This window comes from Pan paniscus, chromosome 12 (genome assembly GCF_029289425.2).
Source record: "Pan paniscus chromosome 12, NHGRI_mPanPan1-v2.0_pri, whole genome shotgun sequence".
Classification (NCBI taxonomy): domain Eukaryota; kingdom Metazoa; phylum Chordata; class Mammalia; order Primates; family Hominidae; genus Pan; species Pan paniscus.
Window position 1 is genome coordinate 16,449,708 of NC_073261.2, and position 110,608 is coordinate 16,560,315.

The window sequence follows — 110,608 nt, forward strand, 5'->3', positions numbered from 1 at the left end:
AGTAGGTACCCTGATGTCAGAGTGACAACTGGCAGACAGACAGCAAGTCTAGGGAGAAAAGAGGTATAAAAAATGGGTAGAAGAGAGACCCACTTATTGAGCTGGACCATGAACAGGAGACAGAAACACAGCAAAGGGTAGAGGGTGCCCAGAGGAGTTTAGATTTTGTCCCATTTAGTGACTGTGCAATACGTCGAGAAACCTTTTCATCCTGTGAAATTAAATAAAGCAACTTTGAAACTTTGGGTTAAAGGAACATTCACGTTTGTGAAACTTCACCTTTCTCAAAGACTACCCCTGAGAAGCCAATAGCCTTACAGCAGAGGTGACCCATCACCATGGTCCAGGCAGTCATCAAAGTCCCTGAGGGTCTGCTGTTGGTTAGCCGTGGAAGCTGAGTGCAGTGCCTGGTGCAAAGTGGCATCAAAAATAAATGCCAGCTCTTCTAGTTCTAGAATCAGATGGCATACACTCAGTTTCCCCTCTCCAAATATATCTAAATCCCCTGGAAATTATTTGACAGACAGTTATAAAAGGACCCTAAAAACTGAAAAGGAGGAGGATTTGGTATGGGCCTCAGGACTTGAGGAATGACAATGAGGTGAGTGCTTGGGTTTTCTTTGTATCTCTCAGATTGGGTGCAGGAGGGATCTGCAACCTGGGACCGACAACAGACTTAGATTAAAAACAAACAAGAGAAGCCTGATCTCCCTGGCCAAAAGACTAGGGAAAGGAAAGCCAACCAGAGACCTAGTGGGGACCTCCAGCCTCAGGTCTGTAACCGGGTTCCCTGCAGGTGGTCTGATTTGTTTGGAGGAGGAGAAATGAAGCCTTGATCAGTCCAGGCCCCACTCACAAGCCCAGATCAGTGGGCGATCCCATCTGCCCATAGTGGCAGCAGCCAGGAGGCCTATGTTGGTGTGAAACTAAAGAAAATATTAGAACTAATGGCTGAAAACTTCCCAAGTTTGGCAAAATATATAAATCTTCAGATTCATGAAGCTAATAAAATCCCAAATAGGATAAACTCAAATCCACACCCAGACACATCATAGCCAAATTTATGAAAACTAAAGACGAAGAAAAAATCTTAAAAATAGCTAGAGAGAGGCTGGGCATGGTGGCCCATGCCTGTGATCCCAGCACTTTGGGAGGCTGAGGTGAGTGGATCACCTGAGGTCAGGAGTTTGAGACCAGCCTGGCCAACATGGTGAAATCCTATCTCTACTAAATAATAAAAAAAAAATTAGCTGGGTGTGGTGGCACATGCCTGTAGTCCCAGCTGCTCAGGAGGCTGAGGCAGGAGAATCGCTAGAACCCAGGAGGCAGAGGTTGCAGTGAGCTGAGATTGTGCCACTGCACTCCAGCCTGGGTGACAGAGCAAGACTCCATCTTAAAAAAAGAAAAAAAGTAGTCAGAGAGAAATGATACATTATCTATACAAGAATACCAATTTGATTGACAGTGGATTTCTCATTTGAAACCATGACTATTTGAAGGAAGTGGAACAATGTTTTTCAAGTGCCGAAAGAAAAGAACAGCCCCAATTCACATATCCAGTGAAACTATGCTTCAGGGTTGAAAGAGAAATAAACACCTTCACAGAAGAAGAAAAACTAAGATAATTTGTTGCTAGCATAGCTACCTTTAAAGAATGTCTAAGGAAGCTCTCCAAACAGAAAGAAGATGATAGTAGAAAAAGGCTGGAACCTTCAGAAAGGAAAAAACAAACAACAACAACAACAACAACAAAAAACAATGGAATGGATAGAATTAGAAGTAAACAGATTCTCCATCTCATGAATTTCTTTGATTATATTTTATGGTTTTATAGTCGAAGCAAAAGCTGTAACACCATTTGGTGTAGTCCTCGATGTCTGCAGAGAATACTTTTAAGAGGATTACATTTAATAAGCAGAGACAGTAAAAGAATCTAAATGAAAGTAAGATTTCTACACTTGTGTTATTGATTTTCTGCATTGTCTTTCTGTTTTAATTTCATTGATTTCTGCTCTTATATTTACTATTTCTTTTTTTTTTCTGTTTGTTTTGAGCATATTTATTTATTTTTTTGAGGTGGAGTCTTGCTCTTGTCACCCAGGCTGGAGTGCGGTGGTGTGATCTTGGCTCACTGCAACCTCTGCCTCCTGGGTTCAAGCCATTCTTCTGTCTCAGCCTCCTAAGTAGCTGGGATTACAGGCACGCACCACCATGCCTGGCTAATTTTTGTATTTTTGGTAGAGATGGGGTTTCATCATGTTGGCCAGGCTGGTCTCGAACTTCTGACCTCAAGTGATCTGCCCTCCTCGGCCTCCCAAAGTGCTGGGGTTACAGGCGTGAGCCACCGTGCCTGGACTGTTTTGAGTATATTTTGTTCTTTTTTTCCCTAGGTTCCTTAGGTAGAAGTTTAGGTTCACTTGAGATTTTCTTTCTTCCAGTGTATGCATTTAATGCTATAAATATCCCCCTCAGTACAGCTTTAGCTGTGTCTCACGACTTTTGATATGTTGTATTTTCATTATCATTCAGTTGAATGTATTTTTTAAAAAACTCTTGAGACTTCATCTTTGACCTATGGATAATTTAGAAATGTGTTATTTAGTTTCCAAGTGTTTTGAGATTTTTCTTATTGATGTCTAACTTTATTCCATTGTGGCTGGAGAATACACTGTATGATTTCAATTATCTTGAATTTGTTGAAGTGTGTTTGGCTCAGGATAGAGTCTGTCTTGGTATAAGCTCTGTAGGCAACTGTCAAGAATGTATATTCTGCTGTTGTTGGGTGGATTGTTCTATAAATGTTGATTAGATCCTGTTGGTTGATGGTATTGTTCCATTCTTCTATACCCTTGCCAATGTTCTGTCTGGTTATTCTATCGATTGTTGAGAGGGAGTTATTGAAATCTCCAGCAGTAATTGTGGATTAGTCTATTTCTCCTTTCAGTTCCGTTGGTTTTTGTTTTGCCTATTCTGCAGCTCTGTTGTTGCATACACATTTATGATTGCTAAATCATTTGGTGGATTGTTTCTTTTATCATTATACCATGTCCCTCTGTCCCTCTGGGTCTCTGATAATTTTCTTTGCTCTGAAGTCTACTTTGTCTGAGATATACATTATATATATAATCTCAATTTGTTTACCTTCAACCTATCTATATTATTATGTTTTAAATTGATTTTTATAGATATTATATAGTTGAATCATGTTTTTTTAACCCACTCTGCCAATCTCTGTATTTTAATTGTCATATTGTAACCATTTACACTTAATGTAATTATTGACATGACGTAAATCTGACTTTTTTTCTCTGTTCTCCTTGTTTGCATTTTTCTCTTTTTTCCTTTCTTTCCTATGGGTTATTTAAACATTTTTAAGAATGTAGTGTTGGTTTATCTATGGCATTTTTGAATGTCCCTGTATTAGTCTGTTGTCATGCTCCTAATAAAGACATACCTGAGACTGGGTAATTTATAAAGGAAAGAGAATTAATTGACTCACAGTTCCACATGGCTGGGGAGGCCTCATAATCATGGCGTATGGTGAATAAGGAGCAAAGTCACATCTTGTATGGCAGCAGGCAAGAGAAAACTTGTGTAGGGGAGCTCACCTTTATAAAGCCATAAGATTAATGAGACTTATTCACTATCATGAGAACAGCACAGGAAAGACCTGTCCCTATGATTCAGTTACCTCCCACAACACATGGGAATTATGGCAACTGCAATTCAAGATGAGATTTGGGTGGGCACACAGTCAAACCATATCAGTTCCTCTTTGCATGGCGTTTTAGTTGCTGTAGGTATTACATTATAGATTCATAATTTATCACAGTCTACAGGTGTCATAATTTTGCCAATTTTAGTGAAGTGTAGAAATCTTATTTGCCTTTATGACCCCTTACTATCCTCATTTATAATATAATTGTTTTAAATATTTCTATTACATAATTAGAACTATATCAGAGGGGGCCATAATTTTTTACTTCAAATTTCAAACATAATTTAGAAAACTTAAGACAAGGAAAGTGATATGATTTTGTTATGCGTTCTCACCCAAATCTTATCTCAAATTGTAATCCCCATGTATTGAGGGAGGGACCTGGTGAGAGGTAATTGGATCATGGGGCATTTTTCCCCGAGCTCTTCTCATGATAGTGAGTGAGTTCTCATGAGATCTGATGGTTTAAAAGTGTGTGGCTTTTTTGCGTGCTCTCTTTTGCTCCTGCTTTGCCGTGGTAAGACGTGCTTGTTCCCCTTTTGCCTTCTGCCATGATTGAAAGTGTCCTGAGGCCTCCCCAGCCATGTGGAACTGTGAGTCAATTAAACCTCTTTTAATTATAAATTATCCAGTCTCAGGTATGACTTTATAGCAGTATGAAAACAGACTAATACAGAAAGTGTATTGTATTTATCGACATTTTTGTTTGCTGTTTTCTTCCTTCCTTTCTGATTTTCAAAGGTCTGATTTTCTTCTTTTGTCATTTCTTTTGTATTTATAGAACTTCTTTTATCCTTTCTTTTATTATAGGTCTGTTTGCTACAAATTCTCTTAGTTTTGTTTCATTTGAGAATGCCTTAATTTCCCCTTAATTTCTGATATTTTTGTTAGATATAGGATTCTGGGTGGACAGTTATTTTCTTTCAACACTTGAAAAATATGCCATTTCCTTCTAGAGTCCATGGTTTCTGATGAGAAATATGCTGTTATCTGAATTGGTTTTTATCTATAGGTAAGGTGTCATTTCTCTCTTACTGTTTTAGGTTTTTTCCTTTGTTTTAATTTTCAGAAGTTTGATTATGATAGATTTTTGCATAGATTTATTTGGTTTGACCCTGTTTTTGGTTTTCTCAGCTTGCTGAATCTTTAGGTGTTACCAAATTTGGAAGGTTTTAGTCATTATTTCCTTTACCAGTTTGTCAGCCCTGTGCCCTTTCTCCTCTCCTTCAAGAACTCTGATAATACAAAAGATGTATCTTTTGTTATAGTCTCACAAATCCCTATGGCTCTGTTTATCATTCTTTTTCAGTCTACTTTCTTTCTGTTGGTCAGACTGAGTAATTTCTATTGTTCTATGTTCCAGCTCACTGATTCTTCCCTGTCCCCTCCATTCTGCTGCTAAGCCCACCCACTGAGCCTGTTATTTTAATTATTGTATTTTTCACTTCTAAAATTTCAGTTTGGCTCTTTTCTTTGTATATCTTCTTGTTCTTTGCTGAGAGTTTCAATTTATTTGCTGAGAATTTCAATTTTTTATTGGTTTCTCGTGTGCTTATAATTGTTCATTGAAGCATTTTTATGACAGCTACTTTAGAATCTTTGTCAGATAATCTAACATCTCATTTCTCTCAGTGTTGGTATCTACTGATACCTCCCTAGCTGAAAAAGATATGAGTGACTCATTTCTGCTCCCCATGCAGCCTCAACTGACACCACTGATATGGGGTGTGGGCCTTCTTACACTGGGCTGTGGTGAAATCCTGGTTCTCCACTCTCCTTTGAGACTACACTAGCAGAGAGCGGGAGGCCTTATAACTCTGAGTTAGGGGTAAAAATCCAGACTGACCAGGTGATCTCTAAAGGCACCATGTAGTGATGGGAGATGCTTGTTACTGCTTGGTGGGGATAGAAGTCCTGGCTCCCTATTCAACTTTCTCTGACACCACCTGACAGGTGATTGGGGCACATTCCTGCAAGGCTAGGCTCCCACTTGACCTTGGCTGGTGTGGGTAGTGGCTGAGCCACCGTTTTTCTTGGGTGTTTGGCTGGAGTAGGATGGTTATTGTCTGAAAGTTTTCTGTCTTGCTAGGCTGACTTTTGCTGGCCCTTTGGCTGTGGGGAGCAGGCTTTTGTCAGGGCGATTTTTGTCTGTGCCCACTGGTGTTTCCAGTTTGCTGGCTTGTTCAGTTCCAACTCTGGCATATGTGAGGCAAAACATTAACTTGGAACTCCTTATCATTTTGTTACTTGTGTGTTGAGGTTCCTAGCCTCCTGTCTGCCTTCTCTCCACCTCTCAGAATCTTCTTACCTAGTTATTGATTTTACATATAATGTCCAGGGTTTTTAGTTGTACTTACCAGGAGGAATAGGGAAAAGTACATCTCCTTCATCTCATAAGCTCAAATTCTGGCATCACATTTTTAATTATAAGAAACATGCTGTGTAATCCCAGCACTTTGGAAGCCTGAGGCAGGCAGATCACGAGGTCAGGAGGTCGAGACCATCCTGGCTAACACGGTGAAACCCCATCTCTACTAAAAATACAAAAAATTAGCCGGGCGTGGTGGCGGGCACCTGTAGTCCCAGCTACTCAGGAGGCTGAGGCAGGAGAATAGCGTGAACCCGGAAGGCAGAGCTTGCAGTGAGCTGAGATGGCGCCACTGCACTCCAGCCTGGGGAACAAAGCGAGACGCCGTCTCAAAAAAAAAAAAAAAAAAAAAAGAATCATGCTCATTTTTACTAACTTGTAATAGATTCTGGCCTGATGGATTATAATTTTGAAAACACGATGAAGATCCAAAGACAATAAAAGCTTCGTCAAAGGGACTGTGTTCTATATACCATGTACCAAATGTGCTGATTTTTACAACTGTGACTTGCTTCTGTGAGCAAATCTTGTAATTGGAACCCTCACTGAAGCTTTCTTCTTAGAAATCCATGTTGAGAAATGCACTGATGTGCTGGGCTTAAGTGAGATTAGCATCTGAACATGTTGCTTAACATAGCTAGTATTTCCACACAAACTCATAGCTACTATTTCCACACAAACTGTGATTTATATCAGGAAATGGGCTCTTGACAGTTCTTAAAGAAACACAACCAGCTAATTCGTGGCAAACCCATATTTGGCAGACTTGGGTTATTGGAGCAGGAAAAATAATTTCTTAAAAACAGTAGTTGCCCTCATTAAAAAGTAGGCAAAGGACATGAACAGACACTTCTCAAAAGAAGACATTCATGCAGCCAACAAACATATGACAAAAAGCTCTACATCACTGATCATTAGAGAAATGCAAATCAAAACCACAATGAGATGCCATCTCATGCCAGTCAGAATGGCAATTATTGAAAGGTCAAGAAACAACAGATGCTGGCAAGGCTGTGGAGAAAAAGGAACGCTTCTACACTGTTGGTGAGAGAGTAATTTAGTTCATTGTTTAAGACAGTGTGGCAATTCTTCAGAGATCTAGAAGCAGAAATACCATTTGATCCAGCAACATCCAGCAATCCCATTATTGGGCATATACCCAAAGGAATATAAATCATTCTATTATAAAGATACATGCACATGTATGTTAATTGCAGCACTATTCACAATAGCAAAGTTATGGAATCAACCCAAATGCCCATCAACACTAGACTGGATAAAGAAAATGTGGTACATGTACACCATGGAATACTGTGCAGCCATAAAAAGGAATGAGATCATATCCTCTGCAGGGACATGGATGGAGCTGGAAGCCGTTATCCTCCGCAAACTAATGCAGGAACAGAAAACCAAACACCGCATGTTCTCACTTATAAGTGAGAGCTAAACAATGAGAATATATGGTCACATGTTGGGGAACAACACACGCTGAGGCCTGTCAGAAGGTGCATTGGGGGGAGAGCATCAGGAAGAATAGCTAATGGATGATGGGCTTAATACCTACCTGATGGGTTGATCTGTGCAGCAAACTACCATGGCACATGTTTATCTATGTAACAAATCTGCAAATCCCGCACATGAACCCTGGAACTTAAAATAAAAGTTGATTAAAAAAATAGTAGGTGCATGATTGTGCCTGTGAATAGCCACTGCAGTCCAGCCTGGGTAACACAGTGAGACCTGTTTCTGAACATAAATAAATAAATAAATGGTAGATGTAACAGGTGTGAGAAGGCTGGAAGGTGCTGGAAGATGAGACACAATGCTTGGTTTCTGATCCAAGCATTCAGTGTCTGGTAGGAGAGAGAAATAGAAAGAAATGATCCTGGGGCGGTGGTATCGTAGGGAAGAGACTCCTGGAGACACCATGGAGGGAGAAGCAACCTGCAGGGGAGGATAGTGAGGCACAGATAGACTTGGTGTGGGCCTTGTAGTGAGGTGAGAAGCAGCATCTGAGCTGAAATTGTGGGGGCGATGATGGGGTGCAGGGAGCAGCATGCAGAGTCATGGAGGAAGATCCATTACTGCTGAAGGAGAGTGGGTGTGGGGCAGCATCAGAAGACAAGGCTGGAAGGATAGGCAGAGACAGATCGCAAAAGATCTGGATGCCATGAACTGCGGAAAACATTTTTTTTTTTTAAAGAAAAAGTTGGCCTTGAAGGGAAAAGGCCTTGTTTTGGTACCTCTGCAATAGTTTAAAATGCAAAGGCAAGACTAGGAAGATGAAGAAATGGGAAACTGTGACATGTGGAAGAAACAAAGTGCTACCCTCCGAAGGCGTGGCTGAGCCTAGGAAATGGGAGGGCGGGGCCGGTGGAAGGTGTTTGCACAGATGATGGGGAATGTTTCATGGAAGAGGTGTCTTTCTGATGTCATTGGGTGACCCCAAGGCATAGGCCCAGGCCCACTGGGGAGCCACGGCCAGGCTGATTTGTCTTTGCCACAGGAATGTTTCCACACAGCTATGCATGGATGCCATGGCTGCCTATGAAGGAGTGAGCTCCCTGTTCCTGGAACATGTTGTCCAATGTGTTGGATGTGCTGGCCGGTCAACCACTGAGCTAGTGAAATTTGAGAATTTGAGCTTCCAGTGGGCAATTGGATGAGACAATTTCCTGGGTCCCTTTTAGGCCTGAGGATCTATGATTCATATTTACTAATAGACTGGGTGGAAATCATGTTGGGATCAAAGTGTGAAACACTCGATTCTAACACAATCCACTCAGAGAAATGGAAGCTTTGCAATTTTCATTATTTATGTTTTCTGTGAGGATCTTTCTCAGTGCAAGGCACTTCTCTAAGCCTTTGTCAGAATTTTCAGCCCTTCCACGATTGGTATGATTCCTTCAGAGCTGAACTGTGAACCTGCTATGGGCTAAGCTGGGAAAATGTGTCATCCATGTGAATCTAGATTGGATCATGTCCCCAGATGTGCCCCAGAATCAAACTTGCTCCAAGTTGGGGTCATTTGACCCAGGACTACTCTAAACCACTGCAGATTCAATATTTTCAGAGTTAGGAGGGAGCTCAGCCAGCCACGGGGAGAGAACAGAGCCATGCACAAAGGCCACAATATTGGGCAGGAACTGTGTTCTTGCCTTCACTGGCTGTATTCTCAAATATGCATTCTTCTTCTCTTTCACTTCTCCTATCCACCTGTGGGGCTGATTAATAATCATCATAGCCAATATATTGAACATTTGTAGTATTTTAGACAATGTGACACATATTTAATCTCCTCAACAACACTAGAAGTAGAAGTTTTTTTTTTTTTTTTTTGAGACAGAGTTTCATTTTTGTTGCCCAGGCTAGAGTGCAATGGTACGATCTTGGCTCACCACAACCTCTGCCTCCTGGGTTCAAGCAATTCTCCTGCCTCAGCCTCCCGAATAGCTGGGATTACAGGCATGCACCACCACGCCCGGCTAATTTTGTGTTTTTAGTAGAGATGGGGTTTCTCCATGTTGGTCAGGCTGGTCTTGAACTTCCGACCTCAGGTGATCCGCCCACCTCAGCCTCCCAAAGTGCTGGGATTACAGGCATGAGCCACCATGCCCGGCCAGAAGTAGAAGTTTTTATCTCCACTTAACACAGGAAGAAACTGAAGGCCAGAGTGATTAGAACTTGCCCAAGTTTGCAGAGCTGGATGGAGCCGCCAACTCCTGATCCTGAAGTATTCAAGAGTCCCGTGTATGACCTCATCTGATCTCTTTTAAAGGTTCAATCAGTGATCTTTTTTCTCATAAAAGGGAATAGAGGGTCCCCATTTTCTTCTCCACTACCAACATGCATAGAAATGTTATGAGGCTGTGTCTATGAAAAACATTCCATCATAAATGTGAAGCACAAAGGAATATAAATCATTCTATTATAAAGATACATGCACATGTATGTTCATTGCAGCACTATTTTCACACACTGACCATGTCCATGAAACCACCACCAAGATCAAGACTCAGAACACAACCGGCTCCCCGGATGCCCTGCCATACCCATGGCTTCCATCACCATAGCTCAGCTTTGCTGTCCTTGATCTCCTCATATGGGTCATGCATAGTGTCCTCTTTTGTATCTGGCTGCTTTTGCTCAGCATTTGTAAAAGCCATCCAGTGGCGTTCTGGTCAATTGGTTCTCAGAAGACAAAAAACAAAACCAACCAAAAAATCAAAAAACAAAACAAGACCTCAGTTTTAACATTTACCAATGTCAACACCTCCACCATGGCTGATGTCAAGCTACCAATGATTTAAATTCCAGACTATTTCGTGATCAAGTCTTGTGAGCTGATATGGGCCAGCCCCATCATCTGCAGGACTCATTCACCTGGTGACGTGTGGTTGCATATCATGCATTTTCAGTGTCCCAGGTGTACAGATATGTGGGCTCTTTTTTATTGTGGCCTTTGGGCAAGTCACTGGTTTTGGAAGCAGCCTCTTTGGGGGAGTTTCATTTCTGTAGCTCTGTGATGCTAAGTTGCAGAGGTGTGAACACTGGCGCTAGAAACCTGCGGTCCTGTTCTTGTCTCTATCAGTAACCCTCTTGACTCCCATACTCAACCTTATCCATACAGATGGGAAGCCGCATTCCTCCTCACAGGCTTGTGAGGTCACTTACCACTCATTAGGTGCTTAATAAAGGGTTCCTCCCTCCCTTTCTCTCTCTTTTTCATCTCAGAGAAGGTGACTGTACCTTGGGTGAAGTTGTATGGAGATGTAGGAATCCATGTCCCTCCACTGATCTTTGGAGTGTGTTGCTTTGACACCCAGAGCCTCTGCAGGATCCTCTGAAGGGCAGGAAAGGAAGGAGGGAGGAAGGAGAGAAGGATGAAAGGAGGAGTGGAAGGTGGGGAAGGAGAGAAGGAAGGAAGGGAAGGAAGGAAGGAAGGAAGGAAGGATGGTGGGCCTATCAGTTCTGTCCCTGTGAGCCTGGAAGAAGAGTTCCGTTGACAGATGGACCGTTTGAATTGGCTGCCTGTGATGGACCCAGAAGACCTCTCACACATGGAAATGATGTTCTTTTTGCACCAGAGTCTCCTTGTTCCTGAATACAGTCAGTCATGTGTCACTTCGCAACGGGGATACGCTCTGAGAAATGCATCATTTGGTGATTTCATCGTTGTGTGAACATCACAGGGTGTACTTACACAAGCTTAGATGGCATAGCCTACTACACACCTAGGTTGTATGGTGTAGCCAATTGTTCCTAGGCTACAAACCTGTACAGCATGTTACTCTACTGAATACTGCAGGCAATTGTAACACAATGGCAAGAATTTGTATATCTAAACCTTAAAAAGACACAGGAAAAACACAGTATGAAAGATTAAAAATGGCACACCTGTATAGGGCACTTCCCATGAATGGAGCTTGCAGGACTGGAAGTTTCTCTGGGTGAGTCGGTGAGTGAGTGGTGAGAGAATGTGAAGGTTTAGGACATTGCTGTACACTGCTGTAGGCTTTAGAAACACTGTACGCTCAGGCTACACTAAAATTATTTCAACATTTTTTCTTTAATAATAAATTAACATTAGCTTACTGTAACATTTTTACTTTATAGATCTTTTCATTTTTAAATTTGTTTTGCTCTTTTCTAATAACAGCTTAAAACACTAACACGTTGTACAGCTATACAAAAATATTTTCTTTCTGTATATTCTTATTCAATAAGCATTTTTTCTGTTGTAATTTTTTTTTAACATTTTACACTTTTTTATTCAGAACTAAGACACAAACACACACATTAGCGTGAGCCTCTGCAGGGTCAGGATCGTCACTATCACTGCCTTCTTGTCCACATCTTGTGCTGCTGGAGGGACATCGGGGCAATATGATGCATGGAGCTGTCATCTCCTAGGATAACAGCGCCTTCTTCTGGATACCTCCTGAGGGACCTGCCTAACTATTTTTTCATAAGTAGGAATACACTCTAAAATAACCATTAAAAATACAGCAGTAAATACATAAGCCAGCAATCTAATCATTTATTATTATTATCAAGTATTATGTATTGTATGAAATTGTGCTAGACTTGTACAGGCCTGGCAGTACAGGAGTTGTGTTGACGTCAGCACTGCCACAAACACGTGGGTAATGTGTTGTGCTATGATGTTATGTGCTATGGCTGGAAGAAGTCCCGGTGAGCCTGGAAGAATTATTCTGTTGACGGATGGACCACTTGAATTGGCTGCCTGTGATGGACCCAGAAGACGCACTCACATATGGAAATGATGTTCTTTTTGCACCAGAGCCTCCTTGTTCCTGAATACAGTCATGTGTCACTGTATTTGCAACATGTGGAAGAAACAAAGGTGCTACCCTCCAAAGGCATGGCTGAGCTTAGGAAATGGAAGGGTGGGGCAGGTGGAAGCTGTTTGAACCTTCTCCCAAACCCATTTACTTAACAACGGTGATTTCGTCATTGTGTGAACATCATAGGGTGTACTACACAAGCTTAGATGGCATAGCACTGTCACTTGGTGATAGGAATTATTCGGCTCCTTTATAATCTGAGGGAGCCACTGTGGTGTATGTAATCTGTCATTGACCAAAATGTTCTGACCATAGATCCTCACAACCCAGGCGTCCTCTGGAGAGATGTCCCATCTCTGGGGGATTGTGAAATGAAACCGGAGAAAGGCAGTCAAGAGACCAAGAATGATAGTCTGTGAAGACATTTTTCAGGGTGAAGGGGAAGTAAAGACTTGGCTGCAGAGGGGAACCCGGGGCCTTCGCAGCCAGGAGCCTGAGGCCTCAGCAAGGCAGAGAGTGCCCACTGACCTTGTGTCGCCACCAGCTGGGGTCGTGCATCCACCAGCAGGAGCTTCTCCTGGAAGGCGGGTGGGGAACATCTTCCACGGAGTTGGGCCAAGGGCACTTTCTCTCTGCCACAGGCTGGAGAGTCATCTCCTGCTCTCTCAACTGTAAAAACATGCTGATGTGGCCAAGGGAAACAAAATGCCCCTCCCTGCCTGCGAGTTCAGTCCATGTCCCTTTAACAGCTGGCTGAGATGGAGAACAGCATCTACTTCCAAATCAATGACTGTTTTTTTTGGATCCCCCTTCAGCACCCCAATCCCAGGACTTGGGGCTTCCCGGTGAAAGCTGCTGATTTCTGTGACCTCTTGGATGGATGCCTTGTGTCCCAAGGGCAAAGACCACGCTCAGATCCCTGGCTGGGGCCTCACTTCTTGGCCGCCTGTCTGCCGCTGATGCTGCTGCCGCCTCCCCAGGGCTTTTTGGAGGATAATCTAGAAAGAGGCAGCCTGGTATGCATACGGAACGGAAAAAGTAATGATTCTGGAACTGGCTGGATCTAATTTAAAATCCTGGCTCTGCAACATGTTGGCTGGGTGACTGTGGGCAGAGGCTGGCTCCCATGCGTCAGGCACCCTGTAACTTCTCCAAGAGCCCTGCAGATTCAGAATATCAACCCCACTTCCCTGGGTTGGGGGAGGCAGAAGAGCTGCCCGGGCTACCCAGGCCAAGGCAAGACCAAGCTGGATTTGAGCCCGTGCTGTTCTGACCACAAAGCCACCCTCTGTTGTCCACGTGACACTCCAGTGCCACAGGCTGGGAGTGCCCCAGGAGCACTGGAGTTCCTGTAGGTCCCATAGCTCTTCCTATGGGTGGAGGTGAGGGGTGCACAGGAAACTCTTCCTGCCTGGAGAAGGTGCATGCACACGTGCATAAGGTATGCATTCTACTCATGGGTGGCACATTTATTTAACTATTCCTTTACAGTCAGACATGGCGATCACTTCCAGTTTACTGTTCATCAGCAAAGCTGTGTAAAATATTCAAAATCCCAAGTCTTTTCTCCATTCCTACTTCCTTATGAGACATACCTGAAAGCCGAGTCACTGTGTCTCTGTGTGAAAAATTCAGGCCTTAAATAAAATACCTGTTGTTAAATTGCCATCAATAAGGGCTTTGGTGGGACTTGTACTCCCCCTGCTCAGAGACTTTTTCCCTGTAGCTGGAGGCTGTTTGTGAGTTAAGGTCAAGGCTATGTTGTTTTGATCTTTGGTTAAGACTAACAAAATACCCAGTGTGTGTATGTGCGTGTGTATGGGGGGGAGGGGAGGGTTGCAAAATCAATTTCTACCACAAAAGGGCACCCTCAGTGCCCTCTCCACTGTTTTCCCAATCTATTCTTTAAATCCCATGGTGCATAGGCAAATGCACAGAGAATGTAAGGAAATGAAAAAAAACAAAACAAAACAAAAAACAAAAAAAAAAACAACCAGAGAGGAAAAAGAAAAAAGAAGAATCTTGCCTGGGATAGTGAGTATATAAGAGGTTTTCTTTTTCTAGTCAAAATGTTTTTACAGTAAAAATGGGAGGGGAGGGAAAGGATATCCTTAGCCAGACTATGAACCCAACTCTCTTAGATGTTAGACACTTGGGAACAGACAGGGCCTGTCAATTAATTTTTAAGGTAAAAAATGTGGAGATCCTTTTGTTCCACCTGGAAACTGAAGTCCAAGCGTGGTCTGTCTGCCCTCTGGCAAGGCAGGCCGCTGACTTTTCTCTCCAGCTGTGCACCTGTGTGCAGGTGCCTCTCAGGTGTCATGCATCGAAGTGAAGTTGCTCTGACCCAGCCTCTGAAGAGGACAGAGGGGCTCTGATGCTGCTCCAGTGAGCACTCTGTCGGCTGAAGCGCGGGTGCTCAGGCTCTGGCTGACCAGGGCAAGCGTGGGGTGAGAAAGAGCAGCCGCATCTGGATGTGCAGGCCAATGATGCCCAGCAAGGCTGCATTCCTCAAACCCCAGGGATAGGGAGCCATGGACTCTACTTGGTGACCTTCAGATTCTGCCCTGCGCTTAACACGGTACAGGGGGAGGGCAGATACCATCTTCATTTTACTTCTGGCCTCCTCAGTCACTGGGAATGGTGATGCCAGGACTTGACTGTAATTGGAGATAGGCCCTTTGAAGAGGTACTTAAGTTAAAATGAAGCTGGTAGGGTGGACCCTGATCCAAACTGATAGGTGCTCTTATAAAAAGAGGAAATTTGGACGAAGAAGAAACACGAGGAGGTCTTGTTCATAGAGGGACAACCTCGTGAAAAGACAGCGAGAGGGCGGCCATCTGCAAGCCAAGGCGAGAGGCCTCGGCAGAAACCAGTCCTACTGACACTTGATCGGGACTTTGAGCCTCTAGAACTGTGAGACATAAATTTCTGTTGTTTAAGCCACCCAATTCATGGCATTTTGTTTTGGCCATCCTAGCAAACTAATACAACCAGCCTCTCTCATCTCACACACAATTTAATAAAACTGGAGTCATTCTGCATTCCAGTTCTGTATCATGCTTTATTCACTTCATCTTTGCATTGTGAGCTCTTTCCTGTGTTCATGGTTCCCTGCTGACCAGGAGGATAAGGTTTGAATGCCACAGCCCAGCACTCATGATCATCCATGGACAGCCCTTCTTCTACCCAGCCATGCTGGTTTGCTCTCTGTTTCCCAGACTCTGTCTGTCTGTCTTTTCTGCTCCTGCCAGCCCCTGGCATCCATTAAAAGTGATTTTCCCTGCTGTCATTCAAGGCATGGCTCATACTGAAACCTGTCTTGCCATGTATCCCGCGTCATGGCAGGGCATTTATAAATCAACCTGTGTCTCCAGCATTTACCATGCTCCCTTGTAACACATATTATGTCTTCACCCAGCCTTAGGAGATGGTGATTATTTTAAAATGAGGATTGAGAATTGTTAGTCTGTTCTGGCATTGCTATAAAGAAATACCTGAGACTGGGTAATTTATAAAGAAAAGAGGTTTAAGTTGCTCATAGTTCTGCAGGCTGTACAGGAAGCATGATGCTGGCATCTGCTCCACTTCTGGAAAGGCCTCAGGAAACTTAAAATCATGGTGGAAGGCGAAGGGGGAGCAGGGATCTTACATGGTAGGAGCAGGAGCAAGAGAGAGTGAGGGGGGCAGTGCTACACACTTTTAAAAAACCAGATCCCCCAGTAACTCACTATCGCAAGAATAGCACCAAGAGGATGGTGCTAAACTTCACGAAGGACCACCCCCATGATTCAAACACCTCCCACCAGGCCCGACCTCCAAAATTGGGGATTACAATTCAACATGAGATTTGGGTGGGGACACAAATCCAAATCATATCGAGAATTACAGGCAGAATTAAATTATTCCTTGGTCCCTGTCTCTGACTTCCATTAATATTAGAGAAAGGGTAATACATCTTCATTAAGTTGGGTTTATCTCAGGAATGCAAGCTTGGTTAAGCATTAGAAACCCAATCAATGTAATTTACTCTATTAACGGAATGAAGGATTAAAATAATAAAATCTTTTCAAGGAATGCAAAAAAGCATTTATCAAAATTCAATATCCATTCATGATAAAAACTCTCAGCAAACTAGGAACAGTAGGAAACTTCCTTAAAATAATAAAGGCATTTACAAAATTCCTGCAGGTTGTATCATGCTTAATGGTGAAAGCCTGAACTATCTCCTAAACCCATTTACTCCTCCTCAGGGAAGACTTCCCTGACCCCATGTTTAAGTCAAACACTCATTATACATTCCCTTAGGACCAGCCTCTCATCCAAAGAAGTGATCATAATTGCAATTTAAAATGTATTTGTGGTTGGGTGCGGTGGCTCATGCCTGTAATCCCAGCACTTTGGGAGGCCGAGGCAGGTGGATTTCTTGAGGTCAGGAGTTCAAGACCAGCCTGGACAACATGGTGAAACCCCATCTCTACTAAAAATACAAAAATCAGTTGGGTATAGTGGTGCGTGCCTGTAATCTCAGCTACCTGGGAGGCCAAGGTGGAAGGATCACTTGAGTCTGGGAGGTGGAGGCTGCAGTTAGCCAAGATCGTCCCACTGCCCTCCAGCCTGGGTGACAGAGTGAGACTTCGTCTAAAAAAAAAAAAAATTATTTCTGCCACTATTTGCTTAATGTTTGTTTTCTGGTGTAGGCATTCAGCTCTGTGAATAAAAGCATTCTGCTGATTTCTGCTGCCCTGTATCCAGATGGAAGGAATGGGTGAGTGAATGACAGGCACCTGTTCTGTTTACAGTCAGTAAAGTAAACACAACACTACACATATGAACTCCACCGGAAAGATGAACACTTATGGTATATTTGGTGCCACTGTCCCAGGGAGAGTAGAAGTACAGGGTTTTGTTCTTCTGACTTGAGAAATTTTTGTGCTAGAAGGGCCACTGAGGGTCACCCAGGCCTATCACTGCCCACCCCAAATTTATAGGTGAGGTCACTAGGGCCTGAGATCTGAAGCATGCGTGACATCCCGAATGAACTACAAATCCTAGGTCAGAGTTAACAGTAGTGGTAACTGCACAGGATGAGTTGGTGCAGGGTGACAAGCTCATGCGTGGTAGCTGTTTTGAATCAATACCCCGTAACTAACCTCTGCTGTTTGAAACACCTGGCAGAGTGCTGCAACTCACCCTTGGGCAAAGCCCCACTCTCTGAGGCTGTGGTGGGGTTCAGGGAATACTACCCCAAAATATGGCAGATTGGCATTGGAGAAAACGGCAGAAGCAGGAAGGCCTCTCTCACCTTCTCCTTGCCCTTCTTTTTCTGAAGCCGGCCATGAAACCAAGCTGACTTTCTCCTGGAGCAAGGCATAAGGTCCTTGTGTGAGAGGTGCCCACTCTTTACCTGGAGGGGAGGAACGTCTTTATCTCTGAAGACACAGGGACGCAGAAAAAAAGCTGAACAAACAGGCCTTGCTGAGTTCCCCCTTGTATATAACGAATTAGATCATACTCCCTTTGTCCAATCACACTTCTCCACTACTATCCACTTCTCCATCAAACTTACAATAAAAACACACAGGTGTCCCTATTCCCTATTTCTTTTTCTTTTTCTTTTTTTTTTTTTTAAGATGGAGTCTTGCTCTGTCACCCAGGCTGGAGTGCAATGGCGTGATCTTGGCTCGCTGCAACCTCTGCCTTCTGGGCTCCAGCAATTCTCCCACCACAGCCTCCAAAGTAGCTGGGATTACAGGTGCCCGCCATCATACCCGGCTAATTTTTTAATTTTTGTAGAGACGGTGTTTCACCATGTTGGCCAGGCGGGTCTCAAATTCCTGACCTCAGGTGATCCACCTGCCTCAGTCTCCTACAGTGCTGGGATTACATGCATGAGCCACTGTGCCCAGCCTCTTTGGATCTTTTTTCCTGAGGTGTCTTACGTCACATAAAATTTAAATTAAATAAGTTTGATGTTTCTCTTGTTAATCTGTATTTTGCCATAAGTGCCTCAGCTATGACCCTCGTAATGGGTGAGGAAAAAACATATTTTCTTCCCTGTAGCTGCTTGGCCACCTGCCTTTTGCTTGGATTGGCAGAAATCTGGCTTAATCTAGCTTCTCCAGTCCTCCGTCACCTGGCCAGGAGGTAGTCCTTGGTCTAACCCCTTCTCATGTTTGGAAGCAGACTTTCCCTTTCTTTCTAAGGACTGGTAGGCAGCTCCTCATGGATGGAGTGATAACTCCAGAATGTCTTCGTGTGATGGCTGTTGGAGTGGGAAGTGGGCTGGGAGGCCGTGCTGGCATAGACTTTGTGTAGGATTGAGAAGACAATAACTGCCAGTGTGAAGATCAGGCGGGAGTTGGGAAGACAGCTGAGAGTGGCCAAGGGGAAGCCAGAGCCTCTTCAAGTCATCTCTAGATGGGTGTGAAAGGGAGAGAAGAGGCCAAGAAACCATGAGATTAAAAGGTGGAGGTGGGGGCATAGAGATCCCAGCTGCTCTAGGGGACCCTCCCAGGCAAGTGCTGTGTGTGTATGCGTCTCCACTGTTCCTTCTGCAATGCATTCCATCCGGCTGCTAGATACAGTAAAGGGAATGAAAGGTGGGAAAGGCAAAGGGTGCATTCAATCCACCCTTCAGCTGTGAATTCTCTAGAGGAGAGCTAGTCCTTGCGTTTTTTGATGCAGCTGCCTCTCTCCTGAGACCTGTAAAATGACTTTTTTTTTTTAAAGGTAAAATCATGATTCTTACACAAATGTAAAATGAACACATGTCAAAGATTTTATTTAGTTCATTAATTAATGAGGGAACCAGTAAGATGCTACAACCAGCCCAAAGGAGAATTAAAAATGCCACGCATAGCTAGGACAATAGGAATGCTGACATAGAATTTACAAATAGATGCAAAATTGATGATAGCCACTGGACAGTCTGTCCACATGTCCATGGACAAGGATAGTTGGCATTCCATGGGTCTTTTACAACTTACAAACCGAGGAGAGTATAGGTCCTCCTTTTTGCTGACCTTTCATGGGTCAGCCCTCATCTGGACATCAACACTCCTGAGACATGTGGTCATGGCAATAATTGACTGAAATCAGTAAAGACACAATTTCTCCCTCTGCTGCTCCGTGTTCCTGTCTAGAGAGTTGTTTTCCTCTCCAAGTGAAAGTTGTTAAAGAGCTTAAAGACAATGAAGGGCAGAGAGAGCCAGGATGTGAAGACTTTTCTGCTGTACTGTCTTTCACAGATCCATGTTGCAGCTGGGAGCAAGGGGAAACCTGGACACGCACTTCACCAAAATGAGACAACTGTGGCAGGAGACAGGCTAAGGCGAGTGGGGACAAATCAATGTGCTGGATGCCCTGGTGTACCTGTGAGGAAGAAGCAGGAGCTGGGAAGAGAGAGGAAAAGGAAATAGACAAGTGAATAAATAAATAAGAGTTCAGAAACCCCGTCTCCACTAAAAATACAAGAAATTAGGTGGGCATGGTGCTGGCGCCTGTAGTCCCAGCTGTTCGGGAGGCTGAGGCAGGAGGATGACGTGAACCCAGGGGGCGGAGCTTGCAGTGAGCCAAGATTGTGCCACTGCACTCCAGCCTGGGTGACAGAGCAAGACTCCATCTCAAAAAAAAAAAAAAAAAAAGAGTTCAAAGGAAGTGTGGAAGAGTTGAGAGAAGAACTCTATTTGCACATTCACTCTTCAGTTCATTTCCTTATTCATTTTCTGAACAGTGAATCTGGCTCTGTGCTGGATCCTGGAGCATAAAGACTAAATTAGCTGCACAAAGACCCTGATCACTAACATCCTAGTGGGAAAGACACACTGTGTATTAAGCTGAGTAATCACCACCTTCCCACCATGTCTGTATCCTGATCCCTGGAACATGTGAATATTATCGTATATGGCAAAATGGACTTTGTAGATGTGATTAAGTTCAGGATCTTGAGATGGAGAGATTACTCTGCATTGGCCTAATGTAATCACAGGGGTTTTCATAAGGAGGAGGCAGGTGATCAGCATAGGAGAAGGCAATGTGATTATGGAAGTAAATGTGGGAGTGATGCAGCTACAAACTGAGGAAAGCTGGCAGCTCTGGAAACTGGAAGAGGCAAGGGACAGATTCTCTGCTGGAGCCTTCCAAAGGAGCCAACCCTCTGACACCTTGCTTTCAGCCTTGAAAGACACATTTTGGACTTCTGACCACCAGGACTGTAAAAGAATAGATTTGTGTTGTTTGAAGCCACTGAGTTTGTGGTAGGAGTCATAGGAAACTAACATATATGCTGAACAATTGCATGGTCGCATGATTGCAATGTAGAGTGTTTTGAGGAAGGAAATTAAGGCAGCTGGAGAGCTGATGACAGGTGTCCTGGAGGAGGAGGTTTCCTGTGGAGAGCTGAGGGCTTTGAAGGAGGCCACCCATGGTGGTGGATTGGGGACGTGGCAGTTTTAAAGCATACACCATGTGAAGGAAGGACCCTGCAGAAGTCCCAAATCAATGTTTTCTTGCTTATCCCTGGTGGACGATGGAGGCTGGTGGCAGGGGCATTAATGTGTGGCCATGGTGGTCTGTGTGATACGGTGAAAATGCAAAGGAGATGAACTCCCAAGACTTTTGGGAGACATTTATAGGAAGATGGGTGCTAAATAAATCCAAGGCAGTCTTTTCAGACAGAGGGCTTGATGCCACTAATTAGGCAGCTTGGATGAGTGGCACCATGGAACTGGCTGGTGGTTTTCTTGTGAAAATAGACACAAACTCCCTTCTCTCCATGTCCTTAGAAGATGTGAATTTAGAGGTCTCCACATTGCCTGACAAAGTCTGTTTTAACTGGGTAAAATAAAAAAAAAATTACCATTGCATTGCTCCTGAACCTTGCTTAAAATTCCCTTTAAAGATCTACAAAGGGTTTTGCTCATTTGTACAATCTTAAAGGTCCCAAAATTAGAAGCTTAGCAGCCACATGCCAACTGCACACAGCATTTGAAATCTTTGACACAGACCATTCCAGAAGTCACAATTGGCCAAGCTGTACTTCTTGTGACACTCAGTAGCCTGCACACCCATCTCCTGGCTTGTAAGCATATGCCTTTTTGTCCAGCCAGCTGAGGTACTTAGTTCCTGATTGTTTTCTTGTTTGCTTTTTAATGCTCAGATATTCTCATGTGGTGAATATTTGTGAGCCAAATTACTTGGCAGGAGCGTTTGATGCCATGGCCAAATGGGGAGCCCAGAGTCAGCATCTTTTTAAAGCTAACTCTTACTTGCCAGCTCCTCTTTCTGCCCACATACTCGCCCCGTACCAGGCCCAGTGGCTGTTGCACAGACAAACACCAAGCAGTCCTGCAAACTCCATTTGCTTCCTTCTGGGCTTGATGCTGCCTGGGAGTGGGCTTCTCCCTGGGTGGTATGTAGGAGTTTTCCTTACATTTTCATTTCTTATCAGCTTACCATTTGCAACTGATGCAGGACAGGCAAGACCCCAAACTGGGGCTTAGCCCAGGAGGATTCTTGGCTTTGCCCAGGAGAGAATTCAAGCACAAGTGGTGGTGGTAGACAGCAACTTTTATTGAGGCAGCAGCAGCTGTACTGCTCCCTGTGGAGCAGGGCTACCCCACAGGCAGTGTGCCCAGAGTAGCAGCTCAGGGGCAGTTCAGCAGTCATATTTATACCCACTTTTAATTACATGCAAGTTAAAAGGCAGTTGATGCAGGCATTTCTAGGAAAAAGGTGGTAACTTCCGGGTCATTGGGTTACTGCCATAGAAAGGGGTGGTAACTCTCAGGTGTTGCCACGGCGATGGTAAACTGACATGGCACACTGGTGGGCATGTCTTATGGAAAGCTACTTCTGCCCTCGCCCTCTTTCAGCTAGCTCTCAATTTGGTCCAGTGTCTGAGCCCTGCCTCTGGAGTCGAGTCCCGCCCCCTACCTCACTATCTTGGTTCTATTTGGAGATGCCCTGAAAGGCTGTGTCCAGTCCCACAGTGAGTGAGGAATCTATGCTGAGGTTCCTTTGGAGGTGAATTTTGAATGACGTATAACCCAGTACAGTGGAAAAGTCCAGAACTGATGGATGCAGGCTAATATTAAAGACTCATAGTTTTGGGGGCTGTCTGTCCAAAGGCTCATGCATGGGCAGAAAGAGTTCACCTGACCTGTGCTGTGGGAAGTTTGCTCTAAACATTCTGATAAACATTTAACTTTAGTCCCTTTCAGTACCAGTGCCATGCCCTGCAGTGTTCACTAAGCGCCCACAGGCATCTGCTCTCTGTGACCTGCTCACATGATGAGCTAACGTCGAGCATTCACAGCCAGGCCTCCTCCTTCTTTGTCAGCCTGAGTGTGTTGCTGACCATTCATGGGTCAGCCCCGACCTGGACATCAACACTCCTGAGAAATGTGGCAACTGCAATAATTGACTGAAATCAGTCTCTCCCTGTTTGCTGGTCCACGTTCTTGTCTAGAGAGTTGTTTTCTTCTCCAAGAATAAGAAGGTGGAATCGATTTTTCCACCTTTTGTTCCCCTCACCCCAATGATGATGAGGCACCAGGAGGGAATTTTCTGACTTTCTGCAGGCATTTATGTTCTGCTTCACATCATCATATTTATTCCTTTAATGTAGGAGAACCTTAAATGAAGCTTGTTGGAAATAGGCCATCCTCCGTAACCTGGGTTTGTTGGAGCCCATGTATAGAAATGATTTCTTGGCAACTCTAGTTCTCTTGAGCATGTGTGCTATGGTTAAAGAGGCAGAAGGGCACAAGAATTTTAGCACCCTGAGGACTGAAAACCTTCCATAGAACCAGCATACATATTGTTTTATAAATAAGGAGTATTCTTGGGGTATAGTTGTTTGCAAAGAAAGGGAGCTCCTTAAGATTTATGACCCAGCTCACAATAACCAGATGACCTGAATCAAGGGTGTATGTCAGGAAACAGGATCCTGGAGGGGTCAATGACAGTGTCAATCTGTGGCCTCAAAGATCCCGTTCCCAACTCTCCTGCCTTTTGACAGAAGGTCTGTCTGGTTATGGCTTTAGGAAGACAGATGACTTCTATATAGTCACAGGAAGAGTCCGTGTGCCTGGAGCTGTGGGCTGGAAAGGAGGTGAGAGATGCTGGCCTCTCCAAGGCCTCGTCCACGTGCCCCACCTCCAGACAGGAGCAGCCAGGGCTCCGTTAGGCTGCAAACAGTGGAAAACCTGAATAGCAGAGGCTTAAAAAACATGGGGTTTGCTTGTCTCACCTGAAAGAAGTCTGAAAGTTGGAAGTCCAGGGCTGGGTCAGAGGTTCAGAGATGCTGGGGTTGAGGCCTAGATGGCTTTTTGGCCTTTTCCCCAGGAAAAAACAGAATCAATCAGAAGGTGGCTGATGTAGGTCAGGTGGGCTGGGGCTGGAGGGGATGGTAGGCTGTGAGTCTGGCGCTCCCTCTTGCTGATGTGGGGATGGGTACCAGAAGGGCTTCTCTCCTCCACCTTGCTCTGTTGTTCTGTTGCCCAGGCACCCATTGCCAAGAAGCCAGACTGGAATTCCCAATGGGATGGTGGGACTCATCCACCCTGTACTCCTGTGAGCTCCTCAGTCACTCTGGTCAAAAACTCTAATATTGTTCCTTTTAACACAGTCATCACCCAGTGCCCTGTTAAACACCCAAATGCGCCTGGGGCAACCCTTGACCTTATGGAGCCCACTTTCTTTGCAAACAACACAGATGTTGAGATGAAGCAGGAAGGAGTGGTTACATAGGAGGATCCAGAATCCCCAACCCCGAGGAGTTCGATATGGGAAAAATGCCTCTGAGTAGGGCGGAGGGATGCTCAGAGGGCTGCAGGGTCCTGGGAAGTGTCTGTGTCTCAAAGTGTGCCCCATATTCATACCCCGTCTTTCCCCACTGCTTTTATTTGCTTTGCTTTTGAATCCGTGATTCACCTTCTTTGGTCTCACCTCTTCCTCGGGCCCTTTGGTTAAGGGCAGGCTGAGTTACTGCATATGGCTGTGCCCCAGCCCTCTGCTTTACCCAGCGATTAACGAGAAGCCCACACCAATTCAACAAGGCTTGCATTTTAGGAGCAGACAAAAATCTTAGACCCAGAAGCCAGGTGTGCAGAAAATGCATGTTGGCTTCCCTTTAGCATTATCTAATTTCCCAGGCTCAATTCTGTCTGGGTAAAGGAACATTATTCTTGGTTAGCTGAAGTCCCCTGCTTTTTCTGCAGATGTGTCTGATGCTGGGGGCTGGCATTGCTCCCCTTGGGGGCTGGGAGATGCTCTCCTTTCTGGTCTTTGGTTGTCAGAGCCTGCTGTTCACTGCTGTTGTCTCTTGTTCTCACTCCACCCCAGCTCTGCTTCAATCCTACTCTCTCCAGGCCACAGCCACCCACTTGGACCTCCCATGAAGCTCTTGGGAGCTCTCACCCATCCTGGAGGGAGCCCATGTGAATTTGGGCCTGGCTTGTTGATTCTGAATCACCAAATAGGCATTTGCGCAGCCTGCCTCTCCAAGGGAACGTCAGGGTTTTGCTGCCACTCTGGACTTTGTCTGAGGCTATCTTTCTGCACAAACTGCACAAAGTGGGGATGGAGCCCACTTCATGGGCACAGGCCCTTCCCAGGACACTGCAGCCTCTCCATACCCCTCCCCCATACTCAGGAGGCCTCTGTGCTGCTGAGGCCAAAGATTTGCTTTGAAAGGCCAAATATTCTTCCTGAGCCCTGGTCTTAACCCGGGGCTGAAGCTTTGCTCTCAAAGGTAAAGGCGAAGACCTCCATTTTCCTCTGCTCTCTGCAAATTGCCTTTGGCTGAAGCAGGGAACAGGAAATGAATGACCAAGTTATGTGGCCTGGGAGAGGGAGAAGAGCCCAGTCAACAGCTCAAGAAATCCCTCCATGTCTACTTAAGGGGAAGAAGAGAGAAAGGAGGATAAAGAGAGATTTTTTTTTCCTTTTAATATAATGCAGATTAAATTTTAGGTTGTTTTTTTTTTTTTTCTACATTTAGGTCCCTTACGTGGCAGAAAATTCCAAAATATATTAGTAAAAATGAACCCACCTTACATACTCTTGGGGTTTCATTGAAATGTTGAGAAGTTAAGAAACTTTGTTAGATTATTTTACTTAATTTTTAAAAAATAGCCTATCAAGGAGTTTTCAAAACTTTTTAGGTGTATAAACACCCTATTTCGGAAACCACCGTATTTTACACTTTCACTTCCCACCTACACCAGCTCAGTGACAAGAAAGTGTCTGAAACAAGGTGCAAAATCAAGGTTCTCAGAAACACGCTTGGGACCTCTTGTTCCGCAGCTTGGCTGCTCTTTCCGCCCGGAGTGTCCTTAGCCTGTGCCCCTTTCGAACTCCAGCCCTTTGTCTGCGGAGTAGCTCTAGCGCAGTCTCCCAGCGTTACCTGGCAGCCTCCTCCTTCCTGGAGCAGGAGAAGCAGCTCTGTCTCCTGTGTTCCATCATCGATTATGGCTGCTCTCACACTGGGTTAGGAAGATTTGGTCACCTGAGTGCCTCCCTCCTCTGTGCTGTTGGACTCTATGGTTTACATACTCCTAGATGCTGTTTTTTACATACTCCTAAATTTTCAACCTGAGAAATCTGAAACCATCCCCTAACCTTACCTGGTTACCTGTTGAAAAATGTGTTATCCCAGAGGTAGATTCTTTGGGTCCTAGGCATCTGGACTTGCAAGAGTCTCATGTCAGTTTCATGTGCTTACAAAGGTAATAACAGAGAGGGACATAGTTGTGAGTTTTTCCCAACAGCCAGTGAGTGCTTCGTTCCCTGTATCATGTTTTATTTATTTATCTATCCCCAGGGCTAGTGCAGTTTGGACATAGGGTGCTATGGGTTGAATTACATACTTGCCAAATCCATATGTTGAAATCTTAACCCCTAGTACCTCAGAATGTGACATTATTTGGAGAGAGGGTATTTATAGAGGTAATCAGGGGAAAAGGAGGTCTTTAGGGTGGGTCCTAATTCAATATGACCGATGTCCTTATACAGAGGGAAAATCTGGACACAGAGCTGTATACATCCAGGGAGAACGTCATCTGGAGATGAAAGCAGAGATCAGAGTGATGCAGCGCTCCAAGACATGGAATGCTGAAGATGGTGAGCAACCCACCAGAAGCCAGGAGAGAGGTATAAACGGTTTCTCCCTCACAGCCCTTAGAAGCCACCAACCCTGCTGATGCCTTGATCTCTGATCCTCAAGGATGTGAAGTAGCTGTGTGAGAAGCTGTCTGAGGGCTCTTCAAAAAGTTCATAGGAAATGCATATTATGAAAAAACTATGCTGGATTTCAAATTTTTTGCACCAAAATTGATTTGTACTACCTTTTTATAACATGTTCATGTGCAATCTAGTTTGAGGCACTGAGAAGGATAATACATCAGTTTGAAAAGAGCCTCTATCAGAGCAATGTGAATTTCTGCTAAAATTGAAGTAAGAACAAACATCAAATTTATAGTGAAGCTTGAGGGAAAGTATGGTGAACTCATTGATGCTTTGTGAAAAGCTTATGGGGACAATACCCCCTTCCCCCAAATCAGCAGTTTACAAATAGATAACTTCTTTTAAGAAGGGAGAAGTTGAGGCTGGGCACAGTGGCTAACGCCTGTAATCCCAACACTTTGGGAGGCTGGGGCAGGTGAATCACTTGAGGTCGGGAATTCAAGACCAGCCTGGTTAACATGTGAAACCCCATCTCTACTAAAAATACAAAAAAAAAAAATAGCCAGGTGTGGTGACAGGCACCTGTAATCCCAGCTACTCGGGAGGCTGAGGCAGGAGAATCACTTGAACCCAGGAGGCAGAGGTTGCAGTGAGCCGTGATTGTGCCACTGCACTGCAGCCTGGGTGACAGAGCAAGACTCTGTCTCAAAAAAAAAAAAAAAAAAGGGGAGAAGTTGATGTTGAAGATGAAGCCTGTGGTGGCAGACCATTCGTGTCAATTTGCAAGGAAAAAATTAACCATGCCCTAATTGAAGAGACCTGATGATTAACAGACATTTCAGTTGGTTCAGTTTATGCAATTCTGACTGAAAAATTAAAGTTAAGTAAGTTTTCCACTCAATGGGTGTCAAAACCATTGCACCCAGATCAGCTGCAGACAAGAACAGATCTTTCAGTGAAAATTAAACAAGTAGGATGAAGATCCTGAAGGATTTCTTCAAATAATTGTAATAGGAGACGAAACATAGCTTTACCAGTACAATCCTGAAGACAAAGCACAATCAAAGCAATGGATACCAAGAGGTGGACATTTTCCAGTCAGAGCAGTAGCAGACCAGTCAGGAGCACAGGTCACAGCAAGAGTTTTTTGGGATACTCCAGGCATTTTGCTGTTGACTGTCTGTAGAGCCAAAGAATGATAACATCTGTTTATTATGAGAGTGTTTTGAGAAAGTTAGCCAAAGCTTTAGCAGAAAAATGCCACTGAAAAATTCAGCAGAGAATCCTTCTCCACCCTGACAATGCTTCTGCTCATTCCTCTCATTAAATATGGGCAATTTTGTGAATTTCAATAGAAAATCATTGGGTTTCCAACTTGCAGTTATGATTTTGCTTCTTCTGACTTCTTTTTGTTTCCTAATTAAAACAAAATAATTAAAAGGCACCCATTTTCTTCAGTTAATAATGTAAAAAGACTGTATTGATAGGGTTAAATTCTCAGGACCCTCAATATTTTAAGAATGGACTAAATGGGTGGTATCATCACTTACAAAATTGTTTTGAACTTGATGGAGCTTATATTGAGTAATACAGTTTATAAAGTTGATATTTTTCATTTTTATCTTTTGATTCCATTTTCCATGAACTTCCTAAAGTCCTCTTGTATTTCTAGGAGGGTCTTGGATTAAAAAAAACAGGAGGAAGGAACAAATGAGAAATTATTCTCATAGTTTATGGCATGTCTTAACATCAAGTTACTTTTAAGTCTTTTATTCTTTTAGGAAGATACTTTCTCTTTCAGGGAAAATTAAGAAACATCAGGGCCTGAGTTATGTTGGAAAATCTCTCCCCTACTCTGACTGTCTGGCTTTATTCTGAGCCCCCAAGCTATAACAGTGGCACTTGGGTGGGATGAGAGTGGGGTGCGGCTCACATCTACATGGCTGAAGACCAAGGCAGAATCTCACACCCAAGTCTTGATTCTTTGTGCTGCTTAGCTGTTGTTCACACCACTTTTCCTGCTTGTGTCCAGATCTGAATGAAACTGATGGCTGTTGGAGAGGCCTTTGTCATCTGACTCTATCTGTTCCTCTGTCAAGTAATACCATCAATGATGCTATTCATAGAAACATTTCATGTTTGAGAGGTGTTAGGAGTTGAATTGTCTTCTCCTAGAAGCTGTTGAATTCCTAACCCTTTATATCTGTGAATGTGACTTTATTTGGATATAGGTAGGGTCTTTGCAGATGATCAAATTAAGATGAGGTCAGTAGGGTGGGCCTTAATCCGTATTACTACTGGTCATTCTAAAAAGGGAGAATGTGGATACAGACAGATGCATTCAGGAGAATTCTGTGTGAAAATGAAGGTGGAGATCAGTGCGATGCATCTCCACACCAAGGAACACTAAAGGTCACCAGCAAACCACCAGAAGTGAGATGCGAGGCATTGAATAGGTTTTCCTCACAGCTTCGGAAGGAACCAACCCTGTTGACACTTTGTTCCTGGACTTCCAGCCTGCAGGTGGTTGTGTAAGCATTTCTGTGGTCGAAGCCACCTGGTTTGCAGTACTTTGTTAGGGCAGCCCTAGCAGACTAACACAAGAGGTCATTGAAAGTGTCATATCCAGAACAGTGTGCCTTTTGGGGGAGGAAAGTCCAGTTGGCCCTTTCACATACACGAACATCTCACATTTAAAGACACAATTCCAGGCTGTCTGTGGACACTCATAAGTACCCGTGAAAGCCGCCTCAGCCATAAACTTCTTGGAGTCACATTGTGAAGTATTTATTTTTAATTACAGATTTTCTTTGATGATCCTCTTCTCTTCTCTTTTTGTTTCCTTGGCTTGTCACTCATTCGTTGTGGTAAATAGACTGCCTGCTGTTTACGATGAGAAGCAGCCTGTGCTTTGGTCTGGGCTCCTGACGCCCGGTTGCCAGCAGTCCTTGATGTCTCTGGGTTGGAAGCCGTGATGCCTGCTCATGGGCTCGCTGTCTCCTCAGGCATGAAAGTGGAGGCGTCCTTCTGGCTCTATTTTCAACTTACCTTGGTGAGGCCACAAGACCCTATTGACACATGAAGGGGAAGCACAGAGGGAAAGGGGGTTTTACTTTTCCTCTTCAACAGGGCTAGCCCTCGGGGACTGAGCGGAGAGAGTTGTGAATGCTGGGTTTTGAAACTGGCCACAAACGATTGTCTCCTGGAATCAGAGAAGGAACAACTGACTGCACCTAAAAGAAACAGAGTGTTTACCAGTCTTGCTGGATGGCTTTAAAAACCCAAATACATACGCATTCTCATTAGCCCATAGCACTCAGCCATCTTCACCCCCATTAGAGGAAGCCAGTCTGCTGCCTGCCCTCCTCAAGTCACTGCTGAGCTCACAGCATGTGTCGGGGTTCTGGAACCTCACAGATGTATTGCCGCAGACACCCTGTAGACGAGAGGTGTAGGTGAGGGGCAGAGGCAAGGGAGCGGTCACTCCTAGACGTGAAGCATCTCTTCCATAGACGTCATGGGATATATCTTCCCAGCCAGCCCCTCCCCAGCCCTTCAGGGAAGGTGAACACAATTCCACACTAGAGTGGCTTTTAAAGAAAAATAACATGTATGGTCTCTTCCCAGAATTCTATGAAATGAATGAGTTTGCATTACTTTTTCTAGCTTATGACCTGAGTCTTTTATTTTTTCAGATACATTTAGTTGTGTCTTTCAAAATCTATTTTTGCAGAACCTACCCTTTGTTAGCATTGGGCTGGAACCCCGGAAGGATAATTATGTGTGGGACTTGGTAGCTGCCCTCAGGTGTACAATCCCATGAAGGAGAGATGCCGTATGCAGAATGATGAAATGCAGCATGAGGCTAAGTGTCCAGCATGGGTTATGGAGGGTAGATGAGAGAGAGGTTGGTGCCCAGAAGACAGCCGTCCTGCCTCGGGCCTGTGTGTCTGCAGAGGCCCACAGGAGTGGGGCAGTCCTGTTCAGGGAGGGCTGAGGGGTTCTCCGAATCTTATCAGGTAGGACAGGGAGAATTTAGAAAGGATTGGGCATTCAGTTTGTGGGTGTGTTATAAGCAAAGTCTGGAGCAGCTGTGAGTTGGATTTCACTGAGCTTCATGGAGCAGATGTCTCTTGCTGGGGAATGACGGGATGTAAGACTAGAGACAGACACAGACAGAGGCGATGTCTGCCTTGAGGCAGACAAACAGATTTCAACTTGGTCTTCTGGGCCTAGGCAGTGAGAAGCCTGGAAGGTGTCTGAGCTTGGAGATGACCTCATAGAGCCAACTTTTAGGAAGATTGGTTGGGTGGCAGAGTACACTGTATGAAGGCACAGGAGAGAGAAAGGACAAATGCACAAAGGAAAGATCCAGAATTCCAGGGCAGGCTGGACATGTGAGCCTGAAGGAAGGGGAGGGGTGAAGGGAGACCTGACCATGGCTTCTGCCTGCTTGACCAAGCTTGGCATGTACATTAGAATATACAGAGTTTGAGGCCTGAGGACCCTTGTTCTTTTTCAATAACTAATGGTATCTTAAAAACCATCTCTGGGTTTTATCATGAGCAGAGGCTGAATTCCATGCACAGTGAGGACTGTTTTATTTATTTATACTTGTTGAATAGTAAACAGCATTGAAGAATGTTTGTAAAGAAACCCAAACTTCCTTTTCCATTTCTCAGTATTAACTTTCTTTTTAGCAACTAGGGACACAATTGAATGCTATTTTCTTAAACCTCCCTGACAGAGCAGAGGTACACACTGGGGAGCGTGGGAACCTCTATTTGGCAAAGGGAACTTCTCCTGTTATTCCCATATGGAAAGAGACATAAATTTGGGGAGAGCTTGCTCCTTCCCTACATTTCTGTGATCCATGGTTAACAGTCTCCTCAAGTGAATTTCAAATTCTCTTTCCAATAAGCTGTAAAAGTACTTAAATCATTTATTTGTTCTGCTCCTGAAATGAGAGTTACTCACTAAAGTCCCAAAGTGTCCCGAACCATGAGGTGTCCACAGTAAAATGACATGTTTAAAAGTTGCCATAAATGCTGGTAACTGGACATGATAATAAATCTGAGTCATTTCACATGGCCAGTTGGGTCGGTAATACAAGACATGCACTTAAAATATATATCTTTTTGCCTTTCGGGCTATAAAGATTAATAAATTTTGTAAATTTTCAAGATAAAGTGTGAGACATTCTGAATTTTATGTGAATGACTTGCATGTGACAGTAACCATGTTCTGGCCCTTGGAACAGGAGGTAATTTACTGTTGATGGTTTCTTGGCATAATATATATACGTATTTGGGGGATAATAATTTAAAATCATCCAGCACATGGTCTCTGATAAGGTGCATAACTCAGGTACTCAGAGTTGTTTTATAGGAAAAGAGATACAGGCACACCGTGCGACTGCAATCCCGGCACGTTCTCCTTCCTCAGGAATGACAAGGGATGGAAACCTGGCTCCCCACGGGGAATAATAAAGCATGCCTGTGAAAAATGAATCCTGGACCTGAGCTCAGGGCCAGAGTGCTCCAAAATTTGAGGCTTTCCCAGGACTTAGTCCAGATTTGCTTCTGTCCAGGCCAGTGACCGCTTGAAGCTGTAGAGGGCAGGGGAGGGAGGGTCCCCTTCCTGAAAGGGAAGTGCTATGAGACGTGGCTGTCACTGATACCAGTGGGGACCTCTCTGCTCCCAGCCTCTAATCATGCTTGAAGGTTTACTCTCTGAGCATGGCTTGAGAAAGCAAGGGAAAGCAATGGAGGTTGGCCATCACAGCCAAATTCTGCCTGATGTGGAGGCCTGAGTCCTTTTGTGCAGGTGACTCACTGCCCTGTTGAATGGGCGGAAGGAACAGTGATCAGACCCAAACACTCTGGTTTTCTTCCCACCTGTTTCTCAGAAGTAATAAGTGCAGGGCTCATGCTCTGCCTGTGTGTGTGTGTGTGTGTGTGTGTGTGTGTGTCTGTGTCCTGTGTGTGTGTCTCTGTGTGTGTGTCTCTCTGTGTTTGCTGTGTCTCTGTGTGTGTGTGTGCATGTGCGTGTATGTCTTTGTGTGTGCGTGTGTGCCTCTGTGTGTGTCTCTGTGTCTCTCTGTGTCTCTTTCTCTGTGTGTTGTCTCTGTGTGTGTGCGCGTGCATACATGTATGTCTCTCTGTGTGTCTATGTGTGTGCATGTGTGCCTCTGTGTGTTTCTGTATGTGTGTGTTGCAGAGGAGCTGCTAATGTGTTCTCATGCTGGTTGTACTGCCCCTCCTTGGAACAACCTTATCCTTGGGTGCAGGGGCTGGGCGAGCCTGGAAGCTGCCAGATGTAGCACATGATGGAGGAGAAGGGCCTGGAAACTTTTGCAGTTGTCACTCAACAAACACTCATGCAGCTCCTCCTGTGTGCCAGGCCAGGTGCCAGGAGCTGGAGGGAATACAGAGAGTGAGCCTGCTGCTTTGGGATCTCATCTCCTGGAGGAGGAATAAGTTATCTACGTAGGTATTCAATTTTCACTGGTATTTAATTACAGCCATACAAGTGGTTCCATTATTAGTCAAGCTGAACTAAGTTTTGCTGCAATAACAAATTTTCCCAGAATCTCAGTAGCTTAACGGAGCAAAGGTTGGTTGCTTGTGAATGCTGTCTGTCCTACAAGGTGGTGCTCTGCTCCATACAGTCACTCAGGATTCAAGGCTGACAGGCTACCTTCTTCTTTAGGCTGTGCATTCTGGAACATGGGGTTTCTTTAGCCTCTGTAGTGGGGAAGAGAGACAAGAGACTCACTCACAAGCTTCTCTATCATACTACCTTATGATGGAGGTGTTGTTATTAGCCTTTTTACATCTGAGGAAACTGAGGCACAGAGGAGTTAAGTAACATGTCCAAAGTTTCACAGCAGGTGAGTAGCAGAACCAGGATTGTGAGCTCCAACCATCTGGCTCCAGAATCCCTGTTCTTGTCATGCTCTGCCATCTAATTAAACAGTTTCTTGGGAAGGGAATGAAGAGATGTCAGACAGGCCAGGAGCTCAAGGGACTAGAAAAAGAATTTATCAGAAGAAGGAAAGTATGTCAGGGAATGACAGGGAAGGATAAATGAGCAAGGCTAGAATCCCAGAAAAATAAAGAGACTTCATCTTGGCTGGCAGAATAGCTTTTGCAAATTCTGGATTAGAAGCCTGGTTTAATCAGTTTGGGACGAAAGCTACAGAAAATGCAGACACAGGGTGGATCTTACGGATTGTGAAGTCAGGGAGGTCTGAAATAAAATAGAAATGGCCCAAGGAAACCTTTCATATTCCTTTTTGTTTCCATATACATCTGGCCACAAAAGCTCTTTGGTGGTTTATCCCAGCTCACTGCTTCCTTAGGGCTCTTTCAAACTCCTTGCATCTATGTAAGCATGGATAAGGAGCACAGCAGACATGGGACACACCTGTGTTGCTTTCTGGGCATGCTGTAGGATGCCACTTTTTGGCTGTGCACCTGGAGCAAGAGGCAGCAGGGCAGCAGCACCCAGCCCCCTGCAGTTGAAGCTAAAGACTGCAGCTGCAGCGCAGGAATTCCCCAGTAGGACAGGAAAGCAAACACAGGCAAGATAAGGTCAGAGACAGCCAACTGTTTACAGCGTCCAAGCTCTTCCTGGGTTTGGTCCACCCTATTAAAAGATAATAACCTCTTAAAACATTTCAAAGGATGTGTTAGCAGTGTTTAAGAGGAAACATAATTGTCACCACAGCCTGGGTAGTGTGCAATTGAGTAGGAGACCATCTTCAGGATAGGATGGGTGATGGGCAAGATTGTGCTGGGAGAGGAGTTCGTTTGAACTGCAGACTCCAGAAGCTACAGTGGCTGCCCAACCCATGAAAACACCCACAGATGCTGTAACTGCTGGGTATCTGTCATCTTTGGAATAAACCACTCATGCTGGGGTCTCACTTTCTAAGCCATTACCAGCTGCAAGGGTTGGCTTTGTGAAGACAAAGGGAAGTTTACTTTATAATGATGTAGGCTATGTGGAGATACAGAATTATAGGAGCACAAAGTGCATTACTGACTCACTGTTCTGCTGCCCGTAGAGCAGCTCATCCTGCTTTGTGAGGCATTGCTGTGAGTTGCCTTCAGGCAACTTGGGAGGAAGAGCTGCCTGAAACCCTTTCTTGAATCTTCTTTAAGGATGCTGATCAGGACCCATCTACCATGGGAGGACTGTGGGGATTCCTCCATGACCTCAGTGCTGAGCTGATCTGGCTCATTAAGAGATGGTTCTTACGACCGGGTTCGGTGGCTCACGCCTGTAATCCCAGCACTTTGGGAGGCTGAGATGGGCAGATCACCTAAAGTTGGGAGTTTGAGACCAGCCTGACCAACATGGAGAAACCCTGTCTCTACCAAAAAAATACAAAATTAGCTGGGCATGGTGGCACATGCCTGTAATCCCAGCTACTCGGGAGGCTGAGGCAGGAGAATCACTTGAACCTGGGAAGTGGAGGTTGTGGTGAGCCGAGATTGCGCCATTGCACTCCAGCCTGGGCAACAAGAGCGAAACTCCATCTCAAAAAAAAAAAAAAAAAAAAAAGATGCTTCTTACAAAGAACTCTTTCTTTGCATCTCATGGATAATCTGAATTGTATATCTCACTGAACTACCTTCTTTGCCATGGCTGCTGGGGTGCCCGGAGCAAGTGACCATGGCATGCATGCTGTCACCTAAGTGGCTTTCTCTTATTTTTCTTTTCCTTCTATGTTATTTATTCTGTTGTATTGTTTATATTTTGATAAACTCACTTAAATTCATTTTGGGACAAGATGGGATCTAAACCAAGAAGTAGATAAATATGTGTGCTTTAGAGGGTAGTTATTGCAGAGTCTATCCTGGGAAGAGTGGCTCCTTTGTTCAGGATGCCTTTCTGGGTATGAGGGGTGGGTTCAATTCCTTCCATCCCTTGCTAGAAGTACGTAGTCTTTGACTGATGGATTCATTGAGTCACTGATTTGTTCTATGGACACTTATTATGTACCAGGCCCTGTGCTAGGCCTGAGGAAAGTGACGATGACCTCAGAGTTATGTTCCAGTGGTGGGAGATAGGCAAAGACTATGTAAGTGGGCAGAGACACTAATTACATGTAAGAACCACTGCCTTGAAGGGAGAATGAGGATGAGGGTGTGTCTTAGGTGGGCTGCCATAGCAAAATACCATCTACTGGGAGGCTAAAACAACAGACACTGATTTCACATGCTCTTGGTGGCTGGAGGTCAGAGATCAAGGCGTCAGCAAGTTTTATTCTGAAGCCTCTTCTTTTAGCTTGTAGGCAGCCACATCTCACTGTATGCTCACATGACCTCTTCTCTGTGTTTGAGCAGATAGAGAGAGAGAGTGCTTTGATATCTCTTCTTACAAGGATGTTAATCTTATTGGACCCCATCCTTATGAACTCATTTGACCTTAATTATCTCCACGAAGGCTTCATCTCCAAATCACATCACACTGAGGCTTGGGGCTTCAACATATGCATTTTGGGGTGGGCACAGACATTCAGTCATGACAGAGAGGGAGAAGATCTACTTCCTATGGGGTGACGCAGGAAGCCCACTCTGCGGAGGGCAACATGCATGCTGGAATGGAAAGGATAAGAATGAGGTGGCTGTGGGAGAGGAGGGTGGGGAGGCATGTGAGGGCGCGAGGTGGAGAGAACAGCCAGGGCAGAGGCCCTGAGGCTCCCTGAGCAGCTGGTGTGGTCGCAGCTTACTCAGGAGTGGAGAGTAGCACAGGGGAGGATGTGAGATGAGTGGGGCACGAGTGTGCAGAGCCTTGTAAACCAGCTATGGTGAGGGTTTCGGGTTTCCTACTACATCCAGTGCAACGTTACTGAAAGATTGTAAGCAGAGGGATGTCATGATCAGGCTTAGGCTTAAGGAGCTGTGTGGACAGTGGGCTGGAGGGATTGGGAATGGAGGCAGGAGACTGCTTGTCAGTTTTGGTAAGAGACTGGGACCATGGTGATAGCCATGTTCTAGAAGAGAGAGTGGAATCTGTTGATGGAGGAAATGTGAGAGACAGGGAGAGGGAGCACTTAAGGGCAACTCCTAGGCTCTAGGCAGAACATTTAGGTGCATGGCGATGCTGTTTACTGAGCTGAGGGGGTGCGGAAGGGAGCAGAGGCAATGTGTATGTAATGGGTAATTGCATGTGTCAATTTGACTGGGCTAAGGGATGCCCAGATAGCTGGTAAACATTGCTTTGGGGTGTGTCTGTGAGGGCATTTCCAGAAGAGACTAGCATGTGAATCAGTAGACTGAGTAAAGAAGATTACCCTCACCAGTGTGGGGGGGCATTATCCAACTGAGGGCCTGAATAGAACAAAACGGCAGAGACAGGGCAAATTCACTCTCCCTGCTTGATTGCACATCTTCTCCTGCCCTCCGACATTGGTGCTCCTGGTTCTCTGGCCTTTGGGCTCAGACAAGGTGATATGGTTTGGCTGTGTCCCCACCCAAATCTCATCTTGAATTATGGCTCCCAAGATCCCCATGTGTCATGGGAGGGACACAGTGGCAGGTAATTAAATCATGGGGGCTGGTTTCCCATGCTGTTCTAGTGATAGTGAATAAGTCCCACGAGATTTGATAGTTTTATAAAAGGCAGTTCCGCTGCACATGCTCTCTTGCCCGCCACTGTGTAAGACATGCCTTTCCTCCTCCTTTGCCTTCCTCCATGACTGTGAGGCCTCCTCAGCCATGTGGAGCTGTGAGTCCATTAAACCTCTTTTTCTTTATAAGTTACCCAGTCTCAGGTATTTCTTCATAGCAGTATGAAAATGGACTAACACAACAGGGCTTATACATCACCTCCCCTTTAGACTTGAACTGAGTTACATCTGTTCACTGTCTGCAAGCTGGAGGTTTTCCTGGGCCTCCAGCTTGCAGACAGAAGATTATGGAACTTCTCAGCCTGGGTAATTGGGTGAATGAAGTCCCATAATAAATCTCTTATATTTCTCTACATGTCCTGTTGTTTCTGTTTCTCTGGAGAACCCTGACTAATGTAGTATGTAAGGCACCCAGTCATAAGGGCAGGCTATCCTTCCATTAATGACTTCATTCCGGGTACATCTGTAGCCTAGACCACTCTTCTAGGAAAATCCTATTCCCTTCTTGTCTCTTCCATGTGGAAATCTCACAGACATTGCAACCCAACCCATCCAAATCAGATGGGAACCAGGGGTTTAATGTTAACAGGTGATATCTGCTGCTGCCAGTCTGCCATTGTCCTAAAGTATTTTATACACATTTTCTTATCTTAGAAAGTCCCTGTAAGATAGGTGTGCTAACAAGAATCATTTTGCAGCTGAAGAAATGGAGGTGCTACTGGCTCAAGGAACCTGGATTCATTTAGAGAGTGTGCCCAGGATGAGACGTGTGGAGAGCCTGGCCTGAACCAACACTAACAGTCTCCTGGACAGGAGGTGAGTAAGGAAGAAGCGGCAGGGAAGGAGGGACACCAGGTGAAAGGAGGTGGGTGTAGGAGGAAGGAGATCACAACTGTGTTGAAAGTCCTAGCAGCCTGAGAAAGACGGGGGAAGAAGGCCCTGCAATGAACCCTGTGACCTTGGGAAGGACAAGTCCTCTTGCCCCTGGGGCCCACTGTCTGAGTCCCTAGGAAGTATATACACAAAGGGTTTCAGAATGCAGAGTTTGCAGATGTGGGCTGCAGCTGCACCCTGTGTATGACTGGATGGAATTCACAGCTAGAAGTGGTTTTGTCCCTGGCTGCTGAATGTATCAGCTGTTGGTGCCGCTTTAGTTTTATTGAGTGGGAAGGATGTAGACCCTGAGTCTGGAGAATGGGACTGGGCTGGCCATGGAGCCTGGAGAAGAGAATGAGACCATGCAAAACCTTTATTCCTTGTTCTTGGTTTCTTGTTAAACAGGCCCAGTGCCACCAGATTAAGGAGGTGAGGGGGCGGTTGTAAGAAAGTAAGAGATCAGTCTGAAGATTATAAATATGGGCCAGTGCAACAAAGGGAAATTCTTGTGTCAATATTTTTCTGAGCCAGCACTTGGGAGATCCTGATTTCCTTAATAAAATGATAACAAACGTTTTTTCATGTTAATAATGTAAGGTGAACATTTCCTTCATGTTTAAGCCACTGAATGTGCAGTGAACAAAAGACATTTACATACAGGCATATTTGAGGATATGGAAGGTTCGATTCCACACCACTGCAATAAAGCAAATATCACCATAGAGCAATTTATACAATTTCTTTGGTTTTCCAGTGCATGTAAAAGTTATGTACATTATACTGTAGTCTATTAAGTGTGCAATAACCACTCCTTATCTGTCTAAGAAACATGCATACCTTAATTAAAAGATACCTTATTGCTAAAAGATGCTAAAGGTCATCTGAGCCTTTAGTGAGTAATAATCTTTTTGCTTGAAGGAGAGTCCTGCCTCCGTGTTAATGGCTGCTGACTGACCACGGTGGCGGTTACTGAAGCTTGGGGTGGCTGTGGCAATTTCTTAAAATGAGACAACAATGAAGTTTGAAACGTCAGTTGACTTTTACTGTCAGGAAAGATTTATTTGTAGCCTGCAATGCTGTTTGGGATAGCATTTTACCTACAGTAGAACTTCTCTCAAAAAAATGGAATCAAGCCTCTCAAACCCTGCTGCTGCTTTATCAACTAAATTTATGGAATATTCTAAATCCTTTGTTGTTATTTCAATGATGTTCACAGCATCTTCACCAGGAGGAAATTCCATCTTAAGAAACCACTTTCTTTGCTCACTCATAAGAGGCTACTCCTCGTCTGTTCAAGTTTTAATATGAGATTGCAGCAATTCAGTCACATCTTCAGGCTCCACTTCTCATTCTAGTTCTCTTGCTATTTCCAACACATCTGCAGTTACTACCTCCACCAAAGTCACAAACCCCGCAAAGCCACCTATGAAGGTTGGAATCGATTTCTTCCAATCTTATGTTAATGTTGATACTTTGACCTCCTCCCATGAATCAATGTTTTTAATGACATATAGCATGGTGAATCCTTTCCAGAAGGTTTTCAATTGACTTTGCCCACATCCATTAGAGGAATCACTATTTTTGGCACTATAACCTTACAAAATGTATTTTTTAAATAATAAAACTTGGAAGTCAAAATTATGCCTTGATTCATGGGCTGCAGAATGGATGTTTTATTAGCAGGCATGAAAACAACATTCATCTCCTTGTACATCTCCCTCAGAGCTGATGGGTGACCAGGCATATTATCAGTGATGAGTGCTATTTTGAAAGGAATCTTTTCTTCTGAGCAACAGGTCTCAACAGTGGGCTTAAAATATTCCACAAACCATGCTGTAAATAGATGCTATCATCCAGGCTTTGTTATTCCATTTTTAGAACACAGCCAGAGTATGTAACTCATTTATTTATTTATTTATTTATTTAATTTATTTATTTTATTATACTTTAAGTTTTAGGGTACATGTGCACAACGTGCAGGTTAGTTACATATGTATACATGTGCCATGTTGGTGTGCTGCACCCATTAACTGATCATTTAACATTAGGTATATCTCCTAAAGCTATCCCTCCCCCCTCCCCCCACCCCACAACAGGCCCCGGTGTGTGATGTTCCCCTTCCTGTGTCCATGTGTTCTCATTGTTCAATTCCCACCTATGAGTGAGAACATGCAGTGTTTGGTTTTTTGTCCTTGCGATAGTTTGCTGAGAATGATGGTTTCCAGCTTCATCCATGTCCCTACAAAGGACATGAACTCATCCTTTTTTATGGCTGCATAGTATTCCATGGTGTGTATGTGCCACCTTTTCTTAATCCCGTCTATTATTGTTGGACATTTGGGTTGGTTCCAAGTCTTTGCTATTGTGAATAGTGCCACAGTAAACATACGTGTGCATGTATCTTTATAGCAGCATGATTTATAATCCTTTGGGTATATACCCAGTAATGGGATGGCTGGGTCAAATGGTATTTCTAGTTCTAGATCCCTGAGGAATCACCACACTGACTTCCACAATGGTTGAACTCGTTTACAGTCCCACCAACAGTGTAAAAGTGTTCCTATTTCTCCACATCCTCTCCAGCACCTGTTGTTTCCTGACTTTTTAATGATCGCCATTCTAACTGGTGTGAGATGGTATCTCATTGTGGTTTTGATTTGCATTTCTCTGATGGCCAGTGATGATGAGCATTTTTTCATGTGTCTTTTGGCTGCATAAATGTCTTCTTTTGAGAAGTGTCTGTTCATATCCTTCACCCACTTTTTGATGGGGTTGTTTGTTTTTTTCTTGTAAATTTGTTTGAGTTCATTGTAGATTCTGGATATTAGCCCTTTGTCAGATGAATAGATTGCAAAAATTTTCTCCCATTCTGTAGGTTGCCTGTTCACTCTGATGGTAGTTTCTTTTGCTGTGCAGAAGCTCTTTAGTTTAATTAGATCCCATTTGTCAATTTTGGCTTTTGTTGCCATTGCTTTTGGTGTTTTAGACATGAAGTCCTTTCCCATGCCTATGCCCTGAATGGTATTGCCTAGGTTTTCTTCTAGGGTTTTTATGGTTTCAGGTCTAACATTTAAGTCTTTAATCCATCTTGAATTGATTTTTGTATAAGGTGTAAGGAAGGGATCCAGTTTCAGCTTTCTACATATGGCTAGCCAGTTTTCCCAGCACCATTTATTAAATAGGGAATCGTTTCCCCATTTCTGGTTTTGTCAGGTTTGTCAAAGATCAGATGGTTGTAGATATGCAGCATTATTTCTGAGGGCTCTGTTCTGTTCCATTGGTCTATATCTCTGTTTTGGTACCAGTACCATGCTGTTTTGGTTACTGTAGCCTTGTAGTATAATGTGAAGTCAGGTAGCGTGATGCCTCCAGCTTTGTTCTTTTGGCTTAGGATTGACTTGGCAATGCTGGCTCTTTTTTGGTTCCATATGAACTTTAAAGTAGTTTTTTCCAATTCTGTGAAGAAAGTCATTGGCAGCTTGATGGGGATGGCATTGAATCTATAAATTACCTTGGGCAGTATGGCCATTTTCATGATATTGATTCTTCCTACCCATGAGCATGGAATGTTCTTCCATTTGTTTGTATCCTCTTTTATTTCATTGAGCAGTGGTTTGTAGTTCTCCTTGAAGAGGTCCTTCACATCCCTTGTAAGTTGGATTCCTAGGTATTTTATTCTCTTTGAAGCAATTGTGAATGGGAGTTCACTCATGATTTGGCTCTCTGTTTGTATAAGAATGCTTGTGATTTTTGCACATTGATTTTGTATCCTGAGACTTTGCTGAAGTTGCCTATCAGCTTAAGGAGATTTTGGGCTGAGACGATGGGGTTTTCTAGATATACAATCATGTCATCTGCACACAGGGACAATTTGACTTCCACTTTTCCTAATTGAATACCCTTTATTTCCTTCTCCTGCCTGATTGCCCTGGCCAGAACTTCCAACACTATGTTGAATAGGAGTGGTGAGAGAGGGCATCCCTGTCTTGTGCCAGTTTTCAAAGGAAATGCTTCCAGTTTTTGCCCATTCAGTATGATATTGGCTGTGGGTTTGCCATAGATAGCTGTTATTATTTTGAGATACGTCCCATCAATACCTAATTTACTGAGAGTTTTTAGCATAAAGGGTTGTTGAATTTTGTCAAAGGCCTTTTCTGCATCTATTGAGATAATCATGTGGTTTTTGTCGTTGGTTCTGTTTATATGCTGGATTACATTTATTGATTTGTGTATGTTGAACCAGCCTTGCATCCCAGGGATGAAGCCCACTTGATCATGGTGGATAAGCTTTTTGATGTGCCGCTGGATTTAGTTTGCCAGTATTTTATTGAGGATTTTTGCATCGATGTTCATCAGGGATATTGGTCTAAAATTCTCTTTTTGTTGTGTCTCTGCCAGGCTTTGGTATGCTGGCCTCATAAAATGAGTTAGGGAGGATTCCCTCTTTTTCTGTTGATTGGAATAGTTTCAGAAGGAATGGTACCAGCTCCTCCTTGTACCTCTGGTAGAATTCGGCTGTGAATCCATCTGGTCCTGGACTTTTTTTGGTTGGTAAGCTATTATTGCCTCAATTTCTGAGCCTGTTATTGGTCTATTCAGAGATTCAGCTTCTTCCTGGTTTAGTCTTGGGAGGGTGTATGTGTTGAGGAATTTATCCATTTCTTCCAGATTTTCTAGTTTATTTGCATAGAGGTGTACAGTGCAATCAAACTAGAACTCAGGATTAAGAAACTCACTCAAAACCGCTCAACTACACGGAAACAGAACAACCTGTTCCTGAATGACTACTGGGTACATAACGAAATGAAGGCAGAAGAAATAAAGATGTTCTTTGAAACCAATGAGACCAAAGACACAACATACCAGAATCTCTGGGACACATTCAAAGCAGTGTGTAGAGGGAAATTTATAGCACTAAATGCCCACAAGAGAAAGCAGGAAAGATCTAAAATTGACACCCTAACTTCACAATTAAAAGAACTAGAGAAGCAAGAGCAAACACATTCAAAAGCTAGCAGAAGGCAAGAAATAACTAAGATCAGAGCAGAACTGAAGGAAAGAGAGACACAAAAAAACCCTTCAAAAAATCAATGAATCCAGGAGCTGGTTTTTTGAAAAGATCAACAAAATTGATAGACTGCTAGCAAGGCTAATAAAGAAGAAAAGAGAGAAGAATCAAATAGACACAATAAAAAATGATAAAGGGGATATCACCACTGATCCCACAGAAATACAAACTACCATCAGAGAATACAATAAACAGAGTATGTAATTCTTAAAAGCCCTAGGAGTTTTGGAATGAGCGTTGGCTTCAATTTAAAGTCACCAGGTGCATTCGCCCTAATAAAAGAAAAGAGTCAGCTTGTCCTTTGGAGACAGGCATTGACTTCTCCTCTCCAGCTATGAAAGTCCTAGATGGCATCTTCTTCCAATAGAAGGCTGTTTTGCTTGCATTGAAAATCTGTTGTTTAGTGTGGTCACCTTCATCAATGATCTTAGCAAGATCTTCTGGATAACTTGCTGCAGCTTCTATGTCATCACTTGCTGCTTCGCCTTTTTTTAAATTTTTTTTTGACGTTTCACTCTTGTTGCCTAGGCTGGAGTGCAATGCTGTGATCTCGGCTCACTGCAACCTCTGCCTCCCAGGTTCAAGCAATTCTCCTGTCTCAGCCTCCTAAGTAGCTGGGATCATAGGCGCCCACCACTACTCCTGGCTAATTTTTGGTATTTTCAGTAGAGACGGGGTTTCACCATGCCTGGTGGCCAGGCTGGTTTCAAACTCCTGACCTCAGGTGATCTGCCCTCCTTGGCCTCCCAAAGTGCTGGAATTACAGGCATGAGCCACTGCACCAGGCCCACCTTGCATTTTTATGTGATGGGGACAGCTTTTTTTCCATAAGCCTCATGAACCATCCTCTGCTAGCTTCAACCTTTTCTTCTGCAGCTTCTTCACCTCTTTCAGCCTTCATTGTATTGAAGAGAGTTAGTGTCTTGCTCTGGATTAGGATTTGGCTTAAGGCAGCATGGCTGGTTTGATCTTCTATCCAGACCACTTACGCTTTCTCCATATCAGCAATAAGGCTATTTCACTTTCCTGTTCATGTGTTCACTGGAGGAGCACTTTTAACTACTTTCAAGAACTTTTCCTTTGCATTCACAAGTTGGCTGTTTGGTGCAATAGGCCTAGCTTTCAGCCTGTCTTGGCTTTTGACATGCCTTCCACTAAGCTTGATCATTTTCAGCTTTTGATTTAAAGTGGCAGATGTGTGACTCCTTTCACTTGAACACTTAGAGGTCATTGTAGGGTTATTATAGACCTAATTTTAATATTGTTGTGTCTCAAGGAACAGTGAGGCTTGAGAAGAGGGAGAGAGATGGGAGAACAGCTGGTCAGCGGAGCAGTCAGAACATACGAAACCTTTATCAATTAAATTTGCCATCTTATATGGGCATGGTACCCCAAACAGTTATAATAGTAACATCAAAGATCACCGATCATATGTCATATGTCACCATACAGACATAACGATGAAAAAGTTGAAAATATTGTGAGAATTACCAAAATTTAACAGAGACAGGAAGCGAGCACATGCTCTTGATACAATTGCTTGACACAGGGTTATCACAAACTTTCAATTTGTAAAAAATGCAATGTCTGGGAAGTGCGATAAAATGAGGTATGCCTTTACTGACTTTAATTTTAGTAAATGACTTCATAAGGAAAAGGAAAAAATGTCATTGTGAGGGCACTGTGTTTGTTATAGACTAGCTAGGTCATCAACTGGGTGGTTTTGATGATACTAGCAGAGTCCTCCATGTGCTAGGACACTGAAATTCTTGTTATAGCTTTAAAAGTCATGGTTTTATCAACTAACTCCCTATTAGTTACTGTAATTGAATTTTTATGTTAGCTTCCACTAGTAGCAAGTTTTTGAGTCAAGATGGCCCTTGGGTTTTATTGCCAACCCTGACAGCAGGATCCTAGACAGGGTCGCTTTGCTCTTAAAGCCTCTGATGTCCAGTTGCAAAGTGAGTATAATTGCTTCTCTCTCAGATCTGTGTTGAGGAGCTCAAGAAATAACGAATGTGGAAGCACTCAGATCAATTACTTTTTTTGTTTGTTTCTACCTTATCTAGTTTCCTAGGTCAAAAGTTTGCTTGGCTAATGGAAGAAAGGAGTCCCAACCTTTCCAAGTGGGACAGATTCCCTAGCTGTGCTCTGTATATTGAATCTGCTTCTTATCATTTGGCTGTGGTGTGTGTGAGTGCTGAAAAGGAGGAGATAATTTCACGCACTAGGGAAATGGAAAAGACTCCTGCTTGGCAGGCACCAGGGTGGCAAGAGAATCCAGGATGTGGCCACGCACAGCTTAAAGACTACATTTCCCAGCTGCCTTTGCAGGTGAATGCCATCAGTGAGACCTAATTGAGAGTATAGTCTGGGGAGTCTGGGAATGTTGCCTAAGAAAGGCTGATTTAGTTGGTGGTGCAACTCCCTTTTTACCTCCCCTCTTTCTCTCTTTCTGGAATGTGGATATGATGGCAGAACCACAGATGATCTTGAATGAGGAGGTCACTTGCTGAGGATGGTGCAACAGAAAGATGGAAGGAGCTCAATCCCTGATGAGCTTGTGGACCTACTGTATCAGTCCTGGATTACTCACTTTCTGTCTTTTATGGAGAGAATAAACCATCCTCTTTTTAAGTTGCTCTTCCCCCTTTTTTTGTGATCCCTCTTACCATAGACCAAACTTAATTCCTAATGAATAGATCTGCCAAATTGTTTATATCAGAGATGACAGCAGGAACACATCTGTTTACATTTTCCTTTCTCCTGAAGCCCCACCTAGTCCCAGAGGGTGGTGTGTTTCTTCACTGCTATTTTGGGCAGAAGCTACCCGGCTGTGGTGGTTAAAGTCAGCACTGCTGTTAGCCCTTGTGGGGCCTTTGTGCAAATTGAAAAAAGGCATTCATATCCTAAGACACCTTCCTGTTCTTTGCCAGAAAAATGTCTCAATGCAAATTGACAATGTGTGGACAGGAATGGAACATGCCCTTGAGAAGCAGCCCCTGCACAGGATGCCACTGCTCAGCTTTGGGTCAATGTCCAGGCCAGTATCTGACCTTGAGCTTCTCTCTAGGTCTTCCACCTTTACTTAGCACAGGCCTCAGAACAGTCCAGCCAGGGGTCTAGGAGAGAAAGTGGCTGAGACTGTGTGAGATGGGGATGGGGCAGAGGACGGATAGGGTAGAGGGTGGATTACAGTGAGTTTCTGGCTATTGACTGCTTTCACATGAGCAGCTCATTTCTGTGCCAACCATTTGACTAGTAAGTTGGCAGAAGCCCTGCCTGTTGGTCACATTCTGGCCCATGCTACAAGGCCACCTGGCAGGCTCAGGCTGCAGCATGGCAGGCTGTGTGCACACGGCTATCTCCCCTAGTCCATCCCCAGAGCTGTCTGTGCAGTCCTGAGCTCCCATGTAAGCCAATGCTACTTTTGTGTGAAGAAGGTGGACGAAATCATCAGCAACTCTTGCTTATATAGAATGTGACCCAAGCAATGGAAAGAGAAAATCCAGGTCTTGGTTTTGTACTGGCTTGCGAGAAGTCCTTCTTTTCCTCTCTAGCAATTTCCCTACATCCATCCCTGCCTACCCACATTGGATTAAAGGGAAGAGAGAAAAATGCCCTAAGCCCCAGAGGGAAAGGTGGCAGAACCATGATATTGCTGCTCTTGACTTTGTAAGATGGCCAACATCAGCCCAGAGAAATCTGATCTGAAATAGAATGAGCTCACCTGACTTCGAAATTTACCAAATTTGTCATGAGGCAGTCACTTAACCTAAAAAGTAAACAGGCTCTTACTCTGTCATAGTTTACATTTTTGTGTGTGGGTCCTTTTCTGTTTTCTTTCTTTCTCTTTCTTTCTTTCTTTCTTTTCTTTCTTTCTTCTTTCTTTCTTTTTAGTAGCTTTAACTTGTTCTGCAAACAAAGAATATGACAGAACAATGTACGTTCCTTTGAAATGGCACCATTAATCTTGATAGCAAGTTTCTAATTATGAAGGATAGAGAGCTTTGGCTGCTTCATGGAACTGTCTCCTGGTGACTTTTTTCAGTCCCTTTTTCTTGCTTTCCCTGTCTCCGGTAGCTTCCTTGAGAGCTGTGGTTTCTCAGTGTTAGATATTCAAAAGCACAGCAGCCTACAGGCCATGGCTAAATCTTCTTTACAACCAGATGCATATGAGATCTTAGCAGGAAGTAAGAAAAGTAAACGCATTATTAATAAACACACTTAAATGCATACAATAAAATGAATGCTGTTTCCTTCAAAGTAACCCTCCTTTGCAGATATAGTCTAACCAAGCCTCTATTGCCCTGCCCAGCATGGATCTGAAACTCTCCTCCGTAAATTCTCTAGAACTCTAGGACCGCCCCTTCCAAATGCCCAAAAGAATCCCAACTGACTGAGGGCAAAGATGCACCTTATTTCTGGCTCCCTTTCGCTTCACCGCTTGACTTCAAATGACTTCAGGCTGATTCCAGAAAGCTAATACACCCTCAAAGGACAATGCACCTTCATTTAGCTCACTCAGAGAGGCCACAGTCTTGAGGGGAGGCACTCTCCAAGGCACAGCTCAAAAATTGTTTCAAGCAATGGAATCTTCACATGAATGGGCACATGGCCTCCCACAGCAAGGATGCTCGTTAATGGGGAAGAATCACTGAAAATCCGAATTCAGATGTGTTTCAGAAAGCAGCTTCAAAGTGTGTGACTGATCTTCCTAGTCCTGGGAAGAGCAGAATTGGCCCTTAGAACCGTTAAGAGTCAGATTGTGAAACAGAGAGTTCTTGTTCCCCATATGTTTCACTCTAAATGGAACATGAATCAGAGCTGGGAGAGGAGCTTCCAACTTCTGTCAATAATAAAAGCCTTCTTATGAGTCAAGTGCTTTGTAAATACTTTGATTGGTAGAGGAAAAAGGAATTGCATATTGAAAGAACTGTATTTCCATTAAAATGCATGTGTGTAAAGTAAAGAAGGGCAGGAAACATTGAGCCCAAGACTTTCTGAGTTTGAGTGAACCAACCTGCTGGAGTGGTTTCTGGCCATCACTTTGTGCTGCCATGTCTCAGCCTGTGCTAAGTCCAGAGGATCTGGGGTTCCGATATTTGCAAGAAAAAGCAAGGACAACAGGTTTGAAGTCAAGCAATGGGAGGGTCTCCCAGAGACCTGGAGCAGGAGGGACGAGTGCCTTAGCTGCTTCTGTCTATCCATCTTCCATCTGTCTGGCAATCAGGATATTTTCTGGGGCCCATTCAATGCTTCTCTGTTGGCTGGGGGCTCCCAGCAGCTGCCAGGGGTTCCACCTGTTTTCAGTGGTCCATGTGCAGTACTCAGAGAAATGCCTCCTGAGGGAATGAGTCCAGCGGGTGAGCGCCTTTTAAGAAATGCGGTGGCTCACGCCTGTAATCCAGCACTTTGGGAGGCCAAGGCAGGCAGATCACCAGAGGTCAGGAGTTTCAAACCAGCCTGGTCAACATGGTGAAACCCCATCTCTACTAAAAATACAAAAAATAGCTGGGTGTGGTGGTGGGCACCTGTAATCCCAGCTAATCAGGAGGCTGAGGTAGGAGAATCGCTTGAACCTGGGAGGCGGAGGCTGCAGTGACCCAAGATTGTGCCACTGCACTTCAGCCTGGGCGACAGAGCGAGACTCCATTTCAAAAAACAAGGAGTATGAAAATGCTTTCCAGCTCTTTGCAATAGGGCCCGTCTCATGGGGTGCAGCCTGGAACTTGTGCAGGCCCCTACACAGAAGGACCTCTGCTTGGCCCAATGCTCTGCTCCTGCTGTCTTGTCATACTTAATACCTTTTTTAGCAAGAGGCCCTGAATGCCATTTGCATTAGGCAAATTCTATAGCTGATCCTGATGAGGCTCTTCTGTATGGGGACCTGCACAACTGCAGGGCTGCACCCTATGACGCAGGCCCTATTGCAAGTGGCTGGAAAGCGTTTTTGTATTTCTTAAAGGGTGTTCACTCCCTGGACTCAGTCGCCCCCAAAATAACGTCTTGGGTGTCTTATTTAGGTGGCGCCTGCTTGGTCTGAAAGAGCTCATGTGACTTCAGAAAATACTGAATTTGTTCTGAGAAAGCCACTTGCCCTAAAAAAAAGCGTGTGGGGGGAGTGCTCCTAGTCTGTCATAGTTGAAGTTCAAAGGTTATTTACAGTGTGTTGTATCCACTGTGGCGACTCCTGGCAGATCCTGAACTTAAGCAGACGTGTGTTACAGATCTTAACGAGTGTGTTGATGCCGATGGGAGTTGCCCTGGATCACAGCAAGTAGGTGATAGGTGGGTGAGAGGAGAGACATTCTTTTTGTTAAGCCCTCATTTCCACGGTCAGTCTCAGATGGTCATTACAAACCTCTTCTAAATCTGGACCTCAACAAGCCCCCCTCACACCAGGGACAAAGTAAGGGTCGTGCGATGGCCTCTGAGCTGACCTTCGAGTTCAGAGCGGCCGTGTGCTGGTGCTGTGATCATTAAACTGACTGCTTTGCAAGGTCAGCACTCAAGGCTATAGCTTTATATCTCTCTTTTATTCTAAAACTAGAGTATGCCACAACCAGGCGACTGTGGTGCCTCACTCAGGTGGTCTGTCTTCTGCAGTTGAAGGCAGGTCTTTTTCCTCCATCCATTCAGATTGAATCCAGGGGGTCCTCCCTGGAAGACCTGTGTTCCACAGAAGACTCCCCTGGAGCTTCTCCTCTCTGCACCTCAGCTTTCTTGCGGGTGCAGCAGGCCACCCAGGCCCAGTCCCTGCTCACGACAGTGACTTCGGCTTTCCAGGGTCTTTCTCATGCATTCTCAACCATTAGACTCCCCAGTCCTCTCTCTATTTTTTCCCCTTATTTAGTAAATATTTATTGCAGATCCATTACTTGCACAAAAGACAGCAGGCCGCAGGGAAAGGGGTTTATAGTGGGAGATACGATGAAAAGATGATTAAGATTGCAAGTTCTCAAAAGTTTAGATGTTGAAGTATTATTTTCCAAAGTGAGTTACACAGGGTATTAATGGGTGCCGCTCAAAGAAAGGGTTCTAGAGTGAATATGAAACGTTGGCTTAAACAAAGTTAAACATTTTAAATTACTGCACAGCCTCTCAAAAGTTTTAATATGCTAATGTGTCATCTAACTTCCCAAAAGGAGAAACATAATATATTGGACTTGTTAAAAGTATTTATGAAATTTTTTCTTGCATTGAACTAGTCCCAGATAGAAGACTTAGCCTTAAAGGGCAAAATAAAAAGATGAGTTCTTTTTCTTTTTAACTGACAAATAAAAATTGTATACATTTATGGCTTATAATATGATGTTTTGCAATATGTATACTTCGTAGGATGGCTAAACTGAGCTACTAACATGTGCATCACCTCCTATTTTTTTGTGTGGTGAGAACACTTAAAATCTACTCTCAGTGATTCTCAAAATACAATACATTATTAACTATAGTCAGCATGTTGTACAATAGATCTCTTGAATTTATTCCTCCTGTCTAACTGAACTTCTGTATCCTCTCACCAATATCTCCCCAACCTTCCCCATACCCCTGACTCCACCCCCTGCTATCACCACTCTACGTTCTACTTCTGAGTTTGACTTTTTATAATATAGATTCCACATATGAAAGAGATCATGCAGTATTTGTCTTCCGTGCCTGGCTCATTTCACTGAGCATAATGTCTTCAAATGTCCTCAGAGTCTGCCCCTCTTTCTGCCTCTGTGGGGGCTCCAAGTGGGAATTCGTGGTTACTGTAATTGGCAGGGGGCAGAGATTTGGAGCTGGAACCTCTAGAGTCTGAGCTCTACCATGGAAAGGCCGTATAATGCTCAGCAAGTCATTTAACTCTTTGGTGTCTCTGTTTTCTCATTGATAAATGCAAAGATAATAGTGCACCTTCACTGAGCTTCACTGGGTTAACCAGGTAAAAAGCCTTATGGGGCAATGCCTGGCTCTGGCAGGCTTGAATGCTGGCCGCTGGCTCTGGTTCTCCTATGTGGAAACAAAGCCTACATCTCACACCCAGCAGCAGGAGCAGCGGGGTCTCGGCCCAGCCAGTGTGTCCTGAGTGGCACAGGGTCAGACATAACCAGGTCCATGAACATTTGTGTCTTTGTATAAGGTCAGACTTTTATTGATGCAATTTCAATCATAAAGGCCACTAGCTGCATGGAGTTCCCAAGGAGGCGATTTTCTTTAGTGCTACCTGTTTACTTGGTAGTTAAAGCCTCAGGCGCACTTTACAAATCAGTCAGTATTGCAAACAAGACATAGTAGTACACTTAATCAATATACAATTGCTATAGATTAAACCTTCTACATCAGTAAACATTCATAAAGTAATATTTAACATTAAGAGAAAGGGGGATAGGATAAACGGGTTAATGAACCAGTCCAAGAGAGTAACATGAACAAGGAGAATGTCCTGGTCTGATCTGGATGGACATCAACATTTTGTAAGAAAGAGACTATCGTGGCAGATGCTGGGTGCTGGTCATGAGTGACAGCAGGATGGGGTCTATGAAGACGGCCATCTGGAGCTGGTGAATTCTTCCTCTTTTTATAGCCCCCGAGTCCTCTGGTGAGGACTGATAAAGTGAACCTTATCTGATTGGGTATAGTCACTATTGATTAGACAAACATCTGGTTCCTGTTGGCATGATGTCTTTTAAAAATGTAAGATGGAGTCTTTTTCTAAGATGGAGTCACTTAGGTCAAAGGTCCTGTATACACAGGGGCTGCCCACATTTCAACACAAGTTGCCATGAGACTGCCCAGGAGGACCCGAATGCCTGGAGTGCTCCAGCCATGCTCATGCCGACGGCTTTTGTCCCTCTGCCTGTCTTTGGACACCTCTGGTGTGGAGTTGGAGATGAGGAGGAGAGGCTTGGGTTCCTATCAGCAGTGTGGAATGAGCAGAGGTGCGGGTAGACTGAAGCTCTGTGTTTAACCTCTGTTTACAGAATATGGACGCTGAGAGAGAGTCTGGGGTACTTAAGGAAAGGCTTGATTGGATTGCAGAAAACAGTTTCTGAAACTTAGACTATTTCTGAAGACTCAAATTTTAATTCTTTTGAATTTATACAGCAACTCACCTCACAAATAATTATTAAATGATAATAACAATAATAATGATACTCTTCCTCCTCCTGTTATCACCAAATAGCATTTACTGGGTGTTGGCAAAATGCTGAGCATTGGTCAGGAATGCTGGACTTGTATTTCCACTTGACCCTTCAAAAATCCTTGTGATCAATAAATTACTATGTTATATAATTAAAATATTAAAATAATTGGAAATTTTAATAATAGCAATAATATATTAGTGTAAATACTTTTCTGAATAATGAAATATACAATAATATATTATGCACAAACACAAATGTGTTAAGTAAACACATCAGAGCTTGTTGCCAGCCATGATATGATGTGTATTATCATATGCTATACCGACATCCCCATTTGACATTGGAGGATATGAGCTCTGGGTTGCTAAGTGACATTTTCCAGGTTACAGCTCTCTGGAGGAGGCAGCTGGACTCCAGGACCCCATGTTTCCTGAGACCTCCATAGCCTGCCTCCCACTTTGCTGTGCTGCTTCTATGAGAAGATAAAGTAATTTAATAGCAGCTGTCGATATGCAGGGTCACCTCTCAAGTGCTTGAAAATAGTTCTCTTAAGCAGGAAATACTTTTTTTTTTTCCAAAATAATTTATTGTGTTTCGAAAGTATTTCCTCTAATTGCAGGGAATCCAAATCAAGCGCTTGCATTTCTTATAAACAAACACCTCTGTATATTTTCCCCTGACCATGGCTGACTTCAAAACCAGGCAGGCCTGCACCAGAGCCTCAGAGCCAGAGGAGACCGCCCCAGGCAGAACCACAGACTATGCAGGGCACCTCTGTTCACCTCTGCACCCATCTCCCTGAAGTGCCGGGCTTGGCTTCCCGGCAACATCCTTCATTTCAACAGCTAAATACGCGGTCAACAACGGGTTGGTGAAAATGGGGGTGCCCAGGAGCCATTCCATGCCTTCAGATGGGGTCCGGGCTCACTGTGCAATGCATCATTTCACACAGGTTAAAAGGAAAAGCAGTTGCCAGTGCCTGTTGTTCATTTAAGGAGATTAAAATGATAGAAAAAGAGGATTTTGCATTTAGACAGTGAGCAGTGGAATTTAAAAAGCAGTGCCAGAAATCATTTAGTATGTGTTACATTCTATTCTTTTTTTTTTTTTTCTAGACAGAGTGTCACTCTGTCATCCAGGCTGGAGTGCAGTGGCATCATCTTGGCTCACTGCAACCTCTGCCTCCCTCAAGTTCAAGTGATTCTCCTGCCTAAGCCTCTCGAGTAGCTGGGATTGTAGGCACGCGTCACCAAGCCCAGCTAATTTTTGTATTTTTACTAGAGACGAGGTTTCGCCGTTTGGCCAGGCTGGTCTTGAACTCCTGACCTCAGGTGATCCGTCTGCCTCGGCCTCCCAAAGTGCTGGGATTATAGGCGTGAGCCACTGTGCCTGGCCTTAGTATGTGTTACATTAAAAAAATCACATGTACTCCATAAAGATGTACAATTATTATGTATTAATAAAAAATGAAAATACAAAGACCGTGTAAACTGCCATGTATTCCCACCGGAGAGCTGGTGAGTCTCTCCATGGATCGTACCATTACCACAAGAGTCCTCTGGCCCACGCACACCCTGCTCTGCCCATCAGCAGTGCTCCCCCTCCTCTCCGCCATTTGCTTCTCATATCCTCCTGGGCTGATGTGCCCATGCTGTGTACTCAACACTGCCTCTGGCTGGTGCAAGCCTGGAAGGGAGGTGGACGGTATGGATGGCTAAGCAGGCGAGCTGGGCTGGCTGTAGCCTCGGCTGTCTATCACGCTGCTACCCAGCCTCGGATTCATCGAACTTGCCTGCACTTTCTGAACACCTAGAAAGATGCAGCCCGGGCCCAGACAGTTCACTTCTCACTCAGCAAATGGGAAAAAAAAATGGAGAAGGCGCTGCATCCTTTGAGGCTCCTGCCCTCCAGCCACCTTATCTACTGTGTCCCTCTGGGCTCAAATGGCGCTTTCCTCCAGGGCTCTCTTGGCGTCTCATCCCTCTACCTCCACAGGGTTTGGTACCTTCCTGTGTTCCTGTGGTTCCCACTGCACAGCTGGATCTCTGTTCTCACTGCCTGAAATTAACATTCCTGTTCCTGTTTCTCTTGCCTTCCTGACTTCCAGGAGGTGGTGGCAGTTACTCAGCTCTGCTTCCACACCCTCGCCATGGCTTCCTCAATAGACTCAACCCTTTGTCCTGCTAGTTTCTAGTACTCAGGTCACAGGCAGTGGAACTCGTCTTTGGCATTTAGTAAGAGATGGCCTTTCTGACTTTGTGCCCCAGCCACGGTGCAGTCTTCTGGATCTTTCCCAGCAGCGTCGACACCGTGAGTGCTGCCTGTGCACGCATTCGTTGCATTCTTGCTCCAGATGGCAGTCTGACCAGCACGACTCAACTCCCCTCCCCTCCTGTCCCTTTCTAGTAAAATTGCCTGTATGTTACCCCAACCTCTGCTGACTCACAGGTGACTGCTGTCCTGATTTTTAACCCCGCAGAATAATTTTGTCTGTTTTTGAGATTCACATAAATGGAATTGTATAGTACACACTATTTGGTGCCTAGTGGCTTGAATTTAGTACAGTGTTTTAGAAACACATCCCTGCTGTTTTGTCTGTCAGTAGTTTATTTGTTTGCTGGGTGATGTTCTATTGTATAATTATCCTATAATTTCTTTATTCATTCTCCTGTTGTTGTACCCTTGTTTATTTCCAGTTTTTGGCTACTGTGGGAGACAACATGTGTAGCAGTAGCGCTAGCTAGGCTTGGACATTAGTCTCTCTCGAGAACTTGGGACAGGCCATTAAGGACAGGACCGGTGGATGTGACCCAGAGCTTGCTGACCCTCAGCTGCCTGGGACAGCAGTGGCAGTCTGACCCTGGGGGAGTCAGAGGAGGGCCACTTGGTGACCGTTACACCCCAGGAGATATGGACTCAATGAGCAAACCCCTGTGGACAGGGGTCAAGGAATCTCCCTCCTAAGGAAATATAGGGTTTTGTGATTTTCTTTGGTTCAATGTCAAGAGAATCAAGTTGTGGGAAATGCTGGAACCCTCCTCAACTCAGTGCACTGAGTCCCTGAATGCTCACTGAAGGAGACAGGAAAGGTGGAGTGCAGGCCTGCACAGCAGCTACTGAGCTCTGGATCAGGGAGGGCATCGTACAATATCCAAGGAGAGAGCAAGGGAAGGAAACACCAGTTAACTCATTTAAATCTCCCAATAACATGTCATCTCTATTTCATAGATTTGAAAGCTGAGGTTCAGATATGTTAAATAATTTGTCCAGGGGTAGCAGCTAGTGTCAGAGCCGCTTCTTAATAACTGGCCACAGGACTAGATAATTCTCAAAAGATAAAATGCAAATTAAGTGACTAGTAGAAAACATTGATTATATATTAGTTTTATGCCAAATGCTATTCTTGCCAGGGTATTACAGTTAAAAAGACAGACAGAAATTCTTGCCTTGATGGTGCCCCAGGGTGAGATGAATGATGAACAAAGTGAACACATAGAGTATTCTAGAAGGTGGTCTATGGAGAAAAATAAAACAGAGAAGAAACAGGGGTTGTGGTTTCAGGGGTATTTGCAAGAGTAAATATCTTGACCAGGAAAAGCCTATGAGAAAGTGGCATTTGAGGACAGACTTGAAAGAGATGAGAGCATGACCCTGGGGTGGGATTGTGCATTAAAGGTGAGGAAATGGCCGTGCAAAGGCCCTGTGACAGCAGTGTGCCAAGGCTGAGAACATGCAGAGAGGGCAGGGTGACTTAAGTGACTGAGTGAGGGGGAGTCATAGGAGCTGCCGTCAGAGGGGGGTTTCTGGGGATGAGCTCAGGTGGACCTCACAGGCCATGGTGAGGAATGACTCTTTGCTGAGTAAGGTGGGAAACCATGGAGGGTTTGGAACAGGGGAGTCACACGCCCTGAGTTGCGTTTAACAGGATCGCTCTGGCTGCCCAGTTGACAACAGATAATTGTGGGACAGAAACATGAAGACCCTTAGGACATTATTGCAATAATTCAAGCAATAATTCAGATGGTGACTTTGACCAGAGTGGCTGTTCCACACATGGTGAAAAGTGGTCACAATAAGGTTCAACTGGGAAAGCGGGACCCAAAGATTTGCTCACGGATAGGATGAGGGATGTGAAAGAATTGATTCTGACTCTGACATTGCTATTCACCGAGGTGGGGCAGGTGACAGGAAAGCAGATTTGCAGGGAAGAACAGGAACTGATTTTTGGATACATTACACTGGGAAATGCCAAGGAAGGCTGTTAGACAGCTGGATATCTGCATGTGGAGTTGAGGGAGGGGTCCAGCCCGGAAATATAAGCATGGGCGTCATCAGCACACAGACAGCATACAGCATTTCAAACATGAGAGTGGATGGGGTTACCTAGGGAGTGCCTCTGACATTCTGAGGTTGGGCTAGACCCAGGGGAGGAGACAGTAGAGGGGCATCCAGTGAGGGGAGAGGAAAGCAGGAAAGCAGCGGTGGACTGGAGGGGGTGTCTGGCTGTGTCACAGCAGCTCTTAGGTCAGGTGATCTGGGGGCTTGGCAATTTGGAGCTCATTTGAGGGAGATTTTGCAGCAAAAGCCTGAGTGGGGTGGGTTCAAGAGAATTGGGGACTGTGGACACAGACAACTGCAAAGGGTTGGGTGGAGAGGATGTAGGCCAAAAGAGGCTCTGTCCAGCCTGACCAACATGGAGAAACCCCATCTCTACTAAAAATACAAAATTAGCCGGAAGTGGATGTGCATGCATGTAATCCCAGCTACTCAGGTGGCTGAGGCAGAAGAATCTTTTGAACCCGGGGGTGCGGAGGTTGCGGTGAGCCGAGATTGTGCCATTGCACTCCAGCCTGGGCAACAAGAACGAAACTCCGTCTCAAAAAAAAAAAAAAAAAAAAAAAAAGGAAAGAAAAGAGGCTTCTTCTAACTCTTTTTCATGGCAGATTTCAAACATATACAAACACAGGATGAAAGAACAAAATGCTTGTGTCTCCACCACCCACTTCAACAACGATCTTGACCAATCCTGCTCCATCTATACCATTCCTTCACTTGCAAACCCCAAACATGTATATTAAATTAATTGATATTGCCCCACCTGCAAACCCCAAACATGTATATTAAATTAATTGATATTGCTCCACAGCTCACTGAGGCCCCACAGCTCACTGAGACCCTGTAAAAGTTGTTTTTTTTTTTTTTTTGAGTTCTTCTCCCCTCTATGCTTCATTTGGGATAGGTGCCATGGGGCTGCCTTCTAGTTTGCTGATCTTTTCTTCTCCAGCATCTAATGTACCATTCATCTCATCCAGTGAACTTTCCATTTCTGATATTTTACTTTTCATTTCTAGAATTTCATTTGTTTGGTTTTTGTATCTTCCATTTCTTTGCTTGTCATGTTTATGCCTTCCTTTTTGGTGGCTCACGCCTGTAATCGCAGCACTTTGGGAGGCCGAAGCGGGTGAATCATCTGTGGTCAGGAGTTCGAGACCAGCCTGGCCAACATGGTGAAACCCCTTTTCTACCAAGAATACAAAAAATTAGCTGGGCGTGGTAGTGCATGCCTGTAATCCCAGCTACTTGGGAGGCTGAGGCAGGAGAATGACTTGAACCTGGTAGGCAGAGGTTGCAGTGAGCTGAGATCGTACCATTGCACTCTGGCTTGGACAACAAGAGCAAAGCTCCACCTCAAAAAAGAAAAAAAAAAAAAGGAAAAAGAAAATATTTGTAAGATTAAAAATAACTGTTTTAAGATTCTTATCAGATAGTTTCATCATCTTTGTAATTTCTATTGACTGTCTTTTTTAAAAATCCAGTTTATGGGTTATGGTTTTCTTGCTTCTTTGTATGCCTGGCAGTTTTTTATTAGATGCTCTATATAGCGCACTTTTCATTGTTGAGGGCTAGATTTTGTTGCATTTCCATAAAGAGTGTTGGACTTTCTTTTGGAACACACTTAAGTTGCTTGGGATCAGGTTGACCACTTCAAAGCTTACTTTTATGTTTTATGGCAGGCCCAGAGCAGCATTTAGTTTGGGACTAATTTAGCCCTACTGCAGCAATGTCCACAACTAGGGCATGGCATGGATGGAGTGGCCCATGCAGAGTAGGGAGGGGCAAAGCACGTTCAAGAGCTGAGAAGCCATTATAGGAAAGATCATCTTGTGACTATTAAAGTGGCCAAGGTACTAAATCTGTTTGTCCTTCCTTCCTTCCTTCTTCCTTCCTTCTTTCCTTCCCTCCCTCCTTCCCTCCTTCCTTTCTTCCCTCCTTCCCTCCTTCCTTCCTTCCTTCCTCCCTCCCTTCCTTCCCTCCCTCCCTCCTTCCTTCCTTCCCTCCCTCCCTCCCTCCCTTCCTTTCTTTCCTCCCTCCTTCCCTCCCTTCCCTCCTTCCATTCTTCCCTCCTTCCCTCCCTCCCTCCCTCTCTCCTTCCCTCCCTCCCTCCCTTCCTTCCTCCCTCCCTTCCTTCCCTCCCTCCCTCTCTCCTTCCCTGCCTCCCTCCTTCCCTCCTTCCTTCCTTCCCTCCCTCCCTCCCTTCCTTTCTTTCCTCCCTCCTTCCCTCCCTTCCCTCCCTCCATTCTTCCCTCCTTCCCTCCCTCCCTCCCTCTCTCCTTCCCTCCCTCCCTCCCTTCCTTCCTTCCTTCCCTCCTTCCTATCTCCTTCCCTCCCTCCTTCTTTCCTTCCTTCCTTTCTGAAAGTTGGGAAAATAAAGAACTAAATTCCATGCATGATCCTAGATTGGATCCTGAATTGGGGGTGGGGTCCTATAAAAGATATTATTAGAACAATTTGATGAAATTTAAATTTGTACAGTATATTAAATAATAATACATAAATAATAAATTTCCTGAATTGGGCCAGGTGTGGTCGCTCATGCCTGTAATCTCAGCACTTTGGGAAGCTGAGGCAAGTGGATCACTTGAGGCCAGGAGTTTGAGACCAGGCTGGCCAACATGGTGAACCCCATCTCTACTAAAAATACAACAATTAGCCAGGCATGGTGGCAGGTGCCTGTAATCCCAGCTATTTGGGAGGCTGAGGCACGAGAATTGCTTGAACCCAGGAGACAGAGGTTGCAGTGAGCAGAGATCATGCCACTGCACTCCAGCCTGAATGACAGATTGAGACTCCGTCTCAAAAATAAAAAAAAAAAACCATAAAAATGAATAAATTTTCCGAATTTGATCAGTGTATTGTGATTATATAAGTGAATTCCTTGTTCTTAGGAAGTACATATGCTGAAGTATTGAGATGCAGAGGGTCAGTTTACTCTCAAATGGTTCAACGACATAAAGAGAGAAAAAAGAAAGAAAGAGAAAGAGCACAAATGTGATAAAATGTGAACAAAGAATGAATCATTGTTGTACTATAATTCCCGGGATCCCAGGAATATGTACTCACTAGGACAGTCATTTGTCACGTTGCTTAGGAAGCAGGTTTGGAGTCTTGTGTGGGGAATTCGTCGACACCACCAGTCCCGAGTTTATGTGCAGTGGAAAATGGAGCAGTGTGGTCAGCAGTAGGAGAGCCAACTTCCACCCTCCACCTGCTGTTCCACGTGGTGGGTCTGCACAGCCTGGCTTGTGAGCAAATCCATTTTTCCTTCTCTTTGGGACCAACATGGGCTTAGAGATGACATAGCCTTGGGCATCCAATAAATTCAAATTTGAGAATCTCAATGATTCAAAATTGCTGCTGTCAATTAATACATGATGAATTCATGTTGTTTTGAAAAAAGAATGATTGAGGTGACCAACAGAAGACTTCAATGTTTGTCCCCAAGTAAGTAGGCCACCCCAGATTTCCAACCCTGGGTGCATTGCATTGGCAACCTAAATCCCAAGGACTGTGAGCTCTGTGGTCATTCTGCAGTTTCCTCTGAGAGTATTCATGGGTTGGGGAATCTCCTGCTGAAAAGGATATTGGGTAAAATTGCTTTATGTGAGCACTAGTAAACATTTAGCATATATTACCAAGAAAAGCAACACTGTAAGCCCAGGAAGCTTAGAGCTTCTCAAACAGAAGGGGATGATGGAGAAAAAAGGTGAAAAGTCTGGCAGGCAGGATGAAGGTCAATCAAAAAAGGGCAGCTGGCCACAGGGAGATATCATTTCACCCCTACTAGCATGACTGAAAAAAATGTATGTTGGTGAGGATATAGAGACATTGCTGATGTCATTTTAAAATGGCATAGCTACTTTGGAAAACAGTCTAGCAATTCCTTGAAAAGTTAAATGTAGAGTTTCCATATGACCCAGCAATTCCACTCCTAGGTATATACTCAAGTGAAATAAAAACACATGCCCCCGCAAAAACAAAACTTGTACACGAATGTTCATTGCAGCATTTTTCATGATAGCCCAAAGTGGAAACAACCCAAGTGTCTACAAACTGATGAACGAATAAATAAAATGCGGCATATTCATACCAAGAACTATCCTTTGGCAAGACAAAGAAATGAAATACTGATAAATGGGACAATAGGGGTAAGCTTTGAAAATGTGCTGAGTAAAAAAAAGCCAGACACAAAAGGCCACATATTGTATGATTCCGTTTATCTGAAACATCCAGAACAGGCAAATCTGTAGAGACAGAAAGTAGATTAGTGGTGGCAGGGCTAGAAGGAGAGGGATTTAGGGAGTGATGACTCATGGGTGTGGTGTTTTCTTTTTGGGGTGGTGAAAATGTTCTGAAATTAGATAGTAGTGATGGTTGTACAACTCTGTGAATATACTGAAACTAACTGAATTGTACGTTCTAGAAGGATGAATTTTATGGCATATGCATGGCACCTAAAAAAACCAAAAGAGGGCGGCTGTGTGTCCTGGGTTGTTCCTTGCTTCTTGTATGTGTGTTTCTGCAGTCGGGTTGAGCAGCTGTGCCTCAACCCTCGGGTCTATCCTGGTCTTGAATGTTCCTGACTGTTGTCTTCAGCCTTGGAACCACACAGCGCCGCAGCACAGCCTGCAAGCCTTCCTGGGAAGATTTACACCTCTAGGCTGAGTCTCTGCTACTGCACTTTCTCCTCCCTCTCAAATGAAACCGCAGTGCCTCTCTGTGTGACCTTCTCAGTCATGCAATGACTTCTCTTTCATTTCCTATAAGCCTCTGAGCTCTGCCTTCTCCTTGCCAATTCCCCTTAGCTCCATCTTCCTTTGTGTAAATCTGTAGGGAAATGTCATTCAAAGACAAAACCCACTGCTTATTCTTCTTTCTTAATTGCTCCTTGGGAAATGTTTGCTTCTGTGTTCTTGGTGAAGGAAAGCTTAATTTTGTCTGCTTTTATATCACTAGTCTTTTCAGATTACACATTCCCAATCAATCACCTCTTGAATCAAGTAATTAGTTTTATTGTATCAGTCTATCCTTCAGAATTTCATTATGCAAATATAAACATGCATAAATACATTCATGTTTCCCCCCCTGTACACAAAAGGAGGCACACTGTTTTGTGCCTTGCTTTCGTTTCACTTACTATGTCTGAGAACTTTTCACATCATTATATGGAGAGCTTCCCCTTTCTTCATCAGCTGTGTGAGAGTCCAGTGTCAAGATGGACTGTGTTTGGTTTCATCAGTCTCTGTGGAAGGATCCTGGCTGACCTGTGTCTTTTGCTTTTACAAACCTTGCTGGATGATCTCACAATCACCTTGTTGCATGCACACGTAGGCAGAGCTGTAGAATAGACTCCCAGTGGGGCAGTTGCTGGGCAAAGGGTAAATCTCCTTATAATTTTGGCACATATTGCCAGAGTGCCTTCTACAGGGTTCTATCAACTGCTGGGCACTCCTGTCAGCAGTAAGAGTGGCTGCTTCTCCCAGCCTTTCCAATAAAATATGTTACCAACATTTGAAGCCAGGTGCAGTTGCTCATGCCTGTAATCCCAGCAACTTTGTTACTAGCATTTGGGATTTCTGCAATGGTGTGCTAATAAATGTTTAACAACCACTTCTCCAAACATAACAAAACAAAACAAAACCCAAAACCAAAAAAACAAGAAGCCCTAATTGTAGTATCTGCTGATTTCCATGGCATAAATACTTCTACCCAGGCCAATTGCAAGCTATCAACATGATGTCCCTGAACATGGAGTTGGGAAGAGATGGGCCATAGCACCCACTGTATAGTATTTCTACCACACAGATGCAAGAGATGCAAGTAGCATGGATAATTGTGAAATGTGGTAAAATAATAAGGAATTTAAGAGTTTTTATTTCCTTTGTATTTGTATGATTTATTTAGTTATAAATTTATATAATTAAATCTTAGCAACAATCTGCATTTAACAACCTACTCATAAAACCAGCTCCTAAAAATCTGGTAATTATTCATGGTCAACTGTCAAGAGTCAGCTCCAGCACACTACTGCAATGTTGCCAATTTGAAAGGTAGTGAATGCCATCCCAATGTAGTTGTCATTTTTATTGTTATTGTTTTACTTGTTTAAGGACGATTTGCATTTCCTTTTCTGTGAAATATGTTTCTGTCCTTCGCACATTTATCTACTGAGTTTTATTCTCTTGTTGATTTCTAGGAGATCCTTATACGTGAAGCTCCTTCTGCATATCTTTTGTCTGTGTTATAAACTGCAGTGTTTTTTCCCGGTTTGTTATTTATCTTTTGTGCTTGCCCATGGCATTTTTCTTTTTTCTTTTTCTTTTTTTGCCATGAAGTTGTTGTTGTTATTGTTTCAAAATATAGTTGAATTATTTTTTTCATTTTTTCTGTTTTTTTTTTTTTTTTGATACGGAGTCTCATTCTGTCACCCAGACTAGAGTGCAGTGGCATGCTATCTCGGCTTACCACAACCTCCACCTCCCAGGTTCAAGCGATTCTCCTGCCTCAGCCTCCCGAGTAGCTGGGATTACAGGTGTGTGCCACCATGCCCAGCTTATTTTTTTTTTGTTTTGTATTTTTAGTAGAGATGGGGGTTTCACCATGTTGGCCAGGCTGGTCTCGAACTCCTGACCTCAAGTGATTTGCCTGCCTTGACCTCCCAAAGTGCTGGGATTACAGGGGTGAGCCACTGTGCCCAGCCCATTTTTTCTTTTATGGCATCCAAATGTTGAATAACTAGGAACAACAGGATTAAATAAATTTTTTTTCTAATCACAATCAAGTTTCACATATTTAAGCAAGTTTCTTATACTCTGAGCAATCTGTACAATTCCTGTATCTCCTTGGAGTTCATTATATTCAATTTTGTCTTTTTCTTTTGAGTCAGATTATTATTTAAAAACCCTCTATACTTAATGGTATCACAAATATGCATAATATGTTAGAGACAGGCCTGGCATACTTCAGCTAAAAAGAAGTATGCATAGAGGTTATAAAATATTTATCAAGATACCATCACTAGTTCAGTGGTGGCTAACCCCACCACTTTTCTGTGACTAGTATTATTTCCTACTGGGGAGTTTCTTCACTTGTGTTTGACTTCCCATGTGGGCATTGTCTTAGTAATTTTGTGTTGCTGTAACAGAATAGCACAGACTAGGTAATTTATAATGAATAGATATCTGTTTGACTTATGGTTCTGGAGGCTGGGAAGTCCAGTATTGAGGTACTGCATCTGATAAGGGAAGCTCTCATATGGCAAGAAAGTTTACAGGGGAGAGAAAGAGAGGGCTGACCTTGCTTTTATAACAAATCGACTCTCAAGGTAAAGAATCCACTCCCTCAATAATGACATTAATCCATTCCCGATGGCAGAGCCCTCATGAAATAATAATCGCTTAAAGATCCTATTTCTCAACACAGTTGCACTGGGAAACAAGTTCCCAATGCATGAACTTTGGGGAACACCTTCAAAGCATAGTAGGCATGTACTGGCTTAGTCCTGCATTGCTCTCTCCATCAGACTTCAAGGCCCAAAGCTCTAAGAATGATGCCGGAGTGTGGTTTGTGTTCAAGAAATATTAGTTGAGACACCACATTCAAAGGTATGAACCCCTCAGATAGACTTTCATCTGCATCTCCACCATCCCTGACAATGCCCATTAACATTTAGTCAGCAGCCACACATTTCCAGCATTACTTGAGAAGCTGTGCATGTGGTCTATGTGGTGTAGCCTCAGAATACGGTCATGCCGAAAGTTCTAACTCAGTGTATCTAAAAGCCACTTGACCACTTAGAGTGAGCTTTTATTTCTAGCATCTCATTTTTGGTTCTGACTTTAGAAATGTGAAAACCAGATCTCAGATATGATATGTAATTTACCCAAAGTTACCTCATTGCTACTTTGGCTTCTAGTAGTGCGTCTGGCACATAGTAAGTCCTCAATAAAATGAAGAGCATTTGAGATGACATGATTTTCCCATTTCCCAGTCCAGGGCTCATGTCACTGTCCTATTACAGGTATGACCCGAGATGGTGGTGGCTGGATAGTTTCCTTCCAAGGTACTCTTTAAGGGGTAGACATGAAAGGCAGTGATCACTCATGCCAACACCCTATGCTTGTAACCTGGTCTCCCCCTGGCTGGTTGGCCTTATTCTGTCAAGATTTACCCTTAGAAAAGCATATGATAAGTATAACAACTACAAAATATTGAGGGCATATTATATACCAGTTAATGTGCTATGTGTTCAATCCTCATCCAACCCTGTCTGGTGTTAATATTATTACTGTCATTTTATAGGGGTGCAGAGAGGTTATAGGACTAGTCCAAGACCAGACAGAGGCAACAGTAGAGCCAGGTGGAAATTCAGGTCTGTCATGGTCACAATGCTCTTTGTCCGTGGGGCATGGAGTTGCCCAATATATTATTGTTTTACAGTCTTTAGACACAGTGTCTTCGCTTGACAGGAGGCACGTTCCTTTATGTTGTAGGAGATGCACTGAACCTGAATAACTCTACAGGAGAGCTCTCATCCCTCCTTCCAGGTCATCCCTGCTCTCAGCCTGCACCTCCCATTTTTTGATCAAGACAGCCTTGAAGTTCTTTATGTCTGTGGAAGGAAGGAGACGGAGCTTGTTTTTCACTTTTGCTGCCATGATTAATTATTTTTAGGAAAGCATTGTGTCTTTTGAGAGAGGATTGTAAGTGCTGGGAGAATAAATGGACCTTAGAGTGAGCTGTGTGTGCTCCAGACTTCCCCAGCTTGATAAACAGCTTCCTGACCAGTGGCTGGCAGTCCCTGGTCTCACTGGACGGACATTGGCTGGGGGCCAATGTCTGAGTTGAATGGCGAGGACTGGATAGTGCTTCTTCCCAGCCAGTGTGGCAATGAGCCCACTCTTGAGAAGGCGCCTTGGCTTGGGAAAACACATTGCACATTAGATGTTGGTATCCGCGGCAGGGACCTGAGGCTGGAGTCACTGCCAGGCACCTTCTGGGAGGCCTGGCTTTCCAGCAAGGCCTGCTTCACATTCTCAGGAGAACCGGACCCAGCATAGGAAATGCCCTATTGCCCAAGAGGAAACCCCATGTCTAAGAACTGATATAATTAGGAGACTGATAAAAATTAGAATGAGAAGGGGAGGGCCTAAATGAAGGGTCATGGGGTGTACTTTAAAAAAAAAAAAAAAAAAAAAAACCTTCCTGCCCTTCTCTGCATATGAATATACTACATGCTTATCCAAGAAAACTTTGAAAAGTAAATAAAAATTTCTTCCAATAATTTCACCCAGAAATTTAACTTCTACTATTTTTAAAGGAATGTCTTTTGTATGCCAAACTTCTCCTATTTTTAAATAATATATAATGACAATCATTTTATTTTGTAAATCGGACCTCAGGTATATGAAACTGGGTTAATTGTGACCTATGATTCATAGTGCATGTATTAGTCCATTTTCATGCTGCTGATAAAGTCATACCTGAGACTGGGAAGAAAAAGAGGTTTAATTGGACTTACAGTTCCACATGGCTGGGAAGGCCTCAGAATCATGGGGCGAGGCAAAAGGCACTTCTTACATGGTGGCAGCAAAAGAAAATGAGGAAAAAGCAAAAGTGGAAGCCCCTGATAAACCCATCAGATCTCATGAGACTTATTAACTATCACGAGAATAGCATGGGAAAGACTGGCCCCCATGATTCAAATACCTCCCTGCTAGGTCCCTCCCTCAGCATGTGGGAATTCTAGAAGATACAATTCAAGTTGAGATTTGGGTGGGGACACAGCCAAACCATATCATTCTGCCCCTGGCCCCTCCCAAATCTCATGTCCTCACATTTCAAAACGAATCATGCCTTCCCAACAGCTCCCCAAAGTCTTAACTCATTTCAGCATTAACCCAAAAGTCCACAGATCAAAGTCTCATCTGAGACAAGGCAAGTCCCTTCTGCCTATGAGCCTGTAAAATCAAAAGCAAGCTAGTTACTTCCTAGATACAATGGGGGTACAGGTATCTATGAAATGGGAGAAATTGGCCAAAACAAAGGGGTTACAGGGCCCATGCAAGCCTGAAATCCAGTTGGGCAGTCAAATTCTAAAGCTCCAAAATGATCTTCTTTGACTCCAGGTCTCACATCCAGGTTATGCTGATGCAAGAGGTGGGTTCCCATGGTTTTGGGCAGCTCTGCCCTGTGACTTTGCAAGGTACAGCCTCCCTCCAGGCTACTTTCACAGGCTTCCATTGAGTATCTGCAGCTTTTCCAGGTGCATGGTGCAAGCTGTCAGTGGATCTACCATTCTGGGGTCTGGAGGACGGTGACCCTCTTCTCAGAGCTCCACTAGGCAGTGCTCCAGTAAGGACTCTGTGTGGGGGATCCAGTCCCACATTTCCCTTCTGCACTGCCCTAGCAGAGATTCTCCATGAGCGCCCTGCCACTGCAGCAAACTTTTGCCTGAGGATGCAGGCATTTCCGTACATCTTAAAGATCTAGGTGGAGGTTCCCAAACCTCAATTCTTGACTTCTGTGCACCCACAGGCTAAACACCACGTGGAAGCTGCCAAGGTTTGGGACTTCCACCCTCTGAAGTCACAGCCCGAGCTGTATGTTGGCCCCTTTCAGCCATGGCTGGAGTGGCTAGGACACAGTGCACCAAGTCCTTAGGCTGCACACGGCACAGGGACCCTGGGCCCAGCCCAAGAAACCACTTTTTCCTCCTGGGCCTCCAGGCCTGTGATGGGAAGAGGGGCTGCCATGAAGGTGTCTGACATGGCCTGGAGACATTTTCCCCAAGGTCTTGGGGATTAACATTAGGCTCCTTGCCACTTATGCAAATTTCTGCAGGTGGCTTGAATTTCTCCCCAGAAAATGGATTTTTCTTTTCTATTGCACAGTCAGGCTGCAAATTTTCCAAACTTTTATGCTGTGCTTCATTTATAAAGCTGAATGCCTTTAACAGCACCAAAGTCACCTGCTGAATGCTTTGCCGCTTAAAAATTTCTTCTGCCAGATACCCTAAATCATCTTTGTCAGGTTCAAAGTTCCACAAATCTCTAAGGCAGGGGCAAAATGCCACCAGTCTCTTTGCTAAAACACAACAAGAATCACATTTACTCCAGTTCCCAAAAAGTTCCTCATCTCCATCTGAGACCACCTCAGTCTGGACCTTATTGTCCATATCACTATCAGCATTTTGGGCAAAGCCATTCAACAAGTCTCTAGGAAGTTCCAAACTTTCCCACATATTCCTGTCTTCTTCTGAGCCCTCCAAACTATTCCAATCTCTGCCTGTTACCCAGTTCTAAAGTTGCTCCCACATTTTGGGGTGCCTTTTCAGCAATGCCCCACTCTACTGGTACCAATTTACTGTATTAGTCCATTTTCACACTGCTGATAAAGACATACCTGAGACTGGGAAGAAAAAAAGGTTTAATTGGACTTACAATTCCACATGGCTTGGGAGGCCTCAGAATCAAGGCAAAATGCACTTCTTACATGGCAGCAGCAAGAGAAAATGAGGAAGATACAAAAGCAGAAGCTCCCGAGAAACCTGTCAGATCTTGTGAGACTTACTATCATGAGAATAGCATGGGAAAGACCAGCCCCCATGATTCAATTACCTCCCCCTGGGGTCCCTCCCACAACAAGTGGGAATTCTGGGAGAGACAATTCAAGTTGAGATTTGGGTGGGGACACAGCCAAACCATATCAGTGCACTCTCTTCATTTGACCATTCAATGCATGTTTTTAATAATAAACATCTCCATCCAATATGAAAACTCGTACTGTAACTGTGATTTATAAAACCTTTGGCCCAATCTTTTTCCTACAACTACACTTCTCTTTATCTACCTTTTATTTTTACTTTTTGCTTACTTGAGCACATGCTATACATGCCCCTTTTTATGCCTCTCGGGAGGTTTACAGTGGTGGAATTTCATCACTCAGATAGCTTTCCACTCCACACCCTTTGGATCCCAAAATGGACTGCCCATTTATCTCTTTCTGTGTGAAGGAAGTCAGGGTTAGGAGAGTCATCTGTATATGCCTCCTCATTTATCTCTGATTCTTTAGCAAAACCACCCTGAAACCCAGGCAGATGTCAAGTCAGCTTGTCCTTGAGGGTCTCTGCTAAAGGAGAGGCCCCAGTGGCCACTGCAGCCTCCATAAATCGCTGTGGTCAAGCATGCATCTTGCCATCAGACCAACCACCACCTGATATGTGAAATTCACATTTGTTAATTATTTGCTAGAAATCTAAGAAGCTGTTATTTATTGTCATGTAGTTGAAAGCCTCTTTCCGCCTCCTCCAGAATTCACTTTTCTTTCTATCTTTCCTCTGATCGTTGTTTTTATCCTTTGACTGTTCTTTTGTAGTTCTTTTCTTTATTCCTGAATTTATTTAAGTTGCAGATGAGGATTTTGGCTATGTCCACACCCCAGACTTCACCAGGAAGGTAACTTAGGGTTCCCCAAAATCCAACCAAACTGTTCTCAAATGCAGGAGGAGAACTCTCCCCTTCCCCTCTACCCCTGCCCCCTCATTTCTTCTCTTACAGGCTTTTCTAGCTCTTTTCCACCCCATGCCCCTTCTGTCTCTCCTTCCATCCTGGGGTTTGTGGTAGAGGATTACCCAGTTGCGGACGAGTCACATGCCTTATCCAGTGAAAATATTATTGTCTTATGGATGCCAAGAACAACTCCTGAATGTACAAACTATTTTTAATGCTCATTTGAGATTGATAGATATCAGGCAAATAATAAAAGTTTCACAAGATTGCTACAAATAAATAATTTTGAAAGCGAAACCAACCAAAGCAAAAAACAAACAAACAAAAACAACCTTTTCTGTTGTGATTAGCATTTTTGCTAAACTCACCTTGGGCTTTTGGCTTTCCAGACACTCTCATTGCAGGTGCTTGGAGCTCAGTTCTGTTCCTCCAGGCTTGTGCCCTCTCCTTGACCCGACCTTTTGTGCGTGTGCTGTCCTTGTCTGAAACCAGCCTGGAGCTCCCTATACAGATGTGTCAAGGTCAGGCCAGGTCAAGGCTGAGCACAGAGAAAGGAGCTGCTGTAGGAGGCCCACAAGGAATTTTGTTGGATCTGTGAGATCAGTGTATGCTCCAGCCCCTCTGACATATCCAGAGGAGACAGCCTTGAGTTTGGGCCCAGTGCTGCCACTTATTAGCTGTGTAAACTTGAAAAAGTCAATTAATTTTGCATAAGTCTAGTGCAATAAGTAAGAGTCTCCAAGTCATCACCCTGTTGTGATGGATTACATGAGATCAAGCATGTAATGTGTCACCATGATAACTGGCAAAAATAAATGCTTAGTAAATGCTGACCATTCTTCTTCTTAACAACATCATCATCATCATCATCAACAACAACAACAACAACAACACTAGGTGCAAGCGCCAGCCCCGGCCAAGGCCAATAGGCCCTGTGTAGGTTGCGGGCTACCCACTCAGTCTGGATGCTGGTTTCCTGTTCTCCTGCTCCTGTCTTTGCTCTTGACCTGTTTTCTCCTTGCCTCTGCAATGGACTCTGCTGCTGGTTGTGCCATCTCCTCAAGGTTGGACCCTTGGAAGCTGACCTATAGCTGGTACCTTCCAGCTACCTCTTCAACACCCCTGCATAGCTTGAACTCTGGTGACCTGCTCTGCTCCAGGCTCCGAGTCCCCCAGGTGCATTTTCCTGTCCTTGTTCCCACCGTGGGCTCAGACAGTGAGTGCCTTGAAGGCAGGAATAGGGGGTCCTCAACCCATTCCCTGGCCCCTGACAGGCAGCTGGCTGCAGGATGTCCTCCACTACTTGTTAGTCAAATGCATGAAACATTGGATGAAGGCAAGAAGGTGAGATAGCCAGGTGTGGTGGCTCACTCGTGTAATCTCAACACTTTGTGAGGCTGAGGCAGGTGGATTGCTTGAGCCCAGGAGTTTGAGACCAGCCTCGGCAATGTGGCAAAACCCTGTCTCTACAAAAAATATTTAAAAATTAGCCAGGCATAGTGGTGTATGCCTGTAGTCCCAGCTACTTGGGAGGCTGAGGTTGGGGGATTGCTTGAGCCTGGGAAGCAGAGGTTACGGTGAGCTGAGATCTCACCACTGCTCTTCAGCCTGGGCGACAAAAAAGAGAATGTCTCAATAAATAAATAAATAAATTAATTAATTAATTAATAAAGGAGAGATAGACAGGAACCTTTTCCTTTGTTGAATCCAGGTTTAGTAGGATGTTCCTTTTCTCTCTCTTTCTTTTTCTCTCTCATTCTCTCTCTTTCTTTCCTTTCTTTCTCTCTCTTTCTTTCCTTCCTTCCTTCCTTCCTTCCTTCATTCCTTCCTTCCTTTTTTCTTTCTTTCTTGACAAGATCTCACCCTATCATCCAGGCTGGAGTGCAGTGGTACAATCATAGCTCACTGCAGCCTTCAGCCCTTGAGCTTAAACTATCCTCCCACCTCAGCTTTCCACGTACCTGGGACTCTAGGAGCAAGTCACCATGCCTGGTGGATGTTCTTTTCTATTGAAAGTCTAGAGTAATTCATGGCCAATACTTAATTTTAGCAGCTTTGTTCCTTTTGAATGAGCCCTCAAGCCAAAAACATATCCATCTTTTAACAGTTTCATTTATTTCCTTTGAAATCACTTCAACTGGATTCAATGCAATGCGTTTGAACAGATATTTACACAGTGTGTTGGGCATTGTTATGGGCACGTGACTGAGAAGAGAATGGTCAAGTTTCCTGCCCTGGACAGAACTAAAATTTTACCAGGAAGAGAGATGCTGAGCACCTAACTAATAAAGACACTGGGTAATTTCATTTTTATAAGAGTTTCCAAAGCAATTCCCATCACCACCAAAGAATCAGGGTAGATTACTGGGTCTCGACAAGTGTGTGTGTGTGTGTGTGCGCGCGTGTGTGTGCGCGTGCACACGTGCGCATGCATGTGTGTGTCTTGGGGAGGAGATAAGGCCTGAATAAGGAGGGACAGCTGTCCTGTGGAGATCTGGAGAAGATTATTGTAGTAGAGGAATGGCAAGTTCAAAGGCCTGGAAGTGGTAGCAGAGTCATTGTGTTTCAGGGGCAGAAAGGCCAGCGTGCCTGGGTGCCAAGGGAAGGAGGTGAGGGTGAGGAGGCGGACAGGCATCTCAAATGCATGGAGAGCCACCTCTTCTTGGGTCCCCAGTCCAGGGCACTTTCTTTGGACCCGGGATGTAGGTACTGACAGCTGCCATGAATCTCGGAGTTGTCAGCATTCACAGCAAAGGGCATTTCCAGGCTAAAATCTAAGCAAACAAGCTCCAGAACAAAGAAGACACCACCTTCAAAGTGTGTGAAAATGGATAACAAATAGGAAGCATTTAAAAACAAGCACTTTGTGGAAAACCATGTTTCCTTGATGTGCCTTCTGTCATGGTATCTGAAACACTGCAAAAGGACATCGAAGATCTGGGAGGGAGAGTTGACAATCTTCCCAAATAAGGTACAGTTATCTTATTTCAAATAAAAAGGAAGCAAAATTGGCACAAGCTTTGGGTCAAATTTCTCCTGTGCCAAGTCTAGAATCAGCAGGTAGTGCTGAAATCACTGTCCCACATCCCAGACATAGTGAGCATTCTTTTAAGGCTCCAGGCTCAAGTGTGTTCAAACAGAGGGAAATTACACTTGAAAAAAAAGATCAAGGACCATGAATTAGATACAACCTTGGACAACAAAAGCAGCAACCATGAAAGGTTGTATGTACTTAAGAAGTCAAACACTTCTGGGAAAGCTGTGGGGAAGAGAGTTGGTATATGGGAAAAAAGTGGTAAACTCAAAACGCCTTTTGTATGGAGAAAGGCATTGGCCAGCTTTAAAGGCACTGCAGCATCAGTTGAGCAAGTGCTTTTAATAAATTACTCTCTTTTGTAGCTCTGTACTTTTTCTGATATGGATAAGCTATCTAGCATCCAAAGCAAACTCATCTTAAACCAAGAATTCAAACAAATGATAATAAAGATCGTAGAATGCCTATTCCACTCCATTTGAAAGAGATGCACAAAAGAAAATGGTAGGTGTTGCTTGCAGGAGTGTGATAATAGTGTTGCTCTTCTAAACTGGCAACTTTATGAGTAGATCATCAAAACCAAGGTATTTTACTTTGTGGAATAAGAAACGATCACACCGAAAATAATAAAATTCAGCACTGGAGGTTTTCTGCCCTTTATAAATGTTTTTCAAAGACGGAACCGAAAGAATAGCTTGAGTGATAACAAGCTTTTCAGAAGGAGCTCTGGAAATTAATATGGGACAGGTGATGGAGCAAGACTTTCAGCACGAAGAAGCCCAGGAACTGGGAAAACACAAGTCTTTACTTCAGAATCACCCCATAGCCTCCAAGTAGTGTGTTGCAGGTTGAATCTAGCTGAAAATGGCATAAAACAGAATATTAATAGCTATATCCACATATCACTAAACTAGGTACATTCCTGATGTTCCTGAATATAAGGAGATTATAAATTAAAATGATTCTGAAAAACTACAGACATTGATGCAAGTTTCTAGTTTCAACCAGGATAATATCACATCTCACCTCAAACAAAAGGCATGTTCTTCAGAAAGGAACTAAAAAAAAATGGCCTTTATTCTGTACTTGCTTATGGTTCTGGTTTAAAAACAAAAGCAGGTTCCAGAAGTCTACTTATTCAAACAAAGACCTTGCCCCACATTCCTCTTGAGGATCCCAGTGAATGTGGCACTGATAATATGAATGGTTTACCTTCCGTGAGATTGCGCTGAGGGGGAAATAGTCTTAGAAATAAAATTTTTAAAAAGAAAATCTGATGTAAATTGACCAAGGGGTTTAAAAAAATCTGTCAATCTCATATCCTATACCTAGCAAAAATATCCTTCAGAAATGAATGGAAAATGAAGACATTCTCAGATAGAAGAAAAATAAGAAATTTGTCACCAGCATTAAAGAATGACTAAAGGGACGTCTCTAAACAGAAAGTGAATAATAACAAAGGGAGGCTGGAACTTCGGGAAGGAAACAAAACAATGCGATGGTCAAAAATTCTCCTCAAGTGTTTAAAAAATTGTGTGGAAGCAAAAAAATACAACATCATCTGGTGAGGTGTTCAGTGTCCGTAGTGGAAATATTTATTTAACATATTTGTATTTTAAGGGGGAGGGTAAACAGACCTAAATAAAAGTCAGATTTCTGTACTTCACTTGAAGAGGTAAAATGCTGATACAGTTAGCTATGACATATTATGTATATATATTGTAATATCTAGGGAAATTAGTAAAAAACTATATGATGAAGAGATATATTAAAAATGTACTATAGATATGAATATATGTGTGGGTTAGTATACATACATAGTTTTCCTTACTCTGTCACCTGAGAGAACAAAGAAGCAATGACAACCCTCTAGCAATTAGCACACCGGGCACACAGATCTCGGTTTCTAACACCATTCACCAATAAAACAAATCAGGGCTCCTTGGAGAAATGGCTGATTCCAGGCCTTGGGGGAAAAATATATGAGATGAACCTGGAGCATTTTGTAGCACCAGAATGTAAGGAAATGTGTGTGTGTGTGTGTGTGTGTGTGAAGAGACACCGGAGCCAACCCACAGAGCTCTCAATGGCCAAACTTGGAATAATTGGAGCAAGAAAATAATAAAGTAGTAATGTATTATCACCCAAAATAAATATCCACGAGTCCATAGTGATAGAAGTAAATACTCGAATAAATAAATGGGGGAAAAAAGACAACTCTCTCTTATGAAGAACTGGAAATAGTTAATACAGATACTACAGCCTGAAGGAGGAGAAGTGTAAGTTCCTGGTCCTTAGGTATGGGCCTACATAGTGATTTTCTTCCAAAGAGTATAGAATAGATAGGGGGTGGGGGAAAGTAGATTTACACTGGAGACACCTGACAAGCACTACTTCAGCCAGGTGATCATGGTCAACACCTGCTGTGATAAATCATGGTGTGAGTATGTACCCTGGATATGATGTGATGAAAATGACACTTCACTGCTTTACCCATTACCCTTGTCGAATCATGAAAAAAGCCTCAGGTGAATTTCAATAAGGGGGTATCATAGAATACATTGAATATAGGATAATACCTAACCAGGACTCTTCAAAATTGTCAAGGTCCTAAAAATCAGGAAAAGTTTGAGAAACTGTCACAACCAAGAGGAGCCTGAGGAGATGTGATGACTAAACACAATAAGTATCCTGAATGGGACCCTGGACCATAGGAAGATGTGACGTAAAACTAAGGAAATCTAAATAAGATATAGACTTTGATACATTGATAATAATGTATCAATATTGGTTCATTAATTGAAACAGTTGTGCTAATATAAGATGTTAATAAGATGGGACACTGAGTGAGGATGTATATGGAAACTCTCTGTTCTACCGTCTCATTTTTTTTAAACTTATAAAAAATAAAGTCTATTAAAACATTATAGCACTTTAGGAGGCTGAGGTGGGTGGATCATCTGAGGTCAAGAGTTTGAGATCAGCCTAGCCAACATGGCGAAATGCTGTCTCTACTAAAAAAAAAAAAATTAGCTGGGCATGGTGGCAAGTGCCTATAATCACAGCTACTCGGGAGGCTGAGGCAGGAGAATCACTTGAATTTGGCGGGATGGAGGTTGCAGTGAGCTGAGATCATGCCACTTCACTCCGGCATGGGGGAAAGAGCGAAACTCCGTTAAAAAAAAATCATGAGTTTAAACCTAAAACATAAAAATATATAATGTTTAGAAAGAAACACAGGAGAAAATCTTTGGGACCTAAGGCTAGACAGAGTTCTTAGGCATGACACCAGCAGCACTATCCATAAAGAGAGAAGAAAAAGTCAATATACTATACTTCATTATAATTAAAAACTTTTGTGGTGTAAAAGACTCGGTGAAGAGGATGAAAAGACAAACTGCAGACTGGGAGAAATTATTTTCAAATCCATATCTTTTTTTTGTTTTTTTGAGATGGAGTCTTGCTCTGTTGCCAGGCTGGAGTGCAGTGGCGCGATCTCAGCTCACTGCAACCTCCAGCTCCCGGGTTCAAGCGATTCTCCTGCCTTAGCCTCCAGAGTAGCTGGGACTCCAGGCCCAGCTAATTTTTGTATTTTTAGTAGAGACAGGGTTTTACCATGTTGGCCGGGATGGTCTCGATCTCTTGACCTCGTGATCCGCCTGCCTCGGCCTCCCAAAGTACTGGGATTCCAGGCGTAAGCCACAGTGCCCGGACTCAAATCCATATCTTACAAAGACCTTATATCTACAATACACAAAAATTTATCAAATTCAACAGTAAAAAGACAAGAACAAAAATGAAGAATCCCATCAGAAAATGAGGGGAAAATATGCGCATGAATTTCACCAAAAAGACTATACAGATGGTAAAGAAGTGCAGGAAAGGATGTTTGATATCACTAGCCTTTAGGGAAATGCACGTTAAAACCACCGTGAGATATTACTACACACCTATCAGAGTTGCTAAAATTAAAAACAAATTATAACACAAAATGCTGGCAAGTATGGAGAAACTGGATCACACCTACATTGCTGGTTAGAACAAAAAATATTACAGTCATTCAGATAACAGTTTGGCAGTTTCTTTAAAAACTAAATATGCAATTGCTGTTTGATCTGGAAATTGCATTCCTGTGCATTTATTGCAGAGAAATGAAAATGTATGTTCACACAAAAACCTGTACAAGAATGTTTATAGCAGCTCTATTCATAATAGCTAAAAGCTGAAAAGAAGCAAGATGTCCTTTAGTGCGTTAAACCATCCACATCATGGAATACTACTCAGCAATAAAAAGGAACCAACTATTGATACACACAAAACCCTGATTAATCTTGAGAATTACATTAAGTGAAAAAAAGCCAGTCCTCAAAAGTTACATACTATGTTACTCTATTTATACAACATTTTAAAAAGGACAAAGTTACAGGAATGAAGAACAGATGATTAGTGGTTGGTGGGACAGCAGTGAAGTGGGGTGGTTGCAAAAGGGCCACATGAGGGATGCTTGTGGGGATGGAATTGTTTCATAGCTTGACTTTCTTTTTGTTTGTTTGTTTTTTTTAGACGGACGGAGTCTTGCTCTGTCACCCAGGCTGGAGTGCAGTAGTGCAATCTCAGCTCACTGCAACCTCCACCTCCCAGGTTCAAGTGATTCTCCTGCCTTAGGCCTGCCGAGTAGCTGGGATTACAGGTGCCACTACCACGCCTGGCTAATTTGTTGTATTTTTAGTAGAGACGGAGTTTTACCATGTTGGCTAGGCTGGTCTCAAACTCCTGACCTCCGGTGATCCACCCGCCTCAGCCTCCCAAAGTGCAAGGATTACAGGCCTGAGCCACTGCACCTGGCCAATAGCTTGTCTTTCAATAACAGTGTTCTTGCTGTGATATCGTACTACAGTTTTGTAAGATATTACCAGTAGGGGAAATTTGGTTAAGAGCATGTGATGTTTCTATTATTTCTTACAACTGCTTATGAATCTACAGTTACCTCAAATTAAGTGTAATTTAAAAAATACTGGAAAAGAACAACCCCCTTACCCCATGCAGATATTTTCGTCTATTTTGGTTGTATTTATTTGGTATTGACTTCCACAATTTATATAGTATGTTTTGATTGCTAATCTATGATTTATTAATTGAAGACAATTTTAGATAGATCTGTATCTTTATGGTAGAGTTTATTTATTGTAGCTGCATTTTAATTTAAAACTTAATTACTGTTGCTTTGTTTCCTTCTGGTTTCTGCATGATTTCCACTGCGTCTCTTGTGTTCTGTTTGTTTGTTTTGGAGTTTCTCACATTGAGAGATTTTTCTCATTGTTGGGTAACCATGACTCTATCTTCTTGTTTAAGAATTAGGGGCTGGGCACCATGGCTCAGGCCTGTAATCCCAGCACTTTGGGAGGCCGAGGCAGGCAGATCATCTGAGGTCAGGAGTTTGAGACCAGCCTGGAGGGTTGGAGAAACTGGCTGTTGCATTAGTCCGTTCTCACACTGCTATAAAGAATTAACTGAGACTGGGTAATTTATGCAGAAAAGAGGTTTAATTGACTCAGAGTTCTGGAGGCTGTACAGGAAGCATGGCTGGTAGGCCTCAGGAAGCTTACACTCATGGCAGAAGGGCAAAGGGAAAGCAAGCACATCTTCACGTGGTGGCAGGAGACAGTGAAAGAAGAAGCACTACACACTTTTAAACAACCAGATCTCGTGAGGACTCACTCACTATCATGAGAACAGCAAGGGGGAATTCTGCCCCCATGATCCAGTCACCTCCCACCAGGTCCCTCCCTCAGTGTTGGGGATTGCAATTCAACATGAGATTTGGGTGGGGACACACAGCCAAACCATACCAGCTGTTACCTCATGCTCCTAATTTTGTGGAAGATCAGATAACAACTTAGTTTCAGTTTGGTGGAATTGTAGCATAGATAACTCTGTTTTGATTTTTAGTCTGGTTGTTGGGGCATAGTGAGGGGGCTTAGTGGGGGCCCTGTGTGTTTTATCTGGTGACCCTCCAGTTTCTCAGCGCCATGCATTTGCTTGTCCTGGCCTCTGCAGTCACCTTTGCTGGCTGTGGCAGTGTGAGGGTGTGAAGGCTGCAGATTCGTAGAGGGGGCCTATTCCAGGCTCTCCTGTGTTCATGACTGTCACATCCCATCTTGGGCGAGGCCAGGCTAGAGTCCACAGGCTCCACTCAGGCTCTCTTTCCCAGACCCCGACACCTCTGTCAGCCTCGTTGTAGGTCCTCTTTTGATTGCTATTGCCTTGGACCTGGACAGTTTATAAACCAAGCTTGCCAAGAGGCAAGAGTGAAGAAGTCTGCTAAATAGGGAAAGAGCTTGGAGTCTCCTGGGCCATGTGCTCAGTACACAAGTTCCTACAGGTGGGTAGTCCTGTTTGGGATAGTTCAGACACACCAGAGTAGGCAGTGAGGGTCCCATGCTGGCCACCTTTCTTCTTCACCTCCCTCTTCTCATGCCTCCCTGCCACCACCCAACATTTTCAGCCTTGGGAAATTCCAAGTAAGCCCCTTGCTCAGGGCTGGGAATCCAGTTGGCAGTTCGGGAGGCGGTGGGGTCAGAGTTACCGCTTCTTTCCAGGCCTTTCCAGAGGTTCTACTGCTCCCCCAATACGCCTTCCATTGTGCTCCAGTGCTGTCCTTCCAGCACATTCCCACAGTTAGATTCTTCTGGGGACTGTTGTAGGCACATCCCTGAAATTCCCGAGGGATCTCCCCCTGGCTAGTGTACTTCCTTTTCTCAAGGTATGTGGGAACAGGAGCTGTCTGCCGGGATTAACAGCGCACATGATTTCCCAGTCTCAGGACCTGTTTCCTGTTGGGAGCCCCTGAGCTCTGAGACATGTGGTTGCCAAGTGCTTGCAGCGCTGGGTGTGGTGGAGCCCCAGGCTGACTCTCCTAGGTGGCAGACTCTTGGGGGCGAGCTCTCCCCAGGGCGGGGACAGGCTGGGGGTGGCAGGCTCTTGGGGGTGGGCAGGATCTCCTTGGGTGAGGGGTGTCTCTGGGGGTTTGGCTCTGGGGAAGGGGTTCTGAGGAGGGGGCAAATTCTCCTGGGGAGGTGGGCTCTGGGGGTGGGGAGCAGGTTTTCCTGGGTGGGCCTCTCCTGGGACCAACTCTCCCTGGCGGCAGGCTGTCTTGGCCACGATTCTTTCCTCCACAGCAACATCCAGGTGCAGAGGTGCTAGAGCTGCCAGTACTAGCTTACCAGCGCTGGCTACAAGATCTTCAGGAACTTTTCGGCCTGGTTGTTAACCAGAGCAACTATTAAAAATTATAGAACCTTAGGTAAGCAAATTAAATCGCAAACAAAAGTAATGGATACACAAAACTTATACTACCTTTTTTATGACATTTTACCATTTCCTGTGCCCTTGAGGCTCTTTACGTTATGGTACCTGTGTGGTGGAAATACTGTACTGGGCGACGGGGCAGCTGTGCTTCTCTCCCCAGTTCCTACTTGTGTGGGAGGATTTCACCATGGAAATCAGCAAATCATGCTTAGTTATTTGGACAGCTGGTTATTAAACACTTACCAGCACATCATTACCTGAGTTCTATCCCCTTATTAAATTAAAAAATAAATGGAGCCCTTTAATCACATTGTTCTTATTTTATTTTATTTTTTATTATTTTTTAGAGGTAGGTCTTGCTGTGTTGCCCCGGCTGGAATGCAGTGGTACAGTCATAGCTCACCGTAGCCTGGAACTACTGGGCTCAAGTGATCCTCTTGTCTTAGCCTTCTAAGTAGAAAGGACCACTGGTGCTTGCACCATGTCTGACTAACTTTTTTTAAAAAATGCTTTTTTGTAGAGATGGGTCCTTGCTTTATTGCCTAGGCTGGTCTTGAACTCCTGGCAAGAGATGCAAGTGACCCTTGCATCTCAGCCTCCCAAAGTGCTGGGATATAAGCATGAGTCATCGTGCCTGGCCTAATCACATTGTTCAAGCATTGTGCAAATCGATGGAAGCCTAGCTCACAACACTTCTGGTTTAAATGCAGGCACACTTCCCCTCTGCCTGGCCCTGACTCCTGCTGCCCTCTCCTACTCAGTTCTCTGGCAGCTCATCCCCCTCACCCACTCTACTCCATTCCCCGCCTGCTTTCCAGTCTCTCGACCTGGACAGGTTTTCTGCCCCTCTCCCCATCGTTTCTTTCAAGTATTTATTATGTACCTTCCTTTATCCTCTCAGCTAAAGGGTTTCCCTTTTCTTGCCAAGGTTTGTGATCCATCTCTCTCTTCTCATTCTCCTGATTCTGAGTTTATCATAACATTTCCTGGGCACAATTTAAATATGCTTATTTGACCTTCCCAGGCCGTGCTAACAGCACCACCACCACTGCTGCTGCCAAAAAGAGTGAGTGATATTTATCTGTACCCGTACCTGTGCCACCTGTGTCCCATGCCAGAGACCCCGGAGCACTCCATGGGCAGGTCCCATTTAATGCTGATACCTCCATGAGAAATGAGCATTTGGTTGAATTTAAGTACTGTAAGGGAACTTTTTAGACTGCCCTAGGTGGTATGTGAAACCTGAGGGCTTTGTGGTTGTGCCAAGGGGCTTCTGAGTAGAGAAGAAGAAGGGATACCAGAGAAGATGAGACTCACCCGCAGCCCTTCTAACCCCAGACCTAGCAGAGCATTTCACTGTCCAGAAATAGGAGTTGAAACTGTGGCCTTCAGAGCAATGTTTTAACCTGGCTTTAGTATTCTTACTAGCTGAGTGACCTTGGGCACTCTGTGCCTCAATTTCCTCATCTGAAAAATGGGGATAATACTATTACCTTATAAGGTTTTTGTGAGGTTTAAATGAGTTAATGCACATAAAGCTCTTCGAAAAGTGTTCAACTAATAAATATTAGGCATTGTCATTACTGAGGCTATGTGCAAAATTGTACTTAATAAAATAATGCTTCTGGTAAGAGGTTGAAGACCACAAATGTAGCTCTATGGCCTTTATTTTATAGTTGAGAAAACTGAAGCTCAGAGCTAAGAACTGGACACAGCCAGTGAGCAGCAGAGTCAGGACTAAATCCCTTTCTGCTCTGAATTTTTCAACAAATGGTATTAATCCTCTTCTTTGACCTGGAAGGGGCATGACACCTACAACATTTGATACCCATGGCATTTGACACCCACACCACTCAACACCCTTGTGCCTTTATTTTGATTAAAGGTGTGTCTTTAAAGTGATGAGAATAGTGTCCAAATAAATATGACAGAACCCTTCTATCCATTTTCTCTGGGAAGAAATGGAAGTCCCAAGGCCTTCGATCCTCGGCCAAGGCCTTGCAGCTAGTAATGATTGTGAACCGTGTTTTATGTCGAGCTGCTCTTGCGATCACAGCTGGCTGCCCCTATTGGCAGCTCCCTTGGCTGTGAAAATTTGGGGTCTAGCAATGGCCATCCCAGGCCCACAGGAAGCTTTTATCAAACACAGGAGGGCAGCCTCCCCCATGTCCCCTTTCTGTCCTGATCTCTGTGCACAAATGCCACATTACTCAGGCACAGCCATAATTGTCATGTGGGCTCTGTTTTAGTTCTGGGAATTCCTAAGCTCACTCTTCAGGCCCAGGATCAGAAGTCAGCCCAGGGGGAGCTGGGGCTTCCTTGCCGGCTCCTCATTGATCTCATTCTCCACCCTTCTCCTCGCCTCCTCCCCATGGATGGGAGCTAAAGTGGCGCTCGGGTGCTCCTGCTGGCTGGATCTCTGACCTGCCTGACCATGTGCTCTGCTGTAACTCCCTAGAGCTTTTGAGCTGAGGGGCACCGAAGCTGTGAGTACACGGTGTCCAAGGTGACGAGGCAGCTACCATGCCTTGGGAGCCATTGTGGGTCATCTCTGTGGGAGCTGATCAGCCCAGAGAGAAGGTGGGCTGGTCAACATTTCCCCAAACATAAGGGGCTTTTTCACCCCAAGATGCCCTAAGCCAAACCTGCTACCTTTGAACCCAAATCTCTCTTCCCTTAGGAACTTGACCCCTGCTGTTGGTGCCACATCCTGCCACCCTGCAGGGCTAACCCTGGGGCCACTTTCATTCCCCCTCCCAACCCCCATACCTTCTGGGTGGCCCTGGGACTCTGGGGGCTGCCTCCCCACTTCAGCCTCACTCTGCTCAGCTGCCGCTGGGCTCTGACCACACAGCCCTGGGCCGGGCTCCCAGCTCTGCTCTTTCGTGTCTCAACTCTCGCCTGCAAAGTCAGAATGACCCTATATACCCAAAGGTTTCTCTTGAGGATTATCTGAGGTGGCACACAAGAAGTCACCAGGACAGGGACTGGCATGTGGCAGTGCTGAATTAATGCCAGTTCCCTGCCCCTCTTTCCTTTCAAGTGCACATTACCTACGCAGCAGAGGAGAACGAGCGAGGAATGTGAGGGGGAAAGATGTGTTACTTGTCTCCTCCGCTATCTTCTTCAAGATTCGCTTGCTCTGTGGGGAGAGAGGTATGGGGGTGTGGTGGCTGTAAGTGGGGTGTGTGGGGTGGACGGAGGTGGAGAGGCCAGAGAGGCCAGAGGGGTCAAGAGGCAGCTTGATGGGAGAGCAGCGGCATTTCACAAAGGTCTTCACCTAGTTTTGCAGGTGCTGTGCCCACCCTCCTATACCCCGAGGAACTCTCAGGAACATCCACATAATTCATAAGAGCTGGGCTTGAATCCCAGCTCAGCCTCTTCCCAGCTGTGGGAGCTGGGAGTCTCCCTCTGTAACTAGGGGTGATGGTCGCTCAGAGTGCAGGGCTGTGGGAGATTAGGGGGGCACCCCTGTGGAAAGGACGGCATGGTGCTGGCCCCCACAGAACACTGCGTTGGCTGGGCCACAATGGATGGTGATGTTGACAGGGACTGTCGTGTGGGGTGTCAATCTGTGTGAGTGTGTGAGGCTCTGTCCTCACTGAACTGTCATTCTACTAGGGGACAGGGGCAACAAGCGAGCAATCATGATATCACAGAATATCAGGTGGCAATTGGGATATCAAGAAAAATTGCACCCTGGCCAGGAGCTGGAGCGTGGCAGCTGGTGGGGCCAGGCATATCTGACGGGTCCTCTCATCATGGAGGCTTCCTACACTGGGCCCAGTGCCCCGCAGAGGGGATCAGTAGCTGTGGCTGATTGGCTGTTCCCTGGCCTATTTCCTCTCTTCCCTAGAAATGTCTCATTCAGCTCTGTTCATAGCACTTTCCTGGGCAAGAAGTTGAATGTCCACTTAAGGTCACAAGCCCACCAGTCCTGGTCAGTTCTTTCTTGTATGGCAGCCCCTCCAGCCACACACTGTGTGTGCTAGTGTCAGAAGACAAAATCACAACCAATTTAGTTATAGGTCTAGTTGTCTGATGTTCGTAATTCATGAATTGGGGCAGCCTCCATTCTATAAAATAGAATGGGGGCTCCCACTGGGCAGTGGCACAACAGTGGGTTTTGTAAGGTGGAACAAGGAAACTGAACAATAGAAAAAATACTGATGGGTTGACATCTGATTTCTTCAGGTTACTTCTTTTGAAGGGTTAAAGCAGAGGGGACTTCCTTATTAGGCTGACTTAGGTAGACTGGAATCTTCTGTTTCCAGAAAAAGCTGGTCTGTTTGGGGATCTACCTGTTTCCTTAAAGTTCCCGTTAGTTATGTGGCATTTAGCATGAGTGACTTCATTTTGGTTTGGTGTGGTCCGTTGAAGCCTAGTGCCGGAGCTCAGTCCAAAACAATGGCCTCTCAAAATTTCATTTAACATTAGTGAGCATTTCCTTAGGGTATACTCTATGGAATGCCTCTTTGAGTAATATGACAATTTACAATGATACCTCTAATGTTCAATGCATACAACTTTTAAAGAAAGTATCATTTTATAATATTTCTTTTCATTCATTCATTGGTGCATGTCTTCATGGTATTATAACAAAAAAAAAATCTGTGGGCCAGACGAGGTAATGTGCATCTATAATTCCAGCTACTCAGGAGGCTGAGGTCAGAGGATCCCTTGAGCTCATGGGTTCAAGGCTGCAGTGAGCTATGATGGCACCACTGCATTCTAGGCTGGGTGACAGAACGAGACCCTGTCTCTAAATATACATATATATGGTACTGGCAGAGAAAAGGATACAATTTGGAAGTTTACGAGGATGATTGCAGCATGTTTTTATATGCCATATGATGCCATTTTCCCCCTCAATGACTCTGATGTTATAGTTAGGACCAGTTTTATAAAAATGATCCTACAATGTGAAAGTTTCTGCTGTTAAGGGCCTAAGTTATAGCAGCCATGATGAAAGGGGACACTTGCCTGGTGGCTCTGGCTTTCCTGGCCTGTCTCCTGTGCTGATGGCTGTGAAGGATTGTGCAGTGCCCCAACTCAGACCCAGCTGAGGGCCCCTCAGGGCCATATAAATCACCTTGACTGTGGAGTGACCCTCCTGCCCAAGCCTCCCCATCGACAGCTGTTTCCTGGACACCCCACTGGCTCCAGTGCTCAAGTGTTTTCTTCAGAAGCCCCCTACCCACTAACTAGTCTCCTTACCCTCTCCCTACCTCCTCCCTCTGCCCCCACTTACTCTCCCCCTGCCCCTTGCCCCCCACCATCCCACATGCTGCACCTCTCCTGTGCAGCATCCCCACCTTCACCCCCGACCAGGCTGCTGCATTCTAAACCACTTTGCCAGTTCCTCTAGTTGTCTGCCCCACCTGGAGCTCCCAACAGGTCTCTGTTAGGCACAGGCCCCTCTAGCCTTGGCTTGAGGCGATGTGAGTTTCCAGGGGTTCACATGTGCCCCACACATGACAGAGAGCCTCAGGGCTGCTGCCAGGGGCTCAGCACCCCGTGGGGCATCAAAAGCTGACGCCTGAAGAGGTGCCATTTCCATGAGAGATTTTCTCATGGTTGATTGTTATTTGCAGAAAATTTCAGTGGTAAGATTTGAATATTAAACAAAGAGAAAGAACTAGTCCCTTTAGTGGATATAGCATGATCTGGGGAACAAAGAGACAGCCCAGATGGGAGCATGTTATTGGAGAGGGATAAGGAGGGTGCGAGGTAAGGTGTCGGTGAACAAAAGTTCTCTGTAAAAGAATTGGAAGGGAAGAGACTTTATTCCACTAAGCAGTTTGCAGAATGGGGAGATGTGGCCTGTGGTCTGAAATGAAGGTTCCTTCCAGGGAGCAGAAGGAGGTTTCAGTTTTGACAGCAAAAGTTCCTGTCCGGGTTCCCACTCAAGTCCATTTATGCAAATGAAGGATTCAAATTTGCTTAGTTCTAATTACTTGATGAAGCTAAGTTCTGATTGGTTGGTTCAGGTGAGTTCTGAAAGTCCCAAAGTTGAACAGAGGTATGGGTTTTCTGTTGACACGGAGTACCTCTGTGATGTCTAGTCAATAAATGACCACTAGGCTCAATGTTAAATTTAGGCCCAGTTAGCCACTAGGGATCCATCTTGAAGGACTGGCTCTTTCGGTTTCATATTCATTCCCATGACCGAGGCAGGACCCATCCTGCAGCTTTTGCCCAGCAGGTAGGAGACCAGGCTTGGGAGGCCATTAAGACAACTTCAGACACTGTTTTACTGCCCAGGGTGGAGGAAGATCTCTAAACTAAATGCCTACAGCATCCACAGCTGAATCTGGCTGGCGTGTAAAGAACCAGCAGTAAGCGATGTGCCTGGTGTGCTGGGGTACACGGAGGTGGGCCGGGCCCTGTAGTGATAGTCAGTTTCACTGGGACTACCCTACTCCAGACAGGAAGTCCTCATTGCTGACAGCACTTAGGAGCAGTGCCTCTCCACCAGAGGTGTATTCTCAGCAGGGGTGGATCTGAGAGCAGAATACCTAGTGGGGAAGAGGGGTTTCCACTTGTGGGGTAGAGCTCTTTCAAGCACCCGGGCCACATTCAGAGAAGTTCCCCTGCACTGGGCTAAATGAGTCAGGTGGCCTCACTTCTCTCAGACACATCTGGCAACCTGGGCAGCTTTTGGGGTGACGCTGCAGGACCACAGGAGGGACTCCTTCTCTCTGGCGTTCTGAGAGGTGAAGGGCTTCACATACCAGTGATGGAAATCTTGGCAACACTAGAGAAAGGAGTGCAGCTCCTACCTAACCAGTGAGAGAATATTATACATGATTTTGTATAATCTGATTTGAAACTTGAAATAATGCAACATTTTCTTAGTTGAAAAACAACAAAAAATACATAATTTCAAAGCTGTTCTTGGGGGCGAGGTGTGGAGTGTGAACTCTCCCACTTCAGGGGGTAAGCAGGTAGACAGGAATGTCACCATCCTTTGTCTCGTGGGTGTGAATCACTGCTTCCAGACTCCTGTGCTTTTGATAATTACTGCAAAGTCATTTCAACTTTTGCTGTGTTATGATCTTTAAAACAAATAGTGTATTCTACTGCAGGATAGGCTAATTGTCATTAAGAGGTGATTCCAGTGGTATTGTTAAAAAAATACACCCACAATCAGTAAATTTAGAAAGAAAGTTAGGTGAGATAAAATATCATGAAGATTTAAAAACACCAGGAAATAAATACCAGTCTGCTAATTTTAGGACAAGCATCCCAAGAAATATTGGAGATGATGCTGAGAAAATAAAAATAGCATTAAAGATCCTCAAACAGCCCCTGTTCCTCTGACTTTGCAGCATTTGGAGGGGAAAGCACTCTTACATTATGAGGGCTTCTGGAGCCCCACCTAAATCCTTAAGTGAAAACTCCCAGGGAGCATCATTTTCTGACAGTTGCAGCTGGATTAGCACCACGTGGGCCAGTAGCCTCAGAGAAGGGAGTGTGCAATATCAGCTTCCTCCAGAGAGATGCCGATGGGTCCATTCTGGGCCCCCGTTTCCATACCTGTAGCCTCTTAGGGGGACACAGAATGACTGGGAGGCGCTGCCTATTCACCTGTGGAATGTGGGCACTTCTGGGGTCTGACTTTCTCCTATATAGCTCTGTAGCTTTTGAATACCTATAATAATTATGTACTTGTATTAATTTTTAAAAATCTATTAAAAAGAAAAAAAGGAAGAGGGGCTGAGTTCTGCTGTGGAAATCAGATCTATTTAGAAAGCAAGAAGGTCTGTGGACAATCCAATACAAGGTGGCCCAGCCTCCATACCACCTCCAGCTGTCCCCGGGCTGCTTTGCAGTAACAACCTATGGGCAAATGGCAGCGTGCGCCTCCGTCTTTCTGCCCCATATGCCTGAACTCACAGCGGTCCTTCAGGAGTGATATGACTCATTCCCGTGGGGAGGTGGGGGCGTGCTAGGTGTCTTAGTCCATTGTGTTTGCTCTCATAAAATACCATAGCCTGGGGGGCTTTAACAATAGGCATTTATTTATTACAGTTCTGGAGGCTGGAAGTCCAAGATCAAGGTGCAGCAGATCTGGTGTCTGGTGAGGGCTCCCTTTCTGGTTTGCAGATGGCCGCCTTCTCTCTGTGTCCACACATGGTGGAGACAGGGAGAGCTCTGATCCCTTTCTTTTCTTATAAGGGCACTAATCCATCATGAGAACCCCACCCCCATGACCTCATTTAAACCTAATGATCTCCAAAGGTAATTAGATAGGGGGTTAGAGCTTCAACATGCAAATTTGGCAGGGATAGGGGGTGGGGAACATGAACATCCAGTCCATTACCATAGAGATATTCAAATGGGGGTAAATGCTTCTGTGGAACATCCCCCCGTGGGAGGCTGCTCTGGGCTGTGTGTCCACCCCAACTTGGTGCTCCCACGAGACTGTGGGACAGGGTGGCAGCCCTCTATCCCCAGTATGGCCTTCAGCATGTGCAGTCCCTGGCCTGGCTACCTGCAGAAGCTCACAGGAAAGGGGCAGCCAGGGGTTGAAGGAGAAAGGAGGAGAGAGGGGTGGGGATGAGACACCCCATCCAACACTCCATTCTGAGGAGAGGTCCCCAGGAAGAGGCTACGCAGATTCTTTGGAACTGGAATTGCCTGAGGAGGCTTAGGACAGCCCTGCTCATTAGACCACTGCCTGGGAAATGGCCATCAGCTGAGAATGTGGGACCTTAGTGTCCCTGTGTCTGGGGGAGTCCAAGAGAGAGAGATGGATACTGAAGATTTTGCAAAGTGGCATGGCTGGGTGAGTGGGCCCTCCACCAGGAGACACTGACTACAGGTGCTTGCTGGGCATAACCGAAGGAGGGCCTGGCAGAATCCAGACCCTCCCCATCGCCGTGAGAGGCTCAGGGGGCTAGCTTATGAGGAAGAGAACTAAAAACTAGGGGACACATTCTGAGGATACAAAATGCACAATGAGCCCTCATTTAGATGAGGGGTAGGGTCTTAACCAAACTCCAGCGTTACACCCCAGCCTTTCCTTGTGGTTCTATGTCGTCATGCACCATGTGCTTAGCTACAGCTCTGCTGGGTGCTGCCTTCCAGAGATGGGACCACCTCAGTGACAGTGAAGAGATTAAGTGTGCAAGCTGGGGACAGCGGGCACGTGATTAACATTTCCTGACTCTGACTCGTCCTTTGGAGGGTGATGCTACATACAGCCCATCATACGCACTATCATGGCCCAATCTCTCTGAAAGTGAAATCACTTCTCCCCACTGAGCTGTATCTGGAATTTTAGCAGCTTGGAGCAATGCAAAATAGTGGTGCTTAAACTCAGACCAGCCTCCTCAACTTTGAGCTGGGCAATCCATTACACATACATTTTAGGCAGAATGGGATCCTGGTAAATTTGCTGTCTGTGTATGTGGCCCACAAATTTCCATTCATTGAACAGTTGTCATTTTTAAGAGCTGCAGGATAAAAAGGTTATTTGTTGACTTTTTGTTTTTTTGCAAATGAAATGATATTACCCTGCAAAAGAGCTTACCCTGAAACTGAAAAGAATGATTCTGTGTTACCATATGCTTTTATAGGCTTAGCTCTTGTCTGTGGGAAGTTTGCAAGCATTCCCTCCTCTGCTCCCCATTCATTTATAAAGAAACCTCCCACTTGGTGCTATTAAAATAAAAACTTACTCATATGCTTAGTCAATGCCAAGCAAAATTTCTTTCATAGGTTCTGTATGAATGAGTTCTGAAGTAACAGGTTTAGAAAATGAAACTGCTCAAAAAGAATATGAAAATGACTTGAAAAGGTGCCAGAAAATACTTTGACTGTGTGTGCATGTGTGTGCACGGGGGTGGGGGAAATATCAGATCATGGGAAGGTTCCAAGACCTTCAGGTTATAATGGCATGTGAACAACCTCAGGAGTTGGTGTGGGAATAAACGATTCAGGCTTAAAATGAGAAACTCCTGTTATGGACACCACGGGATGTTCTAGTCAACAGATCTAAACACGTGGCCCCGTGACTACCTGTTTATGTGGGTGTAATCAATGCCCAGCTCTGCTATTCACCAGCTGTGTGGCCTGGGGCAAGTTGCTCCACCAACCTGATCCTCAGTTCCCTTGCCTGTAACATGCTGATAATAACAGCACTTATTCTATAGGACATAGGATCTCCACAACCCCAATTCCTTGGAGCTCAAGAATTAGATGAATCTTGATCCCTGTTCACAGTACTTTCCACCACGGATCCATCCATGACTTTGTCATTTATTTAGTTATGTAACTAGTTATTTCCAATATTGTAATGAGCACCCATGAATCTACCACCAAACAAAAGCTAAGTCTACGACAATAACCTACATCTTCTCAGCTAGTCCCCAGTATCTTATAACCTCTTCTCCCCACTTCTAAGGTCTACACCATCATGAATCTTGTGTTCCTGATACCCCTGCTTCCCATTTTATTTGGTTTTATGCTTCCATATGTATTTCTAGAAAGTAGGTATATTTTTATCTTAATTGTTTTTTAACTTTATAAAACTTTTAGGGACTTACTTTTTTCCATTTATTGTTATATTGCTAAGAGTCATTCACAGTATTGTGTGTCATTGCAATTTCTTTGTTCTGACTGCTGCATAGTAGTGTATACAAATAAACCATAGTGTAATCATCCATGCTCCCATTGAGGGGTCCTTGGGAAAGGAGAGGGTCCAGACTTTTGCTAGTTAGAACAGTGCTGTTATAGTCCTACTGGTACATGTCAGCCTTTGTACAAGTATAAGAGTTTCTCTTGGGTATGGACCTTCAAGGAGAATCATGTCAGAGAACATGTGAAAGTTCAACTTTAGGAGACAATGCCAAAACATTCTCTAAAGACTCTGTACTAATCTACAATGCCACAAGCTTCATCCTCTCCAGCACTTAATTGTGTTAGGCTTTTTACTTTTTGCTAATTGAATGAGTATAACATGTTATTTCATTGTGATTTTAATTTTCACTTTTTTTCTTTAACAAATTTTTTTATTTTTAGTTTTTGTGGGTACATAATAGGTACATATATTTATGGGGTACATGAGATGTTTTGATATAGGCACACAATGCATAATAATCACATCATGGGAAATGGGGTATCCATCCCCTCAAGCATTTATCTTTTGTGTTATAAACAATCCAATTATACTCTTTTAGGTATTTTTAAATGTACAGTTAAATTATTTTGACTATAGTCACCCTTTTGTGCTATCATATACTAGGTATTCATAATTTTTTTCACTTTTCTTTTTGAATCTTTTCATAAGTTTATTGGGCATATATGTTTCCTCTTCTGTGAAACGCCATTGGTGCCTTTCTCCCCCATTATTATACTGGTTATTTGTGCTTTGTTAACAAAATTGATTTGTAGCAGTTCTACATATATTCTTGGTACTAAACCTTTGTGATTGATATTATGAATATCTTGTCCTAGTTTTTACTTTGTCTTTTTACTTTTTAAAGGTATCTCTTGGTGAACAAATGTTCTTTATTTTGACATAGTTAAATTTATCATTTTATAGTCAACAATTTAAGTGCTTAAGAAAAACTTTAGCTGCCTGTATTAGTCCATTCTTGCATTGCTGTAAAGAACTCCCTGAGAATGGGTAATTTATAAAGAAAAGAGGTTAAATGACTCACAGTTCTGCAGGCTGTACGGGAAACATGGCTGGGAAGGCCTCAGGAAACACAATTACGGTGGAAGGCAAAGGGGAAGCAGGAATATCTGCATATGGCCAGTAGGAGAGAGAGAGAAGGGGATGGTACTACACACTTTAAATACAGAACTAGGGGGATGGTGCCAAACCACTAGAAACCACCTCTATGATCCAAGCACCTCCCACCAGGCCTCACCTCCAACATTTGGAATTACAATTCAAAATGAGATTTGGGTGGGGACACAGAGCCAAACCATATCACTACTCCAAGGTATAAAATAGTTACCTGTATTTTACTATAAATTATAAAGTTTCTTTTTGACATTTAATTCCTGAATCTATCTAGGGTTATTTTTCGGATATAGTTTGAGGGAGATATTCAAGTTCATTTTTTCCCATATGAATAACTACTTTTTTCCACCTCCATTTGTTTATCAGCCTCCTCTCCTCACTGACCTCCTGTATCCTCTGTAATAAACCAACATTCTTTATTTGCATCCATCTTTTTCTGGGATCTTATTCATACCCCATGGTCTGTTTTTCTGTCTCTGCACCAAAACTACAGGGTTTTAATTGCTCCAGCTTCATAAAAGTCCAGACATCAATAAGGGAAACCCCTGATCACTACCTTTTCAGAAACATCCTATTTTTGGTCTTTTATGCTTTCACATAAGTTTAGAATCATTTTTTCAGGTTCTATTTTTAAAAAAATTATTAGGAATTTGACAAGAATTGCACTGAATATATAGATCGAATTACACTATTAAATTATATAATCCATGAACACACTATCTCTCTCCAATTACTTAGCCCTTTTTAATATCTCTTAAAGTTTTACACTTTTCCTTCTAGAGGTCTTGAAAATGTGTTCATTGTTAGGTTTATTCTAGGAGACTTGATATTTTAATTTTTTTTTTTTTTTTTTTTGAGGAAGGGTCTTATTTTGTCATCCAGGCTGGAGTGCAGTGGTACGATCATAGCTCACCGCAGCTTCGAACTCCTAGGTCCAAGTGATCCTCCTACCTCACCCTCCTGAGTAGCTGGGACTATGGGCACATGCCACTGTGCCCCACTAGATACCTGATGTTTTCTGATGCTGTTGTAAAGAATATTGTCTTTTAGCCTGGGCACAGTGGCTCATGCCTGTAATCCCAGCACCTTGGGAGGCTGAGGCGGGCGGATCACTTGAGATCAGGAGTTCTAGACCAGCCTGGCCAACATGGTGAAACCCCTTCCCTACTAAAAAAAAAAAAAATACAAAAATTAGCCATGTGTGGTGGTTTACACCTGTAATCCTAGCTACTCAGGGGGCTGAGGCACGAGAATTGCTTGAACCCGGAAGGCAGAGGAGGTTGCAGTGAGCTGAGATAGCGCCACTGCACTCCAGCCTGTGTGACAGAGTGAGACTCTATCTCAAAATTAAAAAAAAAATTGTCTTTTAATTAAACTTTCTAGCTGTTTGATGTATGTAAATTTTATATCTTCACTAAATTTAATTGTTCTTAATCATTTGTTTATGGATTTTGGGCATTTTCTATATAAGCAGTCATACCTTATGTGGGTGATAATGGTTTCTTTCCCTCATAAGATGATTTTAAAAGTGAATGGGGTTATATAAACAAAGCAAACAACACAGTGGTTGGCAGCTAGTCAGTGCTCAATAAATGCTTGTGACTACTGATATTATCGTCATTACTCATTAACAGAAGAATTTTAGAAATTTCTTTAACAAATTCATTCATGTTGAAGAAAGAAACAGAGGCCCAGAACAAGTCCATGATTTGCCTAGGATGACATGACAACTCAATGCCAGGACTGCACCTGGAAAACCTGGGTCTTTGGGCTACAAAGTCAAGTGCCCTTTCTTTTAATCCCCAACAAATGCAGGCTTCTGTCTGGCATAAACTTTTGCAATTGTAGTGTTTACATGAATGGGGCTTTCTGGCACATCCATGAAAAAAAATCTATTAAATCAGCAGCATGAATTAAGCTCTTTCTGTGTGCTGGGCTTCCCCACATTGCACACGCTTCTAGCAGAGGAAGAATTTACACCCTGCAACTCAGAGGGGCAGAAAATGATAATTTATTTCCTTTTAAATATTCTCTATATGGATCTCATCATTTCCTGTTGATGGCAGAGGAAGGAGGGAGAACCTTAAACTTGCCCATTGAAAGCAACTTAGACTCTTTTGGTCTAACTCACTTTCTTTTGGGTAAATACACAGTTAAATAAAAATTAAGATTTCCTTCTCAAAGGATGTCTCTTCACTCTCTATGTCCCAGGTTGGCAGCTGGAAGAGGGAAACAATGATGGATTCTCACAGTGTGGAGTGGTGCCTCTGAACTCATCCTGCCTTTGAGACATAGCAGGTGCTGATTGAGCTGGGCCTGGCCTGATCATGTCTTTGAGCATCCAATTCTGGGGCCACTAGGTCTAGCTGTCTCTCCTGGTGCTTTGGGACCTCCACTGCTCAGATCTTCCTGGCCCCAAAGATCTCTAAATCTCAGCTTTGTCTGTCATCTGTCTCTAGGCTCTGCAAAGGTGACCTCTCAGCAGTCTGGCTCGCAGCTACACTCTCTGGGGGCACGTAGAACACTGAGACCCCTTTCTGGCCACAGTGTAGCAGAGGAAGAGGCAGGCTGTGGGGCACATGTGAGGTACCCTCAGATACTAGCTCAGCCTTAACTTCTCTCATCTTCTCTTCTCTCTGCATCCCTCCCTCCCCAACTTGCCTCTTGGCCAGAAGAGTGTCTCCTTCCTGTTGGGTGGGGTTTCCCTAACTTGATGTCCTCTGTCTTCTCTTTATTCAGGCTTATAGCAAACTCCACAGTCACACTGGCAAGGCCTAGCTCTTTGAAGATGAAGGGAACTTTCGGAATCTAGAATAATGTGTGTCCTCTTTCAACAAAACTTGACATTGGAAACCTGTTTCTCCATGGCCTCTAAAAATGTCAGTTTTGGCATGCAAATATTTTCTAAATATTATCCCAATTACCCATGGTTATGGCTGCCTTTGGGATTATGATGAAGACTGTAGTTGTGTAGAACATGTCATGCTCCTGACTCACCTCTCGGGATATGGAGGCCACTGTCTTTGTGAGTGGATGGAGCTCCTTCCTCTGTCCATCTCTTAACTAATGAAAGCCAGGTCTGTCTGTTCTCAGCAGTCTTTCTCTGCCTAGCCACTGTACAGGACACTGTCACTAACATGTCCTCAAGGAATGACCTCTGACTTCTGGCCTGAAGATCTCTGTGGCCTCTATTCAACCTTTATTGAGAGCTTATTATGGTTACAGCTCGTGAGAACCCAGAGAGAGCAAGACAGAATTGTCTTCAAGCTGCTCAAAGAGTAAAATCCATGCATAAAGACCTGGCTGTATCACAGCTGTGCTTATGATATTAGCAAAATCCAGTACTACTAGGAAGAACATGTACAGAGAAGGAAGGAAAGGCAAAACTGTTGGGTCTAGTTTTCTTGGTTCCTACATAAAAGAAGGCTGGGCAATATTTACCCTCGATAAAGTTCATTATGCCTTGGGTATAGTAAAAATCTGAACTTTTGCCTCTGTAGACCACTATTCTGCCAGGGCTGGGTGCCAGAGTGTATTTTACAATGCTGACGCCTGTCCAAGACAGTGGGTTGTGGTTTCTGTTCCACTCTCCAATGCGCTTTTGGGAAGGCAGGTGACTGGGATGGACCTGCTCTAGTCATCAAATGTGGCAGGCCCACTTTCCATTGCCAACAAAAGTTAAGTAAATTAAATAGGGCCCCAAAGGAGCTCTCTAGGAGTTGGTGTATCGTGAAATGTGAAGTGGGCTTTCCCTTATGCAAGAACTAAAAGAAACACAATTTAGTTATCTTTGGCTTCTGAGGCATCGGCAGAGTTTTCTGCTGCCAATATGAGATTTCAGTGGAGAGTAGGGTTTCCCAAATCATGTTGAAACGTGACATTGTTTTCCTTAGGCCCACAGGGCCTTGGCCTGACACTGAGCATGTACTCGTGTGTGCACACACGACTGACCACTTTCTGCACGCTTCTCACACATCCGCCATGTGTCCGCCTCAGCCGGTGGAAGCCCTGTGCCACTCTTGAGATGCAGGTGGCTGTTTCTTGCTGCTGTCACTGTTACTGCTGCTGCCGCTTGCAGCCTAATTCCTCGCTGGTTTCAAAATGTGTCTCAGAGATTTCCCAAAATCCATTTCTCCAAATTCTGAGTTGTTCATCCATGGATAACAACAGGATGGCATGGATGTAGGCACTGGTAAAGAAGCACAGAAGCATGTACTGAGGGTGTTAATTCTAAACATGGAGAGACTGCATGTTCTGAAACACATCTTAGCATTTCTATGTCCACATACGTGTATTGCATTTCAAGCATTTTTATTATTATTATTATTATTTTTGCTGGGTCGTGTCAATAGAACTGACAGCATCCTGTGACCATATCTTCACCTTTAGTGCTTTCTAAGTAAAACTCAGTGTCTTAATATAGCCAAAGGAAAGAAAATCCTAGTGAGAGAATGAACTTTTTCTGACATTCCTGGTTGGTGAAATGCAATCCTCTTTTCCTGGCATTTGGTGAGGATAATTGAATTTATGTCTGGTAACTAAGGGGATGCTCGGGAGCCCCAGGAACCATGAGCAGGAATGATGATGGCCAGAAAGCACATTGGGTTATGTGGATTCAGTGACACAAACCCCAAGAAACCTGGTGGCTTTTGGCACTGCATGTGATTAGAGACAAATGATCTATTTTCATCTTCTGGAAAAATCAATAAATACATACATAAAAGAGTGCCTTCAAGTCCTTTGAGCTATTAAGAATAGCTAACGTTTTGATTGCTTATTGCATGCCTATTGCTGTTCTAAGGGCTACATATGTATTCACTCATTTCTTCTTATAACATCCCTGTGTGGCCCACGGTCATGTTATTTTCATTCCCATTTTACAGATAAGAAAATGGAGGTCACGAGCTGGAGAACTCCTTGCTCAAGTTGCATAGCTAATAAGGGACTTAGCTGGGATTCCTGGCCAGCGGTGTGGCTCCAGGCCTGGTTTCTAACTTCCCCTTCTTGGCAACCACCTTCACAGAGGAATGCAAGAGGTGAGTGGATTTGATATGATATTTTATATCATGCCTATTTCTATCCACTTTCTCTGGAGTCCACTAAGATTAAAGAAGGAGAGAAATTCTCTAGTTCTACAGGAAGTGCGGGCTGTTTCCAGTGGGTCCTTGAAGTCCTTTGTCTGTTTCCAGTTTTTCCTTCAGGTCTTTTGAGCCCGGCTTCCCTCTGGCCAGCTCAGGCTCAGGGAGACGGGCATACACCGGTGGCCTGGGTGACAGTGTGCAGCTGATGAGCCACAGGACTTGGGCAGGCCATAGTGGGTCAGGAGAGACTGGACGCTTCGTCTTTTATGCTTCTGGGATTTCTGTTGTGGCTTCTGTTTTCACTGCATTTCAAATCCTTTAAGTTAGGTCATATGGGGAAAATGCTTGTGCTTCTCATTTATCTCCCTGGAGGCTAGCCTGGATCTCTGATGAGGAGGAGCACCAGGCCACTCCATAACCACCGGGCTGCAGGATCTCCAGGGCCACCCAGGAAGCCAAAATCAGAACAGAGCTCCTTGCTGTGGGGGCTTTGCTCACCCCAGTTCTGGGAGCCAGCCAGCTCTATCTTGGGGATATAACTTTCCAGGGACAAGAGATGCCTGATTTTGTGCAGAAACCTGTGTCATGGAGAGTATTTCTTATGTTCCAAGCAGAGAAGTTCAAATTTACCAGTCTTCCTGTCACTCCACCCCCAAAATCTGGCGACCCCACTCAGCTGTTTTTCAGGGCCCACCCTCATGGCACCTTCTGGGGACTCCCTCTTTGCTACTGAGGTTGAGACCTAGCACTAGGTTTTGTGCTAGAAGCGCCTTGGGGGCAGAAACCCCCATATGCCAGCTGCCCAGGTCAGGACTGCATGTTTTCCTCCTCACACCCACCTCGCCTTGTATAGGAGAGGTGTGGCCACGTGCGGAATCCGCGGGCACAGGCAGCGAGGCCAATGAATGGTGTCTTGCCTGCGGTCTGCTCTTGGGAGGGGTCCTCTAGTCCCGGTGTCCAGGGACCCACAGGCTGCGTCACGTAGTCTCCATGTCTTCTTGCGGGAATGTACAGCGTGAGTCTTTTTAAAAAGTAATCTTAAAAGAGAACATCTTTGACTGGGCCCGGTGGCTCACGCCTGTAATACCAGCACTTTGGGAGGCCAAAGCAGGCAGATCACACGGTCAAGAGATCGAGACCATCCTGGCCAACACAGTGAAACCCCGTCTATACTAAAAATACAAAAATTAGCTGGGCGTGGTGGTGTGCATCTGTAGTCCCAGCCACTTGGGAGGCTGAGGCAGGAGAATTGCTTGAACCCAGGAGGCGGAGCTTGCAGTGAGCCGAGATCATGCCCTTGCACTCCAGCCTGGTGACAGAGCGAGACTCCATCTCAAAAAAAAAAAAATAGAAAAAAAGAACATCTTTGTTTTTGGGCTTGGGCGCCGCTCTGTGATGGGTGCAGGGACGCAGTGGACGGAGACGTGCAGTCCAGTCAGCGGGGGCGAGTCCCACCAGGGAGCCTCCCTCTGCACCCACGCCACATCCACGAAAGGCCCTGAACTGTGCTTACGGTTTTCTCTATCCTACCCCACAAAAGTCTGGTGGTCATGATAGCTACAGGAGGGAAAATGTTTTTTAACCACCTCACCACCAATGGTTTTAGAATTCACGCACTCTGCTGCTGCTTCTCAATGATACCTACTTTCATGTCGTCTTTCCGCTCACCACAGCTCCTCACCAGACACCCCACAATGCGTAAGTCACAAAACCCAGCTGAAGAACAGCCAAGACTCCACCAGGCTTCAGACCTCAGCACCCGAGCCCTAGCGTGGGCCGTCCACTTGCTGGGGGAGAGAGGCTCTATCCCAGCTTGGTACAGGACACCCCGGGGCCAGCGTGGCCTGGGTCAGGCAAGCGCAGAACCTGGGCTTGCTGGGGCACCCCAGAGTCGGGAGGGAGACCCCCAGCTCACAAAACTGTCTGGAAATTGAATGGAAAGATCTTAAAGGCATAACTTTTGTTACATAGAATGAAGTCCCATTTTATCCACCCAGGAATATTTATTCATTGAGGACCCTATCTGTGTGTGGCGCTGTGTAAGGTCACTAAAAAAGACTTGGCAGGATGGTCTTTATTAGTCATGTGTGTAAAATCTGACCCTCCAGGTGAGCATCCGGCCAGGTGTTTGTTCACTTCAAATGCTCATTGAGTGACTTCTAGGAGGTACACATCGTGTGGGGTGCTGAGAAGGCACGGTAGCTACAGACGTGGAGAACTGCTGAGCAGGGGAGTGACCACCCTGGGTAGCCCTTGTTGATGTGATTGGTAATTGCTCTGGGGAGGCAGGTGGCACTGGGCAGGGAAGGGCCCAGATACTTGAGGGAAAGTGCCTGCACCGTCAGCCTGCCAAGGGCTGCAAGGGTTGTATCCCGCGTCTCTCAAGCATCACATCATCAGCCCTTCAGATGTGTCAAGTCATTTAATTCCCACAACAGCCTGATGAAGTAGGCACTGCTATTCTATTCTCCCTGCTTTTTCTATGGGGAAGTTGATGCATGGAGAAGTTAGATAACTTGCCTGAGGTCACACAGCTAACCTGGCAGTTCTTGAAGGTAACTCACAACAGATTTCCTCTAAATTAAATTCCATTCAGGCATTCAAAATAGAATTCTTTTCACAAAATGCATTTCACAACTTTTTCAGAAGACAGCAGTTGTTCACAGTGAATAAGCATTCAGCAGGTGGGCATGGCTAGAGCTGGGATGTTTGTCTCCACCAAATCTCATGTTGAAATTTGATCCCCAGTGTTAAGAAGTGGGGCCTAATGGGAGGTGTTTGGGTCATGAGGGTGAATCCTTCATGATAGATGAATGTCCTCCCTGGGTAGGGTGAGGGAGAATGAGTTCTCACTCTGTTAGTTTGTGAGAGCTGGTTGTTAAAAAGAGCGGATCACTTGAGGTCAGGAGTTCAAGACCAGCCTGGCCAACATGGTGAAACCACATCTCTACTAAAAATACAAAAAAATAAAAAAAATTAGCCGGGTGTGGTGGCGTGCACCTGTAATCACAGCTACTCAGGAGACTGAGGCAGGAGAATTGCTTGAACCTGGAATGTGGAGGTTGCAGTGAGCCGAGATCGCACCATTGCACTCCAATCTGGACGTCAGAGCGAGACTCCATCTCAAAAAAAAAAAAAAAAAAAAAAAAAAAAAGAGCTTGGCACCTTCGTGTCCTCTTTCTTGCTTCTCCTCTCATGATGTGATCTCTGCACAGGGCTCCCCTTCACCTTCCACCGTAAGCAGAAGCAGCCTGAAGCCCTCTTTGGAAGCAGATGCTGACACCCTGCTTGTACAGTCTGCAGACCCATGAGCCAGATACACCTCTTTTAAAAGTAAATACCCAGCCTCAGATATTTCTTCATAGCAAAACTACACAGACTGAGACAGGCATCCTAGCAGACTTCCCTCACATGACCTCTGGCCAACTTTGCTTTCACATCAGCTGGTCAGAAACTTTCCTCCCCTGTTTTTGCACCAGGCGACCCTTTCTGCTCCTGTTAGGCTGACCCAGCAGAGATCCTTCTGCCCTGTCTACCTACAAGGCTGTTCTAACTGAGATAAGCATAGTAAAGGATGCCTGTCCTTGTCCTGGGCAAATGCCAGCTTCTTTCTGCAGAGTTTAATCCTTCAGGAATGTTTTGTTCTTCAGTTGTCTTCATTCAGTTAATAGATTTAAGTGTTTTCTTGATTCAGTAAACAGATCCCTTCCAGCTGTTCTCATTTGTTTTAGGGAACTACCTTTTGCCTATGGGAAGGATTCAGTGGGAATGGGAGAGTCCCACAGAAAGACCCTCCAGTCTGTGTGACTGGCTGTAGTTCAGTGGAGTTCAGCTCATGCGTGGGGCACCTGCTGTGTTCAGACCCAGTCAGTCCTGTCCTCAAGGAAGGAGGGCTGGTCTGTGTGGGGAGGGGGCAGAGCTGTAGGAGTTCTTTCTGTGTCTCTCAGTGGGGAACCATGGCTTTTTGTTTTCTCATTCAAATATCTGAAAATATTTTATAGTCAAGCTTTGCAATCATTTCCTTAAAGGGTGTTTTCAAAAGTAGAGGGCTGGCTGCTTCACGTGGCAATGTGACCTCAGGCCCATTAAACGGCCAGTGCTCAGTGAAGAGTGGTTTTCATGGCGAGGGCAACATAACAATGTTTCTGGGGTGCATCTACTGAATGGGAGGCATTGTACCATGTGCCCTGTCGCTTGGAATCCCTGGAAGAAAGCAGAACCGAGAAGAGAAGCCCGGGTTTAACGCTGTGGTTTCTTTTTTGCAAGATAAAAACCATGTGATTTAGATATATGCAAACAAATCTTGAGTTAAAGGAAACTGAGTTTCAAATTAGATAATTGTCTCTGAGAAAGGCATTCATATATCTCATATTTCATTTCTAACTTTTTATCATAGAACATCTTAAACATACACCAAAATAGAGAAAATTATAATGAGCTCCCATCTGTCACTTGCCTTCAACAATGATCAACTTATGGCCAATTATGTTTCAGCTACAACCCAATCTCGCCCCATTCTAATTTTTTTAAAGCGTATCCTAAACATTGTATCATTTTATCTGTAAATATTTTAGTATGTGTCTCTAAATATATATGAGCTCTTATTTTTAATAGACATAATCATAATCATCATGATTTTAGGAAATGATTTTAATAAAAATCACACCCAATTCACGAAGTTAAAAAACCCTCCCAATAGTCACACCCTTCTCATTACTCTTGGTTTTAAATGACTTTTCCTGTTGTTTGAAGCCCGCGTTGCAGTCTGACTCTGATCCTTCCAAAAACTGCTCCTAGAGAAGCTAGAGGTACGCTCTGAGATTAAGCTACCTCAACTTCAAGCCTCTGGATTCTGGGAGGAGTTGAGTCCACCCTCTGATCTAGAGTTTCCAGGCATGGCTTTGTGAATGCACCTACCTTCTTCCCGGATTTTTGCCCGTCTGACCCTCTTACACGAGAACATCCCCATGCATGGCTGTGGAAAATCCTCAAGTGCAATGAAGGCAAGACTGAAAACAGAGCTGCTGCCAAACAGAGCAGCAAGTTGAAGGGCAAGTGCCTGTCAACACAATCCCCTTGAAAGACTATAAAGAGCTGCCAAAACATGAGATGCATCTGACATCCAGATAGTATTAGCTGACTGCTTCCCAAATGGGTTAGCTGTCTACAGAAACGACCTAGGTAGCTGATATGAATCGCAAATGTGCTGTGACTTGATTAATTTGTAACAGTCAGAAATTAGGTAGTTCAGTGCTAGTCATGCTCAAGCTTAGTAGTAGCTGGTTTAGTTGTTTTTTGTTTTTTTCTGTGGGTAATTGGATCTAGGATGATAGTGTACCATCCCCCAGCAGTCATAGAAGACATGGTAGAAACTAGCTTTACACGGGTCCTGGACTTGAGGTCACGGGTGTGGAAGGTGATTCACTAGGGAGTTGGCTCTTAGCTTAGTGGGTCATGTATTTCTGAGAAGCTTCTTTCCTGAGGTTTACAGTCAGTTTCAGAGGTGAATGAACTGCTTCAGATGATCAGAAAGATACACTCTGTCATTATTCCCCCAAGAATAATCTTTGCTTCTGTAGTTACATTAAAGCTAAATTTTGCTGCCAGAGTAGGAGCCATCCATTATATTATAATCAATGACATGAATGTTTTGCTCAAGTTCAGATGTCTAATAAGAGTCATTTTCTTTCCGAGGGAGTGTTATCAGTTTCATGAATACGCGCTCTGTATTTCATTAGCATTCTTCTAGCAAAACATGATTCTGAGTCATTTCTGAAATATCTGCTCTCGCCTGCAACTTGTTTCTCAGTTTTTACAAAAATTGCCTTTTCTACTTACTGGCAGAAAAGTTTGATACCGCACGAGCCTAAAATGGGTATGCTGAGAAAAAACACAGCACACCTATGGAACCGTGACCACAACAGTGCATCGGTCTCTGTCCCACCGTCTCATTCGAGGTTAATCCCTCTCCACAGGGCGGCACCTCAGCAGGGAAGGGCGAGTCTGAGGACTGAGGGTAAACAGTCATGACATGGGTATTCACTATCATGGCTTTCTTAGATTTTTAAGCCAGAATGAAGTTCAGAGAGCTTGTCAGAGGATGTTGAATGAACAGAAAAGGAAATTTGGAACCCATATGAAAAGAGCTGCTTTATGAATCACAGAGAGCTTTTGAGTTCCAGCTTACAGTAATTCAAACACCACTCACTTATATTCAACTGAGAGCAGCTCTGGCCCAGCCTTGTCCCCTGACCCCGGGGACACTTTCTCTAGGATGAACAAGAAAAGGTGTTCTCCACTGTACTAGCTGCCAGTGTGTTTCTTTCAACCGAGGAAGTATCTATGTCTCTTATTCTATGTCATTATTGTAAGAATGGTCTACCTTGATCCTTAGAAACCAACCAGGATGGAGTCCCATTTTGCAGAGTCTGCTGTGACTGCCAGCCACCCGTGTACCATGGACTTCCACAGCAATGATGCTGTGCTGCATCTCCATCCAAAGGGATTGCATCTGTTTTAATTGCTTGACTTTCAAGGACACTCAGGGACAGGTACTCTTCCATAATTCTACGTCATCCCAGTTTCATGGGGGCGTGAATCCCCCATCCCTTGCAAGGTCTACTGCTCTCCAAAGTGTGTGTCTTTGAGATGGAGGCTCTTCACAGGGTTCACCACCTCTGCAAGTAGGGCTGTGACAACTCAGCCTTGTGCACTGCCACAAAAGGCCCTTCAAGAGCTTCTAGAAATTTCTGGCTCACAGAAGCCACTGGAATACTGTAAATGGAGTTGGTTTTGGTGGCTCTGTCCTTTGATGGGAGGCTCTGTCTCCTGAGGCCAAGATTGAAGGCAGGATCTGAAGATTGTGCTCCTGGATCAACTCTAATCCTTTCCAGCCCAAGAGAGTTGTTCTTGCTTCTTCTTGGACTGTTGTGAGAAACTTCCACACTGACTGCTTGGAAGTGTCACATGTTGGACCTCTTGGTACCAGTGTCTCTGACAGACTCATACCACTGGGAGCTCAGAGCGAGTGGCTGAGGCCAGCAGAGCTGAACACTTAGTGCCCTGTCCCTGCATTCTGTGGGATCAAGAATGAACTGGAAGTAGGATGCCGCCCTAGAGGAGGTACAGGTGCTACAGAGGCAGCTCAGCTCAGGAAGCAGACGTGAACCCCTTCCTACCCCCCATTAGTGCTGTGGCCATGAGGCCCCCTCACCTGAGGGGGAACACCTCTGTCAGCCTGGCTATCTGCCACCAACAAACACATTTTCCTGGGAAGGGGCCTGGATTCCTCCAGTTGAGCCTCCTTAGATGCACAGGTTGCACCAGGGTGGAGGCCACAGCCAAAACCAAACAGTATAGCATGAACAGGCCAGGCTCCCAGACTGGGAAGGGAGGACTGGCTGGAGGCAGCAGGAGGCTGGAGCCACATTTGCCTGCAAAAAGTCTTTTCAGATGCACATCTCAGGCCAGTTACGCAACTGGCTCCTGGATCCCTCTGCCCAGGCCCAGTCCCTCCCATTGCCTCTCAGTGTAAAGCAGGGAATGCTGCAGGATGGAGAGTCCCAAGCCTTAATCGTGGATCTTGGGATTCAGAGTCCAGAGAGGATAAAGAAGCAAATTCACAGTCAACACTTTCTTTTTTTGGATGTTTACCATAGTGAAGTTTTGTGCAAAGTGCTATGGGGACATGATCTGACACATCATGTTCCCCCACCCTCCCGGCCCAGGATCTGAAGGTCCAGCAGGAGAGGCAAGCCAATGCTAACCAAGGCTCAATCTGATGCATGGACACAGACTGCTCTGGACTTCCGTATATGCCTTTAAAATATATATATATATCTTTAGGCTGGGCGTGGCGGCTCATGCCTGTAATCCCAGCACTCTGGGAAGCCGAAGTGGGCAGATCACTTGAAGTCAGGAGTTGGAGACCAACATGGTGAAACCACGTTTATTTATTTTATATAATTTTATTAATAAATACCCTGGAAGGACCTTGGTCCTTTAACGTGCTGGCACCTATAGCAGGGACCAAATTTGTACTTTTACAAACTGTCTGTACTGGTCTAAGGAGGAGCAGAGGCACACATACAATAGCTGCTTATGTAGAATCACTGGAAAACAGGTGATTCCTGAACGTTGCTAGATGAATATAACTCAGAAATAACCCACAGCCTAGATTAGTAATCTGTGAAAGTTGGAGACCAAATGAAATTTGTTTAGCAATAAAATGCTTTTGAAGAGAATTTCTCTTTCTTTGATGTTCTTGCTCATTACCGTACACTCTAATGGTGTTGGGCTCAGAACTATTGCTCAATAGAGGTTTGATAAATGAATGCTTCAGAAGACACACAAAGGCTATCAGTGTGGTCGTTGTCAATGAGTGTCCCAGACATTAAATAGGAGCCTGCAATGCCTGAGAGCCATGCGCAGAGATCATGGGACTGACACCTGGGGAGAGGTTCTGAAGGGACCTAAGCACACAGACAGGAGGGAGGTGTCATCAGCAGATTCATCCAGCCCCATGTTTTGTAGATGAGTAGTTCCAAGACACTTTTTAATAGTTATCCAATCCTGTATCTCCTGAGCATGCTCAGTGCCATAGAGCCTCAGTTTCCACATTTCCAAGCAGACTTCTCTGTTCTCTCATAAGCACATTTGAGAAAGGACTTGTTTCCCCTTGCCGCCATAAATGCCCTTGCTTTCAAGTTCAAACCAAAAAGAAGCAGTGCAATTGTTCTTCAAGCTGATCCGGTGCAGAGGAACCGCAAATGCCAGCTCCAGCTATGGTTTCTAATTGAATATGACTTTCTTTGTAAATGCCTGTCCTTGCCCCCAGCAGCAAACTGACAACTAGGACTTGCCTTTGTGAGCTGAAATGATGTCGCTGATAACCAACAGCTTGTATTAATTTTTCCTGATAATCTCATAGTACTTTTAATGAGATTGGTGGCAAACATGCCATTCTGGGGCAAATTAATTTGTCCTTGCAAAACAGAGTGTCAGCGATTTTTATTTCCTTTGTCTGACGAGTAAATGGGTTGTTTTCAATGGCAATTGATACAACCTAGTATTTTCGGCTGCACTGAAGGGAGAACAAGATTTTGCCAAGAGCAACAAAATCAGCACAACCACAATTAAAGCAGACGATCGACATTTGGAAAATGGTCTTCTGATGTTTCTTCCTTCGTTTTCCATGCTGAAATAGGTTGTGATTTAGACAAGGGCCAAAGAGATGAACAAGGCAGCCAGCGGCTGCTCAGCCTCCATGTAGCCTGGTCATGGAGAAGCAAAATCGACATGAAATGTGACCCTCTCTCTTTTATGTGCTTTCACATGCTGTGGTCAGGAACCAAGTACTGTATTTGCATTCACTGCTCAGGCACTGTGCGGTGACCTGCTTTTATGCCACTTTGCATTGCTGAAGTGATGTGGGTGAAAACTGGAATCCTAGTTAGAAGGAAACATGGCATCCGACTCTATCATTCTCTCATTTCCAATGTATTGTGTTGCCTCTCTCACCCGCCAAAGAAATGAAATGTGATTTTCTACCAGAGTTGGAAGAGTTTTGGCCACAATATAAGTCATTATGGCAGTTTCCATTTTCTTTGCTATACATTTTGAACAAGGAACCCCAGTTCATGGAATTGCATTGAAAATTAACAGCTTTTTTTTTTTTTGGCCAAGCTAGCCAGAAAGGAACTTGCATGAGAAATTCACTAATGCTAATGCAGTTTTTCAAGTGGTAATATTTCTAGAATTTTAATTAGGACTTTTTTTTTGCTTTGAAGGGTCCCATCACAGAAGAGAAAGGGATGCTAATATTTGTCTTTGATGGCCAGCAGGGTCCTGGAGGACATTAAAGTTTTGCAAGCCGAATGAGGTCTTCCCACTGACACGAGCATAAAGAGCAGGTGGATTTAACAGCTTTCATTCCATTTTCTATTTAGTTTAATCAAGATACCAGTTAAGAACAAGGGGAGGCTGCTCCCAGAGCTTCTCTGTCCTTTTAGGGGTTGACCCTACTGGCTCGGCTGGCTGTGGATTAGACCACACCTGCTACAAATCAACAAATAATGAACTTCGGATGCTGAGAACCTGAAACACTACATAAAAGAGGGCATAAACAAACTCTTCTTTTTCAACATATGATGGGCGATTGAAGCAGTCAGTGGAAGATAGCTGTGCACAAGAATGTGGGCCTCCTCCCTTGAGCCAAGGTGTGAGTTTTATGATTCCTAACTTAGAGTTAAAAGAAGCAGGCCATACAGGTAAATGATTATCAGGCAGAGAGGCTTAGAATGCATTACAGTTATGCAAAACCCGGGTTTTTCATAGGTGTTTTCAATGTTGGCGTGAACATTGGAGCCAAATAGCATCTTGTAGCCCCTACGTGGGCACGATTCTTTCCTGGGCGACACCGTCTGCATGCCCCATGGTGACATTCCTGTGCGCTTGCTACAGTTGGCTAGTAATCCTGGCTTTGAAGAAGGTTTTCCAGTTCCAATCACCATGTTCAAGACAATGCGTGGGCCAGTATTCTGAGTCATGCGTCTTCCCCAGGAGCTTTGGTTAAAGTGAGTTTGAGGAAAATATGGGCCCTCTCAGATGCTCACAGACCACGTGGATGTGAAATTTAGACTTTTATTTGGATGATAATAAAGACAGACTTTAAAAGTTTTCAGAGTAACTGGACAGCTCTGTCTCAATAACTGCAGGCAGTTCAAATTCAGCAGGAAACTGTACTCAGGTTCCTCCTAGCCCTGCCCCATTCTTTATAACATGGAAACCCTGATTCCCCCCGCCGAACACTTTCCTTCAGGCAGCATGATTTTTGCTTCACCGTAAACACACCAGGATCACGGATGATGATAGCATTTATTGCTTGGAATAAAAAGTGATTTGCGGCCCTGTAAATAGGACAGCAAATAGTTTTGCTTTTGACCTAAGGCTCCCATGTCACTTCATGATTTCATTCATCTTCATATTCAAAAGAAGGATAAATAAACTGCTTTCCTGCTTAGTAGCTTGGTCATCTGAAATCCAGTATCTGACATCAATTCCCAGTGGGAGAAATTGTGCTTTGCTGCGTGTGTCTTAACTCAGTCTCTGATGTTCTGGTTCTGACTCAGGATGTTGGTGACAGCTGCACCGCATATGCCACGTCTTTCATACTAGACTAAGACCAGACATCTTTTCTGGTGCGCATGGAGTCACACTGTGACCTAGAAGACAGTGCTTTGAAATAATGACAAAGCACAGAGGCAAGGAATGAAGTTGACATTGCATACCAATGGCATCATCAAATTTGTCCTCAAATGTCACTGTGTAATGCTGAGTGATTTTTGGAATCTCCCTAGTTTCCCCCAAGCAAATTACATATCTTCATAGGCACATCGATATCAATGTTTTGAATGTAATATATTTTAATGAATATGTAAACATGTACAAATAAATATAATGAATATAACAAGTATGACTGTCCTATATGAGACATAGATATTTTCAATAAATGTATATTTATTATGAATATATATTTATAATATAAATATCAATACAATGTTGTTGAATGGGTGAATAAATCCTTTAAAGCAGCCTCAATGTTATAAGTAGTCACTATGATTCATTCATCTCATACAAGCATTCTCTTTCTATGTATGTAATTAATACTTATGGCAAATTGACTTTTCTTGAGTCTCATGAAATAGAAAAATTCCTTTCTGACATTTTGACTATTCTAATATGGCACAATATTATAATTTTAGTGCATGTAATTTTTTCCACCCAGAAAATTGGCACTTTCTAAATTCCTGGTTTCTTATTTGAAAACAAAAAAGACAAAAATTATGACAAATACTACCAAATTAATATTTAAATTATATTTGAATGGCAAATTAATACTTAAAATTACATTGCTAAAAACTAATTCCAGATACGGAGCAAACTTAAATGAGAAAGATAAAACAATTTAAATTTTAGAAGAAAATATAGGAGGGCAACTTCATGATTTCGGCTAAGGCAAAGATTTCTTAATTAGGATGCCAAAAGCACCATTAAAAAAGTGGGTAAAATAAGGCATTGAAATAATATTGGGGGCTGGGCACGGTGGCTCATGCCTGTAATCCCAGCACTTTGAGAGGCCAAGGCAGGTGGATCACCTGAAGTCAAGAGTTCGAGACCAGCCTGGCCAACATGGAGAAACCCTGTCTCCACTAAAAATAGAAAAATCAGTCAGGCATGGTGGTGCATGCCTGTAATCCCAGCTACTCGGGAGGCTAAGGCAGGAGAATCACTTGAGCCTGGGAGGCGGAGGTTGCAGTGAGCAGAGATTATGCCACTGCACCCCAGCCTGGGACAGAGGGAGACTCTCTCAATAATAATAATAATATTGGGTACAGATAATAATTTCCTCCACTTGTGTGAAAAAGAAGGTTATGAGAATCAGAAAGCAGGAATTTAGACAATATGTAGGGGCAGCAGATTTCCCTTGTTTTGTAAAACAGGCCTCAGAGAGGAGTATCAACTTGCAAATAGGTCAAAAACCCTTTGAGGGAAGGAAGTTTCTGGGCAGCAGAAGCTTTACCACCATCCACTGTCACATGGATAGGGATTGCAACATACTGGCCCTTTACTAATAACATCTCGTCCCATTTGGATGGCAACCCTGTGAAGTACATATGATCATGCTAGGGAAACTGAGGTTGAGTGAGGCCTGGTGCCATGCCCGAAGTTGGGCTGCTGTCCCGTGGTAAGGCACGGGCTAGCTGTGTCGGCCCTAAAGGGCACCCCACTACATATCCCCAAGATACAGGCCACGGGGCTGCACCCTCAGCCACGGCCCAGCGTCCGCAAGGCTCAGCATGAGTTTGCATCTGCTCCTTCCCTAGAAAGTCATTTATTTACATAAATGACTAATGATCCTGGGCAAGGGCTCCTGTTGGGCCACATGTTCTGCTTTTTAAAATTCAGAGCCTAGGTCAACTGTTTGATAGAAAAATGAAAACATAATGTAAATTCTAAATAAAGCTGATATGCAAAGAAACTGCCCTGTTAACTTACCTTACTTGTAGATCATATTTTCGGTGGAAGTCTGTTCAGTTTAAAGATAAACATGACATGATTAGAGGAGAAAGAGGATAGCCCTTCCCTTTAAGCTCCAAGATAATTCAAGACATCAGTTAACTATTGAGCGATTAGAGAAGGTGTTTTGGGAGCTGACCTTGACCTAGTATTCTCAAATCTCCTTCCCCTCCATAAGGCCTGGTATACTTCATGTTGCTGGCAGTCAACATCTGTCTGGCTTATGAAGAACGAGATAATCACACTCATTTTGGGGCCTCAGGCTATGAGCACCTGAGTGTGTTAATATCAATTAAAAACCCCAGTACCCATCTGTTGAGGTCAGGGCTATTAAAAGTCAGGCGTGGCTGGGCGCAATGGCTCACGCCTGTAATTCCAGCACTTTGGGAGGCTGAGGCCGGTGGATCTCTTGAGCTTAGGAGTTCAAGATCAGCCTGGGCAACATGATGAAACCCTCTCCACTAAAAATACAAAAAATTAGCCAGGTGTAGTGGTGGGAACCTGTAGTCCCAGCTACCCAGGAGGCTGAGGTGAGAGAATCACCCGAGCCCCAGAGGATGAGGTTGCAGTAAGCCATGATCGTGCCACTCCACTTCAGCCTTGGTGATGGGAGTGAGACCTCGTCTCAAAAAAAAAAAAAAAAAAGAGAAAAAGAGTCACGAGTCAGGAGTCAGGTGTAAATGCCTGTATATCAGACTGTATTTTAGAAATTTGCTTTTAAAAGTTACCCTTGTGACTGAGACTCAAAAAGAAACTTCCAGGATGAATGTTCAAGCTTCCAGATTGAATCTATTACCCATGTGATGTAGGGTATGGATAAAAATCTGTAGCATGGGTTTTAAATAGATACCTTCATGTGTGTAAGCTCACATATATTTGTGTATGTGTGTGTGTGTGTGTGTGCTTACATCTTGAAAATCGCATGGATCTGAGCAGACTTCCATTAATGCCACCATTTTTCTGCATATCCCAAGCCTCAGATCAGAAGCTGTGTCTCTAATATGTGCAGCTCCTTTAGTCCTTAGATTAAATTGCTCTCAACCCTTGCTACAGGAGCAACTTAACTAGAGCAATGTAATCTTGGAACTAGAGGAGCCAGCAGCAATGTCATCCCCAGGAATCTTGTTAGGAATGCAGAATCCTAGGCCCCACCCCAGACCTACTGAATTAGAATCTGCATTTTGCTGAGATCCTGGGGGAG

General features: G+C 44.2%; 1 long non-coding RNA gene across 1 annotated transcript; it reads left to right on the top strand.

Moving 5' to 3' along the window:
- The first annotated feature begins 7,897 nt into the window (after positions 1-7,897).
- LOC129397110 (uncharacterized) lies at positions 7,898-96,392 on the top strand. The gene is made up of 4 exons (XR_008624276.2): positions 7,898-17,163; positions 26,415-26,552; positions 37,926-38,043; positions 96,133-96,392. It is a non-coding gene; the product is annotated as an uncharacterized LOC129397110 (long non-coding RNA).
- Positions 96,393-110,608: the final 14,216 nt, after the last annotated feature.